The 144,179-nt window shown below is 38.2% G+C and overlaps 5 protein-coding genes and 2 long non-coding RNA genes across 11 annotated transcripts; 5 read left to right on the top strand and 2 right to left on the bottom strand.

The window, feature by feature from the left end:
- Window positions 1-9,144: 9,144 nt before the first annotated feature.
- On the top strand, window positions 9,145-10,517 carry LOC309482832. The gene is made up of 2 exons (XR_014200391.1): window positions 9,145-10,416; window positions 10,448-10,517. It is a non-coding gene; the product is annotated as an uncharacterized lncRNA (long non-coding RNA).
- Window positions 10,518-11,275: 758 nt separating this feature from the next.
- LOC309482795 lies at window positions 11,276-12,940 on the top strand. Its single transcript, XR_014200375.1, has 2 exons — window positions 11,276-12,758; window positions 12,809-12,940. It is a non-coding gene; the product is annotated as an uncharacterized lncRNA (long non-coding RNA).
- Window positions 12,941-15,515: 2,575 nt separating this feature from the next.
- On the top strand, window positions 15,516-22,889 carry LOC309482412 (uncharacterized protein; the record flags this gene model as incomplete). The annotated part of the gene is made up of 6 exons (XM_082147758.1): window positions 15,516-16,057; window positions 18,301-18,387; window positions 18,828-19,832; window positions 19,954-20,101; window positions 20,567-20,645; window positions 22,794-22,889. The coding sequence occupies exons 1-6, from the start codon at window positions 15,859-15,861 to the stop codon at window positions 22,887-22,889; spliced, it is 1,614 nt and encodes a 537-aa protein (XP_082003884.1). The 5' UTR covers window positions 15,516-15,858.
- LOC309482740 (kinesin-like protein KIF2A) lies at window positions 22,706-41,488 on the bottom strand. 4 transcript variants are annotated; one of them, XM_082148277.1, is made up of 13 exons: window positions 40,429-41,393; window positions 40,198-40,293; window positions 39,703-39,757; window positions 30,404-30,566; window positions 28,395-28,485; window positions 28,165-28,228; window positions 27,988-28,079; window positions 27,782-27,815; window positions 24,279-24,387; window positions 23,926-24,138; window positions 23,297-23,803; window positions 22,932-23,058; window positions 22,706-22,821 (listed from the first exon to the last, which is right to left on the bottom strand). In XM_082148277.1, exons 1-10 carry the CDS (start codon window positions 40,522-40,524, stop codon window positions 23,928-23,930), a joined length of 1,011 nt encoding a protein of 336 aa, XP_082004403.1. In that variant the 5' UTR covers window positions 40,525-41,393; the 3' UTR covers window positions 22,706-22,821; window positions 22,932-23,058; window positions 23,297-23,803; window positions 23,926-23,927. The 4 variants fall into 4 exon arrangements, with proteins under 4 accessions (XP_082004403.1, XP_082004402.1, XP_082004405.1 ...); XM_082148276.1 differs by lacking the exons at window positions 22,706-22,821; window positions 22,932-23,058; window positions 28,395-28,485; window positions 30,404-30,566 and adding exons at window positions 39,239-39,329; window positions 39,424-39,586 and having other exon boundaries at window positions 23,679-23,803; window positions 40,429-41,488; XM_082148279.1 differs by lacking the exons at window positions 22,706-22,821; window positions 22,932-23,058; window positions 40,198-40,293 and having other exon boundaries at window positions 23,679-23,803.
- A 5,081-nt stretch (window positions 41,489-46,569) lies between these two features.
- Window positions 46,570-47,408, top strand: LOC309481572 (uncharacterized protein). Its single transcript, XM_082146536.1, has 4 exons — window positions 46,570-46,668; window positions 46,790-47,041; window positions 47,126-47,212; window positions 47,297-47,408. The coding sequence occupies exons 1-3, from the start codon at window positions 46,588-46,590 to the stop codon at window positions 47,198-47,200; spliced, it is 408 nt and encodes a 135-aa protein (XP_082002662.1). The 5' UTR covers window positions 46,570-46,587; the 3' UTR covers window positions 47,201-47,212; window positions 47,297-47,408.
- A 19,763-nt stretch (window positions 47,409-67,171) lies between these two features.
- gopc (golgi-associated PDZ and coiled-coil motif containing) lies at window positions 67,172-84,278 on the top strand. 2 transcript variants are annotated; one of them, XM_082147046.1, is made up of 9 exons: window positions 67,172-67,649; window positions 71,091-71,255; window positions 74,875-74,898; window positions 77,353-77,528; window positions 77,651-77,816; window positions 79,537-79,632; window positions 79,743-79,907; window positions 80,744-80,918; window positions 81,940-84,278. In XM_082147046.1, exons 1-9 carry the CDS (start codon window positions 67,368-67,370, stop codon window positions 82,056-82,058), a joined length of 1,368 nt encoding a protein of 455 aa, XP_082003172.1. In that variant the 5' UTR covers window positions 67,172-67,367; the 3' UTR covers window positions 82,059-84,278. The 2 variants fall into 2 exon arrangements, with proteins under 2 accessions (XP_082003172.1, XP_082003173.1); XM_082147047.1 differs by lacking the exon at window positions 74,875-74,898.
- dcbld1 (discoidin, CUB and LCCL domain containing 1) lies at window positions 84,135-117,407 on the bottom strand. Its single transcript, XM_082147045.1, has 15 exons — window positions 117,160-117,407; window positions 112,684-112,902; window positions 110,120-110,263; window positions 109,217-109,268; window positions 108,602-108,674; window positions 102,596-102,729; window positions 100,211-100,251; window positions 97,141-97,329; window positions 94,217-94,338; window positions 92,817-92,973; window positions 92,643-92,735; window positions 92,010-92,094; window positions 90,955-91,004; window positions 89,914-90,033; window positions 84,135-87,792 (listed from the first exon to the last, which is right to left on the bottom strand). The coding sequence occupies exons 1-15, from the start codon at window positions 117,233-117,235 to the stop codon at window positions 87,248-87,250; spliced, it is 2,100 nt and encodes a 699-aa protein (XP_082003171.1). The 5' UTR covers window positions 117,236-117,407; the 3' UTR covers window positions 84,135-87,247.
- Window positions 117,408-144,179: the final 26,772 nt, after the last annotated feature.

Genomic DNA, 144,179 nt, shown 5'->3' with positions numbered 1-144,179 from the left:
CTTTTTATATGTTTGGTTGACTGTGTTTCATTTTGATAATGAACAGTCTGCGATATGAAGCAACGCCAGAACTGATACTATGCTGTGTGAGAGCGCGATGCGCCTGCGCCATCACTTGGATTTGTTCCACTGCTGGGAAATAACTTAATACTTTGTTATTTAGTCATACAGATAATATGACATCATCCGAAACAGTAAAATGTATATTTTTATTTGTGTACATTCAAAATGACTACAAAATATCAAAAACAACATGATGCGCTGCTTTAGCGCGTCTCGGTCTCTTTAGATCTTTCTGGCGCTCACCAAAAATGAACCAAAATACAGAGACTAGCCTTCTTGGCGCGCCTACTTTTGAAAGTCAACATTTAGATTATTTAACATTAAATGCATTATATATGCCTGAGTCACTTTGGAATAAATCAGAGCGTATTTCATGATAAAACGTGACTTAGCCTATACAGTCGAAAAAATAGGCAAATTCAGACCAACTGCTGGTCTACACAGAGAGAAAGCCCTTTCTAGGGTCTTCTGTTGTGCCGAGCCATTCGCTAGTCTAGTTGTTTGATGAGAAAATTAAATGTAGCCTATAGTTGCAATACACGCGTTTTGTAAGCTCCGTGCAACTGCTGCAGCGGACTATTACTAGAATATTAGAAGAAATCTAATACTCAAGCTGTTTTCTCATTTTTCTACTCTTAATATTAAATAAAAAAACGACTGAACGAAAGATACACGGATTCTCTTGAACCACCACCGCGTTTGCGGCAGAAAACTACTGCAGTGCAGCCAAAATGCTCTGTTCGACTTATCTGAGATCCTTTACTCTTCCCTGTGGATGACCTGTGACCTACTTTCTGTAAGATCTGAATTTTTGAACTTGAATTTTTGAACTTGAATTTTAGAAAACTGAATTTGAAGTTCCGAATTTCTTCATCTTGAAAACTTGAATCTGTATTTTTTTAAACTGAATATTTGCAGTATACGAATTCAGAACAAAAAAACTAGCTGTTTGAAAATACATGTCTATAAAATTCAGCCATAAAAACATTTCAATTTGTTAAATTTCAAACGTTCAATATTCGTTTAAAACAAATCAAATTCAGAACTATTTAAACTACCACCTAAAATTCAATTTAGTTAGATTACACTTGCAAATAATTCAAATTTACACAATTCAAATTCAAATCATTTTGTCATATTATAAGCTCCATAAGTTACAGGCTGATTGCTGGAGGGCGTGGCTTTACACCTGAACCAGATCATGGTACTTTAAAAGACACTGGGTCAAACAGAGAGGTAGACATTTTATAAGCATAAAGGGACACTCGGACAGTCACCCAGTTAAAATGGTGTTGGAGGATTGTTGGGAATATGGACATAAAAAGTTATCAAGTTTTGGATGGAAGGCCAGTGAGGAAGCCCGGAGAATGGGATTAAGTGACTTCAATGTTGCTCCTACTGTGGCTAGGTCAGCAATTCCTCCTTGGCTTTTCCCAATGCCTTTGATTGATATTCAATTGCTTAAAGAAAAGCATAACAATACAAATGGATTAGGAAATTTAAATATACAGCAATACATTGATCAAACTTATTATAGTGCAGTTCAAATATACACTGATGGTTCAAAAGACCCAGAATTTGGGAAAACAGCAGTAGCGGTATATATTCCACTTTTTAACATTAGAATGGCAAAAAGAGTATCAGATTATGTTTCGGTATTCACTGCAGAAATTATTGCAATATGTCTAGCACTTCAGTGGATAGAAGAAATCCAACCAACAAGGGTAGTGATATGTACAGATTCTTTATCCGCTCTAAATAGCTTGGAAAGTGGAACATCATCAGCAAGGCAAGACATGATAAATGAAGTAATGCAGAGTCTTTACAGAACAAGACAGTATGGACTTCTGGTAAATCTTGTATGGGTTCCATCGCATATGGGTGTGAAAGGAAATGAGGAGGCTGATAATCTGGCTAAACAGGCATTAAATCATTCACAAATTGACATTGAAGTGGCATTAAGTAAAACAGAAATTAAAGTGATAATAGCGAAACAAATACAGGAAATTTGGCAGAAAGAATGGAATGAAGGAATAAAAGGTAGACATTTTTACTGCATTCAAGGAAAAGTTGGGTCAGAGAGAAGAAGATTCGGAAAAAGGAAAGAGGATGTTTTAATAACAAGAATGCGTATTGGACATTGTTTATTAAATCAAAGCTTACAAAGAATTGGTAAACATGAGAATGGAAATTGTGACAAATGTGGGTTAGTTGAAACTATAGAGCATGTCCTTTTAGAATGCGAAGCTTATGAAAGAGAGCGGTCCCAGTTAAGACATGCTTTAAGAAGTATAGCAGCATAGATAAGCATATACCGGCAGCATATTTTCCTCTCAAACATTTTCAGAGGATGCTGGGTCTTATGGCTTCGGCCTCGGCAGTGCTTCAGCTGGGCTTGCTTTTCATGCGCCCGCTGCAGCACTGGCTGAAGACGCGGGTCCCGCTGCAAGCATGGTCCGCTGGCCGCGTTCGCCTCAGGGTAACTCAGAACTGTGTCACAGCACTGAATCCCTGGAAGGCGGCAGACTGGTATCAGTCAGGAGTGGATCTGGGCATGGCTTCGAGACGAAAAGTAATCTCGACAGACGCATCCAACTCAGGTTGGGGCGCCCTCTACGAGGGCAGACCAGTGTTTGGTCTGTGGGCAGCCTCAGAAAGGCGCCTACACATAAACTGTCTGGAGATGAAAGCGGTCGAAAATGCCTTGAGATACTTTCTCCCCCTCCTCAAAGGCCACAACGTTTTGGTCCGCACGGACAACATGTCAGTGGTGTCATACATCAACCGCCAGGGCGGTCTCAGGTCACGGAGCCTTCACAAGCTGGCGGAACGCCTCCTCTTGTGGGCCCATCACAACCTGCGCTCACTGAGAGCGTCACATGTCCCGGGCTCCCAAAATGTGGGCCCAGACATGCTGTCCAGGGACAACGTTCCCCCCGGGGAATGGTCCCTGCACCCTCAGATAGCCCAGTTGCTATGGGACATCTTCGGCAGAGCGGATGTCGACCTCTTTGCGTCGACGGAGAACGCGCACTGCCCAGTATTCTTCACGAAACAGAGAGATGCGCTGGCCCACGACTGGCCCAGCCGTCCGCTCTATGCCACAGGTAATCAAGCGCATCAGGGAGAGCAAATGCTCTGTGCTCCTCGTGGCGCCGCTCTGGAGGAATCAAGTGTGGTTCTCAGAGCTGATGCAACTGACGAGCACGACCCCGTGGCCGATTCTGGTGAGGAAAGATCTACTCTCCCAGGCCAGGGGCGCGATCTGGCACCCGCGCCCCGACTTATGGGCCCTGCATGCGTGGGCCATCAACGGGTAGCCGCTGACCTCCCAGCGGCAGTGTTGAACACAATTACTCAGGCTAGAGCACCCTCTACGAGAAGGCTCTACGCCTCTAAATGGTCAGTGTTTTCCGGCTGGTGCTCGGCCCGAAACTTAGACCCACAGCGCTGTAGCGTTGCAGAGGTTCTCTCCTTTCTGCAAGAGCTGTTGGACGAGGGCAGGTCCCCCTCCACGCTCAAAGTGTATGTGGCGGCCATTGCGGCGTTTACAAAACCTTTGCATGGCCGGTCACTGGGTAGAGACGACCTCATTGTTAGGTTCCTAAGAGGAGCTAGGAGGTTAAATCCTCCTCAGCCCCCTCTGGTTCCAGCCTGGGACCTCTCCTTGGTCCTGGAAGCCATGAAGGGCGAACCCTTTGAACCCCTTCAGTCCGTGGATTTGCGGTATCTTTCACTGAAGACCGCTTTTCTTATGGCTCTCGCTTCAGTTAAGCGAGTGGGCGACCTTCACGCGCTCTCTGTGAGTGCTTCGTGCTTGGAGTTTGGGCCTAATGACTCAAAAGTCATCCTTAAACCGAGGCACGGTTATGTCCCCAAAGTGCTTTCCACTCCGTTCAGATCACAGATCATTTCACTGTCAGCTCTTCCGAGATCTGAGGGTGAGGACGATGTGAATTTTCTCTGCCCCGTCAGGGCGCTGAGAATATATGTCGAACGGTCTGATGCTTTCAGGCAGTCAGAGCAGCTCTTCGTTTCGTTCGGTGGCCGCACTAAGGGCTCAGCCACATCGAAACAGAGCCTGTCCAGATGGATAGTTGACGCTATCGCTATGGCTTATAGGTCTAAGAACCTTCATTGCCCTCTGGGCGTCAGAGCGCACTCCACCAGAGGCATGGCCTCGTCGTGGGCGTGGTCTCGCGGAGTCTCGCTCCATGATATTTGTATGTCGGCGGGCTGGGCCTCTCCGTCTACATTTATCAGGTTTTATAACCTGGAGGTGCCTGCCCTACAGGCTAAACTGTTGTCAGTCTAACATACTAGCTCTGTTCGCTCTCGCTGCAGATCGACACAGACTGTGTGTGGTTTGTGTTATACACAGGCTCCAGATCGACAGACCAGGTCTTCCTGTCTGTGATCGTTTTTCACCTGTCCTTCGGGTTCAGGTGGCTGACAGGCAGTGTTATCATTCTTAGTTCAGCCCACGGATGTACCTGGCTGTTCTATTGTATTAAGCACCCATTCCCACACCCTGGAATGGTTATCTCTCCCTGGGCCCAACCCTCATCGGCCCAGATATTACCACTTACGTTTGTCCCCGGGCACATGCCCTTGGGAACGTGCATGTGAACCTTCTCTAGCACGCACGGCGTTTTACATTGGGTTCCCGTAGCGTAAGCTAGCTTACGCAACACGAGAGTACTCTCGTAAGAGAACGCTCTCGGTTACTAACGTAACCTCGGTTCTCTCTAGATGAGGGAACGAGTGTTGCGTAACCCTGCCGTGCTTGTGCTACTTCTGGTTCGCTTCAGATTGAAAAACCAGAGAACAACCTCACGGGCCTGCTTTTATAGCCTGTAGCCACGCCCATTCTGGCGGGACGTGACGCGCACGGGCGCCCGCGCCCTCATTGGTGCTTCGTCACGAGCAGGTCCTGGATAGGTTGCAGCAGTTGCTGCTGAGCAACCAATAGGCGCGCGAGCCGCTCTGCCTAGGTCTGCTTATGCAGCAATGCGTTTTAAACTTATGCAAAAATTAATTTTTCAATCTGAAGCGAACCAGAAGTAGCACAAGCACGGCAGGGTTACGCAACACTCGTTCCCTCATCTAGAGAGAACCGAGGTTACGTTAGTAACCGAGAGCGTTTTACGGAATTTTACTGTTGTTTTTTACCGATTTTTCATGTATTTTTTAAATGTGGTAAAAACCCGTAAAATTACAGAAATAGACTGCAAATGTACATTTCATGTGTAAAATTACATGAAAAACACGTAAATGTGCATAACAAAAAAAAAAATACTGTGAAGACATATGTAAATGTATAAATACTTCACAAATATCTAAACATATATATATTTATATTTTTATAATATTACATATTCTCTTAAAGAGAAAAATAAACATGGTTTATGAAATTGGTCTGTTAATTAAGTAAAGTTTATTCACTTTTTTATATTTATTAGGTTATTTGATTAATAACGTGTATGTAAGTCATTGTGTAAAAGAGCCTGGTGAATCAGTTTTTGTACCGGTTCGTTTTAACGACCTTTACTGGAAGAATCAGTTCGAGGAAGGGAACCAGACTCATCACTTCTGCGACTGACCGCATATTGTTCCGCTTGTCAAAGTAGTTCTGCTGCGTTCAGTGTTTTATTACGCATTTATTCTCATAATAGCTTAATAAAATATCATATAATAATATTTTATTTCCTCAAGTATGCTGATATTTAAATGGCAGCTATGAAGATTTTAAATATTCGAACTGAAAGAATTCCCGCCTTTGCGCAAGGATACAATCACTTCTAAGCAAGCACACAGTGGGACAGCTACGAGTAACGAGCGCGACACACGAGGATTCACTCGACCTTGGACCTTCATCTTAACCGTCAGTCTTTGATGTGAAGCGAAAATAAGCAGGTAAAAATGCATGTTTTCTAATTTCATCATTAATATATGTGAGTTTTACATTTGGACATTATTTTTACCGTTTCGAATCGTCGTGTTGACTGTTTTTAATTTGGGCGCAGGCCGGTAATCTTGATAATGTTTAAAATGCAGGTCTCGGTTGATGGTAACGTTAGCTAAGTTAACGTTACCGTGTTAATACGTTTTTTTTTTCCTTCTTTTTATTTAGCTAAGTCCTTCTTCATAGTTTTGTAATTTTTAGATTTTCTGTTGCATTTTATTACCAACTATTAACTAACGTTATTTTTCCACCTGAGGGAAAACTTATTTGGCAAACATCCATCGATGAATAACGTTAGCGCTATTTTTTCGACGATATAACGTCGCCTATATATTCCACTTGTCCAGTAATATGTAATTAAGTTATATATACGTTAAGTCGTAACGTTAGGTGTCGTCTTTAAGCTAAAAATGGCCGTTTTCCGAGGCGAGGTTTGAAACGTTCATCATTAACGTTACGTCACGCTTTAATTCTGTCTATGGGGTTTTCAAGTAACGTTATTTAACCAATATAAAAGTATTAAAAAGAGCTTGTGACTAAACCGCTTGACTCCGTTGGACCTGTCAGTCAAACCTCTTAACTCCAACCCGCCTTTAGTGATGGATGGGCCATGAACGATTCGTTCAAATTCAACGAATCTTTCATATGACTCTGGAACAACCATAGACAGTATATTCATGGGTTTCATCAGGTCCCTTTCCACAAGTGTATTAATCAAGCACAATGCAGTCTGCATTCATAATCTAGGTGCTTGATTTTATACACCTGTGGAAAGGGACCTGATGAAACCCATGAATAAGGGGACACCGCGCTGTCACGTGATGAATGAACGACTCGAGACGTGAACTAATCAATTCTGTGTCTGGTCCTACTACACATGTATAGAAAGGCTAGATGGCTCAAGGCGGAGTCATCTGTGTCGTCACTTGGCGGCCATCTTAGGTCAGGAGACTGCGCTGCTGCTCCCTGCTGCTGTGGACGGAAGGTGAGTGACATACGCCAACTAAAATGCTCGTAACTTGCTGAATTCTTGACGGATTTACAAACGGTTTGGTTTATTACAAACCTTATTAACGTGGCTATGATTTGTGCTGATGCCGTTTGTGGCTATAATTTTTCACTAGTATGCAGTTAAATAGCCGCATCCCTGACGTTTATGACACACCAAGCCGTTTGAAAATCGGTTGAAAATTTAGCAAAATATAGTTATTTCAGCACTACATGCACAATAGACTTTAATGTTATAACTGGACGAGCGGTCCTGTCCTAAGATGGCCGCCGTGTGACGTCGTCGGGTCCCATTGGCTCTCAGCGCCGGTAAGCTATCTGGCCTTTCTATACATGTCTATGCTACTACAGATAGTAGGTAGCTGTATCGTTCAGTTTCGTTCCGACAAACGGGGCACTAATTTTTCTATTGCTCAATATGTTCAACGTTAATAAAAGGTATCCAAGCAAAAAGTTCTCCACGCATTATCCTGCAGTTAATGAGAAATTGTAATTTATTGGCGCACTATATTGACTGCGTATTGAGACATGTAAAACTGTTGAGCTAGATTTTCAACCAATCAGCATCGAAAATGTAAGTAGGTCACAGCCGAAATCAAGCCAATATCACTACGCACATGTAAACATGGAGGAGGACGTAAGCAGCGCATCTTCATCTGATAGCGGCGATCAAGCTCGATTAACACCCGTAAAGTGCATTCTTCATGTCGGAAAAGATGGTGGGAAAGGTCCGCATCCCTTTACTGAAGTCCGATGGGAAAAAATCAAGCATAGGAATGGCTCAAAACGTCGGACACTACGGAGCTAACGTTAGCTATTGCTAATAAACATGTTGCCCTCCTGGACAAACCGGTCTCTGATGTCCCAACAACTACGGGTTTCACCCGGCCTGCTATGTTTTTTTAAATAAGTGTGAGTTTTCCTACTTCTTGAAACTTTTAGTTTTATAAATAGAGACAATCTTTAAAGGTTGAACAAAAAATGTTTTGGTCAACACATTAAAAATAACATTTAAATATGATATTATAGTTTTGAAGTGCTGGAAAAAGATATGTGTAGGCTACTGTTATAACCACAATATACCGTTACAGTTAGTGTTACTACATTAAATCCATGGTGAATGTTGCTGATCTGTGGACCTAAAGCCTTCTATAACTTGTTCGTTCATGGCACATGTTTCTCCTGGTTTCCACGTTAGCGCTGTTTGATCTGATATGGTTTATAACAGAGAATTCTGCGTTGAATCTGAATGTTTCTCACTGGATCTCGCAACGATGTTATTAATTCTGTCGCGAACTCAATGGATTTCTTCACTGGATGTCCACGATGTGACGGTGTTGCGTGATCGAGATCCGCCCGCGACTGGCGAGAGAAGCTCTGCGCTGTCTATTATTGGTTCGAACTATTAAACGGTCCGTGACGCAGAAATGAGTAGCGCAGTTTTTTTCCGCTTTCATTTTGTTTTGATTTATTAACATGTCACGGAATACTCTATGCTTGAGGCTGAGAATGTGTCTAACTAGCATATTGTGTTTAAACTGCGAAGTGCCTGCACTGTCTGCAAACTTCGTTTTCCCCGCAGTTCTGGGATAGCGACTGCAACATTCGCAGTTCATTAAGTTCGTCTCCTTACAGTACCTCAACCAGCTGAATTCTCGCAGCCAGTCTTCCCGAAAATGGTGGGTTCGGGCCTTTATCACCTCACAAACCTCTGATTCTGAATCATCATCCGGCTGTGTCTGTGACATTGATATTTGTCTCCGTCTCCTTCCCACGGACGTTTACGCGCGCTCGATTATCTCTAGGACCCTCCCCCTCCACACATTAGCCAGTTACAGTGGCCATTCCCAATTCTTCTCACACTCATTGGCCTGCCACACATTCCGGATTCATTGACGCGCCCCTTCCGTTTAACGTGTAAAAACAAAACAAATTTACTGGTCGCACATGTGCGACTGGATGAAAAATTCAGTCGCACACTCTCAAATTTTGGTCGCAAAATGCGACCATTTGGTCGCAGTCTGGAGCCCTGCTTATTGTAAATGAGTTATCCGTGCACAATATTATTTTTAAATATATTAATATGTCCCACCCCCACCCCAGTCAGGGTTTCCGCGGGGTTGTAAAAGGTAGTAAAAGGTAGTAAATTAAATTATGCCAAATTAAGGCCAGTAAAAAGTAGTAAACGTCATCTGACGAGGTAGTAAATTTTCGAAGCCCCATCTAACTGGGTCTATATCATGGGTGTCCAAACTTCGGCCCGCGGTCCAGTTTTTATTGGCCCGCAGCCAGGGTCCGAAATTAACACGCGCCAAGTGCGGTTAGATTTTCCGTTTGGCGAGTAAATCTCAAAAGGCTATCCGCCACACTGGCGGGTGAATGTTCATCATACCAAAATAGTAATAAAAAAATATTACAATTGCCTTTTGTAATGTTATGATGCCTGGAAATTAGTTAAAATCTCCTGCGAATCTAGAGCGAGCGAGCGAGCAAAAGCGCGCATGCAAACCGTGTAGCGAGCGCACGGCAGAGAGGGAGAGACCTTGCGTGTGTGTGTGTGTGTGTCTCTCTCTCTCTCTCTCTCTCTCTCTCTCTCATGCAGTGGTGACGCGTTCATATAAACGGCACCTAAACGCTGTAAAAAAAATATTATGACATTTTAATTGTTTATTAATAAACAAGTGTTTCTGTGTCAGCTGCAAAGATGAAGTTGACACTGACTCGCGATCTTCACAGTAGTGAACGCGCCGGAGAAAAATGCATTTCTTACGGATTAGCCTATAGCTTACTTTTATTTAGTTTTGAATGGTTCTGTTTAAAAGTAGAAATTTCAAGCTTTCTGTAGATAATAGATATAGGATATTTCTAATTTGTTTAGGTCTGTGAGGCGAGTAGCCTAGGCTACATATACGCTGAGTTTCGGTTCATGTCTGAACGTGTTGTGATTATACAAAATAATGAAACATGGATTAAAATTAAGATAAAATTAATACAAAACGAAATTCGTTTCAAAGAGAGGCTTTGTGTTTTCTGTTTGATGTCTCTGTGAAAGTTTTAAAAGCATCCTTAATGGAGAACGAACGGTTAGGCTACATAACATGTTTTTTTCCTCAAATGCAAACACGAAATAAAAGACAAAATACTTTTTAAAAAGACAATTTTTTGGGGGAAAATCTGGATTTATAGCTTTTGAAAAAAAAATCTGGATGGATTAATAGCGTTTTGGAAAAAAATCTGGATGGATTTATAGCGTTTTGAAAAAAAAATCTGGATGGATTAATAGCGTTTTGGAAAAAAATATGGATGGATTTATAGCGTTTTGGAAAAAAATATGGATGGATTTATAGCGTTTTGAAAAAAAATATGGATGGATTTATAGCGTTTTGAAAAAAAATCTGTATGGATTAATAGCGTTTTGAAAAAAAATATGGATGGATTTATAGCGTTTTGGAAAAAAATATGGATGGATTTATAGCGTTTTATAGCCAGGTTGTAAAAATACAGTATTGTGTATTGTGTCAATATGTCACCTCTAGTGTGTGGCCCGGCCCTTTGTTTATTTTTCTGTATTTGGCCCTCACTAAAAAAAGTTTGGACACCCCTGGTCTATATGGTTTTCAATTAGGGTAACTTACGTGTGCAGGCCTATTTCCTTACTAAACTTCCATGAATTTATTTTTATTTTGAGTCGGACCCAAAGACAGAGGTTTAAGTCTCTCTGGTTCTCTATCTCTCCCTCTCAGTGTTGAAATTAAGTTATAATTGCCTCATTAAATTGTGATTTAAATATGTTATTAATTCATTTTGGAAAGATATTTCATACTTGTCACTTTACTTAACACTTAACACTGCTACAGTTGAAGTTTGAAGCCGTGTTGGTAGTAAAAATATTGTGATGGTAGTAAAATAGGTGGTAAAAAGGTAGTAAATTCAATTTAAGAATCTCTGTATAAACCCTGCCAGTTAACAATGCCCAACTTCCTACAATCCAATGAAACATTTTCGCATATACAATATACTTGCGTTTCATGCCAACTTTAATCACCACTCAAAATTAAAACGCTGTCGTCACTGAGGCCATCCTTAAAAATATTCTTGTTTGCCGTAACCCGACCGACTAGGGATGGGCATTCGATAAAATTTTCTTAGTCGATCGTCGGGAGAATTAACGATCGACTATCGATTAATCATTAATATTTTTATATTGAAATTCATTATTTCTTTAACTTTTAAAAAATGCAATGAAAATACAAAAATACAGTTTGTTTGTCCTCGATGAGATCTTTATTACAAGAAGATCAACTTGTGGCAGTGAAACTGGACGTTCGGTAGACTTGAAGATTCCTGCGGTGCTCTAAACCAGCGGAACCTGCAGCTGCGAGCCGGTGTTCTTAAACAGAGACCCATGGCCACTTCATCCGTTTTCTGTGATCGGATAGCTATCCGGTCGTGAAAAGACCAAATCTAAATGCCCTCCGAAACGCATTCGAGACGGATTTAAATCCGATCGCTCAAACCACTTCAGGAGGAGATCTGAGACGCATTCCAGACGAAACTGGACAAGAGTAAATGCAGCTGGTTGTTGAAACCACATATGCAAATTTGACTTATCCCAAAAATGATAAGAAATAAACGTGTGAGAGCGTGTTATAGGCTATATGTCATGTTATATCCAGATATGACGACGCTACTTCAACACGCATCACCACAGATGAGCATCTATTCATCAAGCCAACGTGCAAACTATCGCAAATCAAAGTGAAAGTCATTCATTCACACAATCATCTTCATTAACCGAAATGATCTTACCAGGGCTGTTGCCGCAATATCTTGTTGCGGTCTTTGATTTAGAAATTTTCGCTGATGATCAATAAAATGCAGCCCCTATCAGTTGCTTTCGATGACGTGCAACAATTTAAATATGCATATAGCGCGGGAATTCAAGATCGGATTTATATCCGTTTTGCAAAAACACATTTATGTGACCAGGTGTAAATGGAATCGTTTTGATAAATCAGATAGCTATCCGATCTGAGAAAACGCATGAAGTTCCCATAGAACTTCTGCACCAGTCTACTGATTTCTGTTGAGAAAGATAAGCATGTTGACATGATCTGGGATCAGAGGCGACCGCAACCTGGTGACAGCCAGTCCAGCCGCCGAAAACACCCGCTCTGAGGGGACTGACGTTGCCGGGATGCACAGGTACCTCCGCGCTAAAATTAATTCCATTGCTTCAAGACTCACACTACGCAACGCAACCTATATTAGTTTAATCGATAACAAATAAACGTGATCGACGAAATTCTTAACGATCAATTATCGATCGTCGATTAATCATGCCCATCCCTACGACCGACCCTGTCAATTTAGTACCGACCCAATTTTTTTTATTTTTTTATTTTAGTCCGACCGACTTGCCGGTTGTAAACTTGCGTTAAGACCGACCGATTTTTTTTTTTTAACTCTTAAAACAACTAATACAAATGCAATAAAATAATATTAGTTATTAAGTATTGTGAATATAAATTGCCTAGACCTACATACAAACATAAGCTACGTTCTTTCTTTTAAATAAAAACCCGTGGCGCGTCATCTATGATTATGTTTACACCATTGGTTAACGCATCACACTACAGCCTGCAAGCTAAGTTCGCTTCGTTTCATTCACTGTCAATGGTTCGCGCTTGGTAATGATGGCTGCGGCTTTACTCTTTTATATGTTGTTGAATATGGTTTATTAAAAAATAAACATGCGAGAGCGTGTTATAGGCTATATGTCATGTTTTAGTCAGATATGACGACGCTACTGCAACACACTCGCCGCAGATGAGAAGCTGCATCAACGTGCAAACTATCGCAAATCAAAGTGAAAGTAAGTCGCAGACGCTTAACACACAATCATGTTCATTAAATGTAAAGAAACGAAATGATCTTACCAGGGCTGTTTCTGCTTTCTCTTATTGCGGGCTTTGATTCAGAAATTTTAGCTAATGATCAATAAAATAATGTATCTCGTGGCTTTCGGTGACGTGCACTCCATTAAATCTGCATATAGCGGGAATTGAAGATCGGATTTATATCAGCAAAAAAAAACAACAACACACATTTATGTAACCAGGTGTAAATGGAATCGTTTTGATAAATCAGATTGGAATCCGATCTGAGAAAACGCACGAAGTGGCCTGGTGTAAACAGCCCCTAGACATAGGTGAAAAATGTATCCCGACCCGACCCCGATAATAAAAAAAAAAAAAATATATATATATATACTTTTTTATATTATTTTTTTTATATATAAAAAAATATAGACCTACCTACCGCCCCTTTTTTTCTTTTTTTTTGCTGTTACTGCAAACCAAAATATTTTTAAGGATGGCCTGAAGCACATACTGAAACAGGAGCACATAAACTGATAGGGATTCACTGGTTACACGGATAGTATTCAGTACTTTAGATACAATACATTTATCAATATATTTCTTTGAACTTTTTTAGATTTCTTAACATGTCCCATACACTTACATGCTTGTTTTTGTTTCTCCCTGCAGATAAGTTGCGTGAGCTGCTACCATCAAGATCAGGGAAAAAAGGTGATCATTGTACCATGTAAAGATGTCTGCAAATTACACATGTAATAGTTGTAGTGTTTCTGTGAAAACCCTAAAAGGTTATGTACAACATCAAGGGCTACACAGAAATGAGGCACATTACCTATATGCATGTTGCAAGGCAGGTTGTAAGTTACGCTTCAGAAATTACAACGCATTTAAATGTCATGTTTACCGTCATCATTGGCAGTCATCTTTTGCGTCACAGTTTGAGTCTCTGCAGGGACCCTTCACATGTGAAGTTACAAACTGTCAGAAACAGTTGATTGATCTTTCAGATCTTTTGGGTCACCTTAAATTTCACATTTCAAAAAGAGAACAGGTGCATTGCCCCTTCAAAAACTGTGATCGCTCATTTTCAGTGAAATCATCTTTCACGTCCCATCTGTCTAGAAAGCACAAACACTCTACAGCTTTGCATGTCTCTGGTGCATACTGTCTTTCTTCAGGTCCTAGTGAGTCTCAGTTCTCTGTTACTGAAAGCCACCCAGATGAAGGGGCTGATGACGATGGGCATGAGGAGGATATGCTGGACCCTGCACAAATGAAAAGTTTATACATGAAAAATTACATGCATCATGCAGCTCTGCTCTTTCCACAAAGTACAAGAGAAAACAGTACTTTGAGGAAAACTTTCCCTATGTGCATCCAAAATGCATTTTTCTGGGAATTGATGAAAACAGAAAGGAGAGACATGCCCAATACATTCCTATAAAAGACACATTAACAGCACTACTGAAAGATCCTGCTGTATGGGAAGAATGTTGTACATCTGGGAATGAGAGTACACCTCTCATTTTAAATGATGTGTGTGATGGATTGGTATATAAATCCAATCAGTTGTTTTCAGAGCCAGGTGTCTCTTTGAAAGTGATCCTGTATCAAGATGCATTCGAGGTGGTTAATCCCGTTGGATCTGCTAAGAAAAAGCACAAGATGCTTGGGGTGTACTTCACTTTAGCAAACTTTGATCCTTTTCATCGATCCGCTATTGACAACATGCAGCTTTTGCTTTTGTGCCGAGAAGCTGATTTCAAACAATTTGGCCACGAAAAAGTGTTCTCTCCACTGATTTCTGATCTTAAAGAACTGGAGACAAATGGACTGAACATACATGGACACAATGTGAAGGCAACAATCTTATGCATCGCAGGCGATAACTTGGGTTCGCACAATATCGGGGGTTTCACAGAAAACTTTAGTACATCTCGCTATTTCTGCCGATACTGTAGTGTAACAAGAAGTGAGCTGGATAATTTGGAGCACCAGGGTCCGATCCGCACAGTTCAAGACTACAATGACACTGTTGAAGAGCTGCAGAACCATGATGCTAGTGAAGCCAAAGGTTTGAAATTCAACTCCGTCTTTAATTCTCTGGCTTTTTTTCATGTCTGCCACGTCTGCTTTTGTTACACTGCGCACAAAAGTATTCTCATAGCTTGATAAACTTATGGTTGAGCCACTGTAGTCACTTGGACTATTTAAAACATTGTCTTTACTAACTTTCTGGGCTTGCAAGTTTCAATAACATAGAAGCCTATGGAGGAATGAGAAAGCTCTCAGATTTAATACAAAATATTTTAATTTGTGTTCCGAAGATGAACGAAAGTCTTATGGGGTTGGAACAACATGAGGGTGAATAATTAATGACAGAAGTTACATTTTTGGGTGAACTAACCCTTTAATTAGCCGCTTCAGTTGTGTTTGAGCAGAGTTGGAGCTGAACTTTGCATGTAGATAGATTTCCAGGAACACCCCTGCTATACCAAATCTTCTAGAGAAATAGTACTCCATTTAAAATTTTTTGAACAAATCAAGACTGTTATATACAATGAGCTATTGAGACAGTTCAAAATTCGTACCTTTTGACTCCATCCCAATACAATGGCAAAAGTGAACATACACTAAACACACCTTCGTATGAGCAATGGTGGTCCCTAAGAGGAAATGTTAAATTGAATGGTATGTGATATTTTATCCATTTTAGGTGACTATATGGTCAAGTGTTAAGCAGCTTTTACTACTTGCATATTATTTAAATGGGTAAAGAACAGTGATCTGAGAAACCTGTGTTGCGTTTCCCAAAAGCATCACAAGCCTAAGTTCATCATAGATAGCATTAGTGGCAACGGTTATATGATTAACTTAGGCTTACGATGCTTTTGGAAAACGCATTTGGACTAGTTGTCTTTCTTGTCTCTCTGTAGTGTCATGGATGGAGGGAGTGCTCTTGCCTCTTTTATTAAATCAGCTCTTCCAAAAATGAGCCAGTTTGAGCCTTTGCTTGAGGCGCTGGGGAAGTTAGGAGTCCAGGAGCGCGAGGACATGAAGTATGTCCAGGAGAGTGACCTTCTTCCCATCCTCAAGCCAGTGGAAGCAAGGAGACTCCTGTCATGCTTCAAATCCACAAGTATGTGTTTGAACTTGTATATAATGTAATATTTAAAGGTATAGCGGAGGATGTTTTACTTCCTGGTGGGTAACCTATACTATTGGTCCTCCTAATTGTCAATCATTCTGGTGAATCAATCAAACTTTTCAAAAAGTGGAGAGGGCGGGTCTTATCTAAAATTTGGAAAGATCCTCCGCTATACCTTTAACCCTCTGGAGTCTGAGCGGTTTTTTTGGCCCTGGGGGTGTTCTGACATGCTCTGACATTTGTGCTTTTTTCAGTTGCTTATAAACATATTAATGGCAAAGGTGTAAATTCACTCTATATAGCACAAACAGGACTACAATATTATGTGAGCCACATGTATGTACATGTTTTCATTTTTGAGAGAATAATGTTTATGCGTGGTTATCGAAAAAACTAAAAATTAAAGTTTTTGAAATAAGGCCACAAAACACATACTAAATATGTGGCAATAAGACTTTTGACTAATGGATATCGTCGCCTATAGTTTTTTCTTCCAAATTATGTGAAAATAGTCTTGCTTTATCGTTCACATAAAACCATACATTGATTTAAATTGATGTAAAACAGGTTTTGCTTGGAAAGCCAATATGCGAGGGGGGCGTGAACGAGGAGTGGTTTACACCTTAGAATACACCCACTCTGCATAATTAGCCATTCACTCAGGTGTGACACTGACTGAGCCACAATGCATGAAGGACAAAAGATATATTTAGAAGAAGACTTATATTGACCATTTAAGATTTTGCTTACATCTATCTTGTAAATATGTTTTGCTATTTTATTAAAACGGTTACAATTACAACAATAATTACAATTTCAACAATATTTCAAGTGTACTCTTTCTTTGTAAAAAAAATGATTATAGGCCTACATTTTATCTTTGTATTCATTAGTTTGAATATAACCAACATTGGAACAGCTAACATCTTAGTTGATGACTTTATTTTTGACAAAAATAGTATTTTATATAGGCCTATAGAAATTGCTAAACAAAAGCTTATTTGATGTGGCAGTATATTCTACAGTAAAAACTGTACCCAAATCTAGTCAACAAAATGTTGTCTTTCATATTTCGTCTGACTGTAACGTTGTTTTCATGAAATATTAGGGCATATTGTTAATTTGCAGTTTAATACCTTGCTTATAATACAAATAGCCTACATTTTATTTCAACATTCAGTCGATGTTTACTTATCTCAGTATAGCAATGCAGTTTCCTAAAACATCATCATTCATTCACACACGCGATTTAAATTTAAACTGTCTTTGCCAGCTGTGGTAAACAGCGCGCATCTCTGCCGTTTATTCATTCATAAACAGAAACCCACGTGAAGAAATTCACGTGAGAAGGAAAAAACTTACTAGTATTCCTCAGCTCGCTCCTCGATATACCCGCACTTCTGAGGGACATTTTCCATTAGTATTATTCCTCACAGCGCTGCAAGACGGTGTAAACAGGTAATGATCTAAATAAACTTGTGTGTTTTCTCGAGCTGATGGGGGCGTTCACAGGATTGCCTCAGCCATTTGCGTTTGAATAGCGCGCGCTCTCCGTGGGCGGAGTCACATTACATCTGAATTAGCTGTAATTAGGTCGACTGGAATCGCTCTCTTTTAATACAGATTTCACAAGATGAGAATATTTGTTTTTTATATAAATTACTTCATTTAAAAGAAGAGAATTCAAGCTTCATGCCTGTTTGTCTGTATGTCTGTTTGACTGAGTATTCGCTTAGTTATTGTTAATTTTCGGACGCGTTTCAGAATGGACTACACTGGCAGAGAGAAGGCAGAACTCGCTTCGTGTTTATTTTTCTTTATTTGGCAAAAAGCACAATACTTTGTTTTTATTGTGAGTATACACAAAAATAATACACATTTAACAGAATCGATTGATGTATGAAACTCCTATGGAAAATCAAAGTCAACAGAGTATTTATGAGTTTCTTTTACACTAATAAAAAAAAAGCGAGCTGGTATCGCCGGCGATACCGTAGACCTCAGGGGGTTAAGCAATCAGTCCTGCGAAGTTGTGTTTTATAGTAGTAAAGACATCATTAAAGTAATCCATGAGGTTCCAGTGGTTTAACCTCAATTTTATGAAGCAACAATATATGCAACAACATCACTTTCCGTCTTTTTAGAGAGAAAAATAAATTGTATATTTTTGGGGGGAAAACCAAGCAAAATGATATATTACACAACACGAGTCTATGATTATGTCCTTTATTAAGGTCAAAGTGATGTGTCTGAAAGCCCTTCCAGCAACCGACTGTCCTCAAATAAAGCCTGTGACAGTCCTGATGAAATGTCCCTTTCTGGTGAGTACATGGTGTACTGAATGCCTTTAATTGGACATTTAGCTCTATTTTAGATCTACTTCTAGTATTTCAAGAAAATGTTATGTATTTTGTCACATTTTTCATGTAAAGAATCGTAGGGTGAACATTTCATTCATCACACCTGAATTTGCTTGTTTTTTTTCAATGATATACCCAACTTTAAATAATGTTCACACACTGTTGTACAAGCCATAATTTATTGAAAGACCATAATATATTATAAAACCGGATACAAGTATGTGAGGCTCTTCCAGCTCTGGCATCTCCTAGTGCATCATCTGTTTCTTTGAGGGATTGAAAAATTACCTAACCCACACCCCAAATTTTAGATTTTGTGGAAAAATAGATGGCTTTACAGTGCATGTAGCATTATTTCATAATAGCCTAAATGTTCTTTGTGTTCTTCTGCATCTCTTTAGGTGCCTACAGCTCAGTAACTTCAAACTCAGTGTCAACATCTAGTTCAAGTGTGGGTTTCACACCTCAACTGCCTGACAACAGCTGGCATTATAGTTTTGAAATTTCTTGGAAGAAGATGCCATCTGAGATCATCGGAAAACTGGAAACAGGGACGCGACCAACAAAAAGTGAGAGACTTGAAATTATACGACTGATAGTGAGTGAAATATTAACAATATGTCCAACACCCGGGAAGAAACACATCAGTGAGATTGCAAGAAAGATGGCCAAGGCATATCCTGGGGCATTCAGAGATGTCATTGAAGGTGAAATTGTAGGCAGTGGGTATGATTCCTTAATCAAACAGATGATCAGCAGATTGTATAATGTGAGGAGAGGAAACACATCACTTTCTTTAAAGAGACAAGCTGTTAGCAACAGTGAAGGTGAAGATACTCCATGTAGAAAGAAAAGACTAGACACCTATGGGTGTTTAAACTGGCAACTGGTGCGGCTACCACCTAATGAAACACCTGATTCCCAGAAACGTGTACAGGAGGAATTGAAGAAAATGTACAAAGAAAGGTGCCCTGACACAAAATGTATTGAGAACATGATGAGGGCCACCTTCTTTACCCAAAGAAAAGACATTTTCAGTGGTATTGAGACCTCTGATTTGATGCATGAATGGCCATATTTATTTGAGACAGTTGGCATGAAGACTCATTTTAAAGAGCTCACAGGAATGGACATTGATAAAAGCATAGCAAGTAAGTGTGCAAGGGTTGTGTCCTACTTCAAGTGTAGTGACAAGACAGCAAAGATGGAGAGCATCTTCAGAGAAATGTCACAAGAATGTCTTCACAAGAATGTGGATGATGTCAACATTGCTGGGTTTCTTCAGCTAGTTCTCAAGTACTTCAGCGAGAGAGAGGACCAGATGTTCTATAAAGTGGATCAGACAACCCTGCCCTCTGAAGTGGACTGTGCTGAACTTCCAAGGACACCCTGCATAATTGTGTGTGGTATGTTTGAATATTTTTAAAGTAAAACTATATTTAATAATTACTGGAATTTATGTTCTTTGGGCTCAGTTTTTCACAGTGCTATAGATCCCTTATTTTTTCTTTTCTCCTTTGAATGCAGAGTATTTTTTGTTATCTGTGGACCAAGTCCTAGTTAACAGCCACATCACCATCTTCAGTGATGCTGTCAGGTTGATGTTCGCCTCATACTACTGCTTGAACATTTCATACCCAGCAGACCAAGGAGCAACCCTGGAGTTCTTGCAGAGGTGAAATAGCAGCAATGCCAGTCAACAACCTATCACTCACACACATCCTCACATACACTCTGTCATTCACATCCTCACACTCTCTCACCCACATCCTCACATACACTCACACACAAATCCTCACTCTCTCACCCACATCCTCTCATACACTCACTCACTCACACACATCCTAACATACTCACACACAAATCCTCACTCTCTCACCCACATCCTCTCATACACTCACTCACAAACTCACTCACTCTCACAAATGCTCTCACACACCCTCATGCTCTCAACATACACATACACTAACAACAAACAGTCTTTCTCAAACACAACACCCTCTCACATGCACATCTTTGTTGCCATAGTCCACTACAAGCATCCCCTATGCAAATTCCCACTATTCTGCTATTTTTATTGCTAATATATTAAGAGCATATTATACAGTCCATGAGTTTTTTTCTTTTTTTTTTCCGACAGATGCCTTTTCAAGATTAACCCAGAGAAGGGGTCGAAAGTAGAAAAGAGCGCAAGAAAGCAACTGGCAGTCAGTCCAAAGGTGCTTTCACTGATTAATACAATTTCTGACTATGAATGGATGTAAAAAATTTGGAAGAGTGACAAATCTCAGTGTTTAATCATTTGTTTGTTTTTTCTAATCTATCTGTTCACAAATTTTTATATTAGTGTATAGTTATGAACTAGAATGAGATATACTAATTGTTATATTGTGGTATATTGTTAAATTAAACATTAAAAAGCTCAAAATACAAAAAAATGTTATGTAAAACAACTGGCAGTCAGGCCAAGGGTGCTTTAACTGATTATAACATTTCTGACTGAATGGATGTAAAAAATTTGGAAGAGTGACAAATCTGAGTGTTTAATCTATCTGTTCACAAATTTGTATATTAGTGTATAGTTATGAACTAGAATGAGTTTTGTTATATTGTGGTGTATTGTTAAATTAAACATTCCCAGCCCTACCTTAAGTCACAGGGCTCTAGAGTGCGACCAATTGTAAGGGTGCGACTAAAATTTTTCCTAGGTCGCACCGGTGCACCTAACGTCCTCGCATCCACTGCCTCTCCACGAACTACTGTAAGTGTTTGTTCTCCTTTGACGGAACTCACACACTCATGGGAACTCACACTCTTCTCTCACGCTTAATGAGTGATGACAGAGGACAGAATTAAACATTCAAACGTAGCCTGGTTACACTTAAGGTCTGTGATATTAGTGTGATTTTATTTTAGATTTCGGCTTCCAAAGATTATAAAAAAAAATATATTGAGGTAAAACCATTAAAAACTATAGCCGCATTCTATCTAGCGCAACTTCTTCCCTTCGCAGCATTACACTGTCATTTCTCCCTAAAACTCAAACCTAACGACAGAATCAGCACGATCGGTGATTGTTGTAAAATGCAGTCTAGCTACTGTTGCTAACTTGCGAGACGCGTTAAATAATGAAAAGAGCTATTAAAAGCACAAAATCTGCGCAAGAGATGTTGTTCGCAAGGCGGCACGCGCTCCGAAACCGAAACCGAGACAAGCAAATTATAGCCTACTTTGGGTTTAATGTGCGTGTCTAAACGATCAAAATGTACACAAAAGTATGTCAAAATGACCGGCTTGGAGATTCACTAAAAACAGTTTATGTCTTAAATGGACGTAGTTATGGAAATAGTTGGGAGAATATGGTGCATCAGATCAGTAGCAGATCTGCACTCGGTCTTAAAGGGGCCGCAGTCTAGTAAACATGCGGACGATTGCGCCATTACTGCGAATCAAACAACAAGAGAAAAATCACTACAAAGCTCTTGAAAGAATAACTTCAGCTTTATTAAGCATTAATCTATTTATGAAAAATTATGCAGTGTTATTTTACATTTGATTACTTTATTAGATTTCTTTTTAGACTAATATATATATATATATATATATATATATATATATATATATATATATATATATGTGTGTATATATATATATGTGTGTATATATATATATATATATATATATATATATATATATATGTGTGTGTATATGTGTATATATATATATATATATATATATATATATATATAAACAAAAAGAACCGATAAGAATACAGTTAAAGTACCGGATCGATAAGCAGTATCGGTAAGAGTAGGAATACCGTTAAAACCCTTTACTCCCCGGTCAATGCTCCGACAACAGCCCAGACATGAAGCTACTTCAGCCACCATTCTCCCCAGTCCCTGGTAAGATGCCAAGCCCTGGTCTTTCGTCGGAGATGGCATCCGACTCAGAGACGGAGGTAGAGCCTATACCGCGCCTGAGCTAGAGACTCAAAATAGTTAGTTTGGCAGCTCAGTGAAGCACTTTAAAAAAAAAATTTTTTTATTTTATTTTTATTTACCTACACCTTATTCTTGTTTAAAATCATTTACATAATATGAATGTATATAGAGCGTGATAAAAGGTGACCTTGAAATTGTGGCGTTAAAGGTGACGCGAGCCGAGAAAAATTTTCGGTGCACCCAAATTTTGTGCTGGTGCACCTAAATAAAAAAGTTAGGCGCACCAGTGCAACCAAGGCAAAAAGTTAGTCTGGAGCCCTGAGTCAAATAGAACACTGAATAACAGCAGAACTGGTGTTTTTAGAAAAACCACTTACGCGCTCTCGCCACGTCCACTAACCGACCGCTTGTTCCTCTTCTTAGAGCTTGGAACGGCATGACCTCCTTTCATCTGATGATACAAACAGACACACATCCATTAATACTCCATTCCATCAGGAAAACATCAAACTCTTCTGATTAAAGGAAAAACTAAAAATTAATTTGCGGTAAATGCGTTACCTCGGAGGTCAGTCAGTCTCTTGATAATCTGGTCAATAATCTGGTCGTTCTGAGGGGAGTTCACCATCTCCTCCAGCTGAGACAGTTCCTTACTGAACGTGAAGAGTTGAGGGGAGACTTCCTCTTCCTGTCAATATTCAAACACAAGCTTTCATCACACCTATAATAAGAAGGTGTATGATCCGCAGCATCTAAAAGGAGACTAAGGGAAAACCAATTGGCAAACCTATTGCCTGTCTAATTTTTTATCAATATTTATCTTTATAAAGCATGAATATGTTGATGACAAATACAGCCTTTATAAACACATAAAAAAATTAAAATGATTTGAGGTGTAATTGAATTTTTTTAGTTGAGATACCCACCTCGCAATCCTCATAAATGATGTCCAGCTGGTTGATGGCGTTGATATTGGGGCGGATTCCCTTCGTCAAAGCATTAGGATCCACGGGCAGCTCCTTCACTCTAAATGCACAAATTGACAGCATTTATGATGATGTTTTTAGAGCAACCATGCACAGGTCACAGGACTGAAAAGCTTCAATATAATCTGGGTAAACTTACTACATAGAACAATTATTTTAAAAAGTGTAACCTGATGTGTCACTGTATACTCTTACCTTATTTAAAACAGAACCTTACATGTTTTAGTACAAAAATCTAAAGCTTTATACTTTTAACAAGCATGATACAAAAGTTAGTTTTTTTAATTGTATTGCGTCATACAATTTGTATCCATTTGTGCAGTTAACGCCAACTGTTTATGATGTCCTGGAGTTTTCACCTACTAATGAGTTTTTGAGGATCCGTGTCAGCAAGCTTTCTCTGAATGGGGCGTAAGGCGCTTTATGGTTCAGAGATCTGATACATTCCTAATATTTGGGACATGCAAGATCACAATGATTAAATTAAATTCAAAATGGCACCTCTTGACCAAAAGGTTGTCAACCCATGTCTAGAGTTTGCTCTGGTGTGGTATTTTTAAGGCGCTAACCTTTAGAGTAAAAAGACTTTCGTTGATTTTGACTCCCTCCTTCTGAGTCTGCCCATTAGTGGTGCACGTGTCCGCTGCACGCTCGTTACCCGCCAGATCAGTGAGTGACAATTTGCCATGCAACTTGCCCTTGCTTCGTAGTATGATGTCAAAGATGGCGTGGCGATGGCGTGGCTTAACGAGTGGGCATTTGCTGCGTTCTGACCGGTTGCCCTGAAATGGTAAATAGAAAGGAAATTCAGGACCAATTACACACCAAAGATCATGAATCGTATTTTGGAAACGATTTAGAGATATTCATATTTTAGAATTCAGTGTACATGTATCCAATTGCTTTACCCAGCGAGTATTACCTGCAGCTGTTTCCCATTTCAATGAGTTTGAGGATGTCCTCAGTGCATTTGACCTCACGTTCCTGAAGCCCAACAACGTGCGTCTGCTTCTTTCCATCGTCTAGCACAGTGGTTCCCAAACTTTTTGAAAGCATGGCACCCTTTTGTAGTGTTTTTTTTTCCACGGCACCCTAACCCAATTAAACTAACCGAACATTTGTACATACATATATACAATTATATCCAGATGAGCAAACAACAAATGAAGCATAAAAAGCAGCATGAATTTATTATGAATGCATCACAACAGACATAATATGAGGCGAAACAACCCCTTCAGATGAATCATATGTCCATTTATAACTGGACACACGTCAACAGACTGATTTTAATCAATTAGGCTACTGTATGTGAGAATCATTGGAACAAAACTGATTTAAACATAATAATTAATTATTTTAATAATAAACAACTCCAAATATTTTTTTATTTAGTTCCTCGTTTGCTTTGTTCAAACCTGACCTTATAACTTATAACTTAAAAAATAAAATATCTTTGCAGGGAACTGTCGCGGGCATTTTAATGGGACACATGTGCCTGCTTTTGCGAGCACAGCCTCTTGATACGGGGGTTGATTGAGGATAGTGCAACTCGTAGATCGTGCTCCACTGACAGACGCTGCCTTTTTTTGTTTTTCACGTATGCTAGGGATGAGAACGCTAGCTCGCACAAGTAAGAGGTTGAAAACGGCAACAGCACATTGACGGCGCATTCTGAGATAGATGGGTATTCGTGTCCCACATGCAGCCAAAATTCATCTGAAGACATTTCTCCAAATTTTAATTTTAAAGTGCGATCCATAAGAAGTTCCGCCAGTTCTTCTTGCGATTTGATTGGCAACATCTTTGCCGATTCTGATGAGAGAGGGTTAAAGGGGTCACGGATCCAGTCAAAGTTTTCATTATCAGCGCCAGCGGGGAAGTAAACCTCAAACCTTTCCTGTAGCGTCTTCAGATGTGCAGCTATAGATTTGAATAGAACTGGAGTCTTGCGAGCGGGGTCCTCTGCTGTTAAGGGAAACATGTCAATGTTTTTATTTTTCAGAATTTCTTGCCACAGCTTGAGTTTGGCCTTGAAACCGTTAAGTTTGTCTGTTGCTGTTAAAATGTTTTCTTTCGTTCCTTGCATCTTTGTGTTAAGCTCATTTAAGTGACTAAAAATGTCTGCGAGGTATGCAATCTTAGCCCACCACGAGTCGTCGTTGATCTGTTCTTTGTGGGGTATGTCGTGCTCAGTTGAAAACTGCCTGAGTTCATCTCGAAGCTCATAGACACGGGAAAGCACCTTGCCCCGTGACAGCCAGCGCACCTCCGTATGCAGCAGCAGACTCTGATGCTCAGACCCCATTTCATTGCACAGTATGTTAAACAATCGGGACTTCAATGGTCATGACTTAATGTAGTTTACAATTTTGACAGCTTGTTCTAATGCTACAGTCAGGTCTGGGGGCATTGCTTTTGCGACGAGTGCTTCGCGGTGCAGCATGCAGTGGGTAATCTGCACATCTGGGTTTTGGTTCTTCACCATAGTTACCAGTCCTTTTACTTTTCCAGTCATAGATGCAGCTCCATCTGTGCAAATACTATGACACATGCCCCAGTTTAGACCACATTCTTTCAAGTACGTATCGATGACAATAAACATTTCTTCCCCTGTTGCACGACTTGTTAGTTCTTTGCAGAAAAAAAAATTCTCCATAATTAATTCCTCATCAGTATATCGCACACTGGCCAGGAGATGACAGTGTCCACTGCAGTCGGTAGAATCATCAATTTGGAGGGCAAATTTGCCACTTTTGTTTAGTTTTTCGGTTAGTTGTGTTTCTATATCAGCAGCCATGTCATCAATGCGACGTTTAATTGTGTTGTCAGATAATGGGATTTTGTCAATTTCTTTGACAGCGTCCTCACCTATCATTACCCCTACGATTTTTTTGCAGGCTGGCAAAATGAGTGATTCAGCAATGTTATGGGGCTTCTTTGATTTGGCAATTAGCTCTGCTACTAAGAAGCTTGCCTCCAGAGCTTTATCAGACACACGCACACATGACATCATTTGTTGGTTCTGTTTAACATTTTGTGCTTTTAGTCGCTTGAAGTATTCTATGTCTTTGCTGGTTAAACCGTGGTGTTTCGTGTCTAAATGTCTCTTCAGCTTACTCGGTACCATTGCTGCATTTGATAGCTTTTCCCTGCAGACGAGGCATTCAGGCGTGGGACAGCTAGCATCTCCGATCCATGTAAAACCGTAAGCCAGGTAGCTTTCAGAGTACTGTCTAGTTTTATTTTTTTTGGGTGGTGGTGGTCCCAGGTTGATGTCCGTCGGTCTTCTTGGCTGTGACATTTCTGCTTTTCTTTTGTTTAAACCTATAAATGTATCCATATTTGCCCTGTCCTGTCAATCTGCGTGAAATATAGGCTAAAATTGAGCGCGCACCACTACAAAGGGCGGAGCGAGCGGACCGAGAACAGTCCAATTAGCGGTAAATAAACATTTCAACTTTAAATGTATGAAATATATCAGTGTTTTTTCGCTTATTCATTTTTGTTTGGACATGCATATGTTGGTGTTTTGATATGATTTTAAAATATGCTGTAAACAGGGTTAGCCTATTGCATTTTTCATTAGGCTAGTTTTTATTTTTATTTCGTTTTGACTTTTTGTTTTCAAATTCAGTTTAGTTTTAATTCGTTTTTAAAGTGGGTTTGCTAGTTTAGTTTATTTTTTATTTTTTGAAAATGCTTAGTTTTCTTTTAGTTTTTATTAGTTTTAGTGTTAGTTAAGTGTTTTTTTTTTTTTTTGGGTTATTTGTCAGGGGCAAGATTCAAAAAGACATAATGACATAACATTATTTAATATTTGAATCACAGCTTATATAGTGTTTTGACATCGACAACCACAACCAAAAAGTGCATTTTACCTCAAACTTGCGACTAGTTAACTTTCTAAAGAAGGCGCAATCGCTTCTCGGGTCGACAATAACACACTGACAAAATTATATTCAGAATTGAAAATATTTTTATACCACTTTTTAATGTGTGATTGTGTAAAGGTGTTCACGAGATAGAGATACCAACCTTTCGCGAACTTGCTTGCTTTCAACGTCGAACGAACACTCGTTCTCATGGAGACGCGGTGTGCACGGAGGGGAGGGGTTGTGTATGTGTGTGTGTGTGCGCGCGCGCGCATGTGAGAGACGCATGAGTGACAGAGACGAGAGCAGGGAAAGGAAATGCAGTTGAACGAATACTCTGCGTGTTTTAAATAGCGTTTGTGTAAATCGCTTTTGCGTTCGTTTTCGTTAACGATTATAACCTTGGCTGTAAAAGGTTATTATATGGTACGATTATTTTAGGCTGTTTAAATTGGAAAATAAAGCTGAGATTCTGCGGCACCCCTAGCCAGTTGTCACGGCACCCCAGGGTGCCGCGGCACCCACTTTGGGAACCACTGGTCTAGCACACACAGCTTAGCCTTCTGATTCAACAGATCAAATACCTAAGAAGACAAAGACTTTAAACTAATTGTCCTTTTTAAAAAAATAGGCTTTTCCAGTAATCACAGCCATGAGTCATCAGTTTTCTGCTATCTATCTAGCAAATGCATACAATTCCTAAAATTGTTCACATTTTCAATTAACGGAAAGCGAATGTAACTCAGAGCCACTTGCCTTCTCATTGTAAATTTCAGAGAACGCTGCGTAAACCTGAAGATCCAGCTTCTTATATTCTGGTTTCTTCAGCATGAGAAAGACATCTTCAGCTATGTGCACGACACAAATATAAATGAGTTGTTTGAATGAAATTACAAGATAAATAAATTACAGGACCAAATAAACATCAATTACCAGCTAATGCATAGATTCCTTTAGAGCAATCCTGGTTCTTTCCTGAAAAATCTCCAGCCATGGTCTAAAACAAAAAGCAATTGAGCTTTGTGTCCAATTATTCTAATATATATATATATATATATATATATATAAAATGAGCAGTACAGGTATTTGTGGTATTTTTTTATAGCAACTATCCAAACAGGATTTTTTTTAAATCTCAATTATATTAAATAAACACTTCTTACATGAGTTTTTCCACTTCCTGTTTGTCCATAAGCAAAGCATGTGGCCATTCCTCCTTCAAATATGGTTTCCACAAGAGGTCTTGCAGTAGACCTTTGGAGAGAGCAGATAGAAGTTATTTTCCTCTGACAATGATCAATTATATTGAGAAATATTCTTGTTTAACCCTCTGGAGTCTGAGCGTTTTTTTGGGCCCTGGGGGTGTTCTGACATGCCCTGACATTTGTGCTTTTTTCAGTTGCTTATAAACATATTAATGGCAAAGGTGTAAATTCACTCTATATAGCACAAACAGGACTACAATAATATGTGAGCCACATGTATGTACATGTTTTCATTTTTGAGAGAATAATGTTTATGCGTGGTTATCGAAAAAACTAAAAATTAAAATTTTTGAAATAAGACCACAAAACACATACTAAATATGTGGCAATAAGACTTTTGACTTATGGATGTCGTCGCCTATAGTTTTTTCTTCAAAATTATGTGAAAATAGTCTTGCTTTATCGTTCACATAAAACCATACATTGATTTAAATTGATGTAAAACAGGTTTTGCTTGGAAAGCCAATATGCGAGGGGGCGTGAACGAGGAGTGGTTTACACCTTAGAATACACCCACTCTGCATAATGATGAGCCATTCACTCAGGTGTGACACTGACTGAGCCACAATGAAAGGACAAAAGATATATTTAGAAGAAGACTTATATTGACCATTTAAGATTTTGCTTACATCTATCTTGTAAATATGTTTTGCTATTTTATTAAAATGGTTACAATTACAACAATAATTACAATTTCAACAATATTTCAAGTGTACTCTTTCTTTGTAAAAAAAAAATGATTATAGGCCCTACATTTTATCTATGTATTCATTAGTTTGAATATAACCAACATTGGAACAGCTAACATCTTAGTTGATGACTTTATTTTTGACAAAAATCGTATTTTATATATAGAAATGGCTAAACAAAAGCTTATTTGATGTGGCAGTATATTCTACAGTAAAAACTGTACCCAAATCTACTAAACAAAATGTTGTCTTTCATATTTCGTCTGACTGTAACGTTGTTTTCATGAAATATTAGGGCATATTGTTAATTTGCAGTTTAATACGTTGCTTATACAAATAGCCTACATTTTATTTCAACATTCAGTCGATGTTTACTTATCTCAGTATAGCAATACAGTTTGCTAAAACATCATCATTCATTCACACACGCGATTTAAATTTAAACTGTCTTTGCCAGCTGTGGTAAACAGCGCGCATCTGTGCCGTTTATTCATTCATAAACAGAAACCCACGTGAAGAAATTCACGTGAGAAGGAAAAAACTTACTTGTATTCCTCAGCTCGCTCCTCGATATACCCGCACTTCTGAGGGACATTTTCGATTAGTATTATTCCTCACAGCGCTGCAAGACGGTGTAAACAAGTAATGATCTAAATAAACTTGTGTGTTTTCTCGAGCTGATGGGGGCGTTCACAGGATTGCCTCAGCCATTTGCGTTTGAATAGCGCGCGCTCTCCGTGGGCGGGGCCGATTATAACGTAATGAGATGAGATGAGCTCGACTGGAATCGCTCTCTTTTAATACAGATTTCACAAGATGAGAATAATTGTTTTTTTATATAAATGACTTCATTTAAAAGAAGAGAATTCAAGCTTCATGCCTGTCTGTCTGTATGTCTGTTTGACTGAGTATTCGCTGAGTTATTGTTAATTTTCGGACGCGTTTCAGAATGGACTTCACTGGCAGAGAGAAGGCAGAACTCGCTTCGTGTTTATTTTTCTTTATTTGGCAAAAAGCACAACACTTTGTTTTTATTGTGAGTATACACAAAAATAATACACATTTAACAGAATCGATTGATGTATGAAACTCCTATGGAAAATCAAAGTCAACAGAGTATTTATGAGTTTCTTTTACACTAATAAAAAAAAAGCGAGCTGGTATCGCCGGCGATACAGCCGACCTCAGGGGGTTAATGAGCAATAAATGATCCTGTACCTGTAAACCATTTCATTTGTTGCGCTGTCATCAAAGGCATGATCGAAGCGGAATGTATGGTTCTTTAAGAACGGAGTCAGGTCCACCTTCTGTTTTGGTTCATGAACCATGACAACATCTTTACTTGGAATAGTGATCACATCTATGTCCTTTACTTTCAACTCTACAACACAAATGAGAAATAAATGACAAAATACATAAGTCAATAAAAAATTTAAAAAAGGTATATCTTATTTTTTAAAAATTAAAGTACACCAATTGTCCTATCAGAGGCCTTACCTTTGCCATTGAAGGGTCGTTTCCTAACACTGATGGTGCGTTCACACCGGACGCGAATAGCGCGTCAGGCGCGAGTGATTTCAATGTTAAGTCAATGCAAAGACGCGTTACGCGCGTAAAAAATTCCTGCGGCGCGAATGAGGCGTAGAGCGCGGCGCGGTAGACGCGAATACGCCTCATTCGCGCGTCAAGTTCGCGCGAATTGAGCGTCTGGCGCGTTAAGCGCGTTACGCGCGAATGTTTTATGTAGTGCTATTTGTGCATTCTCGTGTTTGACGCGAATTCGCGTCTGCCGCCCGAGTTGAAAAATCTGAACTTCTGCGTCAATTCGCGCCGCGTTAACCAATCAGGAGCCTGCTTGCTGCTGTCACGTGGTGAAGTGACAGTTTATAATGTTATTTTATGTTTGGCCTCAATAAATTATTTTGTAATATGACTAAAATGCACAACAAAGCAAATCTTTCACATAAAAACTCGATTTCAATATATGAGAGATACTCATTTTGTATTGAATGCTATTTATTCCATATCTATTCTAGATTATATGAAACATTATTATTCTAATGTAAAGACAACAAACACAATTTAGTGTATAAAAACAAAAATCACAGGACAGGTTTCACTTTTGGAGGCTGACTCCATTTATTATCAAAACAAAAATAAATGACAGATTAGGTGGGTGCGGGCGAGGGTGAACCTCGCGCCGGGCTGTAGAGCGCGGGCTCGTCAGGCAGCGACCACTCGAGGCCGAGGCCTCACGGCCTACGCTGTCCTCGTCAGCGTCCTCACCGTTAGGTCCACCAAACCTAGCTCCTGGAGCAAATTGTGAAACTCCTGAAACCCTCTGGAGGGTCTGGTGGACCCGAGTACAGCGACGATGTCCCCTACGCAGCTGTTTCTGCTCTCCAGAGCATATACGAGCGGTGACTCTCTCGATTAATGCTAACGCTAATGCTCGATAAACATCTAAAAAAGATGGCCGCCAAAACTTTCACCTCTGACGCGCGTAAATTTCGCTTCAAACTTTTGTTTTTACGCGCGGTAGACACGCGAATTAACACAAAGTGGTCAAGCGTCAAACTAGACGCGGCAGGCGCGAATTTGACGCGCTATTCGCGTCCGGTGTGAACGCAGCATAACAGATATTCGGTGATCTTCAATCTGTCGAAACATGAATTACGTTTTACTCTTCAAAGTAGAAAAGACAAACAAGCGAACAAACCCAAGACTGAATTATAAAATATTGCCGGTTATCTTTTTTTTTCTTATTAATAGATTTTTATAATAATATGAAACATTGTAATTTTGTTTTCAGGATTACTGTTATTATCATCATCATCATTAAAATGTGAATCTCAAATACAGCTTGTCCGGGTAGTATTCCACCCCAAACTCAAATAGAGAAAATTTGAGGAATAATCATCATAATAAAAATAAAACAATGAATAATAAATTAAATAACAATTACCATCATAAAGAAAATATAGAAAAATATAAGTTTTGTATAAAATTTGTTTTGTTTTTTAAATAAAATTTCATATAAGCTCAAAAAAAAAGTTTTTAATTAAATATTACCCAGATATTTCTTTATTAATACCTACCAAATCTGTCGTGGTTAGTGGTTGACAGCCCAAACTTGCTCTTAAGTCTGTGATCATCTTTCGTTTTTCACAGTTTGGAACCGTTGTATCATTCTCCTTAAAAAAAAAGCACATACACAATAGGAACACCATCAGGTGAAATAATCTATAAGTCAACCTGAGAAACACATTACAATTAGAAGCTTGGAAACAAGGCAGAGATATAATGACAGAAAGATAAGAAGTCTCACCTGTGCTCGCTTCTTTTTCAGTTTCTGTTGCTGCAATTTTCCCACTTCCTTCACACAGTTCAGCTTCCTCCTTGCTGTTAGAGAGCACAATTCCATTTTAACAAAGTCAACAATCGATTCCTCTAACCCGCCCCCTCCCACTGTATCTCCCTCTAAAAAAAAGTATGTATTTGTGTAGACAGAGTGGCTATAGAGGCAAGCCAGAGCCTCTGGCACATGTTAGCGCCAACAGCCCTCTCCATCTTAAAAAAGCTCTATTCTATGAGCAAGCCTTTTCCAAAGTCATTTATCTATGCACTCTTGATTAGGGTGACCACCATCAAACAAACCAAATGTGGGACGATTATAAGTTTGTGTGGGACAATGTGGGACATGTTACCAACACTAAAACATAACCTGAAACTGTTATAATGTCTATCTAACTTAATAAAAACATTTGTATTCTGCCTTAGTTACTTTCAGCTGATAAAAGTTCTTTGTTCTTTAGTTCCTTCCAGAAAACACCATTACATCACAATGTAACATAACATGTCTTTATTTTACATGTCATTTAAATTCAACATCACTGAGCCCAAAGGCAGCAGGCATCATGCAGATAACTATTTTTGAAACTGTTCTGACCAATCCAACTAAAATCCAACAAAATAAACAACGAACAAATAAATTATAAAACAACATGAAATTAGGTCATTGACAGTCTTATAGCCTATATTAATAATATATTAAACCAAAAACTCATATTTTTTTAGAAAGGATGTGAATTAAAACAACCACAGCAGACGACAAGTTGATCAATTCTGTTAAATGGTATGGTTTAATTGACCGAATTATCCATTTGTTTTCTGACAGGGAACACATGGAACGAATCACCGGTCCACATTTTGATTGACAGCCGTCACAACCACAACCTACTAGTGACCGTGTTTACTCCTTTCTTTTCAACCATTGGATAGGATTTAATAAACGGCTGTTGTATCTGTACTTCTGACGAAGTGCTGTTAAATATCTGAAAAACTACGCCGCAAAAATAATAAATAAAACGCTTTTTTTAAAAGGACAAAGGCAAAAGAATGCATGCACGTTTTCTTAATATTAAAAACCAATAGACTGATGAAAATGCGGGACATTTTCTCAATATGCGACGTGCGGGACAAGGGGTGAAAATGCTGTGCGGTACAACGCAAAGCGGGACGGGACGGGTGGTCACCCTACTCTTGATAGTCCACAACATCTGAAATGACTGCTATTACTTGCAAATAATAGTATCAGTAGAACATGGAATAAAAGATTAGGCCACATAACAGTCATTAATATTCATTCAGACTCTAATTTCATCTACATAATAACATAATAATTCAGCAATTACAGTGTGCAATTTGAACAATGACTCATATTGCAACACTAAACTATGGGGTAGGAATTTTTAGATTGACTTTCGGAGAGTTATGATCTAATTCCAAAATTATTGTCTAAGCATCTCAATTTTGTATCAACAGCATGGGGCATACATAAACTAAAATATGACTGAAATAACCTGACAATAGACACTGCATGGATCAGATCAATTCAGAATTGTTTAAGAGAGAATCACAACAACACATCTGTGAATCAATAAACAAGCAAATCAGTCAAGAAAGCTTGTAGTTCTGGCCAACGGAAGTGCAGTATCATGCGGCGCACAGAAAACAGGTTGACCATTTTGATTCCAGATTAATTCGGCAGACAGACACGGTACACCTGTAAGCTTCATAAATTCAAAGCAAGCGGATTAATCAGGACAGTTCATGTCAAGGCTGTCCAGTCACAGACGTTCACTGACATTCAGAGGGACGGCTGGGGTGTCCAAACCACACCCCACAAGATTTGAGCCAAGATACAAACCGACGATCAAGGTTAGGTTTACTGCAAAATAAAGACTCCAAAAGGATGCTTTGTCTTTATGCATGACATGCATCCTCTGCAGGAGGCCTCAGTTTGGCTTTTAGAGTTTTCCTATGGGGAAAAGGGGGTTGACATGAACAGACTGAAAAGCACTGAGGAGTGTCATTTACCGCCCTGACTTTGGGTCTGGCTCTGTGTGGGTTGAGAGGGTTGTTGTGCAGGTGGAGGAGGTGCTGATTCTGGCTGCTGCTGCTGCTGGGCCGGCTGTGCCAGGGTCGAGACAACTTCACAACAGAACACATAAGAGTCAGCAAATCACAGTCAGACTATGTCTGAAAACTTACCAGGAACACTCAAACATGCCTATAATGCACACAAATGGCACTCAGGTAGACAGCTTTCCAAATTTTGAAACACAGCCCAGACAGCATAGTATGGTAGTATGCTGAGACAAGTCATCTTTTAATTTGAATAAAAGTTGACATTTTGATTACAAATTATGATGTGAGGTCAAAGTTGTTGATGACGGCACAGAGAACACAAAAACAATGACAGCCAATCAGAATCCATCCTACTTTAAAGAGCTTGAGCATTTAAAGCAGCAGACGACAAAACTGAGCGTGCACTTTTATAATAAACAGAACATTATCGTTTGCTGGTGTGGACACTAATATTGTTATCGTTATCTTTACAGTTATTGTTCTTGATGTGAACGGGCCTTTATACTATGTAAATATTGATTTACATTAGTAGGTAAAAAAATCACAGTTTATAAAAAATACATTTCCTCATAGCGTCCAGTTTATTTTCCTTTATTAGCCTATGCAATCATTAAATGCGTTTTAATGGATTCAATGCATTTTGAACTTATTTTTTTGTTGGATCTGGCAGGTTTGATTTTCTTATCCAGAATGGGTCTAGATGAAGTCCCGGCTGGTGTAGCTCTATTTAATGACTTATTACTCTGATGTATCAAATATTACTTAACAAAAAACAAATGCAAACTTTATTTATTTAGATTTTTTTAAGTATTTTGTCTAAAGGTTCAAAGAATAATTATAGCACTGAATATTAGAATTCTGTTATACTGTCAAGATGAAGTGCTTGTGGAGTGTGCAGTCTTTGAAAACTACACAGCCTCAGACTGAGCACACTGAGCTTGACACATGCATGTCACCCCTTCATTTTGAAGCACCCAGAATGCTTCAAAATGATAATATGCACACTACATATTTATTTAATTAAATCATAGTCTTTAGCAGATTAATCGCACGTGGGCATACTGCAATTCAGAAATTATTCTGATTTATTGTGCAGCCTTAATCATGAGTCATATAAGAGCAAATATACCTCTTTTGTCTCTGCATGGGATTTCACTTGTTCCCGATGTTATAGTTCCATGTTTCTGCACACAAACAAAAGCGTACAAAAAGGTTCAAAAGATGCGAACAATTAGAGTGCAAACTCAACTTTTAACTGTGATCTTGTACAAACCTTAGGCATTTTGCTGGGTGTAGGAGGCGGTGGTGTAACAGGGCTCAAGGAAATCTCTTCCTCTGCAGCTAATTCTGGATTTAGTGAGAATATGCTCTCCAAATCAATCTGTTACAAAAAAAAAAAAAGAAAGTGAAAATTACAATTAAAAAAACTTCTATCCAAAACAGGGTTATTGTAGTTAACTAAAACTGAAACTAAAACCCTAAAAACACATTTTTGAAACACATTTTTAACTAAAATGGAAAATATAAAAACTGATTCAAAATAGTAATAAAAACTATAATAGCATCTCTAAACTAAAATAACACTGCTCATACCAAAGCATACAGAATGTGCTAATATTAACAGCAGAGATGCTACTAGACCTAAAGTTACCTCTCCTTGTTCTATCCATTGCACAGAAACACTATGGTCCTCTTCATTCAAAGCTGTCACAGTGACCCAGTGTATTTGCCCTGTAAGAAATTCAAAAGCTCTAAGTGAGAAAGAGTATTTGGTTTTCGCTTATAACTTCACGAGGCATGCACAGATCGTAGAAAAACGAATCTCACGATTACAAAGAGCTAAGTTACAATTATTACAACATCTCGTGAAACATTCAAAATCGTTGAAAATGGCACTTCATTTTTTACAGCATTTAATTACAATTAAAATGAGCCCAAAATGAACTTAATCTATTGCTTTTATGACAAGATATTCTTCATGGTGAAACAATATAAAAAATGCCCATGAGGGGGCGTCAAAAAACCTCAACAAAAATGCCTTAGTTTTTTGTTCATAATTAACACTACCCAACAGTGTTGCCAGATGTACGATAATTATCGTATTTGTACGATAAATTTGACCTCTGTACGATGTACGATCAATAATGAAAAAAATCCCATAATGTACGATAATTTCAGAGTTTTCAGTCGTTCGTCCAAACACACATCCTACCGCTTCTCTCTCTGACCCCGAATCATTTCGCAGGCTCGCCTGCCTGCACGCAAGCACACACACACACACACACACACACACACACCACACGGTGTCGACCGCACGTCAACACTACACTACAGTTTTGCCGAAGAAGACAGTTAAGTTTAGATCAGTTCCATGACGGCATCCAATCTGTACCGTAAAAGGATTCCCCAACCAACAACATCTGCCAACACAGCACAAGTGGATGTGGCATCCGATGATGACAGCGACTTAGAGACGGAATTTGAATCTTTCTAGTGTTAATTGTGCACTTTTTTCTCTCTGTCTCATAGTTTAATTATGGTCTAGTTCAAAATGTGGACTGTCGGCATATCTTTTGCACTTTGGCAAAAAAAAAGTTAAGTAGCCAGACTTCCTCCAGTTAGTGTGAGCGTATTACACAGCTTGTTTAAATTGGCTGTAAAATTATTTGGAAAATAAAATTGTTGGAAAATAGCTATATTTTATGTGTTTGGTTCGTGTACGATAATTTTTCTCAAAAAACGATAATTTTGAGGTTTTGGTACGATACTTCGACATTTCTAATCTGGCAACACTGCTACCCAAATATGAACTCACCATCGCTGCGTTTTATGTTCACATAAGTCCCCACGACGATCTTGCCGAAGGTAGTCGCCATGTCTAATTTATTCGACGATGAGAATAGTCAAATATACGGGCTAACAGTAACTACTAAAAACAGTGTTTGAATTCTTCAGGTTTGTTGTTGGTAAAAACGTCTCCGGTTACTATAGAGATTGGGATCGTGACGTCAGCCGATCACAGTAATGCAAGGCAGTGCAGTCTGGACGATGGGGCGGGGCGACACTTTTAGGCGTGTCGTGCCGCCCACACCCAATTTAATTGGTTTATAATACCGCAATCTTATTGGTGTAGACGATTCAGGTCTGAGCATGCGCATTCCTTTAAGTACGATTTTATGAATGATTTGGCCGTATTAAAGAAATATTAAATGCTAACTTTAATCGTAGGCTATATGTCTATCTTGTCGGTTTACCATGGTAATTTTAGTTAAGATCTTTTGGCTAATGTTTTATTGTACTTAAGAAACAGAATGGATGAAGTTATTGTTTAAAAACAAACGCAGGCCTACTTCAAGGAGATGTTTTACAAACTCGGGATTTTACGCAAAGGATGATAATTCACTGTAAGAATGTAAAAGCAGCTGATTTAAATTTTTAAAGCACGACCGTTTTTTGTTGTCATTTTTTTAACGAGATGTTGTCCAATGCGTGCATTATTTGGTAGGCTACAAAGTGCAAATAAAATGTTTAATGGCAAACTCACGTTTCTTTGTTAATAAAATGAGGGCTTGTTGGTTCTGTAAATCCCTATGTTATAGTTTTAAAGATTCATGTTTTCTATAAGTGTCAACCGTAGGCAGGGCTGGACTGGCCATCGGGCATACCGGGCATTTGCCCGGTGGGCCGACATGCTTTTTGGGCCGATACATCTCATACTCATACATATTATTATTATTATTATTTTTTATTTTTTTACGGCCCATAAAATGTGTACATCGGCGGCCCATTCGTTTTGTTTTGTTTTGCTTAATTGGCGGCGCTGGGTTTGTGCCGGTGTAATGCAGTGGTCAAAAAAAGTCAGTGTTAGTTTTTTTTTTTTTCTGACAGCCCATGAAACACGTAGATCAGCGGCCCATTGGTTCTTTTCTTGATTGACACTGGGCTGGCCCAATCACAACTTTAAACGAGTGAGCGAGCATGCAGCAGTGTCAGTGTGTATCTGACAAAATAGTCAGCGAGATGGAGAAGAAACGCAAGATTTGTGCAGAGAAATAGCGTGAAAAAATAGAAACAGGCCCTTAAAGCAGACACTGTAAACTGTGTCAAAATATATGTTTTCTGCCCTTCATCAGCTCCTGTGATGATGATGATAGTGAGGAGGATCAGGAGAGAGATGAGCAAGTGTAGAGTCCGCGGTAAGCAGAACTACTTTCAAAACACTTAAGCTATGTCATGATCGAGTGTAGGAACCCATAACCCAGTTACAGATTATTTCCACATGGCATAGTTGACGATTACATAGACAGTATATAAAGACGATTTCCGCTATTCACTAGAAATTTAATGAGAGGCGTTTGTAAACCATGTTTTCCTAAAATTGTACACATTTTCAATTAACGGAAAGCGAATGTAACTCAGAGCCACTTGCCTTCTCATTGTAAATTTCAGAGAACGCTGCGTAAACCTGAAAGCAATTGATGAGCTTTGTGTCCAATTATTCTAATATATATATATATATATATATATAAAATGAGCAGTACAGGTATTTGTGGTATTTTTTTATAGCAACTATCCAAACAGGATTTTTTAAAATCTCAATTATATTAAATAAACACTTCTTACATGAGTTTTTCCACTTCCTGTTTGGCCATAAGCAAAGCATGTGGCCATTCCTCCTTCAAATATGGTTTCCACAAGAGGTCTTGCAGTAGACCTTTGGAGAGAGCAGATAGAAGTTATTTTCCTCTGACAATGATCAATTATATTGAGAAATATTCTTGTTTAATGAGCAATAAATGATCCTGTACCTGTAAACCATTTCATTTGTTGCGCTGTCATCAAAGGCACGATCGAAGCGGAATGTATGGTTCTTTAAGAACGGAGTCAGGTCCACCTTCTGTTTTGGTTCATGAACCATGACAACATCTTTACTTGGAATAGTGATCACATCTATGTCCTTTACTTTCAATTCTACAACACAAATGAGAAATAAATGACAAAATACATAAGTCAATAAAAAATGTAAAAAAGGTATATCTTATTTAAAAAAAATTAAAGTACACCAATTGTCCTATCAGAGGCCTTACCTTTGCCATTGAAGGGTCGTTTCCTAACACTAACAGATATTCGGTGATCTTCAATCTGTCGAAACATGAATTACGTTTTACTCTTCAAAGTAGAAAAGACAAACAAGCGAACAAACCCAAGACTGAATTATAAAATATTGCAGGTTATCTTTTTTTTTATTATTAATAGATTTTTATAATAATATGAAACATTGTAATTTTGTTTTCAGGATTACTGTTATTATCATCATCATCATTAAAATGTGAATCTCAAATACAGCTTGTCCGGGTAGTATTCCACCCCAAACTCAAATAGAGAAAATTTGAGGAATAATCATCATAATAAAAATAAAACAATGAATAATAAATTAAATAACAATTACCATCATAAAGAAAATATAGAAAAATATAAGTTTTGTATAAAATTTGTTTTGTTTTTTAAATAAAATTTCATATAAGCTCAAAAAAAAAGTTTTTAATTAAATATTACCCAGATATTTCTTTATTAATACCTACCAAATCTGTCGTGGTTAGTGGTTGACAGCCCAAACTTGCTCTTAAGTCTGTGATCATCTTTCGTTTTTCACAGTTTGGAACCGTTGTATCATTCTCCTTCAAAACAAAAGCACATACACAATAGGAACACCATCAGGTGAAATAATCTATAAGTCAACCTGAGAAACACATTACAATTAGAAGCTTAGAAACAAGGCAGAGATATAATGACAGAAAGATAAGAAGTCTCACCTGTGCTCGCTTCTTTTTCAGTTTCTGTTGCTGCAATTTTCCCACTTCCTTCACACAGTTCAACTTCCTCCTTGCTGTTAGAGAGCACAATTCCATTTTAACAAAGTCAACAATCGCTTCCTCTAACCCGCCCCCTCCCACTGTATCTCCCTCTAAAAAAAAGTATGTATTTGTGTAGACAGAGTGGCTAATAGCGGCGGTTTCTTCATTAGGGCGATCGGGCGACGCACCACCAAAGTGTGAAAGGGACTTTTTCAATCACAATCTCATTCAACCACAGAGTTACGCTAGCAGTCACTCACTGTTGTTCTGCCTCTGGATATAGTCCAATCAGCGCCAAGTCACGTTCTGTGGAGTACCGCCTCTTTTTGGGCGATTTTACTATGGCCGAAAATCGCCCAGAGTGTTCCCATAGACTTACATTCAAAGAATTTTTTTTTTCGAACTGCAGGCACTGCAATGCATTCTCTATGGGTTCCGGGAGGGCTCGCACTAACGTGCTTTCGTCATCATACGTAAACTTCACTTGTGCAGCGATTGCTGGAAACAAATATACCTCTAGTAATAATATTTAGCCATAAGCTGAAGTGACATCCAATAATTTCCTCAGTGCATGACTTACATTTCATGGACATATTCTCCATCTGTAAATGTTAGAAAGTCAATATTTCCAGTTTTCTGTCATGACTGGGCGAGCTTTCTGCAAGCTAAACTTCCGTGAACGAGCGCCGCCGCGTGCATGCGCGCCGAACAGACGGAGCGCAATAGAATAGGAGCGCAATTATTCTGACTAAAATATAAATTAGCACTAAATTATAAATATATTTAGCTAAAATATTTGTTGTTGAATATTTGTTGTTGTTGGTGAACATAAATGTGCTAGAGAATTTCAAACCTACATGTGTATTTTTATGATATTAGCTTTTTTTTTTTTTTTTTTTTTTTAAGTTTAGTAAATTTAACTACTTCTTTAAAAAGCATTATTTTGTTTTTAGATTGTAATGTTGCAATGTTAGAATGTAATGTGATTTGACCCCTTTTTTGGTTAGACTGCAGATAGACAGCAAGGTTACACTATTGTTTTTATAACCTTCAATATGAACATTGTTTGTAGGACAATATTGATCAGGATATTAAATATAAAAAAAATTAAATACCGTTTTTTAATTTTTTTATTATTCAAATAGAAAAATAATAATTAAATACTCAGATTATACCATACATCGCCATTTAGCCCAAAAATTCCGATTTATTTGACAATTGGCTATTTCCCAACCCTACCGGCTGAAGTTTTAGCTAAACTTTAGGCTAGTGATAGCTACATTATTATCACTGTTAAATTGTTATTTAACAATTAGCCTACATTCAGTCCTGGATTAATAATTCAGTTTGTTGCGCCCCCCCAAAAAATGTTTGCACCAGCCGCCACTGGTGGCTATAGCAGCATTTGGACAGACCGCCTCCGTCTTCAGTGCTTAATTTGTGTGTTCTTGTTTAAGGCTCTGTAGTTGACATGTTCTTTTAACTGCTGCTATTTTAATTTCTCCTCTTACTCATTCCACTTCTTTCTTTTTCATAGTCTCTGCCAGTTCATCAGTTTTGTTCTTATGCACTGTATCTATTGTCTGTATTGTAACATATTGTGTATAAACTTTGTTTTATTTAAAAAAAAGTTGTCCCCCGAAGAGGGGGGGTGGTGGCGGGCCCAAAAAAAAAAAAAAAAAGTTTTGTTCTTGTTGACATTATTTTATTTATTGTTCATTTTTATGCTGTGCTTTATTGTATATAGTTCTTTCTTGTTCCCGGAATAAAATGTCCCTTAACTCATTGTTTAATTGCATTCTTTTCATTAATTTCTTCCACATAATCTTCCAAGATTAGTGGATGATTTTGTTGCAATGAAATTGAAGCTCTGCCCTAAATACCTGGCTCTTTTGAAAATACAGTAAGCAGATACCAGGTGTTATAACCAGGTGTTGTGGTACACACCACAAACATCAAGAGTACTGAATGCTGGAATGATTAAGTTCACTCTACGCTCCTCCAGCAAATCCCTGATTGTGAAACCTATGGCAAGCCGTTTTAACTTTTATTCATTTCCGGGATATGAATCCTTGATATCAACAATTCAATTTTCACTAGTTAAAATGATAATTCTTGATATCAGGAATAATGTTTCTACTAGTAACAATGGCAATTTTTGATATCAGGAATTACATTTCAACTAGTAAAAATGTTCATTCTTGATATCAACAATTGAATTTTAACTAGTAAAAACTATAATTCTTGATATTAACAATTGAATTTCAACTAGTAAAAACTATAATTCTTGATATTAACAATTTATATCCTGGGAATGGCAATAGGCAAGCCGTTTTGACTTTTAATCATTCGCAGGATATGAATTCTTGATATAAACAACTAAATTTTCACTAGTTAAAATTATATTTATTGATATCAGGAATTAGATTTCTACTAGTAACAATGGCAATTTTTGATATAAGGAATTACGTTTTCACTAGTAACAATGATAATTCTTGATATCAACAATTGAATTTCAACTAGTAAAAACTATAATTCTTGATATCTGTAATTGTATTTTCACTAGTGAAATGTCACCATAGGCTGCCATTCAAAATCAATTGTTGATATCAAGAATTGATTTCTTGTTGAAATTCCAGTTTCACATAAGATATCTTTAATTCACCTTAATTCACATAATTACAGATATCTTGAATTAGAGTTTTGACTTGGCCAAATGACGTTGCAGATATCTGTATGCAAATTAGGCCCGCATCACACTTTAGGCGGGAGCAGAGCATGTTGTTCAAATCATCAAATCACATAGCACCTGTTAACTGTTAACTTAATTAGCAATGATTAGCACCATGTCGGAGCAACCAGAGGGCGAAGGAGTTTTTAATTGTCTTTTTAATGCTGTTAGATACTGTTTCAAAAAATAAAAATTAAAAAAAAGAATCTGAACTGAGAACTTTTTTTTCTCATCTAAGGAAGTTAATGTTATTGTACTTTCATGGCAAGAATAGCATGCATGTCAGCATCTTTATTAAAGTGAATTAGTGTGAATCTCTTTCACGCATAAATCTTACGTCAACAATAACCTACGTAATTTTAAGCATGATCATAAACATAGCATTGCAACATTTTCTATTTTTTTTGGTATATGAAATATTGTATATAATTGTTTTTTATTTGAATGTAAAAAAAACATTTTCTGGTGTTTTTTTCGATTACAGGCAACGCCATGATAAACATAATGCACTGCTTATTTCAACTGTATTTTTCTTCTATTGTATTTATCTATGCTTGTTATGACTGCTTCTTTCTTCTTCCATTCATAGAAATAAGGAAATGAACCCACTTCTTCCTTGATTATGGCAGGGAGGGGAAATTACTTATTTATGGATATCTAAAATAGAACAATGTCATGCACAATAATTTGCACTAGTCATAGTCATAATGATGTTTGAGATATCTTTAACTTTCATTCTGCCTAGTCAAAACTGAATTACAGATATCTGTCGTTTCGACTAGTCACAATTAGTCAGTCTCTGCGCAGTCAATTACACATGCAGGTTGTGTTTGAAAAGTGTTCTTTAAAAGCTTCGGGCAACATAGCTTTTTTATTTTTTCACGAGGCAACCAGATAACAAGATCCTTGGTGTTTTCAGACATTATGTCTATCCAGATTCCAACAGTCTTGCTGACCTGACCTTGCGACGCTTTAAATCATCGTGCTAAATCAGCCATGACAAAGTTAGCCTTAGTTTCATTAAGGTCCTTAGGATTTGGTCCACAACAGGCATGGATGAAGAAGTAGGAGCAAATGGTTGTAGGCAGGTTACAAGGGTGTGAAACGCAATGAGTGGAATCCCTGTATACAAGAGGGAGTCTGCATCACTCTTCAAAACACTATCTGCAACAGGGCATGATAATTCTGGGGATGGTGTAGTGCTCGCTCTGCAGGTGATGGTTGGCCCTTTTGAATAGGTGTGATCCTCCATCTCTGGGTCTGACCACTGTGTTTGGGCATCACAGGAGGGCTTTAATGTAGAGCACGGCTCCTCATCTCGATCCATCTCTTCCGACCCATCAAGCTCATCTGAGGGTAACAATACAGTTCACAGTTATTAGGGCATTAGAGATGTTATCACTTCATCAATCAAAGAGCCCTTCTAGCCAATCAGAGGCGAAAAAGGCGGTACCATCCTGGGGGAAAAAATATCAATAAGGTGGATACATTCCATATAAATTGTTGCATTCAGTAATGTTAACTTGACAAAACAAAGCTTTAAAACCTAACATGCATAAATTTTTTATATTTTAGACTATTGGTCAAAACTATTTCGTACACATTTTATAACTTTAATTTAATTTAGCTTCAGCATCTTAATGCCCTGGAAATATGCATAACATATATCAAAATAAATATTTATATATGTATTTATAAATACTTAGGTTGGTTTGTGCAACAAAAAATCGGAATTATTGCACATATTTCTTGAGATATGCCAGCTATAGGTTTTATGTCGTTTTAATGTTAATTAAATCTAATCTATGTTCATTTGTGTAAAAATGATACTGTAACACAATCAATTATATTAATAGTGGTAATTAGTTTGCATGCTTTTTCGTAATGCTTTTTAATGACAGCACTGTTAATGATTCATTTTCCATTATTTCATCATAATTTTTTCTAGATCAAAAAATTATAACAACTGTATTATGGCACAAACGGTCTATCTGCTGTAAATTCCCATGAAGCAAATATTCCAAGCAGATCTGACCATAGACAGTATAAGAGATCTGACCATAGACAGTATAAGAGATCTGACCACTGTCTATGGATCTGACCGATCTGACTGACAGGTGTCGTGCCGAAAAGTGATGGTCCGCCGAAAATTGATTGCCGTCCGCGGGAGCGCGCGCAGCGTGTTAAAGCTGTATCGCCCTGTCTCTTTACGACTACAGCTGCTTTTATGTGGATCAAACAGACATGACTTGCAAATAAACATCAGCTTATGTCCGTGGTAATAGTGACTGAAGCCTCTACTTATTGATTGAAAGGTTATTTCTGCCCTGAAATTAGTTGATTTCCTTCAGAAGAATTATATTTGACAGATTATAACTCACCTAGTACTTTTTACCTCTTAAAATACCTTTAGATGTTTTTCTACATTCACAAGGTGAGATTCTCTAACCTATTCTATAATATCTTAATTTATGCAGTTATGTGTTATTATAAATTGTGTTTTTGTCAAATTTTCGGCCTTGATCAGTACTGTCCGGTGACTTCACAGTACACACTGCTTATAAAGCGTTATTGCTTTGTTGCAGTTAGATGGACAATTAACTCTAATTGTCAGGTAGAGGGACGGTGACCCACTGCAAACGGCATTAAACGCCCGTAACTCGGCGAAAGCGGGTCCTATCGATTTTTAGAACGGGACGAGACCTTTCCAAAGAGCCCACCCACTGCCTCTGGGACCCCCGGGGGCCCGAGATACAGCCCCCTGAGTGCGAAAAACGCAAATAACTCTATAGAGTTCGTTGGAACCGTCTAGTCAACCTGAAAATAACTATACAAGTTTATTAGAGTTATTATTAGAGTTTGGGGAGCGAGGGGTTCCCGAGATATAGGCCTAAGCCAAAAAAGGTGCGCCTTTGACCGGGCGTAACTCCCGACCCGACCGCCCTCGGGGATAGGCCCCCTCGAGACCTACGAATGACCAGAGTTTGACATTTTTTCCTCTTGTCATTTCCGAGATATTTGCGAAAAACCAAATCCCCATTCATTCTGGTGATTGCGCAATGATTTTGTATTATAAACTGTATATTTTCGGGCCTAAATGTATCCATCCAGGGTAGTCATTTAAGGCCAAGGTCCCAAAAGGGCACAGGAATTGTTTTATTATATTTTATTTATTTATTTAACATGAATTCAAAATTTTCAGAGGCTGACTCATCTTTTTATTCTTTGGTCAGATGTTTCAGAGAGGGTAAGTTGATCGATATATTGATCGCAGTTCCTTATGCCATCACAAAATGCTACAAATGGTTTATTGCACATTACATCATTTTGTGTCATACACTGTATGTTTGGACTTTTTTGTAGAAGATGCAGAGTGAAGATGGCCAATGTGGCTTGCCCAGGTCGTCTGCGGAAAGGTCGTCATGTATCCGGTAAAACACCTGCTGAAAGGGCACCGGGACTTGATGGTAAGTCACTGTTAAAACTGACACGATCGTGTTTGACCCCTTGTTTTAAATCAGTGTATGAAACAGCTGTCTGTTTATTGTTGATATAACTAATACAATCGTGTTTTTTATTATGTTTCAGACCCGCTCGAGGTCAAGGGCAGTGCGGGCGTTGGAGAGGTCGGTGAAGCTGCAGCTTCTTTGGGACAGCAAGCCAGCCATCCCCATGGTCCACGACTTCTCTCAGGCCGAGGCCCCACCTGAGGCCGGGTCCCCGGAGCCTCAGGCGGAAGACCGACCGGTTCGAGCCGGAGGCAGACCAGCTGCAGGAGGTGGTGGGGTTTTTTTTTTTACACAGCGCTGTGGTGCCCCGACGACCTGGGGGCCCATACGAGTATGAATCCGTTTATCATCACAATCCTAATAGTGCTGCAGTTACTCGACAAGTGGTCCACTAAATTGATGGTTTGTTTTTTAGATGAACTTCACCAGTATGAGGAGTTGCTACCGGTCGGGACGAAGACCACAGCGCTGTGGTGCCCCGATGACCTGAAGGCCCTCATGAGTATGAATCCGTTTATCATCACAATCCTAATAGTGCTGCAGTTACTCGATAAGTGGTCCACTAAATTGATGGTTTGTTTTTCAGATGAGAGCTCTGTCCCCAGTTTCACAGACACGTGGGAGTGTATGTTTTGATTTTTGTCCGTCTGTCTTTTTTTTCCTCTGTTTTTTTTAAATAAAGTTTTTAAAAATTTGAAGTTGGGTGTTTGTGTCCATTGTGTTCTTGTCTTTTTAGTTTTTTTACTACACTCAATCGGACACGTTCCACTAACTCTCAAGTAATTTCAGTGCTTAATTTTCCATAAAAATGCAGTGGATCAGGACCTAACATATTGTCTATCCCTAACCGCTTCGAAAGGGCCGATCGACTAGGGGGCGCCATTTTCCGTCTCGTCAAGCCCCCCTGGAGTGGCGGAAAAGTTTGGTGGACCTGCGACCTCGTTCAGGGGTCAAAAGGCATTTTACACTGAATAAGGTCCCGGAAGGTCACTGCAAAAATGTTGGCGTTTTACATTTAAAACTATTATTTCTCAGTCTAAACCTAAAGTAATATTGACAAACTATATATCATTTGAAAGCTCATAGTATCTAGTTTTGATATTTGGTGTCTGATTTTCAATAAATATGACAAAGGAACAGAAATGTATTCATTTGTATCCATTTAATTGTTTTAAGCTTCCAGGACCTTTTTTTTTTAACCACTTAAATTACTGGAAAATTAGTGGATCGTGTACAGTTGAGCGTGCTTAGTACACTAGAGGTGGTTTAATACACGTTTTTATTATTTAAAACGAATGAGGCCCCATTCAAAAATGGCATACACTGACAGGGGTCAAAAAGGTAAAAAAAACGGAACGCGCGTCCGTAAGGAGACGGAAGGTCGTAGAACCCCGAAACTCGGCGAGTTCCATCGTCTAGTGCCCTTGAGTCGGGCCCCAGAGTTTGAGGGTCCTAGCCGCTTGTGGATGGTGACTGAAGAATGTGGATGGTGACTGAATTTTTTTTTTTTTATCTTGTTGATTAAACCACCTCTACTGTACTAAGCACACTCAACTGAGAAAAGTGTGTGTGTGTGTTTTATTTATATATTTGTATTAGACATCAAGACAAACATGAAATATTTACAACTATAACATGAATGTGTCTAAATTAGCAAGGAGACATTTAATTGTTTAGTAATAAACTGGTGTTCTCTGTGTCGCTGCAAAGGTGAAGTTGACGATGCGGACTCGCCATGAACGCCAGAGAAATGCACATTTCATTTGGATTACATAATCAGAGAGTAGCCTATTTATTTTGGTTTGAACATTTTCGTTTAAAAGTAGACATTTCAAACTTTCTGTAATATATAGCCTATATTTCTCAAATCTGTGAGGCACAAGCTGAGTTTCGGCGCCCTCCGGTTCACGTGCAATGCAAGGCTCCTTATTAGATTGTCTGCTATATATTTGATTCTTATTCATTAAATACGGGCAATTGATTGATAAAACATTGATCAAAATTAAGATACAATTTATACAAAACGAAAATCTTTTAAAAAGAGTTTTCTATAAAACAAAACTTAATGAAGTGGTCAAAATCATGTTTTACCAAAAACAGCGCCGTTGCTAGGAGGGCGCCAGCGCCTCTGCCTTTCAGCGCCTCTGCCTCGCGAGTGGATGATAGCCCTGAAGACGCCTAGCAATGATATACCTTTAGTGGTAGTATACCTTTAGTTAAGCTATACCTTAAGAGTCTTTGTAGCGCGCTAAGAGACAATGTTATCGGAAAATGCAGCCCAGGTATGATGCGTAATGGAGATTCCAAAGCTCTCTTCTTTGGTCAGAACCATGGAGAGCGATCGCGGATAGGTCTGTCCTATGCACCGAAACTTTTAATAATGTAACAAAATATTTAAAGAGTATCAAGCTATTAAAATCTATATTATGTATACGCACAGTTAATATAACAGTAGCCTATATTAGTCAATATTTTTTAAGCAGTTAAGCAGTGATTGAATAACGTTTTTTATTTTTTTATTTAACGTTTTTAATTTTAGGCTTAGTTATTTTGTTGACTATTCTTTGGCCAAATCCAGTTAAAGTGCTGTGTATCATAGCTGCTTTTATTGAAAAAACGAGAACCTCTATATTATAGAGTAAATTAAGTAATGAAAATCAATTGTTTTCTTAGCACCCCCACGTATCGGTCCAGCTCCCCATTAGCACCAGTAGAGAAAAAATCCTGGCGCCGTGCCTGAACACAGGATAGTTTATCTTACAGAAATATAATATATAAAACTGACATTTGGATATTTGACTCACCAGTGACCAAATGTTTAACTTACTGCACACGTAGTGTATTTTTAGTGCATACTGAGTGTCAGGATCCCACAATTTACCCCTTCGTTCCAGCCTGTATCCACTTTTATGTCCTCAAACGCTCGTTTTTTGGGGTCGACAGCTTATGAAAACTTATTTCTGGGTTTCTTAGCTTGTTTGCTGTACACCTAGTCAGTAGTCACACAGCAGCTTTTAGGCATTATTCTGTCTTGACTCTTTTCTTAGAAGCAAGAAATGACAAGGAGGCAGCCTCTCGCAATGCAAATACGGTTGGTTTGTTTTGCCCCTTGGTGGGCGTGGTCTTCAGATTATGACGCGTTGCGCTCTGTCTCTATAGTAACCGGAGACGTTTTTTCCAACAAGTTCAACAAACCTGAAGAATTCAATCACAAATAATTTTTTAGTAGTTACTGTGCTAGCACAAGGTATATTTTGACCGATACATTAACTTATATTTGACCAATACATAAACTTAGACATGGCAGCTACCTTCGGCAAGATCGATTTGGGTAATTATGATTAAAAAAAACTAAGCCATTTTTAGAGATTTTACATAACTCTTTTGTTTGACATGCAATAACTCGGGAAGGCTATAGTATCTGCTGTTCCCCAACTCCCAATCATACTCGAGCTTGACAACATCATCACTCTCAACGAGGTTAAAAAAACCATAAGCCTTCTGAAGAACAACAAAGCCCCTGGTGTGGATGGGCTTCCACCTGAAATCTTCTTTAGTGGTGGCAACACACTTGCCGTGGAACTCCATCACCTCTTTTCAATCTGCTGGAATGAAGGCACCATCCCAGATGAATTACGTAACGCTAACATAGTTACTCTGTACAAGAACAAAGGGGATCGCTGCGACTGCAACAACTATCGTGGCATAGCTCTTCTCTCCCAGCCTGGCAAGGTCTTAGCCCGCCTCATCCTCCCACGCATACAGGTCATTGCAAACAGGATACTCCCGGAGAGCCAATGCGGTTTCCGTCCTGGTCGTTCAACCATAGACTTGATTTTCTCAGTTCGCCAAATCCAAGAGAAATGCATTGAGCAAGGTCGGCCCTTGTATGCAGTCTTTGTCGATTTGACAAAGGCCTTTGACTATGTCAGCAGGTCCGGCCTCTTTACCATCCTCCGTCAACTGGGCTGTCCTCCCAAACTCTTGAAAATCATACAAGAATTTCATGTTCTTACGAAGGCAACAATACAGTTTGAGGGCTCTCGCTCTAAGGAATTTCCTATTTTCTGTGGTGTAAAGCAAGGTTGTGTACTAGCTCCAACTCTCTTTGGTATATTCTTCTCCGCTGTCTTGCGCCGTGCTTTCCCTGTCCCATCTGGAGTGTTACTTCACACACGCAGCTCTGGCAATCTCTTCAACCTGGCAAGACTTCGTGCAAAAACAAAGATCAACCGCGTCCATATTCGGGAACTTCTATATGCAGATGATGCCGCCTTCCTTGCCAACTCTGAGACTGAGCTGCAGGATATGTGCTCCTCCTTTGCTGCTGCTTGTGAGGAGTTTGGATTGAAGATCAGCCTTGGAAAAACGGTGGTCTTTGCCCAACCTGCTACGCTCTCACCCACAATCACCATCAACAACAGCACATTGACAAATGTCACAAAGTTCACTTATCTGGGTTCCACAGTCGACACCTCCAACAGTCTAGATTGCGAATTGGACATACGTATTGGGAAAGCATCAACAACCTTCGGCAGGCTTAGCGAGAGAGTGTGGCAGAACAATTCACTGTCTCTCAACCTAAAAATCCAAGTTTACGAGGCCTGTATTCTCAGCACCCTCCTGTATGGCAGTGAAACTTGGTGCTCCTACCGCAGACATGAACACCGTCTGAACTCCTTTCACTTTCGTTGTCTACGTTTAATTATTGGCATAACTTGGAGGGATCATGTTCCAAATTCGGCTATCCTTTCCATGACCAAGAGCACAGACCTCTACACTATGTTGCGCACCCGTCGCTTACGGTGGGCTGGCCACACTTATCGCATGGATGAAAACCGGTTACCGAAAGCAATTTTGTATGGAGAAATTGCTGATGCCCCTCGCCCAGTCGGCCGGCCGAAGCTCCGCTACAAGGATGTCCTGAAGCGTGACCTTCAGTCGTTCGGCCTCCCAAGCCTAAACTGGGAATCGCTTGCTGGCGACCGTGCAATGTGGAACGCTTCCATTAGATCTGGTGTCAAAAGATCTTGCGAGCAGTACAATGACTTCCTCAACAGTAGAAGACTGAAGCGCCATACCAATCGTCGTTCTCGACGCAAAGGGCCTGAATGAATGAACTCGGGAAGGAAATACGATAGGGGAAAAATTCTTTTTTGGGGAAGTTTCCCTAACTTAAATGTGAGCTGCATCTGAGCTGCATTCAAATGACACCAATTTTGTGTTAATATTTTTGAAAAATATATATTTTCGGAGCTAGTGGCGGTGGCGTCCGCGGGCGGTAACGTTACACTCCGGTTTAGCGCGACTAGTCAGTCAGCAATCGTTCAGAGTTGATCGAAGTGGTTAGATGCTTTAAAAAGCTGAGATTCTAAGCTTTAAGATGATATATATTTTGTGCTATTCCACGTTTGAAAACGAGCACGCGCACGGTTCTTTTAATCTAATTAAATTACTTGTCTCAGCATACTACCATAGTTATGCTGGCTGGGCTGTGTTTCAAAATTTGGAAAGCTGTCTACCTGAGTGCCATTTGTGCGCATTATATGCATGTTTGAGTGTTCCTGGTAAGTTTTCAGACATAGTCTGACTGTGATTTGCTGACTCTTATGTGTTCTGTTGTGAAGTTGTCTCGACCCGTGCACGGCTGGCCCAGCAGCAGCCAGAATCAGCACCCCCTCCACCTGCACAACAACCCTCTCAACCCACACAGAGCCAGACCCAAAGTCAGGGCGGTAAATGACACTCCTCAGTGCTTTTCAGTCTGTTCATGTCAACCCCCTTTTCCCCATAGGAAAACTCTAAAAGCCAAACTGAGGCCTCCTGCAGAGGATGCATGTCATGCATAAAGACAAAGCATCCTTTTGGAGTCTTTATTTTGCAGTAAACCTAACCTTGATCATCGGTTTGTATCTTGGCTCAAATCTTGTGGGGTGTGGTTTGGACACCCCAGCCGTCCCTCTGAATGTCAGTGAACGTCTGTGACTGGACAGCCTTGACATGAACTGTCCTGATTAATCCGCTTGCTTTGAATTTATGAAGCTTACAGGTGTACCGTGTCTGTCTGCCGAATTAATCTGGAATCAAAATGCTCAACCTGTTTTCTGTGCGCCGCACGATACTGCACTTCCGTTGGCCAGAACTACAAGCTTTCTTGACTGATTTGCTTGTTTATTGATTCACAGATGTGTTGTTGTGATTCTCTCTTAAACAATTCTGAATTGATCTGATCCATGCAGTGTCTATTGTCAGGTTATTTCAGTCATATTTTAGTTTATGTATGCCCCATGCTGTTGATACAAAATTGAGATGCTTAGACAATAATTTTGGAATTAGATCATAACTCTCCGAAAGTCAATCTAAAAATTCCTACCCATAGTTTAGTGTTGCAATATGAGTCATTGTTCAAATTGCACACTGTAATTGCTGAATTATTATGTTATTATGTGTCACATGCCTGTCCTGTCTTGTGTAGCACATGTGGTGTTTGTGTTCCTGTCTCTGTTTTGACCCCACCCTCCTTGTTATCTCATTATTGGTTTCATTTGTCCCACCTGTTGTTCCCTCATTACCTGCCTGATTTGTCCCTTTTATAAGTTCCTTTGTGTTTGCAGTCTGTGTCGGATCGTTGTCTTGTACACGTCTCCTGTTCTCCCGTGACCCCTTTTGGTATGTTCGTTTTTGAAGTTGTTGTTTTGTATTTAGTTATGTTTTCCCCCTCGTGGGTTTTGTTTTGTGTTTAGTGTTTCTTTTGTAATAAATATCTTTTCCCTTTGCATTTGAGTTCTCCCTTTGTTTTCTGTAATTAACGTGACAGAACGATCCGACCATGTCAAGGACTCAGCAAAGGGTCTCTTCCCCAGCCACCGAGCGGGAGAGGAGGCAAAGTTTTGAGGGGACCCGGTTGGTCATATTTCGCGGGACCCGTGGAGGCCGCAGTAGAGGAGGTGGGCGAGAGGAATTTCAAGACCACTCTCCACTCTGGCCCCTCCTCGACCCAGTTCCGGTGGTCCCAGTTCCGGTGGTTCCGAAACGGAGGAGGAGAGGAAAGAACCCCTCCGTGGCTATGTCGGTGGTCCCTGTTCCGGTGGTCCCTGTTCCAGCGATCCTGAGTCCGGTGGTCCCTGTTCCGGTGGTCCCGAGTCTAGTGGCCCAACCCGAGACTGTTCACGTTCCATCTGCCCAGTCAGAGACTGTTCAGGTCACATCTGCCCAGCCAGAGATGGTTCAAGCCACATCTGCCCAGTCGGAGACAGATCGGGAGATGCCCATTCTCATGGCCGGGGGGGCACTGATCGGCTATTTAGAGCGTTTAGCTCGGATCCTGGAGACGCCCTTCAAACCTTCAGTGTCTGTTCCTGAGCCGGAGCCAGTGTCTGTTCCTGAGCCGGAGCCAGTGTCTGTTCCTGAGCCGGAGCCAGTGTCTGTTCCTGAGCCGGAGCCAGTGTCTGTTCCTGAGCCGGAGCCAGTGTCTGTTCCTGAGCCGGAGCCAGTGTCTGTTCCTGAGCCGGAGCCAGTGTCTGTTCCTGAGCCGGAGCCAGTGTCTGTTCCTGAGCCGGAGCCAGTGTCTGTTCCTGAGCCGGAGCCAGTGTCTGTTCCTGAGCCGGAGCCAGTGTCTGTTCCTGAGCCGGAGCCGAAGCCAGTGCCTGTGTCTGTTCCAGTTCCTGAGCCGGAGCCAGTGCCTGTGTCTGTTCCAGTTCCTGAGCCGGAGCCAGTGCCTGTGCCTGTGTCTGTTCCAGTTCCTGAGCCGGAGCCAGTGCCTGTGTCTGTGTCCGTTCCAGTTCCGGAGCCAGTGCCTGTGTCTGTTCCAGTTCCTGAGCCGGAGCCAGTGCCTGTGTCTGTGTCTGTTCCAGTTCCTGAGCCTGTGTCTGTTTCTGTGTCTGTTTCTGAGCCGGAGCCGGAGCCGTCTGTTCCTGAGCCCTCAGTGACCGCGACACTGGCCATTATGACCACAGCTATGTGGTGTGTGTGGGCTACGCACACACTTGGACCGGTGGTGTCTGTTCCTGAACCGGTGGTGCCAGTTCCCGAGCCGGTGGTGCCAGTTCCAGTGCCCGAGCCGGTGGTGTCTGTTCCAGTGCCCGAGCCGGTGGTGGGAGTTCCAGTGCCCGAGCCGGTGGTGCCAGTTCCAGTGCACGAGCCGGTGGTGCCAGTTCCAGTGCCCGAGCCGGTGGTGGGAGTTCCAGTGCCCGAGCCGGTGGTGTCAGTTCCAGTGCCCGAGCCGGTGGTGCCAGTTCCAGTGCCCGAGCCGGTGGTGCCAGTTCCAGTGCCCGAGCCGGTGGTGCCAGTTCCAGTGCCCGAGCCGGTGGTGCCAGTTCCAGTGCCCGAGCCGGTGGTGCCAGTTCCAGTGCCCGAGCCGGTGGTGCCAGTTCCAGTGCCCGAGCCGGTGGTGTCAGTTCCAGTGCCCGAGCTGGTGGTGCCAGTTCCAGTGTCCGAGCCAGTTCCAGTGCCCGAGCCGGTGGTGCCAGTTCCTGAGCCGGAGCCGTCTGTTCCTGAGCCCTCAGTGACCGCGACACTGGCCATTATGGCCACAGCCATGTGGTGTGTGTGGGCTATGCACACACTTGGACCGGTGGTGTCTGTTCCTGGGCCGGTGGTGTCTGTTCCCGGGCCGGTGGTGTCTGTTCCCGAGCCGGTGGTGCCAGTTCCAGTGCCCGAGCCGGTGGTGTCTGTTCCAGTGCCTGAGCCGGTGGTGCCAGTTCCAGTGCCCGAGCCAGTTCCAGTGCCCGAGCCGGTGGTGGGAGTTCCAGTGCCCGAGCCGGTGGTGGGAGTTCCAGTGCCCGAGCCGGTGGTGCCAGTTCCAGTGCCCGAGCCGGTGGTGCCAGTTCCAGTGCCCGAGCCGGTGATGTCTGTTCCTGAGCCGGTGCCTGTTCCCTGGCCGCCCGAGGGAGGGTCTCCGCCCTGGCCGCCCGAGGGAGGGTCTCCGCCCTGGCCGCCCGAGGGAGGGTCTCCGCCCTGGCCGCCCGAGGGAGGGTCTCCGCCCTGGCCGCCCGAGGGAGGGTCTCCGCCCTGGCCGCCCGAGGGAGGGTCTCCGCCCTGGCCGCCCGAGGGAAGGTCTCCGCCCTGGCCGCCCGAGGGAAGGTCTCCGCCCTGGCCGCCCGAGGGAAGGTCTCCGCCCTGGCCGCCCGAACTGTGTGGCCCGCCCTGGCCTCCCGAACTGTGTGGCCCGCCCTGGCCTCCCGAACTGTCCATTTCCCCTGCCCTACTCTGGTCTGTCCCTCCCGTCCCGCCCTGTTCTGTCCCTCCCGTCCCTAGTGGAGCGTCTGGTAGCCGGAGGAGGGGGTAATGTCACATGCCTGTCCTGTCTTGTGTAGCACATGTGGTGTTTGTGTTCCTGTCTCTGTTTTGACCCCACCCTCCTTGTTATCTCATTATTGGTTTCATTTGTCCCACCTGTTGTTCCCTCATTACCTGCCTGATTTGTCCCTTTTATAAGTTCCTTTGTGTTTGCAGTCTGTGTCGGATCGTTGTCTTGTACACGTCTCCTGTTCTCCCGTGACCCCTTTTGGTATGTTCGTTTTTGAAGTTGTTGTTTTGTATTTAGTTATGTTTTCCCCCTCGTGGGTTTTGTTTTGTGTTTAGTGTTTCTTTTGTAATAAATATCTTTTCCCTTTGCATTTGAGTTCTCCCTTTGTTTTCTGTAATTAACGTGACAATTATGTAGATGAAATTAGAGTCTGAATGAATATGAATGACTGTTATGTGGCCTAATCTTTTATTCCATGTTCTACTGATACTATTCTTTGCAAGTAATAGCAGTCATTTCAGATATGTTGTGGACAATCAAGAGTGCAAAGATAAATGACTTTGGAAAAGGCTTGCTCATAGAATAGAGCTTTTTTAAGATGGAGAGGGCTGTTGGCGCTAACGTGCCAGCTGCCAGAGGCTCTGGCTTGCCTCTATAGCCACTCTGTCTACACAAATACACACTTTTTTTTAGAGGGAGATACAGTGGGTTGTAAGAGAGGAAGCGATTGTTGGCTTTGTTAAAATGGAATTGTGCTCTCTAACAGTGGAAAAATTGCAGGAGAAGGAGGAGCAGCGCAAGATACAGCAACCAACCACGACAGATTTGGTAGGTAATTAATAGGTAATAGGTTCTATTAATAAATAAATATCTGGATAATATTTAATTAAAACATTTTTTTTTTAGCTTATATGACATTTTATTTAAAAAAACAAAACAAATATTACCATCTTATATTTTTCCATATTTTCTTTATGATGGTAATTGTTAATTAATATAATTATTAATTATTACTATATTAATAATATTAATTATTATGTCATTTTACTTCATTGTTATACTTTTTAGAAGTATATTTTGTGACCATCTGTCTACTTACAAGTGTGCTGCACACGTCCTAAAAAAAAGCCAAAACATTTTGATAAAGGCTGAATTTGTCATCAACGTATTCATGCTTTATTAAGATAAATATTGATAAAAAATTAGACAGGCAATTGATGCTGTGGATCATACACCTGCTTATTATAGGTGTGATGAAAACTTGTGTTTGAATATTGACAGGAAGAGGAAGTCTCCCCTCAGTCCTTGAAATTGTCTAAGCTGGTGGAGATGGTCAATCAGTTTGTGGATAAATATGGTGACGAGGAAACCTACTCCCCTCAGATCGACCAGCTGATTGACCAGATAATAAAGGGACTGACTGAACTCCGAGGTAACGCATTTACATCTAATGAATTTTTAGTTTTTCCTTTAATCAGAAGAGTTCGATGTTTTCCTGATGGAATGGAGTATTAATGGATGTGTGTCTGTTTGTATCATCAGATAAAATGCGGTCACTGCCTCTCAAGAAACAAGCGGTCGGTTAGTGGACTCGGCGAGAGCGCGCAAGTGGTTTTTAAATACTCCAGTTCTGCTGAACGGTGAATGACGGATAAGGATTAAGATGTGAAAAAAAATAAAACTGCCAAAAAAATTCTAATTTTAGGACTTTCTATACTTATTAGAGTGTTGTGTATGTAATGCAATGACATGTACACATTTCAAGAATGTAATTAACCACTTTTTTTGGTGAATCAGATCTTTTTCCCCATGAAAATGTCATTCCTGGGTAACGTGAATTTTTAAATTAATTACATTTCTACCATTGTTGGCATATACAAATGTACTGATATCCATAATTGGAGCTCAACAAACAACTAGTGCTCGTAAAACTACATTTTAATCACAATTAATATAATCAATTTGGGATTTCATATAGACATGGGCTCAGTTTTGGCTGCTGATAACTCAAAATTCAGAACCAAATTTAAAAAAAAGCTGGAAAATGTTTAAAAATGTTTTCCAATAAAGTAAATAAGACTTGTTTTATCATGAACTCAACAAAAAAACTGAATTGTGTAATCTAACACACAAATATGGGTTAAATGAATTGCCTGTGTCCTTGTTAGCCGGAATGACATACTGTTAGACGGAAGGACATTCTGCAATATTTTTCAGGATTACCATAAAAACCATCCACAGTATAATTTTTTCCTTTCCAACACTCAAACTTGAAACAAAGTAAGAGACACTGACAAGTTTTTAATGATTTAAAAAAGTTAAATTCATTGATAATGACCCATGTGACTCATTGAATCATATGAAATCAAGATGAATGACAGCTAAAATATGGCAAAAAAACATACAATTATGTAAATAATGTTAATGTTAATAATATAACAATAATAACTTTGCCTAAAAGTTTACAAATGTTAATTAAAAACTAGATTGTTGTGCATATGTCATTCTGGATAACGGATGACATGTCCTGGCTAACAGAGGTTTTTTGTTATACAAGAATTACATGTTGTTATCCAGGAATGACAAAAACCAATATTTTTTCTTTATAATCAGGCACTAACTTAACCACCTATGGAAAACTACAACTTAGCTATCATCACTTAAGGTAACCTTTTAGATCAAATAGATCGTTTTTTTATATAAAATCATTATAAATGTTTTATTAGTGTTATCCAAAAGGACACATGATATTGCTACAAAGTGCACCAGTGACCGAAATATCAAAATATCGACATTTTAAGAGACGCTTCCTGACCTTTGCACATGTTCTAGTGCTCCTTCAGGGTCTTCTTTTTGATACAATATTATGTCACATGACATACCAAAATGCATTATGGTCCAAAATGGTCATTGATGTCTGTTATCCAGGACTGACATTTGAGAAATCACAATTTGGGGACAAAAGTCGTTCTGTCATAAAAATGTAAATAAGCTTAGTATTATCACTATATTTGTAGGAATCATTGAAAACATCAATACAATTATGCCCAAGTAGATTTTAAATACTTTTATTTATATTTTTTAAATTTTTGTTGTATTTTTGTATTCAGATTTTAAGCCGGGACAGTTACCCGGAATGACATTTTGAGACTTTTGAGCTCAATAGTTCCTTAAAGATTAATTATTTATAATGAATTCTCACATGAGTAATTAAAGAGGGGGAAGTTGAGTCACTTAATGAAGTGCATTTAAAAATGTATACATTTTTATATTATGAATATGCTTGGGACACCAGAATTGACACGCCACGTCATTGACCCTGTTATTCAGTGTTCTCAAGGTAGGGCTTGGCGATATGGCTGAAAACTGTATCACGATATAAGTGTTTCATATCGGTCGATATCAATAATTATTGATATTTTTTATGACCTATTTAAAATAAGGACCTGGAGACAAATATACTACATTTAAACATTTTTTATTTTACAAAATTATTGTTCCCTCAAAAATAAAGATTTGGTCATTATTTAGTCACTCCCATCTTCTATAGAAAACAAAATGAGAATTGTACTTAATGCTCTTATCCATGCGATTTAGTCTACGAATCTAGACTTAATCTACAATTGATTAAATCTGTTTTTAAATTGATTTAATCTACAAGGATTTAGTCCTTGTGGAGACTAAAGTTTTCAAACTTCAATCACTTTTGTTACCTTTTGAATTTTGTTTGAATTACTTACAGTTTTGGGAACTAAATCATTAAAGGGATAGTTCACACAACAATTAATGTCATCATTTACTCACCTTTACACATCATTTACTTATCTTCATGTGTGATGCCAAAACTGTAATCTTTTTCCATCTTAGTCTTCATCTAGGTCTCGACTGGAGGACAGCAAGAAGGCCAAGCTGAGCCTCAGGGGAGATGTACAGACCCTTTCCAAAAAATTAGAATATCATGGAAAAGTTTATTTAATGAACGAGTTAGACTTGGCTTTTTATCTAAAACAGGAACAGAAGACGCCGCTCGAATCGTTCCTTTGCAAGAAGGAAGTTTTTGCTGTTTTGCCGACCGGATACGATAAGAGTCCAATCTACCAGAACTGGTAGCTAAGCGTATGGGGTTTATTGTTTTGATTGGTCGTAGTGTTATCCAATTGCGTGCAATGAGATTTTCAAATGTTTTCCAGAAATTCCAGTCAAAACGTTAAACTTCCATAGATTATAGATTCAGGGCCCACAACTTAAACGATTTCAAGTATTTAGTTGTTTATTTGTAAATTGTACATAATTTGGGCTTCCAGCTTAGCCTGGAAATCCAGACCTAAATCTAAAAGATTAATGGTCTGGCGTCGACTAATGAAAATCGGCCAGCTCGAGGGGCGGCACCAAGCATGCATTTGAAAATCTCATTGCACGCAATTGGATAACACTACGACCAATCAAAACAATAAACCCCATACGCATAGCTACCAGTTCTGGTAGATTGGACTCTTATCGTATCCGGTCGGCAAAACAGCAAAAACTTCCTTCTTGCAAAGGAACGATTCGAGCGGCATCTTCTGTTCCTGTTTTAGATAAAAAGCCAAGTCTAACTCGTTCATTGTAGCGGCCAAAGCCATTTCAAACAACTGGTGTTCATCCATAGCCATCATGCAATGTTTACTAATGACTTCGACGTCACAGCGCTGTCGTCATCTGTTTAGCTCGCCTCTGGCCCGCCTATATCAGATAACCCGATGTGATTGGTGCAGCTCAGATCGAGGGGCATATTTAATGAGCATCGTTACTCGACACCAGAGTAACTCGCTGAGCAAATTCAACTTGTGCTCTCGCGAGAACTCTGGATTACCAGGGTATTAAACCAGCTCATAAAACCCACGAAAACAGGATTTCAAACAATTAGAATATTACATGACATTACACAGTAATTCCATGGTCATTGAACCAGGTTTTGGTTATTTTGGCAGTGTGGGCAGGTGCAAATCCTGCTGGAAAATGAAGTCAGCATCTCCATAAAGCTTGTCTGCTGAAGGAAGCATGAAGTGCTCTGAAAATGTCCTGGTAGACGGCTGCGTTGAGTGGACAGCACAGTGGACCAACACCAGCCGATGACATGGCTCCCCAAACCAACACAGACTGTGGAAACTTCACACTGGACTTCAAGCATCTTGGATTGTGTGCCTCTCCATTCTTCCTCCAGACTCTGGGACCTTGGTTTCCAAATGAGATGCAAAATTTGCTCTCATCAGAAAAGAGGACTTTGGTCCACTGTGCTTTATTAAATCCAGAGTCAACGCAGCCGTCTACCAGGACATTTTCAGAGCGCTTCATGCTGACTTCATTTTCCAGCAGGATTTGCACCTGCCCACACTGCCAAAATAACCAAAACCTGGTTCAGTGACCATGGTATTACTGTGTAATTACTGTGTGATTTCATGTAATATTCACATTTTTTGAAATCCTGTTTTCGTGGGTTTTATGAGCTGGAAGCCCAAATTATGTACAAATAAACAACTAAATACTTGAAATCGTTTAAGTTGTGGGCCCTGAATCTATAATCTATGGAAGTTTAACGTTTTGAATGGAATTATGGAAATAAATAAACTTTTCCATGATATTCTAATTTTTTGGAAAGGGTCTGTATATCGTGCAGGTGAAGGGTAAGGAGAGGTTTTAAATGTTGAAGAAGATAAACGACAGATTGGAACTTAGTGGTGTTATGCCTCCATGTGACATGGTCAAGTACAGACAGAAACTGATTCTCTCGGCTCAAACAAGTCTGGATTTTCACCTCCCCGTCCAATCAGAACCTGTGGAGGTGTGCGTTCAACAGCCAGGTGAGGTCACATTAAACTAGGCAACAACAGGAATGGTCATTAAAAATGCAATGTTTTTGTTTGAGTTCTTAATTTTTGACATGTAGTTTAATTTAAAAAAAATTTGAAGCATCCCCTGCTGACTTATTTGTCAATAATTAATTTTCAATATATGTGTCAATAATTAATCCAACAGGCACTTATAATGCGTACAGATCACGTGTTCCAGGCAACTGGAGGGTGTCTACAGAAACAACATTGATAATGTGGTGAGATTCCTTGATTCAAAACACAAATCCATAAGTGGCTGGTGAGTGTTATTGTTACTGACGAACACAGCGACATTACGCAGGGATCAAGTGGCTGATTAATTATAATTTAATAATAAAAAATGTTGTTGCAAATTAAAAACAGGAACCAGGAAGATGGCATCGACTTGGACTTGACATACATTTACCCCCCATATCATTGCCATGGGTACAACATGGATGTTTAGACTGGAAGCCTATAACCGGGTCAACTTGGCGCCGTCCCAGATGAGATTAATCTTTTTTTTGCATCTCTATAAAATGTCACATCCATGTTTTTGTTTTACAGATGTAGATCTTAAAATCATTTCTTGAATATGAAGCAGAATATTTCTTGAATAAGAAGCAGAGGCCACTGACTTATTTCTGTTTTCCAGTGATTTGACCTGCTGAGATGCTGGACCAGAGGAGGACAGACATGCTGTACGGACACACGCAACCAGGTAAGGTCACACACACCTCCACAATGTATGTTTTGACTGTACATAGCTGTTTCTGAGTTCTTAAAGGACAAGTTCGGTATTTTACACTTAAAGCCCTGTTTACAGATCGTATCTGATGAAATAGAACGGTTAAGATTAAATTTGGACACATGCTCCTGTCCCGAGAATTTTAGGTTTATTTCGCTTTTGTGGACCTATTTTGCCAAACGCGTCACACCCGTGATTCTTCCGTTGAGAGCTTGAATAATAGACACTCCAGCCCAGTTGGTGGCGATAATGCACCTTTGCCAATTGCAAGCAAACCACGGGCATTTCATTGAATACACAGAAGATGCAGAAGAAGAAGCGGCGGAGTAATACCGTAAAGGTGCTGCGGTCTCACAGCAAGTCAATGGAGTTGGACAAAAACTACGATAAAACCTGTTGGAATGCATATTTTTCAGCTATTTTTGATGGAACATATCAGTGAACACCCCCTGACCACTCGGTGAGTTTCACGTCTTTGTAAACGAAAGTTTAATGTGTTTTTAGGACGGAATCTTCCAGTGCATATAGACAACTGGTGGGGGGGTGAAGCGAAATAAACCTAAAATTCTCGGGACAGCAGCATGTGTCCAAATTTTAATCTTAACCGTTCTATTTCATCAGATACGATCTGTAAACAGGGCTTTAAGTGTAAAATACCGAACTTGTCCTTTAATGTTAAAAGAGTTAGACTTTTTTTTTTTTTTTTACTCACCAGCTCATTCTGACTTAAAGTTCTGATGATGAAAGTGGCAAAGAGCTTTTTTGAGATGCTAAAAGTGTCTTCTGGTTCTCTGTGCATCAGCTCCAGAAGAAAGAGCCCAAAGCCGTGTGCTGCCCAGCGGCCCAGACTCGGAGATGTGCGATTTCGGAGAGGCATTGCTGGGATGTGCTCCGCTTCCATGCCAAAGTGAATGAAGGCAGCAGCATTATTATAGCACAGTCAATGTGATATGTGATTACATTACAAATACGTTTGTGCAGTGCAACCCGCTGGAGTGCAAAGCAAGAAATATGCCCATGTGAACAGGTGGAGGTGAACTTTCAGCGGCCGATCAGCAGCAGCAATGTGCCCAACTGCTTCAACAAAAGCAGTCCAAGGCAGTGCTCAAACAAAAGGGCATTGATGTTGACAAGTGGGATTATTTTGCCATAGACTGTTCCCATCTGGCAATTCATCGCCCTGCACAGTGTATGCAGCCATCGTCACACCCAACGTCAAGCAGGAGTTCTCTCACAGTGACATCGGATCCCTCAACAGCTCGAAACATGTGGATGCGAAAAAGGAGGAGGAAAATGAATATGCCAGATATTTTGGCCTAATAAGATCCTGTCATGGGGAGATGCCCAACATGCTGCCAGGGACGAAGAGGAAGCTAATGAAGCAGATGATGGTGAGATGGATATCTGCGTTTATATTTAATATTGAAAGTGCAAAGATTTTTAAATGTCTTAAAAACATGAAAATGCAATTAGTTCAAGTTGTATCTGTGTCTGGCACAAGTGAGGATGATGATGATGAGCAGGTTGGTGAGGAAAGTGAAGACGAGCACACGGACGTCTCCCAGGGTGTAGGCATAGACTGCAGCATTTGGACAGACCGCCTCCGTCTTCAGTGCTTCATTTGTGTGTTCTTGTTTAAGGCTCTGTAGTTGACATGTTCTTTTAACTGCTGCTATTTTAATTTCTCCTCTTACTCATTCCACTTCTTCTTTCTTTTTCATAGTGTCTGCCAGTTCATCAGTTTTGTTCTTACGCACTGTTTCTATTGTCTGTATTGTAACATATTGTGTATATACTTTGCTTTATTAAAAAAAAAAGTTGTCCCCCGAAGAGGTGGGCCCAAAAAAAACAAAAGTTTTGTTCTTGTTGACATTATTTTATTTATTGTTCATTTTTATGCTGTGCTTTATTGTATATAGTTCTTTCTTGTTCCCGGAATAAAATGTCCCTGAACTCATTGTTTAATTGCATTCTTTTCATTAATTTCTTCCACATAATCTTCCAAGATTAGTGGATGATTTTGTTGCAATGAAATTGAAGCTCTGCCCTAAATACCTGGGCCCGTATTCATAAAGAATCTTAATGCAAAGAGTAGCTCCTAGTGACAAAATTCTAAGAAAATTCTTAGAAATGTGGGCGTTTACTCTTAAAATTAAAGAAAAAATCCTAGTAAAGAAAAAAGTAATTCAGAAAGCATCTTAACCCTTAAAAGAGGTCTTAAGGTCAAAATTGTTAGAAGCACGGACGAGGACTTTTTAAGAGGCTTAAGAGTTTCTTTAGCAGAGGAGAAAATGGCAGAAAGACGAAGAGGGAGAAGAAATGTGTTGCAGACAATGAATAACAGTGAGTTAATAAGACGCTATAGATTAGATCGTGCAGGGATCATGTTTGTGACTCATCTTATTAGAGACACGCTAACATCTCCGAAACAGCACAGAAATGCCATAGCGCCAGAAATGAAAGTAATCAATTACGATATTTGGCAACTGGGAAAAATCCATGTTTGATACATTAAAACCAACATTCAAAACAACATTCAAACCACCACTTAAATAGACATGCCAGCAATCAGTGTAATTGGCTTAGAATGATAAAAATTGTTCCACTCTTTCCAATCAAATACCTTATAGGAAATGAACTGCATGGTAAATAAAAAAAAGGATTTATATACACATATATAGTGTGTGTGTGTGTGTGTGTGTGTGTGTGTGTGTGAGAACGGTCAAATAGGAAAAAATTACGCATGTAATTTCAAAGTGAAGGCTTAGAGTAGACCCTATACTTAAAATCACTTTTTTTTTTTCTTCTTGGACAACCAACCAATCACAGTCTTCAAAAGATTGTGTCATACATAGCAACGGGGTCAACCCCGCCTCCTTACTAAGATGAAAGTTTTTGTCTTTTCCTTACTCAGAGTTGCTCTCAGATCGGTCCCGAATCGCCTTTAAGCTAAGACTCCTACGTAAAAGTTTTTAAGCAAAATTAAGAGTTTTCTTAGAGGATTCTTAGAATCTTTATGAATACGGGCCCAGGTTTTTGGCTTTCTGTAAGACAGTCTCTGTGCAGTCAATTACACAGGTTGTGTTTGAAAAGTGTTCTTTAAAAGCTTCGGGCAACATAGCTTTTTTATTTTTTCACGAGGCAACCAGGTAACAAGATCCTTGGTGTTTTCAGACATTATGTCTATCCAGATTCCAACAGTCTTGCTGACCTGACCTTGCAACGCTTTAAATCATCGTGCTAAATCAGCCATGACAAAGTTTAGCCTTAGTTTCATTAAGGTCATTAGGATTTGGTCCACAACAGGCATGGATGAAGAAGTAGGAGCAAATGGTTGTAGGCAGGTTACAAGGGTGTGAAACGCAATGAGCACTGTATACAAGAGGGAGTCTGCATCACTCTTCAAAACACTATCTGCAACAGGGCATGATAATTCTGGGGATGGTGTAGTGCTCGCTCTGCAGGTGATGGTTGGCCCTTTTGAATAGGTGTGATCCTCCATCTCTGGGTCTGACCACTGTGTTTGGGCATCACAGGAGGGCTTTAATGTAGAGCACGGCTCCTCATCTCGATCCATCTCTTCCGACCCATCAAGCTCATCTGAGGGTAACAATACAGTTCACAGTTATTAGGGCATTAGAGATGTTATCACTTCATCATTATTGGATTGTGCTGCTAACACATTCAGTTTTTATGATATGCATTTTAGCTTTAGTTTCTGAGAAGGGTCATTCTGTGTCAAATCAACCCAATTTCAATTTCAAGCCAAATCAAATAACCAATCGGAGGAGAGCCCTTCTAGCCAATCAGAGGCGAAAAAGGCGGTACCATCCTGGGGGAAAAAATATGCCCAGGAATAAGGTGGATACATTCCATATTAATTGTTGCATTCAGTAATGTTAACTTGACAAAACAAAGCTTTAAAACCTAACATGCATATATTTTAGACTATTGGTCAAAACTATTACGTACACATTTTAAAACTTAAACCTTTAATTTAATTTAGCTTCAGCATCTTAATGCCCTGGAAATATGCATAATATAGGCCTATAATGTGTGTCTTTACAAGCTAAAAAAAAATATATATATATATATATATATATATATATATATATATATATATATATATATATATAAAGTTCAGTAATAATAATAATAATTTTTGTATTTATAAATACTTAGGTTGGTTTGTGCTAAAAAAATCGGAATTATTGCACATATTTCTTGAGATATGCCAGCTATAGGTTTTATGTCGATTTAATGTTAATTCAATCTAATCTATGTTCATTTGTGTAAAAATGATACTGTAACACAATCAATTATATTAATAGTGGTAATTAGTTTGAATGCTTTTTCGTAATGCTTTTTAATGACAGCACTGTTAATGATTCATTTTCCATTATTTCATCATAATTTTGTCTAGATCAAAAAATTATAACAACTGTATTATGGCACAAACGGTCTATCTGCTGTAAATTCCCATGAAGCAAATATTCCCAGCAGATCTGACCCTATTTTTTACAGGATCTGACCGATCTGACTTACCTAGCAATCGATTCGCTCGTCTATCGACTGTCTTCCTCATTGACGGACCTCATCGTGTGGCAGACCAAACTAATCAATCCACGTTGTTGACTTGTTCCTGGTCAGTTGAGAGCACGGAAAACACCTCAACAAAGCATCACTCTCACGGTCTATCACACCAGAAGCCTCTTATTAATATAACTTGAACGGTCAAGTGATCGCGCCGAGTAAAGGACTAAATTGTAAAAGTAATCTGTGCGTTCTTCCTGTAACGTTACCCGTGTTGAAGATGTCTGCGTCCGCTGGCGGTGCTGGATCCCCGGGCTCGGCCCTCTCCGCCGGTTCAGCTGCGGCTCCCGGTCCCGGCATGTCCATGTTCCGATGGCTGGAGGTGCTGGAGAAGGAGTTTGACAAGGCGTTTGTGGATGTGGATCTGTTACTGGGAGAGATCGACCCGGATCAGGCTGATATCACATATGAGGGCCGTCAGAAGATGACCAGTCTCAGCTCATGTTTTGCTCAGCTGTGTCATAAAGCCCAAACCATCTTCCAGCTCAACCACAAACTAGAGGTGAGGAAAAGAGATGAATATGATCTTTTAAAGGCTTTAGGCAAAGTTGATGTTCTTTTATTTACTGACACATAACTCTCTGTGGGCTAGCCTATGTATTCTGTGTTGAGTGTTTTGGAGTGACTAACTGTGACTCATTTTGGAATTATGTCTGTTAGTCTTTAATGGTTTGTATTTTATTGTACAAACATTTAAATTATAATATAAATAGGTTTCTAATGTTCTCTAAAATTGTAACTTCATGTTTCAGATGGATTTTAAACTATTACTAGTATAAACTAACAAAAGTTACCATCTAAATACCACGGGATATAAATATTGCACTCACTAGGCCATAGTGTGTGTGTGTGTGTGTGTGTGTACTTTCTGAATAGAAAGTGTATTAATCTATAGATTATGGCAAACGTCCTTTTGTGTAAACACAATATTTCCTTTTGTGTTAACAGAAGTTTTTCATTCCATGTAGCATACTGAAATCTTATGTACAGGATTACACTAAATTTGAGATGGAATTAATTTAAAGTGCGGGGCTTTTTGATCATTAAGTACCAAGTTAATGCACAATAAACCCGACAGGGTGATCAGGACCCTGACACGAAGCAAGAATGTCATGATGGTGATGGTAATGAAAAGAGGCTAACATACAAAACATCTTGTTCATACTTAGAGTAAACGTTCTAAAGTTGAATAGGTCAAATCTGGGAAATTAGTTTGCCTGGAAAATGATTTGCATAAAACTATGACGGGATTTAAAAACCTGTTAAACCTGCTTATCTCAGTGCTAGACATGGTCTTTCTTCTGTTTGAATTGACTGCAGTGCATCATGTAAAAGATCCCTCGACATTAACTGCAAAATAACATGCATTTATGTGCCAGCTCATGTTTGTATTAAGTATTTTTGCTGTTGAGTTCTGCTGTCCTGGGATGTTTCTGTTACACAGTCTAGTGTCTGTGTGTTTCAGGCTTCTCAGGAGACCAGATCGTGTAATCTGCTTTTCCCACCACTTTTCAAATCTGTTAATGGCTCTTTATCAAAGCTCACAGTCCATTTTGAAAAGCAGTATTAGGCTACCTTCCGCAGGGGAAATGAATCGTCTTTGCCATGGAGGAATCCCTTAAGTCCAGGATAGAAAATTCAAAATAACATGTTCTTAATGGTAGTGGCTCACAGGTATATTTGTGTGGGAGGCTGAATTTCTTTCTGAGAAGGTAGTTTAGCACATGGACCCACCTCTTCACCGGCACAGCTGAGCAGAGCAGATAAAACCCCTGCTGTACAAGAGGAGCGTACGATGTGACAGTGAAGATCACAGCTTCCTGTCCTTATAAAAGCACTGTGACGAGACTATGCCATTCCATGGTATTCAATTAAATGGTAATATACTTCAAAGTACTGCAAAGAATACCATGGTATTAACATGGTACTTATCCAAAAACCTTAGCATTGGAACGATAACTATAACTATATTAGCGTCCACACACCAATGCCCTAAATTGTTCTGTGTATTCTAAGCGCGAGCTGCTCGTCTGGTGGTTTCTGATTGGCTGTCAAGGTTTTTAACATTCACCAGCTGGGAAATGTTTTTTTCTGAAAGTGATTCCAATGATACATTTTCTCTGTCCTGTTATCCTTATAGTTGTAGTGTGGACTCTGCTATTTTTATATTTAAATTTTTTTTTTAGAACAATATCGATATTTATAAAATCTTTATAGTTATCTTGGTGTGAATGTGCCTTAATATTGTAGTACATTTTTGTTAGTTAATATACCAACATTATGTCTCATCATGAAACTGCATTCTTAAGCCATTTCACTTGCGTAATGTGACGCATTGTTGAAAGAAACAGGATATTAAATGGGTATGGGCCACTGTGGTCGACTAGTCATCCAATTGTTTGTCTTATATTTATTGTTGTTTTAGTGGCGGATACTGTGCATAAGCTTCTAGAAAGTTTGCACAGCAGAAATCTTTCTAAAAATGTCTGGAAAGACTGGCAAACGCCACCAGAGAGAAGTCTGTTGTTTCACTGGAAGATCAAGTTATGACACTTTGATTAAAAATTATGAGGTAAAAAAAAAAGGAAACATACATAGATGAATTGTTTACAATAGGATCAATAACATGCATTTAGAACTTTTTAGTATTCAGTAAATAGTGATGTCATTTTTCCAAAGGACCCACCCAAATATCTTTACTGAACACCCTCTCTGAAGGCTGATACTGTGTAAAAGGTCTCGGCCTGCAACAATGAGGCATTTTTCTCTAGTGAAATGCTGCATCGCAAACACCAAACTCTTTTGAGGTACTTTGGTGCCTTCGTTTCGACTCAGTTACATTACATTTTTTATTTAAAGGGAAGATATTCAGTTTTGCCAGCTGAAATGTTGTAACAGAGAATATTGTCTTGCTTTTCACTTATAGATTGGGACGGGAAGCGGTGGGAATCTGAAGTATTCCGAAGGGCCATTGGGTTCAGATTCACCTCTCGATTTGAGTACAACAGTACTGACAGATAAATGAATCTTTTCTAATGCATTACTGCTAAATATGAGAGTCCCTCAGCTAACGTTGGCTATTCAGTAGAGGCCGGGCACATAAATAAATCAGTGGATTTTCTACGAGAGGACTTTTATTTCTGTCCTTGATGCAGCTTCGCTACTTAAGAAGCTGCAATGCTGGAGGATTGAGCTGCTTTCTAATGGCGGTGCCTTCGGATGGGGGACGGGATCACATAATTCATTGTGGCTGTGGTTTTTAATGGGTGTGTGTCAGATGAGAATATGAAAATTAATGAACCATTTAAAAAAAAAAAAAAGTTCTTTGTACAGATTGTTTACCATATCTGACTCAAATGCATTTAGTTATTTTGTAGTTCGAACAGGAAAAAAACAGTTTTTACAAACCCAATCCGAACAACACGTTTGAAATCCAATTTTTCGAATGAAATCCGAACAGTCAGATTGGATTTCAAGTAGTCATTCAGGACTGTAACTTCTTACACAAAGCCTCAATTAACTTACTATGTTGTGAATGGATATGCATGAATGTGATGTGTAAGATATATGAATCCTCATGAGTTAAAGAAATATCATTATGGATATTTTCAGAGGCAAAGTGTGCAGTTTTCCATCCTCTCTTTTTAAAATGACACCTACAAGTTAGAGTCGTTCACATAGGAAACATGGCTCAACATGTAGAAAGACATGCACTGTTTGCTAGGCCACTGTCTAGTATTTTCCTTTGAACTAGAGTCTGTTAGGATAAACATTTGTCTTCATTTTCATGTTTTTCCCTCCATGTTTGTTGATCTGAATGTCTTTATTTTTCTTGATCAGTGAAGGATCGTGCAATACTGCATATGCAGACACTGAGTCAGCGCAAGTCTCAGCATGATTCTTGGATGGCTAGTTAATAATACTCTGTGTGTGTGTGCTTTAGGCTCAGCTGGTGGACTTGCGGTCGGAGCTGACGGATGTCCAGGCGGAGAAGGTCGTGGTGGAGCAGGAAGTTCATGAACAGCTTCTGCAACTCCACGCCATGCAGCTCAAACTCCAAGCCAAAGGCGGCCAGGCGGTCGACTCAGACTCAATCAAGGACAGGATGGTGGGCACAGCTTCACATTACTACAAATTAGAGATGCACCGATTGATCGGCTGGTGACCGGAATTGGCCGATTTTCACGTGATCGGCCATGACCGGCGACCGACCGGTCAGTCTGACATATGCCGATTTTTTTTATGCCGGTCAAATGCACTCGGGCGCCGCATGATTAACATCGCGCAACATCAGCATCACACGTGCACACCCGCACATGTAGGAACCTCGTGAATTACGGCCGTTTCACACCGCAAATGTCAGCGGCGCGTGAGCAGCGCGCTGTTTTTTTCGTCGTGCATGTTAATCAATGAGTGCATTCACACCGGCAACAGGAGCGTCGCGTGAGCGTCAAGCAGGAGCGTCGCGTGAGCAGCAGTGAAGTGCGGGTTTCGGTGCGGGTCTATTTTTGCTGCTGCTCACTCTCAATTAAAGTGAAAGCACACTTTTGATGGAGAAACTAAAAATGAATTCACACAAAAAGTGCTCAAAATGCACAGAATAAGTATATATGTCTAGTGTGTTTTAACAAGAACTGGAGTATGTCAGAAAAGAAAACGAAGACTCAAAAATATTTGGAGAAGATTTACCCATTTAAACTTGTTTTCATTATTCAGTTTTGGTTGCAAGTATGGTTATGATTATAAAACATAAAGAAAAACTAGCCAGAAAATATAGAAATATAGAAAATCTTTATACTGCAAGGCTATATATATATATATTATTGCCATTACCTGTTTTCATACAGAAGTTTAGTTTGCTAAATATATATAAAACATTTTTGTTGGATATTGGACATGGAAAGAAGGAAATGGTTCCATAACACTGCACTTTAGATGTGTGTGAATTTCCCACACCAGGGGTAATTTATATAAATCTATTTTAAAGCGATTATCTGTTCAAAAAATGATCTAGGTTCCATGCAAAATGTAAAATGTTCTATTAAAGAAAAGATAGAAAATAAATATTTGTGTGTACTGTAAAGTGGTTAGAAAAAATGTAATCGGAATCGGCTAAAATCGGTATCGGCAGGTCAAACTCAATGAAAAATCGGAAATCGGAATCGGCCTAGAAAATTGTAATCGGTGCATCTCTGCTACAAATGTAGCAGAACTGACTGGGTTTTATATATAGATGAGTTACTAAAAAACTGCCCTGAGAGTTACCTAGATACAATATGTTAGCATTTAAAGGATAGTTCACCCAAAATTTACTCTACTTTTTCCAAACTTGTATGAATTTCTTCTGCTGAACACAAAAGAAGATATTTTGAACAATTTCGGTAACCAAATCGTTGACTTTCATAGTATTTTTTTCCCCATACTATGTAGGTCAATGGGGTCCATCAAATGGTTGGTTACCGACATTGTTCAAAATATCTTCTTTTGTGTTCAGCACAAAAAAACTTCATGCAGGTTTGGAAAAACTTGAGGGTGAGTAAATGACAGAATTTTTTTATTTTTGAGTGAACTATCCCTTTAAGGCCACCTGGATCTTAAACTCAGTATGTTTGCAAAAGTATGTGGACACCTGATCACTGAACATCTCATTCCAAAACTGTTTGCATTAATAGGGGCTTTCACACCAAATAGTTCTAGGAACTAGGAACTAGCCACCAGGATGAGAACTAAATATTCCCCTAGGGCCGTTTTCCTGGTTGCATTTGCACCACCAGTAGGAACTCTGAAGTGATGTAATCCGTTCTTGTTGTTGTGACTTTTATTTTGACGGCACGGCAGACTTTTATTTTGACTGAGAGAACACATTACTTGGAAGCTGAGAACACCAGAGCCTGAGCACACAGCGCTCCCATTCTCCGTCTTCATTAGTTAATGATTTGTTCAACAGTCCTGTCCTGTCTAATGCGTTATTTATACAAAGAAAGTAAATAGTATATAAAACATTTTTTAGCGTTTGCCGTGTGGTTGATGTCCAGTGTTGCTAGCTGAGCAGAAATACATAATCATGCTTCGCTTGGTCCCCTCAAAGTCTCACTGGATTTTCTCCTTAGCATAAAGGTTGAGCGGTCCTTGTATCACTGTTTTCCATATTTGTAAAATAATGTAAATAAATAGGCTATAACAACTTTTTCTTTTTTTTAAATGGTGGTGGTGTTTCATGTGTGTTCGACCAATCAGCGTACATTTACATCACTAGTTCCTATTGTGCTGGTTTAGATCCTACTCTGAAGTAGGAGCTAATTTAGTTCCTCCCAGTTCCTGAGGTGCAAACACGCAAAAAAGCGGTTACTCCTGCGTCCTGCCATTAGTTCTAGGAACTATGAAAAGGTTCCTCCGGTGCGAAAGCCCCGAATGTGGAATTAGAACCATTATAATGGCCTCCAGTCTTTTGGAAAGGTGTTCCATTGATGTGACACTGACTGATGGAGGAATTTGCTTCCATTGGGCTGTCAGTGGAGTCTAGCAATGATGCTTAGTGATTAAGACTAAGTAGTTGAGTGGGGTTAAGAACAGGCCAATCGAGTTCTTCCAGACCCATCTCAAAGGAGTATTACTAGATGAACCAGGAGCCTGTTTTGCAGACAGAAATGTTGTCATAGCATTTGGCAAACAAACCACAGACTATCAATGTGTGCTCTGAGCTGTAGGTTTCGTTTTCCATTCATTTGTTACTATGTTGCCTAGATGAATATGCAGATTTCCATGATACACAATATGCAAATAGCAGATAAGATGATTTTTATTTACATGTTATGACCAACAGTTGATATATTCTATAATATTTTATTTAAATAAATGAAAAATAAATCACTAAAAAAACTAACCCTACTGAATGAAAAATGCATGTATTAGCTTTGAGATTTTCTAAACACTTAACAGTGTTATTCATTTACTTTAAAAAGAGTGTAAGGTGAAAGTTAATCAGCACAGTTAAATATCCATAAAACTATATGGTTGAGATATATGAATAATAAAATATAGACTAATACCATTACATTAAAAAACAAAACACTTTTATTAACATTCTGACTCAAGCTTTCGATGGCAGTTTGTAAGTCAACAGTGAGTATCAAAGCTGCAGACAGTGTTTGTGCACTTCATGCTTCAGCACTCGGCTGTCCTGTTCTGTGAACTTCTGTGAACCTGTCATTATTCCTAGACTTTTTCACTTCACAGCAGCATGACTAGCCGAGGGCAGAAATCTGCAGTACACGAGATCCAGGGGGCGGAGTTGGATCCAGATTTAAGGGGTGGAGATGGGTAGGTAGGTGTAGGTATATGTAAGGTGGGAGGATTTCTCCCCCTGGATTTCATGTTCTGCAGTGAGGACCATCTCGAAATCTGACTTGTATGTCTGTTGAGATTACATGTCTGTATGCTTGAGTTTATCCAGCCGTCAACAACGGTAGTGACTGGAACTACTTAGCACGTGTCCACATACTTTTGTCTATGTAGCGCAGCTGTGACATTTGATGGTGTAATTGCAGTATCTTTGTATGATCAGCTGTAATGAACACTAACAGGCTCTGGTTTAGTTGGCACTCTGCTGTGTCTTCCTGACTTAACCCTGTTGATGTAAGGAGAAATGATGAAGCTTCACAACCGGCTTTCCTGTTTAACCCTGCGTCTCTAACTTTTGACCCTCTGTTTTTCTTCTCAATCTTAAGCCTGTTCCCTCAGTGGAGGACAAGGTAAGTTTTGCATTGTTTTGAATCTGTGTGTCCCATCTAACTCTTCTTTTTGCCTGTCAATGCTTCTGCTGTCTGTTTCAACCATCCCTAATAAAGAACTATGTTCTCTTTGGCCGCATTTACGCTGCAGGTCTTGATGCCCAATTCCGATTCATTGACTTTATCCGATTTTTTTTTTAAGAGCCAATCAACACGGTATTTCTTTTAAAAGTGACCCATATCTGATATCTGCATCTTCATTATACACTTGGTGAAACAACCCAAGGTAGACATACTGTACTGACCCAGAAAAGCTTAGGCCGAAAAGGAAGTGAAAACGGTGCAATGGATGTAGACGAAATGATAGTTCAAGCTTCCTCACCATTTTTAAAGGTCTGCAAACATTGGTCTCTTAAGGTGGAGAAAAAAGAGGAGAGCCCTTGTTGCAGCCTGGGCATTGAAAAAAGTCATGTGATCGCCACCGTTGCTTTTTCAATGACGTATGACTTGAATTGGCAAGGGGAATATCCAATCTGTTTAATGATCACATGAATGAGGCCTGAAACCGATCTGAGATCATCGGAATCTGTGCCACATGTGGAAAAAATCTGAATTGGGTCACTTGAACCATGTAATGCAAATGCGGCCTTGTTGTAGTATATTAACTTCCAGAGGTGCACAGTATATTTGAGGCCGATACATTATCCGCTGATAACTTGTAGAATTACAGCCTAAAATTTGACCTGATAATGTGATGAGTTTTCTTAAGACATTTTTTTGTAATGCGCACATAAGTCCTATCCAGAAAGTATTTTAGCCAAATAAATATGTAATGTCATTCTGTGCAAATTTCTACATCTATGCAACATGTTACAATGTGTTTGGGTTAGGGTTTAGAGCTGCACAATTTGGGGAAAAAATTAAAATGTACATTTTCTGATAAAAGTTTTGTTTCGTTTATTTCACACGTCATTATTGTATCATAAAACACAATTACAGAAATAAACAATGGTCGTATGTAGATCGCGTGAAATGGGGAACCCCAAAGAAGCTACTAAAAGCTGTGATTTAAAAAAAATCCAGGTTTGTAGGGCTGTACAATTTGGCCAAAGTTTTGTGATTTATATATAAATATTATTATTACTAAATTAAAATATGAAAATTAATAAATACAAATAAAAGAAGAAATATTGCTATTGTAATATTTCACTTAAAAAATAATAGTATCAATTCGTTTATTTTACATTTCAACTGTAAACATACAATATGAATATTTATGGCTGTATTTAATTTCTTCATTTTTAAATGTTGAACCATTGTACATCTATTTTGACTGAAACTGCAGGGAGCTTCTCTATTGTTGATAATTGCTTCCCAAGTTTCGGTGGATGGTTGGTGCATATGCCATTCCCAAATTCACGTTAAAGCAACCCAAACTCAGTGCAGATACAGAGATGCGCTGAGTCAGAAATCAAATACTTCCCTACTGGATAGTATGCGAAAGGATATGTCCAAATACATAGTATTCATAAATACATAATACATAAAACAGTAGGCGAAAAGTACCTGGATGACTTTCTACTTCCACTGAGATTCTGAAGTGTGTGTCCGATGAAGTGAACAACACTATACTATCCCATGAGGCCACGGGAGAGGATTTATGAATGGCAGTCGTAACTGACACTGGAAGGTCACATGATAATGACAACAATGTGTCCGTGCCTTTAGTTATTGGCACAAGCTGATCATTATCAGCCATAAACTTTAGTATAGGTGCATAGCTACTGCTAGATGTTTTTGTTTTACTCCAGGGGTTGTAACAAATGAAGAGGTGCCATTCATTATGCAAGTCTGTTCTATTAGCTTTCCTGATTGGCTGGATTCATGTCACTATTGGCAAACTTGTAGTAACTATGATGTTGAATCTACATTTGTTACAATTCTGAGTCTATAGTATGTGCACACATTAAGTGGTATGTTTTAAAGGAATAGTTTACCCCAAAATATATTTTTCTTACAAAAACCCATTGCTTCGCTTCAGAAGGCATTTATTAACCTGCTGGAGTCGTATGGATTACTGTTATGATGGATGGATGCACTTTTTGGAGCTTCAAAAACTGGGAAGAGCCAGGATATTGTTTGATTTAAATCTGATTGTGTTCGGCTGAAAGAAGAAAGTCATACACGTAGGATGGCTTGAGGGTGAGTAAATTATGGGAGAATTTTCATTTTTGGGTGAACTATTCCTTTAACTAGAGTGTTTGTCTGGTGATCTCACTTCACCTGTGTGTTATTTGTACTGTTGTGAACATTGTGGTGACGTAGGTCCTCTTGGGAAGCACGCTGACTGTGGTTTGATGTTACTCTGCTGGGATGACTTACCTCAGTATACACACATGGTCAGACCACCAGCACAACACAGAGTTTGGGCGCTCAACTGCTCACCTCTTGTCTTTGTTTGATTACATTTCACAGGAGAAGGAACTGGAGGCCAGTAAGAAAGAAAAAGTGAAGGAGGCTAAGTTGGAGGCAGAGGTGAAGATGCTGAAGAAAGAGAACGAGGCCCTCCGCAGGCACATTGCGGTCCTACAGGCTGAGGTGTATGGAGCCAGACTGGCGGCAAAGTACTTGGACAAGGAGCTGGCTGGGAGGTAAGGGACAGCATTGTTCTTCTGTTCGGGTTGACCACTGTGTGGGTTTCATGTGGCGATATCTTGCACACAAAGAGCCAAAGTGGTTGGTAACAGGAATGCTTTTTTTTATTATTATTCAGGGTGCAGCAGATCCAGTTGCTCGGGCGAGACATGAAAGGACCAGCTCATGACAAACTGTGGAACCAGCTTGAAGCGGAGATTCACCTGCACCGCCACAAAACAGTGATCCGAGCCTGCAGGGGGCGCAATGATCCAAAGAAACCCTTGCCATCACCTGTGGGGCATGTAAGACAGTACATTCATTTAATTTACAAGTTGGCGATATTGCATGCAGAAGGCGAGCTAGTTATATCATAGTAAACTTTGAATAGTCAAGAGAATAATTTGCCTCTAGTGTATCTACTAAAATCATAATCAGAAGTTAATAATGTAATTATGTTGTAATTACATTCTTATTTATTTATTTTTATCTTTTAAATTAAGAAATACAATTTGTGTGTTATATATATTGTGGATATATATATATGAAGAGTTCAGATGCAAAAGCCTAAAAGCCTCTAAGTGCCATCTGAAATTTTCTTCTAGAATTATCATTTTTATCAAGCCCATATATTTAAGTTCAGTAATTTCACTTAAATTTCAATGAAAATTACCTATTAATTGCCATTTAAGTGAAATTACTTAACTTAAATATACAAGCTTGATAAAAATGATCATTCTAGAAGAAAATTTCAGATGGCACTTAGAGGTTTTTGCATCTGAACTCTTCATATATATATATCCCAAAAATTTGAATATTATGGAAAAGTTTATTTATTTCCATAATTCCATTCAAAACGTTAAACTTCCATAGATTATAGATTCAGGGCCCGCAACTTAAACGATTTCAAGTATTTAGTTGTTTATGTGTGCATAATTTGGGCTTCCAGCTCATAAAACCCACGAAAACAGGATTTCATAAAATTCGAATATTACATGAAATCACACAGTAATTCCATGGTCATTGAACCAGGTTTTGGTTATTTTGGCAGTGTGGGCAGGTGCAAATCCTGCTGGAAAATGAAGTCAGCATCTCCATAAAGCTTGTCTGCTGAAGGAAGCATGAAGTGCTCTGAAAATGTCCTGGTAGACGGCTGTGTTGAGTGGACAGCACAGTGGACCAACACCAGCCGATGACATGGCTCCCCAAACCAACACAGACTGTGGAAACTTCACACTGGACTTCAAGCATCTTGGATTGTGTGCCTCTCCATTCTTCCTCCAGACTCTGGGACCTTGGTTTCCAAATGAGATGCAAAATTTGCTCTCATCAGAAAAGAGGACTTTGGTCCACTGTGCTTTATTAAATCCAGAGTCAACGCAGCCGTCTACCAGGACATTTTCAGAGCGCTTCATGCTTCCTTCATTTTCCAGCAGGATTTGCACCTGCCCACACTGCCAAAATAACCAAAACCTGGTTCAGTGACCATGGTATCACTGTGTAATTACTGTGTGATTTCATGTAATATTCAAATTTTTTGAAATCCTGTTTTCGTGGGTTTTATGAGCTGGAAGCCCAAATTATGTACAAATAAACAACTAAATACTTGAAATCGTTTAAGTTGTGGGCCCTGAATCTATAATCTATGGAAGTTTAACATTTTGAATGGAATTATGGAAATAAATAAACTTTTCCATGATATTCAAATTTTTTGGAAAGGGTTTGTATATATATATATTATACATTTTATTTCTTATTTTAATATATATATATATATATATATATATATATATATAATTAAGCCTATTTTAAGCAGTTAAGATTTTAATATATATTTAATATATATTAAATATAAAATTAAGATTTTTCATATTTAAAGTCAATGAAATAAGCTTAATTGCCCATATGCTATATTTATTTATTTATTTATTATCATTATTATTTATTTATTACATTTTGAGATGAACTATTACCATTTTCATGTGATTCACCCTTAGTGTGTGCTCTATATATTTACCTCTCCAGGAAACAGATTCTCTGAAAAAGACTCAAGGAGTCGGCCCGATACGCAAAGTGGTTCTGAGCAAAGAAGATCATGAAGGACTTGGCATCTCCATTACTGTTAGTTCAACCTTTGATCCTTTTGATTGTGAACTAGGCATGATTTTATTTAATGTTTGTTCCAAACTCCATGTCCTGATTTAATGTTTGCATTCCTGAAATTAAAACAGGGTGGGAAAGAGCACGGTGTTCCCATCCTCATCTCCGAAATCCACCCCACCCAGCCTGCAGAGCGCTGCGGAGGACTGCATGTGGGAGATGCCATCTTAGCCGTCAACAACATCAACCTGAGAGATGCAAAGCACAAAGAGGCCGTCACCATCCTCTCACAGCAGGTGAGACACACACACACACACGGACTCTCTTTCGGTTCAGTTTGCAGCTCGACGAGGGGCCTTTCAGATCAGGCTTAGCGTGTGACCTATAACTTATCATGAGAACCATGTTTCAATCCCATTCTCAATTGAGTTATTTAATTGGGCTTGTGAGGTGTTATGAAGGATTTGAAGAGAACACGCTGCTTTAAAGGAATAGTTCACCCAAAAATGAAAATTCTGTCATAATTTACACACCATCATGTTGTTACAAACACATTTGACTTTCTTTTCTCTGTTGAACACAAAAGGTGGCCACTCTTTTCAGTTCAATGAAAGGGAATGAGAGGACTTGGTCTGTCAAGCTCTAAAATGACAACAAAATCCACCATTTATATGACTCAAGTCTTCTGAAATCACATGATAGTTTTGTGTGAGCAACCAACTGTTATATTTACTCACTTAAAGGGATAGTTCACCCAAAAATGTAAGTTCTGTCATTTATTCACCCTCAAGTTGTTCCAAATGTTCCGAATTTCTTTCTTCTGTTGAAAACAAAAGAAGATATTTTGAAGAATGTCGGTAACCAAACAGTTGATGGACTCCATTGACTTCCATAGTATTTTTTTTTCTCTATACTATGGAAGTCAATGGGGTCCATCAACAGTTTGGTTACCGACATTCTTCAAAATATCTTCTTTTGTGTTCAACAGAAGAAAGAATCTCATACAGGTTTGGAACAACTTGAGGGTGAGTAAATGATGACAACATTTTTGGGTGAACGATCCCTTTAAGAAACATGCATACAGACACCCACACTTCCAGACACTAACATATTTGGGGGGGTTTCTCTGCAGAGGGGGGAAATCGAGTTTGAAGTGGTTTACGTGGCTCCAGAAGTGGACTCTGATGACGAGAACGTGGAGTATGAAGATGACAGCGGACACCGCTACCGTCTGTACCTGGACGAGCTGGAAGAGGGAACAGGAGCCAATCACAACAATGGCACTGCTGACCCCGCCTCTCTACAAGGCAAGTCCATTGAATTCATTCATTTTCTTCCTGGCAAATGGCCCAAAACTTAACAACAATTTGTTTTACAGCATTTATTAATACATGTAAATGTAAAAATATACTATTATTCATTGTCAGTTCATGTTTGTTTATAATACATTCATATTTTAATCTGTCAGTTTATAAACATACGATTGTCCTATCTCAATTTATACTATTGTTTATTATCAGTTCATGTTTGTTCATAATATATTAATATTGTATTGTTGTTATTTTTTTCCCAATAATTATATTTTTGATCTTTGATGCTAAGGCAATAAGTAATTATTATATAAATTAATAAATAAATTATACTATAATAATAAAGTTAATTTAAAATAAATCTTGAAAGATTAAAATGTATAATTAATATTAACATAGATTCATAAATACTGTCATATTATTATTGGAAAGGGGGGAAAATTATATAAAAAATTATTATATAAAAATATACACTAATGGTCAAAAGTTTGAGGTTGGTAAGATTTAATTATGTCTTTGAAAGAAGTCTTCTGCCCACCAAGGCTATTTATTTGATCAAAAATACAGTAAAATCAGTCATTAGTAAAATCAAGTTTTATTTTGTAATATATTTAAAAATGTTACATTTTGTTCCTGTGATGTTTTGAATTTTCATCATCATTACTCTTCAGTCTTCATTGTCACATGATCCTTCAGAAATCATTCTTATAGGCTTATGTGGTATTCTTTTCCAGGATTCTCTGATGAAATGAAAGTTTAAAAGAACAGCATTTATTTATTCTTTTGTAACATCATAAATGTATTTACTCTCAATTTTTGATCAATTTAAAGCATCCTTGCTGAATAAAAGTATGAATTTCTTTAAATAAATAAAATAAACTTTTGAACAGTAGTGTATGCAATCCTATTGTTACAGTCTATGCAGCAGTTCATCATTAAAACCAAAGATCCAGTTAATGGTTTAAAGAAAATTGTGCAGTTTATCTAAACTGGCCGTCCGTTTTCTTTCTCCTTCCAGCTGTAGGGAAGCACTTAGTGAACAACAGAACAGAGAATGGAGATCCCGGCTTGTCCAGTGAAAGCCCTTCAGACGACAAGATCTCCAAGACAGCAGAGTCCGCAGAGAGCTCCTCTTAGATCTCCAGCCTACGAGAAGAGAGAGGACGGAGAGCTGAAAGAGATTAAGACTGCACATGTATAATATGTAACATACGAGATTCTTCTTGTTTTATGCCGTATGGAGAACAGACTGCTTCGACGTCCACTGGAGATAGATGAACCACTGAGAACCACTGAGAGAAGAGGACATAATATTACTCAGTGGCCACAAAGGATTGCTTGCGAATGTACGTCACCATGTTGGTTTATAGTTGTAAAGAAACACTTGACGGGACAAAATGACGATCTACGTAGATGACTAAAGTGATCGGATGGAATTATGTGGTATAAGAGTTTCGATTCTTGACTTCCTCTTTTGTGCAACCTCTCCGTGCATTTAATGACCCTCCATAGGTGAGCCGAATCTGAGCTCGGATGTAGAGCTTCTACTTTAATGATTCACGTTTCCTCTCTCGTACTGAAGTAGTGGATATAGCAATGAGTTACTGTTTGCTCAAAGTGTATCATTGTTTTTAACCTTTCTGTTTTAACCTAGTGTGAGCTGGTCCTGCTCTAAATCAAAGGCGAACAGGATGATGTTACTTCCTGTTTTGCGCACAGGGTGGACAGTGGGTGACGGGAGAGAAACAACACAGCGTGTCGTAATAACAGTACGCATCCACGTGTGATTACATTTCTTTGCTTTCCACACATAACGGCTCAAGAACAGCAGTGGACAAGTTTAAATGTGCCATTTAATTGATCCAAAATGAGTTTCATAGAAGAGATATCCAGGTCATATTTTCATATTTAACACCCCCATATATAGAAAATTCTCATCACTGTAACATGCTAATTTTTAATTCAGGAAAACTTTACCCTCAAAGTTTGTTGAAGTTCAGTTTAAAAATGTACAATTAAAAATAAAATTATTTGTTTATATATTTAGTGCTCTCAAATCAATTAATCATGATTAATCACATCTAACATAAAATTATGTTACAGTATAAAGTCACAAATATTTACAAACTTTTTTTTAATGCGATTAATCACAATTAATCGGTTTCACAGCACTAATAATACTTGAGTATTTTTGTTATCTACTTAGCTACTGACAATTGGGGGAAAAGGGTGAATGTGCTTATTTCTCATAATAACAATATTAATGAATTGCCCTAAAATCAAACCTCTTTTCCTTTATTTAAAGAAAATTACCTATATTTTTGATTTTAGAGTGAAATATGACTTGGACCTTTCTTGATTGTTTTTTTCTAATGAGATATACCCATCTGCAGAAGTATTTGTGAGTGTCTTTGCTGAACAATGTCTTGATAGTGCCATTGGAACCTACTGTATTAACGGTGTCTTTAGAAAAGATACTGATATTATCTGGTTAGGGAAGTGGACTTGCATTTTTACACAGCAATGTAGCATAGCGTTATTTAATCCAAGCCAATCTTTATATCCTGTCAAAAACATAAAAGGGTACAGAAATCAAGAACAACTATTCAGTCTACAACTATGTATAAAAATGACTAGAAGAGGTTCCTATAATCATCAGTGTTGCTTTCCTATCATTGAGTTATTTAACATATCACTTTCTTCTCTCAATAGCATCTTCAGCTTCAGCCATCTAATGCTCCAGTCTAAATGTCTGTACACTGATTACTATATATTTAACTGAAACATGGGCTGCATAGCAATAAAACAATTCCTAAACACATGCTTTACTCTGTTGAAAGAGAAAATGCTTTAAAAAGGTGGTTAGATGGTCTAGGCCGGTTTTCAGCAAGGAAGCATAGCTTGAGTGTTAAATATTAAATACTCATAATGTATTTGCTTATATCACACATTTAGTCTGATATTAATCACCCAAGTGTAATGGTCACAGGTGTTTATAGATGTTATGCAGATGAGGGCAGTCAGGACAATCTTATCAGTATGTGGGCTGGTTTAGTGGTCTCATGTTACCTTCATTTTCTTGTTACTGATTAGTTGATCTGGGAGATTATGCTTTCCACACTGCCAGTGCATGGCACAGTACAGAAGCAACTTTGACTTGAAGAAACATCTCCCCTCTTTTTAGCCACTTCTTTTTTTCTTTTTGCCCTTCTGGTTTGTGATTTCTTTTTCTGTTAATTGTTTTTCCAGTGTCATAGGAAATGTGCATCGGAAACACAGGAGATTGGGAATAAATGTTTCACATGTAGTTAATATATGACGTGAAATGTTTCAATAAACTTAAATTAATTGCCCAGAGCACTGTGTTTTGTTGAGGTGTTGATTACAGGGCGTTATTATTACAGATGAGTTGCAGTACCTCATTTAAACATGAGGGGGCAGTACGGCTTGACAACAAATTGTGAATTTTGATAACTAATTCACAGCATAACGTTTTTTTGGAAAACTTGGGGTTACTTGATTATTCATAATTTTTTAGAAAATCATATTCAAATTTATGAAATATGATACACCAGGCTTTTGAGGAATGGTTATTAGTATCTCTCAATCATTGTTTCATTTGCTTTAGGCCTATATCTGTTTAGGCTCCCCGCAATAAAAACAACAGAACTTTCATAAAACTAAGCATTTAGTTATCATTTTACCATATTTTTGGAAAATGTAGTGACAACTGATATGTATGTATGTAGGCCTATGCAGTTTCCTCCTCGAGTATGAGCTGAGCTCCATATTCTCCTACATCATAGGCTACTATATGAGCCATTTTACAGTCTATGGCTTAAACCCATTGAAACAGATTAAACCACGTGATCACGATATCAAAGGTTGTCGCAACTCTCTTTCATCGCAATGGCTCATGTTTTTAACGAAGGCTCGGCTCATTAATATTAACATATTATGACTGGGCGCTTCGGAAAGGTAATGAAAGCAACGTGATATCGGCCTTATTCATATTCATAAGCTAGCAGGATTCGTTTTTTTTTACGCGCAGGTGTAAACGGATCACGCACCCTGGCGTGAACTAGCCTACTATCAGCCCACACAAAGTTCGGCTTCAAACAAAGACCTCACACACACAAAACACAAAGCTGTTTTAGTTTATGGCTCTAATATTTGGTAGGCCTAACAAGTAATAATGCAGATGAATAGCATTTTATAGCCTAATGTAACAATTAAAACGATGGTAAGTGCTGCTCTTTCTACCTGTTTGATTGCCTCTGTGCCAGTAGGTCGGGCCAGAGATTCACTAATGTTACACACTTTGGGTGGAATGTGATACAGTGCGCCTGAACGGAAGATTTAAACAGCAGGGTCACCATCAGCTGCTACCCCATAACTAACACCCCACCGTCACATTCCTGACCAATCTCCCACTGGGACACCTCTTGTGTGACATGCTTTCACCAAATACTTAGATAATCGTGCTGATTGTTCTCATTTTTTAAAAGACATTCACATATTTTAAGGCAAAAGACCATCACTGGACAGACTAAAATGCTGGTTCTTTTAATCAGGGTTTAGACGAGCACAAACACAGAACTGAGATTCTCAGTGGCAAAGCACTTCAGCTCACCAGCATGGCCAGATCCTCATGGGCATATCAAACATTAACCATCGAGCACATCCCCCAAAACATTTCACAGAAATTAAGACCTGTCAGTAATCTTTCACAAGGATTGTCCTTTAAACAGCAGCAACTCCCAGATCTTTTGGATGCTTAAAAGGAAAGTTCACTAAAAATGAAAATGCCGTCATCATTTACTCCAAAACCAGACTTTATCTCTTCCGTGGAACACAAAAGAGAAATGTTGAAGCTTTAAAAAAATGACGTTTTATGAGAGCTTGAGAGACTCTCACTTCAATTTGATTGCATTCTTGATAATTTCTCCTCTTGTGTTCCACAGAAGAAAAAGTTATATGGCTTAGGAATAAAATGAGAATGAATAAACAATTTTTGGGTGAACTAAATCATTGACAGCACAAAGTGACATCTCATTTAGCTTTTTAACTAAATATACATTTCAAAACTGTACATACATATGCATATAGACAATCCAAATAAAAACAGGATCTGATAAGAAATTTTAGTCTGTTATTGCTCAGTTTGCACATGGAACAAGGGGCGTCCAAAACCACGAAATCAACATCAATATTCAGCATGGAAAAAAGATTAGATCATCTGAGATTCAACATTGTTAATTGCACACAGCAGAATGAGATGGAAAACAATCCAAAATGGCTGAATCTAACAACCCTTAGACCCAATATAGATTAAAAACAAGCAGGATGTAAAAATCAGATCACATCATTTCACCTGCATTATGGGAACAAGCCTTTTTTTGTTGTTGCATAAACGAAGTTTGCTTCCATTTTAGATTGCGTTAGGCTTTTTAAAATAGTGTTTTCACCTTATTTCATGTGTTTTGATTGGTGTAGCGCTAGTTCAGACATGAACATGGAGCCTTTAGGTCACCTTTTATGAGAAGGACCAAAGTAACTGCTCAGGAACTTTGAAGTTCCCAAAGATATCCTACTTGCACCAGGAGAGCTTCTGATCTATAACATCTTATTTTCTACCTGTAGACCTTTTCCGATTTTCAAACAGCTTTGTATCGTTACAATGTTGGTAGTACAGTATTTGTAAATGAATGGTGTATACTCTTTCTCCATGTTACCTTCAACCAGATCCCCCTATTTGTTGGCCAAAAGTCCAGAATACAATGAAAAAAGTGTCAAAAGTTTGATTTGCAGACAAATAAACAGGTATTTCATGGTGCAGGACACAGAGAAAGAGCACACATTGGTCATTTACATATATTACCGACATTGTCATAATACAAAGCTGGTTGAAAATCTGTGAAGTTGTCCATGTTCAGAGAAGAGCATAAGAAGATTGAGATAATGGTCACATTGTAGAATAGATGAAAATCTGGCTTACATTCACAGTTTGTGTCTGAGTAGGGAACAAATGCATCGTCGCAGTTATCCCTGCAAAATCTCTGCATATTGCATTTGATTGAAAATAAAACTGGAACAAACAGGACAATAAAAAAAATAAAAAAAATAAATCTTGATTCATCAAGACAAAGTATCTCACATATACAAAAAACAACGTTAAATTACACAAACTGATCACGGCCTCCGCTGTCCTTTACAACTGCAGAAATACAAAAACAAGGAGTCCCTCATACACAAATAAGTTAAGAAGAGTCTGGAGGTGATTTTGTTGAGTCAGGTAAATCAGGAACATCACAGTATGGTTCTTCTCAGCTTCCCTCTGAGCTGCTGCCCTCCGGGTCGGGTCTGAGTCCAGAGAAGGGCAGTCTGACGCAGTCTCTCGGAGTGGAATAGCACTCCTGCTCCGGGGACTTAATCTGGGGTCTTTGGTACGCAGAGCAACTCCCGTTCTTCATGACGGGCTTCTGGATTTTAGGGCTGTCGTAGATGTCCTCTGGGTAATTCCCCCAGTCTAGTTTGACTTGGGGAGTCTGGTAGCCCCCAGCCAGTCCTCCGATCACTTTCCTACAATTACTGCCCTCTACTGCTCGAAACGACGGGCTTTTGTTCAGTACCACCCCTGGGACGCTGTAGCTGGGGTCTTTGCGGAAGGTGTGGCGCTCGATGATGGGCGTGGCGTACTCTGGCTCCTGATTGGTCAGTGGCAAGGCGTACTGGATGCCCGTCTGCAGTTGGTCGTAGTGAGAAGTAGCCTCGCTGTCCTTGTCTTTGGCCTCGGTGTCCATGGGCCTAAACGTCGAGCCTTTTCGAGACACGGTGTCTGTGCCAAGCATGAGTGGCTGCTGGTATTCGTCTTAAGAAAAAGAAGAGAGAAATAGTTAGTACTGGAATAGTTACCTTAAAAATGCCTCAGCGTTTACTGGCTGTGTTATTTTAGTATAATTAATATACTTTTTTAGTATTCATTTTAATTTTGAATTAGCTTTTATTTTTATATTTTCAGTTTTTGTTTTAGTTTTTAGAAATGTTATGTGCTTATAATATATATATATATATATATATATATATATTTAGTACTTTAACTTAAACATTTCAGCTATTTTTCAAGGCAACATTTCTAAATTTCAAGTTTTTCCATCTAATAATTACATTTTATTTCAGTTTCATTTCAAATTCAGAAAACAATTTGTAGTAGTTTTAGTCAGTGTTATAATTGATAACTAAATCTAAAACTAATATATATATATATATATATATATATATATATATATATATATATATATATATATATATATATATATATATATATATATATATATATGAAAATGAGAAATTTTGCATTGGCCACTAGCTGAAATAAAATAATAACTAAAACTAAATTAAGTAAAATGAAAACATAAAAACTCTATAGACATATACAAATAACTAAAACCAAAATTTAACTAATTAAAATGAAAACAGAAAATACAAATCTATTCTAAATCTAATCTAAAATAATAACAAAAACTATAACAAAATATCAAAGATACTAAAAGTAACACTTTTTTTTTCAGTTTAAAATAACACTGTTTATTGTTCCATACTCTTTACAATGAAACTCAGTAGGGTCCAATGTTGTTTTGGACCCCATTTTATAGATGAAAACAGTTCTTTAAAATATATTATTTTGTGTTCCACAGATGAAAGAAAGTCATACAGGTTTGGAACGATATGAGGGTGAGAAAATAAACTTGAATTTTTGAGTGAACTATCCCTTTAAACTTGCTCCATGCCAGCATAAACCATGTTTTTCTGTTCTTTGGTTTATTGTCTAGTTATCCTGAAACATACCTGGCTAACCAATAAGCCATGATCATAAATATGGGACCATAAACTCTTATGGCATCAAACATAAAAGAAAATGTTATAGCAAAAAGGAAATCAATGAAACGTTTCAGTATTTGCTCAAAGGGACTCCAAGTTAAGCGCCAGGCTTGAAATCGGAGCGCCTGTAATCTGTCTGACGTCTTGCACAAACCTTGAATCATCAATAATTACAGCCTTGGAGGAGAGTAGGGGGAAAACTGACAATTAAATATCAGCAAGCATTTCCATCTGGCAAGCATTCAGGCTGTTACAACTATTTCAATAAGGTTTTTTTACTCCCTTGGCACATTGGAGGATGAAAAATGGCCTCACAAGTTGAACTCCTTTATAATCAGTCAATAAAAAACTCAGCTTGAGAAAGTGTGCCGTCTCCTCTCAGACTTCAGCTGCGGCCAGAAAAATGAACACTCTTTTGAGTCCATATTTCCTATTGAACACAATATCCTAACAGAGCATGACAAGCAATAAAACAAATCAATATATTATATCTCTTTTATGTTAAATAATTTTGCTCAGATTATGACAAGCAAACTGTGCTATGAGATATTTTATTGGTCACTTGGGTTCTATAACAGTCCCATCTCAGATGCTTGTTGGGGAGTATTTAACATTTAACTATATAAGCTTTCCATTTATGTATGGTTTATTATGATAGGACAATATCTGCCCGAGATACAACTATTTGAAAAACTGGAATCTGAGGGTGCAAAAAAAAAAAAAAAACGAAACATTGAGAAAATCTCCTTTAAAGTTGTCCATTTATTTTCGCGATTGTGCTGCATTCACTCACAAAAATAAATGTTTTATATATTTACGGTTGGAAATTTACAAAATATCTTCATGGAACATGATCTTTACTTAATATCCTAATAATTTTTGCCATAAAAGAAAAAGCGATAATTTTGATCCATACAATGTATTGTTGGCTATTGCCACAAATATACCCGTGCGACATGTGACTGGTTTTGTGATCCAGGGTCACAAATGTGCAACAGTCTTCCAGCAGCTTCCTCAACACGTGTCCGATCATCAGCGAGGACAGAGAACATGCTTGATAATGGATGGGACACTGTGTAAGAAACTAAATCAAAATTCGGTCAATCTTTACCTGCCATTTCCCTGGTTACCAGGTCCAGCTTCTGGATGGGCTCTTTCTCAGAGCTGTATTTGATGGTGAACTCTGTGGACTGGTGTCTGGCGAACGGCTGTTTTATCTGTCTCCAACAGCCTGTAGACAAGAATCATTTATCTGTCAGCCAGTCTCTGAAAGATGGTTTTATCTCAGAGCGAGTCAAGCAGCTAAGCCTTAAATTATACATGTCTGAAAGGGCAGAACACAACATATATATTGGGAAGGGATCCGTCATGGTGACTAAGAAAATTTTTTAAGACTTGGAGAATAATAGAGGTTAAAAAACATATGGTGCAGTCAGGTTTTATTAATGCAAAGGTGAGCATTGCATGATTTTCTACATTTTATGTTATTCTGAAACCAATGTTAAAGGAAAAGTTCACCCAACAACTAATATTTTCGACATTATTTCCTCACCTTCAAGCTGTTATAAATCTGGTGCCGGTTGCATAAACATAGCCATTATGTTAAGACAGTGTCTTAAGTTCAAGTATGACCCATTCGCAGTTAGTCAGGGGCAGTCAGTCTTAGTTTTCGGTGTCAAATTAGGCAAATCTACGTTTTTATGTAACTGATTCAAAAAAGCTATGAACAGTCTTAAAGAAAATAAATTGATGTCTAACTTGTAAGACTAGTCTTAGAGGTTTATGCAACCTGATGCTGTACGACTATTTCTTGGGTGGAACACAAAACGAGAGATTTACGAAAACGTTTAAGCTGCTCTTTTTCATACAACTAAAAAAATATGTGGAGACCAGTGGCTCCAAAAACAAAAGCACCATAAAAGCAGCCCATGTGCTCTATTCCAGATCTTCTGAAGTTATTTGATAGCTTTATTTGAAAACAAACATATAATCATAGATGATCACAACAAACAAAGTCTGTTTGATATACAAAGCTATCATACAGTTCGATAAGCACAAAATTGTATGGAAAACAGCAGTTTAAAATTTTCTAATTTTGGATGAAATATTCCTTTAAGTGTTCCAGCCAGTTGAGTTAAAGCGAATGTTTTACCTGTATGATGCGTCTCTGCAGAGCCGTACGTGTTCTCCTTTGTCTTCTTACTGTGGGACAGTGAAAAACATCAGCGTCAGAGACACAGGTGGCAGATTCTAGAGTCTCTCACCACCTTCATCACTCTTAAACAAGAGAAGATGCCTTACTATTCCCTTGAAACATGTCCATAAGAGGTTTTCATTCATCCATCCTCATTTCCCCACAATGCCCCTGTCCCTGAGCTCTCTCTCGGGAGACTAATGCAGCTGGCACATCTCCTGACACTGACCTTTGACCCTCAACCCTCAGTCTCCCCATTCTTTACGGATCTAAATATCGCTGCAATGTGTTGCTGTGGAATCACAACATGCTCACTCATATCAGCTTACACTCGCTCTTTTATTGACACCAGTGGCTGTGGAATCTATTAGGGCAGGCTGGGAATCACTGGTGTGTGCACATACGCGATGCCGAGACTGTCTGTTGTGTTTGATAACAGGACTAGTAACAGACGGTAACTGAACTGAGATAAGCCTGCCGTGCTCCAATAAATCTTAACATATCGGACCCTACCTCCCTCTCAAGTCAGACACAACGCGGAAAATACCGACAAAATAGTCATAACTTTCATCATTAGGTCAGTTTTGATTTCAGGTTGACTTTAAAGAACATTTTACTTTGTGTATGCACATTTCTGGTCTTACTGTGCACACATTTTTTTGTAAACTTGTTGACGCAGGTAGATCATAACAGAGGTCATTTACATCCCGAAAGCCTTAAAAAGCCATGTAGATGCATGCACAATTCTGCGGAGATGACGAGTCAGCATCGTCAACTTCATCACTGCAGCCGAAAACACAAGTTCAATAATAAATTATTAAACTGTTAAGAGAGTCTCCCTGCTGTTTTTTCACGACACATTCATAATAATGACTTTTGCCGATGCGCTGTGGCAAGCTTTATACGTGCACTTGAGCACTGATTAGGATATGTAGGCAATTAAAGGCTCATTATTATCCCTAGAAAATATAAACAAATATGGCAACTAAAAATAAACTATAAAATTGACTTACTTGTATAGCATTTTAACCAAGCAGATTCCCACCAGGATCAGGACCACAAGAAGAATGGTGGGCACAATTATCACAACCAAATTAACTAAAAAGAGAAGAAAATATGAGATGTACAAGTCAGAGATGAGGAAGAAAAACAAAAACAAAATGATCCTTTGTATAAAATATGATAGAACAAAAGAATAGAATGAAAGCTACAACAAAACAGTACAAATATAAAAATTAAGATATTCTATTATAGTTTTTGTTAATATTTTGAATAAGAATTTAAAGTTTCTGTTTTCATTTTAATTGTAGTTCATTTTAGTAATTGTAGTTTTGTAAAAGTATGTCTAGATTTTCTTTAAGTTTATTATTTTAGTACTTTAACTTAAATAAAAATGAGAAATGTTGCCTCGACAATGAGCTGAAATAAAATAAGTTAATATTTTTGATGATGTGTTTACGGGTTTAGTCAACGATAATATCCCTGAGGTAGATAAGGGCAACCAATATACTGAGAGAAAAAAAATAGTGGAAATTTGAATAAGGTTAGGGAGGAAATATGGCACATTCTCAGACATTTGTCCAGTACTTCTGTAACATAATCTGTATTAATTAATGAGTGATTAGTGTGCGTTCTTAAAACCGTACCAAGATTAGCCTGAGAGGGCACTGGTTTGGTCATGTCATTGAGAATGGGCTGTGTAGGCTGGGCGTCCTGTGTCACCGGAGACGACGAATTCACTACATGAGGAAAAACTGAGGTTTAGTGCACATTTAATATGAATAATGAAATTGTAAAGCCTTTATGTGTCTGGCACGCACCTGGGATGGGTTTAACATAAGGACAGCCCAGTAGCTGCACTCTCATGGCAATTATTCTGTGCCACTGTTGAGGTACGACACGAATGCTTCGTGCCACGATGGAGGGATGGAAGGTGTTGCGTGTTTGGTGGAGGCTGTCAGTATTTCCTTCAAAAATCTAAGGTGAAATACAACACTGCAACATTAAAAACGTGAATGATACACACTGTAGAACTGCACGATTCTGGAGAAATTAAGAATCGCGCTTTTTTTGGGGTTTCAAACAGAGATCAAGATCCTCCTAAGATTCTGACAAGACGACTAAACAAAATAACATGTAAATTAGGTTCTGACAAATGTTAATTGCTGCAGTCTATTTAAAATGAATAAATGAATGATTCAATGACTCACTCATAAATACTTCATTGTTTCATTACTAAATGAATCAGGGTTTCCTGAATCTCTTTTTTGAATGATTCAATTACTGTTTGTCGCCACCTGGTGGCAAAACGATGTAATCGATACAATCCTTATTTGAAGCGCCATCAATGTTACTTTCAAAAGATGATTTGCTCTTTTATGATCTCTTCCATACACCGTGTTTATATCTGAACTATAAACATTTATCCCAGTTCTTCTGTGATAATATGAATATTCGTAACAGAAATAACTATACTGTGTGGTTGAAAAGCTGTTTCATACATAAACATGATATCTCCTCTCTCTAGCTCAGCGCAGGCGCAGATCTGAATGTTCAGGTGTGATTTTGTTAGTTTTAATAGACCCAGGCGAATCGTTGTCGTTTAGGAATGAATTGCGTGGATGTTTGAATCGAAATCGTGATCTTTTGAACGATAACTCGTACAGCTCTAATACACAGACAGTTAAAAGAAAAATCTAAATTGACATTATTGACTCTTAAAGGGATAGTTCACCCAAAAATGAAAATTCTGTCATCATTTACTCACCCTCAATTTATTTTTTCTGCTGAACACAAAAGAAGATATTTTGAAAAATGTCTGTAACCAAACAGCTGATGGACCCCATTGACTTCCATAGTAGGAAAAAAAAATACTATGGAAGTCAATGGGGTCCATCAACTGTTTGGTTACAGACATTTTTCAAAATATCTTCTTTTGTGTTCAGCAGAAAAAAGAAATTCATACAGGTTTGAAACAACTTGAGGGTGAGCAAATGATGACAGAATTTTCATTTTTGGGTGAACTCAAATTCATTGTGATTCATTAGTGTTCTTTATTCAAAAGAAAATTCATAATTTTTTTGCAGCTGAAGTAATATTTTTGATTCCATTTGGCCAGGGATACACATTATGCAATTATATATACATTTCCTTTCCAAGTACGCCATTTACGGTTATATTGAATGTATGATGATGGAGTGATACAAAGACAAAGTCTTACCATATCATCAGAGTTATTGTACTGGACAAATGTCCGCCAGCGGTTCCTCTCCTTGTACTCGATCTTGTAGTTTTTCACAAAATATTCGATGTTTGCGATGGTCAAGCCTGTTGTCAGAATGCCTATGAAACAAAAACATGACCCGGAATTATTTCATTTGAAAAGCACAAATGAAATTTTTCTAGTCACACAGCATTTCTCCTCAAATGCTCCAGAGGTCATTCTCCTGATACAGTGATGCAAGCGCTCAGCCAGCTGAGGAATGTGACAGCATGTAGGCTAAAGACTTCGCTTCAGAGTGCGGCCCATCATCTGCATCACAGTGGAGACCTGCGGTCGGCCTCTTTCAGCTACAAAACACATTCCTGAGGGAAACATGTTCCCAGCAGACACAGAAACACCAACTGAAGACCCCGAGCTCTGTTATTACTTCCTAACATGAACTACATCACAGACGCGAGGACACCACCGTGATCATAAGAGCAATTCAAAGTGTGAAGTTGTGAGATTGAAGTGTGATGACATGAAAGTTGAGAAAGGAAGTTACTCATCATCAGAGAAAAGCTTGAAGAGTTCAAAGAGATTATAGTCACTATATAAAGAAGCAAAGGTAAAAGGATCAAAGCTACAAAATGAAAGAACCATTTTTAAGACAGTGATGCCCCTTTCTTGTGGTCAAAGAGGAATATACTGAAAACTAAACAAGCAGTTAAAGTGGAGTATAAAATGCATAATTGCGTTTCTAAATTGTAATTCTCCCACTTCCTTGTGAAAAACAAGCACTCAAGATCAGACATTCGACGCTGGTGAGAAATATCAATTGATGTCATTTCTAAAATGGCACCTACTAAAAGCAACATTCCATTGGTTGTTTTGGAGAATTACAAGTTGTCTGGAATACAGCATGACTGAAGCGTTTTGTGTTGGGAAGTGGGATCATTTCAGTATATCCCATTCCAAATACCAGTATTATCACCAAAATCCTGCAGATTTAGTAATCCTCAATACCACTGCAAAACGAATTACTAACTATTATACGTACAGTATATCCAACTTGCACACTACACAATACACACTACTGGTCACAAAGTTTGGGGTTGGTAAGATTAATGTTTTTGAAATAAATCCCTTATGCTCACCAAGCATTTATTTATTTGATCAAAAATGCAGTAAAATTGTTAAATTGATTTTAAATATATTTTAAAATATAATTTATTCCCGTGATGGCAAAGCTGAATTTTCAGCATCATTACTCCAGTCTTCAGTGTCACATGATCCCTCAGAAATCATTCTAATATGCTGATTTGGTGAAATATTTCTCATTATTATCAATATATTTTTTGGAACCCATGATCTTTTTTTTTTTCAGGATTCTTTGATGAATAGAAAGTTCAAAAGAACAGCATTTACTTGAAATAGAAATCTTTTGTAACATTTTAAATGTCTTTACTGTCACATCCTTGCTGAGTAATATAATTAGTAATAATTTCTTTCAAAAGAAAAAAAAATGATAAAAATCTTACCAACCCCAAACTTTTGAATGACACTGTACATTACAGTAATTTTACCATGTTCAAGGGTGGTCCTAATAGCTCCCCTTATTTATGGTAAAATGGCTTTTTGTGGCTCATTGCTTTCATTTACCGTACTCTCTACAGCAATGTATTTATCTTGAGAAAAAAAAAAAACATGAATTTTTCATGCTTGTTGACAAAAGCTCTCTTAGAAAGCATCGTGTGAATGCAGAGCGGTGACCCCACATATAAAGACATGCTTTTTCACTAGTTTTATTTAGCCTCACAAATGTACGCCATCGCCACAATGATAACAGTGCTTCCTCTTTTAAGATGGGCCGGTTTCACTCAGGGTCATCATGTCCGAAAGCGCAGATTCCCTACAGGACACAAAGTGAGCATTCTTTTGCTCCTTGAGCTGTATGAAATTAACTCGGTTGTGCTGTCTACAAACAGTCATGCTCAAAATAAACGCATGTCCGGCGTGTTCCTAAATTTAAATGTGCTTTTGTAAGAGTGTTTGTATGTGTGATGAATGGACACAGAGAGGGCCTTTCTGCTTTTATGCAATACCAGGAACTGTTATGCAGATACCAGTTAGTTGTTGGGGGGGGGGGGGGGTTGTCGGCGCTCATGTGCTCCGGGTGTGTAATGCTCCTCGGCGCTCCAGAGCCGATCACGAGAAAGACCTTTTGTGTGGATAATTACACCACTTAACACCCTCTGGAAACATTGGGTCTTTCGGAAATGTTTGTGTGTGTGTTGGGATCTGAAGGTGTGTTCAGGCCATGTCGTAATTATGGAAATTATGAGATTCTGACTAAAAAAGCGCTCACATCCTCACTTAACTCTTTCCCCACCATTCAGGTGTTAGGTAGAGCTGGGCAATATGGACAAAAGTATTATCACAATTATTTTCCATATCATACAATATCAATATTTATGCATAAAGGACCCGGAATGCATAAAGCTAGAAATTTAATTTTTTTAAAGCAGAGACTCTGTTCTTTCTTTTTGATATATTGACTATACGTGATATATTGACGCTGACGGGCAACTTTTTTAGTAAATGCTGGTGAGGACAAAGTTAATTTGAATTTTGGAGAGCTCCGACTTGTACCACGTGACCGCTGTACCACCTGACCACTGTAGAACGTCACGGGTTGTCATCTCGTAATTAATTATGACATGGTGTGAATGCAGAATTATAGCATTATATTTCTATCTGAATTACAGACAGCCTATTCAATTACGTGCATTTCGTGCACATTCAATTACGTCCCATCATGCAAGAAAACCAAACCTGCACATTGAGGAGGTGTCAAAGAGGAAACTGGCACAGTCAGGTGACCCATAGACGATCTCATAAATAAGTAAATGAGATCAGGTTATGAAAGTTACAAGTATTACCTGTGATCCTCCTCTTTTCTCCAAGATCAATCTGTAGCCACTGTGGTTGGTTATGGTTGAGGTCATCAGAGATACCCCGTTGGGTGCTGCTAGGGGACCAGTCGACTTCAGACCCATCGGAGGAGATGTTGTGTGATGACAAGCTTGTAGAAGAGCCCACTGGATGAAGAACTGTCTGTTGGCTGCAATCTGTAGGAGAGAGAGAGAGAGCACTGTAGTCAAGAACACATTTCAAATTAAGCATTTACACTATTTTTCAAAAGTTTGGGGTCTATAAGATTTTTTTGAAAGAAATGAACAATTCTATTTATCAAGGATGCATTAAATTGATCAAAAGTGACAGTAAAAGACATTTATAATGTTACAAACATTTTCTATTTGAAATGCTGTTCAAATAAATGCTGTTTAAACATTCTATTATACATCAACGATTCCTGAAAAAATTATGTTTCCAGAAGAAAAAATATTGAGCAGCACAACCGTTTTTAACATTGATGATAATAATAATAATAATAATTTTTTCTTGAGCAGCATTTTAGAATGATTTCTGAAGGATCATGTGACACTGAAGACTGGAGTAACAATGCTAAAAATTCAGCTTTGCATCACAGGAATAAATTACATTTTAAAATATATTTAAATAGAAACCAGTTACTTTAAAAAAACAATTTTACTGTATTTTTGATCCAAAAAATGCATAAAAAATTGTTAGCCTAAAAGACTTCTTTCCAAAACATAAAAAAAAAAAAAAAAAAAAAAAAAAAAAACTTTTGAATGGTAGTGTAAGTGTCATATCTTGGTGATGGTAACATGTTAATGAATTACAAACAAAAACCTTTAATAATAAAAGACAAAAACAAACAAACAAAAATACATTAAGAACATGAAAAGAGTCATGTTAGTTATAGTCGTGTCTAGTGCTTTCTTTTGACATAATAAAACGCACATGTGGAGCAAAAACTCAGTTACGTGTACATTGACTCAACAGGAAGCTCTGAGCTCTTAAAATACCCACCATGTGTACAGTTAAATGGAGACGTATGTGCTATGAACAACAATATTACAATAAAAGAGGGGGGAAGGCTCCCACTTCCTTTAAAGAGAGAAAAACAGGGCCAATACATCCTGTTGCTTAACCCTGATTTGGCTAACACTATCACATTCCACACATTTAGCATATGTGGGCAGATGAAACTCAGGAAGAGGACAAGGAGAATCCCAGCAGGAGGTCGGAAAAGATCCTCCGATTGAAGTTTCTGCATACTCATAGGTACAGTGGGATCCAAAAGTCTATGAACACTAGAGAAAATGCTTCTGTTTTTCTTTTCAAATGTTTTAATTCTTTTTTATTATAACCTAGAAATAGAAAGGAAACTTAAATATTGTATAAGAGGCCTAATATCAATGTTTCTTTGTTCAAAATTCTAAAACTCTTTACTTCCATTTTTAAACAGGATTTTCAATCTCAGAATTTCAAGTTTCTCAACTTCACTTTGAGTGTTTAGTAAGACGTATAACGTCATAAAATTGATACCTCAGCTCCCTTGTCACATACTTTTTGTGAGTGTTAGCATCTAGCTAGGGGGTTAGTGAGGGTAGGGTAGCAGTCATTGCTGGGTGCACGGCTGTGCTTTAAGATAATTGGATTAATGGGAATCAATTGATACGCATCGACTGGTGTCCACACATCTATCAACTCCTGTCATCAGGAACTCATGCAATTCATCAACAATGCACACTGAACACAGGTCCGCTTCTGACCAGAAGAGATTAGGGTGGGGTCACATCGATCAGAAAAGATACTTCCATAAATCTATAACAACAACTGACTAAAGCTTGTGTGTGTATCACTAAAGCAAACAGTAACCAGACAATGTATCCAGGTTGTCAGTACGAAATAATGTAGCGGACTACTCTAGTAATGAGAAAAGGTTAATGGGTTTGACAAAATACAGATTTTAGGGTCCCTTTTAATTGATTACAATTTAGAATTTAAATTTAGGATTTTGAATTGAATGAAATGCAGACATGCAACAGTAACACAACAGTGGAATTGCATTAGTCCAAGGAGTTATTTTTAACTAATAATTTTGTGAACATTATAAAAAACTTGGATTTCTCTCGATTTACAAATCCTTGGGAGCTTTTAGGATAATGCAAGTACACAACTGCATGAAATATATCACACTGTGCAAGTGGTTTTTGAATATTTTATTACAAAAATCGTACATATTGTACCTTTAAATTAATCCATGTGACTCCACTCAATTTTATGAAGCAGCGCGAGTGATTTGATTGCGCAAAAACACATAACTTACCATTTCATTTACAAAATATTATTCTCCAACGCACATTCACGCAACAATGTCTGCTCTCGTGTCAACACAACACGCATGCAATGTTGTGCCATCGTGAACGCAAGTAGGAGATTCATATTTTGAAAAATAAAGTGTTTACACAAAAAAAAATGATATATTTTTTACCAAAGCACTAGCACCGCTTCATAAAACTGAGGTTAAACAACTGGAGTCACATGGATTACTTTAATAATGTATTTTCTAACATTCTGGAGCTTGAAAGTTGTAATTGTGTAAGCTGTCAATAGAGGGACAGAAAGCTCTGAGATTTCATTAAAAAGATCTTCATGTGTTGGCACATGCATACGCTTAACATCCGGCGTGTGAATTTGATTCATCAGCGCGTCCGCACAGGTAAATGACAACCGGTCTGTGCCGAACTCAAACAGCCAGAGAAAAACAAACTCAGGAGATAAGATATTCCCACGCCTTCCATTCACCCTGATACAGAGCAAACAGGGCTTCACATATCCGAACTGGTAAAAAAAAACCTGTTAGGCTGCCACATAGTGATTAAGCTAACTTCCTTTTTTTTTCAGAGGTGCAAATATACCAGTCAAACAAAACTGTAACACACAGCGGCAGCAGGAATTAACAGCAGGTGGCGAAAACCAATCAATGTCGCCACGGTCCAGGAAATAATAGGATTAATCCCACACCAATATGTGGACTCAGTTCACATCACCACTGAACCATAAAACAAAAGTGCTTACCGTTTGTCACAAACGTGAAGAGGGTTTCAGACAATGAGCCACTGAAAGACATGGAAAAACACAGATATCAGTGAGCACTGAGCGTTTTAGACACAAAACATCATTATTACAGAGATTAATTAAGGCCCTGTCATGTGAAAGTAACGCCTACAGAGGCCAAGAGGGAGATTCCCATTGTCAACCTTGTTGTGCTGCCAATTTCAGAGGATCTTCCTCGCTGGATCCCTCATCTCCCCCTCTGACAGGAGAACTGGGGTACAGCTGGGCCGGTGAAAAGAGCAGTGTGGTGGTAATTATAGGGGAACAGGCTGGGAAATTGCATCTCTGTCAGCCATTACTTAAAAACCTGTCATTTTCACAGGCTTCCTGGATGTGATTACTTTTTTATTACTTTTATGGCAGTTCAGCAAACCGTTTCAGAGTTCAGGGTACAAAGCGGTTTACGACAGCGTGAACGAACTGAAATGGGATATATAGCGGATGCTGTGCCAACAACAACAACAAGTCTGAAGCCTGGAAATACAAGCAATAAACTGCTGGCGACAGAAATATAATCTAATAAAATCAACGACAAAATGAATCAAGTGCTGATCAGAGTCGCCAGATTGATATAACTGTTTAAAAAGCGCACACAATAAAACATACGAAAGCCTGAGATCAAAACCCTAGCAATGTAATTACAGGAACTGATATTGATGGTCGTTATTCAGTTACGTAAAGGCGGACCCTGAAAACTGTTACATCATTAACATAATCGTCTTAGAGTGCAAATTATGGATTTAGTTTGACAAATCAATTGGTTTAAGAAATTAATGGCTGGATACGGCCTGGATCTGGCGGACTGTGGTAAACCTCGGGATAAACAGAGAGACTAATATTAGCGTAGACGCCATTCTTCTTATGATGTAACGAGTACATCAGGATTTATGGGGAGTGTTCCCGGTTCCGGCTGACCTAATCTATGCAGCCTAACATTGAATTATAGAAGTTTATAATGTGTTATGTGTATGCTAGGTCAAAGAAATGTGTTTTTAGTCTAGATTTGAACTGACACAGTGTGTCTGCTTCCCAGACAATGTTAGGAAGACTGTTCCAGAGTTTTGGTGCTAAATAGGAAAAGGATCTACTGCCAGCAGTCGATTTTGATATTCCTGGTATTATCAACTGGCCAGAATTTTGAGATCGCAATAGACGTGAAGGACTATAATGCGTTAAATCTTTATAGATGGTGCAGAAATCAAAAGCTTCTATTATAATTTCTGCGTCCATTGCAAATCGCGCTGTTTTTACTTCCATTTTGGCCTAAGTTTTCCCAGATCAGTACGTCTACCTTGGGATGTTTCACCAAGTGTATAAGTGTAAATGCAGATATCGGATACGAGTCACTTTTGAAAGAAGATGCAAGTTAGTCGTCAAAAAAAAAAAATCGAATACAGTGAACAAATCGGAATTGGGCATCAAGACCTGCAGTATAAAGGCAGCCTTACCTTAGTTTTAGAGAGCCATGGCCTAGCACAAGCACATGTTAAACCATACTGGTCATTTGGCTGACACCAGTTTGAGTCTGACCTGCTCATTTCCTGATCCCCCTTTTCTTCCTCTCCTGCTCATCATTTCCTGTTTTCACCATGTACTTTTCCTATTTATAAAAGGGCCTAACCAATAAAAATAAAAAAATAAAAAAATATCTGGATAGCGTGGATTTGTTGTGTTTAGGTTTCAAATGGATCATAGGAAGTATCTCTGGCTCTAGAGAGCTGCCCGTTGTCCTCTTAATAAATCACTCCTCAATGGACACTTCAAACCCTCCTCAGAGACTATAACGAGAGACAATCTCGATTTCTTTCTCAACCTGCCCCCAATTCCCTAGTGACAAATCTGTGAAAGACCAGCAGTCCAGACAGTGTCCCTGACATTAGGTACTACCTAAACCGTCCATCACGCTAAAGAAGGCAGGAATCGCCACTTAATAATAACTGCTGCACGGCTAGAGAACAAACCAAGGTCACATTCAGCCACAGCCGCTATAGTTGAAGCACCAGAATAAGACATGTTACGACTTGTCAGGGGAATTTGTAAGACAGACTATTTACATTTTTCTAACTGTAATCTAACAGTTTTCCCTGGCAAACTTACAACAAACAAACAAACAAACATGTTGACAGAAATGCACTTAAGATGGATGATCTATGAGGCAACAGTTGCGTTTTGCCCCATAGACTTCCAATGTAAATGCACAATTGTCAACTTTTTTTCTTTTCATGTACAAGGAAAGCCCACATGCTGATGTCAAACCCACCTAAGAATATAAAGGCAATCATGATCAAATCTGAGGCTTCGAGCTTCTGTCATAAAGAAACAACAGAATCCACTGCAGTAACTCACTCTTTTGACTGGATGCCGTTGGCTCTGACCGCAGGGTAGTGACTGAGCCCATGGCGATTCTCCACTGTGATTGGTCCTCCAAACTGGTCCATGATGACCCCAGCATGCACTGCTGCTTCACACAAAACTGATGTCTGAAATGGAAAGTACAGAGAGCACTCACACACAATAATGATGGGATCGACCAAGACTGGCCTGCAAGACTTAACATGCATGTTTTCTATTATAATACAATTTATTTGTTTTTTATTTGTTCCATTTAGCTGAATTTTCAGGCATTGCTCCAGTCTTCAGTGTCACATGATCCTTCAAAAATCATTCTGAATGATCATTGACAAGATTAATAGTGCACTGATGTTGTGAGCAGTGTCAGCTACAGTACCATAAAACACAATTCTGAACACTATTAGCACAGGCATTTCAATTCAATTTGCTCTGGTATTTCATAATTATTAAGACAGACCACCATTGAACATTAAGCATGCATGTTTTTAGTCACAACATAGATTAATTTAAGATTTCTGACTGAGGTGGGCTTTATAATTTCATCGTGAGGCAGCAATTACAGTAATTGTAGCAGACAGTGGAAATGCTTAGCATTCCTCAGCGACTGCCGCTAATGCTAGCGCTTTGTCACAGTAAATGCCTATGCATGAATAACCTTTCTAAAGTCCCTTTTATTTAACAAGGTAAGCCAGGTAACAGCCATAGTGGGATAAAGGATCTTTCAACACTGTAAAACTGTAATATTAAGCTTTGACCCTGACCGGGTCAAACATTTTGGAATGTGAATATCTGGAATTTTTCACTTGCTTATCTGCAACATGACAAAAAACATCCCGTGTTCAAATTAAGAACAAAATTAAGCAGATTTTTGCGACGTTTAAGGTCAATCTGCCAAGATGTTTTTCAGAAATTCAAAATAACAATCAATTCTTCAAATAATAAATTCTTCATAATAATTTCACAAATAACACATTAACCACACAGTTTTACCATGTTCAAATGCGCTTTTACTTTGAATTCACTGCTGTAATCCATTATTTCATCCCGGAGATGAAGATAAAATGAATTACAAAAATACTGCCGAAAAAAAAAAGGCCACTTAAAAAAGCTTGAGTAAAATGACAGACTATGGCATAAAGACTGAGAGAAGAGCGTACAGTCTCTAAGGTGGTTAGATGCTCTACACTGAGCCCATTAGCCACTTGCAAATCATTACTCTGATGAGGTAACAAAAGACGCATTGTGAGTTATCAGCAGAAACAGCCGCTCTGCATTCAGACTGAGATGCTTCATTAACCTGAACATGCCTCCTCCAGTCAGGGCCATAAATACAGCCCTATCTAACTGCTGCAGTCTCTACCTTTGATTTATGACACATAAAAGTTGTGCTGTCCCATGCAAAACTCACTACCGCAATGCAACACACTCATTTGATGAGTTGCTATGTGATTGGCTAGTAAGAAACCACACAGAACACCCAAGTAAAAAAAATAAATAAAAGCCCCACCACAAGTCTCTACGGGTGCATCTCAGTCAGCTCCCTAGCTTCCTAGGTCGTGACTCGTGAACCAGTATCTCGTGCACACTAATTGTAAGGACAGTAAGGACAGCAAGGACCTTGACTCACTACACATTGAGAGTTGGTTCATGTAGAGTTGGCTCACATTTTTGTTTCAAGCTTCAGAACTTCCATTAAGGGAACATAGTGAGCATCGATGCTCCCTGGATTTCATGGTGCATTGTGTGAGACTTATTAGGGAGTGAACATTTTACTAAGTTTAAGGATTTTACGATTGACACAGCCCTTAAAATGGCCGACTCCCTGATCAGAGCTGATTAAGATGCACCCTTAGATATTCAATTCCACCTTCAAAATAAGCCTAAACAATCTTTTTAGATATTTTAACACTGGTGAGTGAGTGAGCAAGAGTGTATGTGTATATAAATAAAAATAATCAGAGCTAAAGCTGCCTTTCCACCATTTCTGATCTTTTTTTTTTTTTTTACCTAGTGGCAGACGCATGTCATGAAGATGTCTTTACTCTTATGATGAATATATGAACATATCCACACAAGACAAATGACCGCCAATATGTCTAAAAGACATATGGTTGATTTTCTAGGGCTAAATCAATGTAAAATTTGTAATATACAAAGTTCTCCAGAACCGCACATTTTACAGAAAGTGTTTAAAATAATGTTTTAGAGGAAAAATACTGGTAATTCTCACTCAGCGCTTAGTTTTGGTAAGGTTAGAGTTGGAAAGTTATATCCGGTCTGGTAGTTGCACATAGTCTTGCATAGCAAGAGCTTCAGCTGATGGCAGAAGGTCTGGACTCCATCGCATCTTTCATTGGCCAAGGACCACCCAGAGGCCATCTGACTGACATGTAAAGCAACCAATCACAGTTCGTTTTGTTCTGCGTCATGTTTAGGGGCGTGACAATGTAAAGTTGATGACCCTAATAACCCTATAATGACAGCTGGCTTGCTTCTTCCATTTGGAGATTCGGAGTCATGGCATCTTTGTTTCCAGGTGGACCGTTAAAGAACATGACACAAATGTCTCCCGGACATCCTGTAGTATTCAACCAATCAGATGACGACTTGGAAAATCCTGAAGTGTTTCCAGTTAAGTGTGCCATATGCATCAGCCAACATGGGCATGACATCTGAGACTAACACTCCAGCCACCAAAGCCAAAATATTTAAACATCTGGAGCTCAAATTGGATCCGGAAAATCTTCATAGTCATATGCATATGATCCAACCTCCACACAGCTCTCAAAATGAACGAGTTCTGCCATCAGTCAGAGATAGCGGAAAAGCGGCTTAAGTACACAATGCGCAATAGTAGTGATGCTGGCCTTAGCAACTGAGCAAGCGCACGTTTTATTCGTTGATTTGTTTATTTGCATGCTTATTTGATTATTAACTGACTCTACGGTGCTGTCATTCATATGTAGCTTCTTTATGCAAATACAAAGTCCTCATTCTTAACCGTCCTTTGAAAGACCTTTGTAAACTGGCTAATTCATTGAGAGAACATGAGCTTGAGTCAAATCTCCTCACTCACAGTATGAAGCCACAAAGCCTTCCAGTTTTTACACAACAATCAATGAAACTTCCTGCTGACAACAAACTCACACACTACCATTCAAAAGTTTGGGCTCATAACTTTTTTGTAATAGTCTCAGCAAGGCTGCAATTGTTTAATACAAATATAATATTATATTTTATATATATATATATATATATATATATATATATATAATAAAATAAAATACAGTAAAACAGTAATATTGTGAAATATATTAAAATGTAAACCGTTTACTATTTTAAACTACAATTTCTTTACTAACAGGAAGGGATGTCAGTTTCTCTTATTTGCATGTAGAGGCTGGCACTATCTGTGCAAATAGATTTCATTCAGATGATTCATTCAGTCTTACAAAGTATTGACGAACCTAGAACTGAGATTAAGGTGGCAAAATAATGAATAAATATGTGTTTATGTGTGTTGAAGTGACTGCTGAATGGCTTTAGTGGGCAGATCCACACCCTCACTGTGGTGGCATTATCTGCCTGTAATCCCAGAGTCCACTGCTCCACCCGATCTACACAAAAGCCAATGTGAAGTAATCAATCGCTCTGGCTCTTTCTAAAGCCCTTCACACTCGCATATCAAAGCAGATGGCAGCAGGGTGGAAATGCGTGCCCTTGTCTTCCATTGTCGGTTAAGACCCTGTTGTGTGAGTATGGAGCCTGCAGCCGTGTGTCTGTTGTCTTTCTTGAAAATCTGTGATCCGTGATAGGGGTTAGGACAACTTAAAGCAGAGAGCGTTCCTCCTACCACCACTTTAGTCAGTGGAAATGTATCATTAGTAAAATACAATACAGAGAGATAGTCACGCTCTGATACTCTGGACTTTTCCCACAACCACAATGTGCATTTTGTGGTTTCTTTTGTGTTTTACATCTTTTAGTCTATTCCTGTTCTATTTACTCCCTAAATTTGAACTGCTGTTCAAAATTTTGGGATCGGTAAGATTTTTGATGTTTTTAAAAGAGGTACCTTATGCTCATCAAGGATGCATTTATTTGATTAAAAATACAAACAGTAATATTGTTAAATATTATGACAATTTAAAATAACCATTCTTTATTTGAATATATTTAAAATATAATTTATTTATGTGGTGCAAAGCTGAATTTTCAGCATCATTACTCCAGTCGTCAGCGTCACATGATCCTTCAGAAATCGTACTAACATGCTGATTTGATGCTCAAAAAAAAACATTAATTACTATTATCAATGTTGAAAACAGTTGTGGACAAAAAAAAAAAAAAAAATTAGGATTCTTTTATCTTTTGATCAATTTAATGCAGAAAATTCAGAATATATATATATATATATATTACAGATCCCAAACTTTTAAAATGGCAGTGTATATCATAAATACAGAAAAAACAGTAATATTGTGAAATATTATATTCTAAAATAATATTTTATAAAATATTTTCATTTTAATATACTTTAAAATGTAATTTATTCCTGTGATGTAAAGCTGACTTTTTAGCATCATTACTCCAGTCTTCAGTGTCACATGATCCTTCAGAAATCATTTAAATAAGCTTATTTGCTGCTCAATGTTAAAAATAGTTGCTTAATATTTTTATGGAAACCATGATGCATTTTTTCAGGATTCTTTGAGTTCAAAAGTTCAAAAGAACCGCATTTACTTGATATATAATATTTTAACGAAACAAAAGTCTTTACCGTCACTTTTGATTAATTTAATGTGTCCTTGCTGAATAAAAGTATGAATTTCTTTCAAAAAACCATTATTATTGTTTTAAGTATTAAACCTTTTAATTGCTACAAACTATAAGAATATATCAAAAATGTATTTCTCAGATCATAACTACATTGATATTTTTTCCTTATTTTGACATGATTGTTGGGGTCCAGAACTCTGAGACCACCTGTAAATGAACAAAATTAAGTATTTTGCAGATTTGTGACATTGAAAAGTCAGATTTTCTTATATGAAGCACAAAATGCACTTTGGAACATTCTCAAACCACCTAGTCATATTCAAATAAAAAAAGGCTGCATCAAATTAGAAAAATGCAAAATAAAAGCATTTTCACTTGTGGTCTCAGACTTTTGTACCTGACAGTATTTTTGCTACTGCAACACAACAGTTTCAGGTTCGTTCTACTCTACTTTTGGTTTTTAAGAGGTTAAGCTACGCACATGCAACAAACATTAGATTTAAATGAAAAGGCCTTTTTTTTTTTTTTCTTTATCACCCTCACAAATTCAACACAACCAGAACTTGCTGTGACACATAAAGCTCGACCAGCTTAGCTTTCACAAACAGGAAGAGATTTTACCACAATGCAAATCCTTCAGAAAAGCCCGTAACATCTTGAGTTATAGCTCAAAGCCCAAGCACATGATTCATTCCACATCAAACTAGCCGTTGCTGCTCGGCCAATCCCTCAAGTAACCCAAAGCTCTGACCCCGATTCGCTGGAGAGGTATGAACAATTACATAAACGCCTTTCATTCAGAGTTCACTGCCCACTAAGTGACCAGGGAGAACAATGGAGCCAGCACAAATGATCTGTCACTGCGTATCCTTGGGGTATCCACACATTCATACACACAAGTCCTGTCACAACAAATGCCTGACAGACAATGGGACGAGCCATTAGTGCATTCCACCCCCGACTGCCGGCCCGCTTAACATTCCCTGTGAAGGCCCTAGAGGCCCGAGCACCTGTGGGAAAATCTGCTTAGAGCAGCCGCTTTTCTTGGCTGAGTTGTTGCATCTGAAACCTGTTTGGGAAGCACCCCGCTGAGCATCTGCTTGGATGCAAGTAGTCGGCCTTGTAAATAACCCCTCAGCTTGGCTTAATGCTCTTCTGCGGATGCGAAATGAGCTGCAGCATGCCACCCACACCTGAGGAAAACAATGAGACGCTACTCACATGTCTGTAGCCCAGGGAAATGTCCCCAGACACGTCTCCCGTCACCGCTGCACATCCGGCCGGACAGTACGTCCTACACAGGGCGAGAACAAAGACAAATATCTGCTTACAGCATGCCATTTAATTATAGCTGACGGCTATAGATAAAGCAATGGATAGTGTGTTGATAATAGCTGAGTGAGGAACTAAAATTATAAGCACTAATGCGATGAGATACAGTCTGGAAAACTGTGACTACTGCCCAGGGTTCATTTTGTAATGTCTCGTGGCTTGGATATATTTCAAAGGAATAGTTTCAGATATGTCTGGGCAATATATACAAAATATTCACTATATATATTCACAATGCTATTCTGACTATTTAAGTACCATTTTTATTTGTATTTACCAAAAGAGTGTGTCATTATATATATATATAAAATGACACACTCTTTTGGTAAATACAAATAAAAATGGTACTTAAATAGTCAGAATAGCATTGTGAATATATATATATATATATATATATATATATATATATAGTCAAAAGATTTTTAAAAAATAGAGTTATATCGGGCAACTTGTGCAAGTTTAACTTTTTAAGGCGTCTATATCCCAACACACACTCACTCTCACCTGTACTTTGATGCTGGGAAATGACTGCCTCTGTCCAAGCATGTCAGCAGCTCTGAGGAGGAAAGCAGAGGAGGACACACAATGAGGGTAAAAATGGAGCAGATGATAAGTCTCCACAAAGGAAACAGGCCCTCCGACTCAACAAAAACAAGAACAACAGGACATAAGCATCACAACAGGATGACAGACCTACTTCCTGCACCTCCATGTCTGGGATGGAAACATATACATAGATATAAACCTCACTCATGCTCACATGACTATGACCCCAGACTGTCAAGCACATTTTATAAGCCAAGGCTGAATTTAAATGTATATTTATATGTGTGCGTGTGTCTGTGTTAAATTTAGGCCTCACCAAGTGCCAAATTAGAGTAACAATTGGTGTTGGCGTGTAGGGGTGGGAGAAAAACAAAAAAAAACAAAAAACCATTTATGTACCTCGATTCTCTCTCCAATGATTCTAAGCTTAGTTTTTAAGCAGATGCGCGATGACGCTGAGTGTGCTTTAGAAACACCCGTATTCTGCTTGCATACACATACACCACCACTCGAACCTTCCATAAAATAATCTTTCATAAAGTTAGGAAAGGTTGAAGCAAATTACAAGGTCATTTGTGGGCTTCATTGCAGGATATGCGCTGTGACAAAACTTTCATTTTTGGATTTGGATTTTTAATATTGCTTTTTTAATATTGTTCAAACTTGTCTTTTAAAGAAACATCCGTAAAGGATCTGCAAGCATCCAGAGGAGGGAAGGGGGCAAGCCACGGCATGGGTCCACTGCGGTTAACATGGGGGTCGGCCAAGAGACAAGAAGAATATTGGATTCCTAAGAGCTGAAGCTAAACATGTACAAAGTTGTGTTAAGAAGACACACGTTTCCTTTTAAATTAAAGATACCTTTGTGGTTTTCTGTGGAGTATGACAGCAGGAATCCTCTTCCAGAGATGTGCTGGCTGCTACGAAAGCGGACAGTCAGTTCGCTGGAGTCTGTGTGAATCTGCGTAGGCTTGGGCATCGGACCTCCGCAGTACTCCCAGTGCACTAGGGGAAATGGAAGGAAATGCATTATTAATTAATAAAAGATTAAGAATTAGAATCATACTGAGATATTAGCAGTGAGGTACAAGTCAGACCAAAATTAACACCAGTCAACTTGTAAAAAATATTGTAAGAGTAAAAAAACAGCCAGTTGGGCCGATAACTTATTTATACATTTCATATAAATAAATATATAAAAATAAATAAATAAATACTTGCACAAATGTAACCGTAAAATGTCAAAGTAAATAAAAAATGTTTTTTTAAAGCAAACTTTTTTAGCAAAAAGGTGAAAATAAATAACAATCAGGCACGGTTCTGAAGCTAACTCTGAATGTCTTCTCAATCAACAGTCTCTAGTCTTCATAAAAGAAAGGTGTAGAAGTCCTTTATGAAACCAAGAATGCAGAAATTGTGTTTTTTGGGGGAAAATTACGACATGACTGAAGGATGACACGTCCAACACAGATGAGTTTCTGATAAGCTCTGATGAAAATCAAAACACTTTCATCTATAAAACATTATTACCGAACGCACCAAAGGGTCAACACACTAAGAAGTGTGATTGACACAAGTGTCATACTCTGCACCAACACAAAGCATGTCTCTCAACTGCTGTTTAAGAAGAGGAATTCCAGTCGTTCCACTGCAGGACGCTTTGATCAGTGAATGTGGCTGAGGCTCGACTCTGACACCATGACAGCGTTTGTGGTTAAAAGGGTTGGCAGGGGAGGAACCAGACATAGTGTGGGAAGATTCATGTCCTCCAGGCTCTTCTTCTGATGCTGTTAATTCTCTAAAACTGTTAATTAACTCAATGGTTCTGGCTTCAATAAAAACACCCACTGCTCTGGTTTATCAGAACAACATTTCAATGTAGATAAGAAAATAATATCTCCAAAGTTAATCATCTATGGGTGCACAAAAAGAAAGGCAATAAATCTTTTCTGGGCAGGATGACCACAAGAGACCTCAGGTCCAGGGCTGAAAGATGATAGGCTAATAAAACAGAACAGCCCATTCACTTCAAGTGAAGCGCTACAATATCCTTTCCCCCCCCCATCCATAATTAACAAAACAGTAGGTGGGTAATTTCATTCACACAGTGGTACAGATGTAACCTGGGGTTATATATGGATTTTTGGAGAGAACAGTTAGAGCATCACTGTTCTCTCCAAAATCCATATATAACCCCAGGTTACATCTGTACCACCGTGTAAATGAAATTACCCACCTACTGATGAATTTCTCACTTCTACCAGGGTCTGCCAATGACTAGAAAGAAGCATAATGCCTAATGTAAATAACTTTTTTAAAGCATTTTTAAACTTTAAAGGAATTCAGAATGTTGGAATGGATCAAACAAAAACAAATAAACAAAAAAAGACTGGCAAGGAAATGGAATTAATTCAAAAACTGCCAATCATTTTTATTTAATTTTTTTATCAAAGGTACCAAAATTCCATTCTGGAATATTTTTGCACAATTTAACCCTTGGGTATAACCAATGGTCATATTTTAGCAACCGTTTAGACATTTACCTAATCTAATTCAGGGAAATATTTCATGAATGACTGACATGAATTGTCTTGTTACCTTATTAATTGAAATGCATTTGTACTAGAAAAACTTGCAAAGCTATACATTTCTTTTTGAATAGGAATAATGCATGAGTACAGAATCTGTGCACATTTCCTGTTCAAAAATAAATGAATCAGAGTTCATCTGCAATTGCACTTATGGCAATAAATTGCAAAAACTGCAAGCTCATTCAAAAAGAAAGATATTAGAAATGGAAGATAACAAGTGACAATATCCTTAAGGAAACAGGCAGAATTGCCAACATTTCACCATAATCTCTAAAACATCCTCTGACACACTGGCCTCTGTGGTTTCCTCTTGCTTTACAGTAAATTTATCAATGTGTGACTGGTGCCGACTCATGGTAATGCTCTGATTTAAAGTGCTTTACTCATGTTTACTCACAGTAATGTGATCTAGAGGAGTTTAAACTGACTCAAGAGCATATGATCAACTATATCACAATATGATTGCACAAGATGTTACAACTAGGCTTAAATTAAATTTCTAAATGTTTCCTACAGGATTCTGTTTCTGCACAACACAGCAATATTGTCTCAGCCAACGGGTCAGATTGGGGTAGGATTAGATCTGTTTATCCAACCAAAAGAGGTTTGGGAAACCCGTTTGAAAATAATCATTATGTTTGGTGCCAAACTTCACCTTTAAATTCAAATACAGCTGTCAAAAAGCAATATACAAACAAAACTTAATCAACAGAAACTACTTAATCCATCATACTTTCCATTAATCAATCAAGGAAACCTTGATGCAGGGAAATCACAAGATAATGGCATAATGTAAGCAGCATGTTCATCGCATAAATGATTGAAACCGCTTACCATTTTCTGCCCCATATGATCCTTTTAGAACCTTTAAATAGTCTGACTCGCAGTCCTTCTTCTCCATGTTCAGGTCTCCAAACTTGAGGATGATCGTGTGGCCGATGGGTACACGGATCCGCCATTCACACCAGGAGTTGTTGGGGTAAGTTCCTGGGTAGTTCTTGGAGGACAGGACACCACTCTCTTGGCCCAGGACATAATGACCACAGCCATCATCTGTAAAAAGTATAAGAGAACGTGTTGTAATTAAGCATGGTGAATTCAGACCCAGGAAGAACAAAACTAACATTTTAATGTTTAGTACTTTTAAGTCTCTTATGTTCAAACTGCAATTCAGTTTGGTACCAATAATGGCACAACAACAAAAATCACCTTACAAGTTTTTAAAGCTTATTCCCAAATTTTAAAAGACAATATTATATTGATACAAGCCTCAGATCCGTTCTCTCTTGAAGATCAAACAGCAATCCAGCCTGTTATGTAATGGCAAGTAAGACTCCAAGTGCACATAAATGTCTGATTCTGTTGCAACAAAAGACTGCATGAACTCAACAAGCCAATGCATGTCAACCTAACATAAACCAAGTTTAATTAAAATTTAATTAACTCATTGTTTCAACATGCACATACCCTTAGGACAAGTCAAAGCACCAGAAGAAACCTCTACTACAATAAGTTTTGTAATTAGAAGAGAGAGACAATACAGAGGAAATACGATTTCTAAATACGAGTAATGGAAGATTGTTTCAGCCACTTAATCAAAAAAGCCAAAGGTAATTTCGACTTTCATTTCACAATTCAGATTTTTTCCCTCACAACTGTGAGTTTATATCTCACAATTCTGACTCTCACAATTGCTAGTTTATATCTCACGAATGAATTTCGTAATTGTCAGTTTACATCTCGCAATTCAGACTTTTTACCTCAGAATTCTCAGTTTACATTTAGTAAGTCAGACTGAGTTTATATTAAAAAAAAGTCTGAATTGTGAGATGAAATGTCGCAATACCTTTTATTTCATCCTTGAACACTTAAAGAAATAGTTAACTCAAAAATAAAGATTTGGTCATTATTTAGTTGCTCACATTTAGTTCCAAATCCAAACCCTGACTTTATTTATTCCATGGAAAACAAAATGAGAATTGTACTTTATGCTCTTTTCCATGCAATTAGTCCTCATGGAGACTAAAGTTTTCAAACTTAAAAACAAAATTTTCTCAGAATTCACAGTTTACATCTCGCATTTCTGATTGAGTTTATATTTGTTTTAAAAGTCTGAATTGTGACATATAAACTAAGAATTGTCAGAGAAAAAGTCAGAATTGTGAGAGAAAAGTTTTTTATTTTTTATTCCATGGCGAAGACATGCGTCCATAGATCAGTGACAAAGGTGGTGTTAGAAAATGTCAGCTGCCGGACACAAGTCTCGTGGATGATCCCAGGGTGAAGAGCTCCCACGCTGGGGGGTTAGAGCATGCATATGCGCATTTGTGCATGTATTGTCAAGACTACTGTTCGCTGATATGTTATGGCTCCGTTATGTCACTGTCTCCCATGGTAAAGGCACTCACACCTGTGATGGCACCACCAACTCCTCCTTTCCCTCCAGACAGCTGAGTCTCCAGAAGCCACTCAGGAACTTGGCGCTGATGTATGCATATAACGAACTCAGAGACCCCAGAGTTTTGTGAAATTGAAGGCATTCTTAAATGACACAAGGAATGAAACAGGACTGACGCTATAAATAGCACCAGTGTTTTTCTAAGGGAACATTCGCCCACACTAACCCAAAAATGCTTTCTTTGACCTCAGCTGGTACTACGTCAGTGCTAAATACTCGCGGACACACAGTGGCCTTTGTGGTGGCGTCTGAACTCCATCCAGATGTAGGGCTGGGTCGTGCAAAAAAAAAAACTTTTTTTGATGGACGGAAACCTCAGGGCAGGTGTAGAGGGATGACAGCACGTTAATCATCGCCATGCAAACAAACTAAGCTACAACGACTACACATTAAAAGAATATTTTGGGTTATTTATTAAGAATTTCAGTGAAGTAGATGTCAAAAATAATATTTATTCAAAATGACCAAAAGCGGTTGTAGCTCACTTTTGCATTCATTCCAATGGGGAAAAACATGGTGGAGCATCTGAAACCAGTTCTTTCAGCATGTTGAGGAACACCTGGCAATCGTCTGCCCCAGGGTGGAGCACAAATATTCAGAGAGAGTTCTGCATGTACAGACAATCCGACTGTCTCCTAACATGCATGCAGCTATGGGTTCACACTAGTAGGATATTCAATTTACACTCTTACACTTAAGATACACTTAAAGTGTTCTAAAAGGAGGTTTTCTGATGCCATAGAACAATTTTACAACAGTGATGCCATAGAAGAACTATTTTTAGGTTCCCCAAATTACATTTTAGTGAACAGTTCTTAAAATAACTACTAGTGTAAAGAACATTTTGATAATCTGATTCAACTTTTTTCCAATCTAAAGAACCTTGTGTGCAATGGAAAGATTCCATGGATGTTAAATGTTCTTCATGGAACCATTAATGCCAATAAAAGAACCATTATTTTTAAGAGTGTACAATCAAAAACACTGTGCTTAGCAAGAATACTGCCACAAAGTAATAACTCTTGGATAAACAATTATAATACAAAAAGAAGGACCAGTATCAGCAGTACTGAACTGAAGTATTTCACCCTTGACTGAAACACTTAAATTAATAGTTCCCTCAAAAATAAAGATTTGGTCATTATTTAGTCACTCCCTCTATAGAAAACAGAATGAGAATTGTACTTAATGCTCTTATCCATGCAATTAGTTCTTGTGGAGATTAAAGTGTTCAAACTTCAAACAAAATTCGAAAGGTAACAAAAGTGAGTGAATTACTTACAGTTTTGGGAACTACATCATTAAAGGGATAGTTCACACAATAATGTATGTCATCATTTACTCACCTTCATGTCTTTCCAAACCTGTAAGACTTTTGTTCACTTTCGGAACACAAATTAAGATCTTTTTGAAGAAGTCTTAGAGCTTTCTGACCCTCCATTGATTGACAGTCCACTTTGATGCTTCAAAAAGTTCATAAAGAGATTGTAAAACTAATCCATTTGAATTTAGTGGTTTAGTCAATTTTCTGAAGAGACACGATCGCTTTCACATCAGTTAAGGTAAATGGAAGCTCAAGCATGTTCGCTTGACGTGCAAGAACCAATGAAGTCAAGCAAGCTCGGTTGAGCTTCATCTGTGCGCGCTGATCAATGTTTATATGAGAATAAAAGACTAAATTCAATCTGTTCATCAAATAAAGTGATCGTGTCTCTTCAGAAAATTTGGACTAAACTCCTCAATTCATATGGATTAGTTTTACGACCTCTTTATGAACTTTTTGAAACATCAATGTGGTAGTTGCATAGCTGTCTATGGAGGGACAGAAAGCTTTCAGATTTAAGTAAAAAATATCTTATTTTTTTCATATCAAAACATTCATTTGTGTTCCGAAGATTAACCAAAGTCTTGGAAATTACAATGCACGAGTCATATGGATGTTTTATATAAAAAAAAATAATAATTCACATTCCTGACAACCTCAATCCCTACTTTAAGCAATTGTATGCAAAAGTACAACCATTAAAACTTCTTGATTTGTGTTACACAGAAAAAGTAATAAAAGTTCTGAGAATGACCTTTTTTTCTTTTCTTTTTCTCTGAACTGTTCCTTTAATAACCAAATGTTTCTCCACTCCAGAGTTATCGTCTCTGTATTGTGTGCACTGTACGCTGAATTAAAATGAGTCCTAAAGGAATATCCCAGCAGTAAAAAGACCTCTGTAGTCTCTACAGTACTAAAATCCAAGACAAAAGATACATGTTTTTACACAATGCAGATCAGATGCTGCTTTGACCATCCAGAGACAATTTGACTAACACACACACAGTCCCGCTGTGAGAGTGATTCGAGGGAAAGTTGTCCTTATGGACATGTTGTGTCAGCGCTGCATGTGCTATACAGTCAGCACATTTTCTAATGAGCCAAACTTGACATCAAAAATCTTATCCACCGTCCATATCTAAAGTTTAAGGATATCAACTTTAACTTTAAAAGGTACTACAGTTTCTATGAGAAACACGTGCAACACGAAACTAATCATAAACACGTAAATTGTAAGCATGTGTTGTAGTGCGTGTTGTATATGTATTTGAATCCATTGGAATTTAATGTTTAGAACTCAGAACGAAACGCACTGCACTCAAGAGTTAACAGGATCTGAAGCTCATGTGACAAAGTTTGAAACATTATAACTCCCCAAGAGCAACTGTACGTTTACTTACGATGATATACTACAACCACAAATGCATGTTGCACGCAAACAACTCAAAATCCTCCAGCAGGAACCTCTGACGCCTCAGCAAACAGACTCTTTTGTTTCCGATCATCTGCCGTGTTTTTGTTCACTTACCCGGTTTCTCTGCGAGCACGAGCGGGTGAATTGAATATAAGAGTATCAGTCCATGCAGTGCTGTGTGTCCAGACATCTCCACTCGAAACCGCTGTGAATGAGAGGAAAACGCGAGGGCGCATTGGAGAAGCTTCACGATAGCATGTTTACCGGGGGAAACTCGTGTATGTGTGTGTCCGTGTGGATCACCAAACGCCTTGAATGAACTCTTCTTCCGCGTTTCTCCCACAAGCGGCACCAAGCGGTTACTAGACCAGTCTGACGGGTCTGTCTTGTGTCCGGCTGTTAGTATGGGAGCCTACTAGCCTAGTATAGATACTGAGTGTGGAATGGATACAAAGTGATACTGAATAGAAAGTGCATTTTTTCAACTTCGGCCAATTTTATATCTCAAGACTAGACTTTTATTAAACTATTAGATTTCAAAGTTTTTCTTTTTGTTATAACCTGTCACATTAAAATTGCCTTTATTTTTCATGTTTATTTTTCATTCATTTAAGGTAGCCTACAACAAGCGATTCATCTTGAGACATGCTAGCAATGCAAAGTAATTTCTTCATTATTTTTTAAGAGTTTTCTAATAATATTAAATAGTATTTTATAATAATAAAACAATTATATATGATAAAATATAATAACATTACTATTTAATATATAATACATAATAAAATCAAAATAATAAATTGTATTTATATATATTTTTTTATAAAACTTATTTAAAAAAAATGCAGACCTATAATTTAATAGCTTTACTACTTTTTAAATGCTTTTCTAATTTAGATATTGTTTTACCCTTCTGCTAGACCCAGCGTTCTAATCGTGAAATATGACAATGATAAAGTATTACGTTTACAATAGCCTACTGATCTAAACAAAGAGAGAAATATTAAATTCAATATTTATTGTATGGATATTATCTATATTTTCCCCCTCAATTTCTCACTCTATGTCGTCATTTCCGCCACAAACCACTAATATAGTTTTTCAAAAGTTAGTGTACTAAGAAGAGATGATATAGCTTGTGGAGATATCATGTATCTTGTGGAGAAAACAAAGATAAAGCAAGGTAAATATCTTATTTTTTATAGTAGGCTACATCACCTCCCAAATCGTGGACCAAATTTGGACAAGTAATGCACAGTCAAATAAGTGTGAAAATATTATTCAATTGTGTGTATTTAGGATACATAAAATGATAGCTATGACATTAGCCTTAGCAATATAAAATGGCCATCCATTTGATTAAAAATCTTTAAAATGAAATTTGTTAAAGAAAAATTCTAAACATTAATCTGAACAAAACTATGTTGTATGTTGTAGTAATGTCAGGCAGTGACCGGTGGATTTCCAGTAACATATGGCCATTCTCACAGCATATGACACTTCATCTGTGCCAGGAAAGCACAGGCCTGGTTTTAACTTACTGGGCCATAAAGTTTTATTACTGTCATTATGAAAAACCCTGCAGACAGTCACCGCGCAAAGATCATGTTAATGATAATGCAGTAAAAAGGCTAATTTCTGCATGTGCATCTGATAGGCTTATAGCACAGCAAATGTCACACAATAGATTGTTATATATATATATATATAACCTTTTATATGTGCTATTATGATAGCTTAAGCTATTGCGCTCTCTGCTGGAGAGATATCACACAATCTACAAGCCAGTACAGGTGTTTGTTTTCCTATTTTATTTTCAGGTCTAAAACATTTTTTCAATCTAAAAAAAACACAAAAAAACCCCCATAAATCTTTAGTCTCTATCACACCGTTTGCAGTACACAACAGCAGTATTTTCTTTTCAGTACCAGTTTAAATGTGTATGTAACTATGTAGGCCTATATATATATATATATATATATATAAGGGTCATCCTTTAATCAAAAATATAATCTTGTAAATTAATTTATATTATTTGTGTTAGTAATGTTTTAACAATCATCACAGCATATTTTTTTAAAAAAATTTTTTTATAGAGAATAATGAGTTTTTCAACCAAAAAAAAAGGTTTATTGGTTTTGATGGAAATGAGAATCCTCTATCTTGCAATTTTGTAGCATTTCATAAAAAACCTGTAAAACACCTAAACAAATCACAGTTTGATCTCTAAACTGACCAGAAATGTTATATAATGGATGTTTACTGAAACACTGAACACTATAATTTACATATATATTTTCCATCCAGTGAAAACTATTGTAAAACACTAGATGGAGCTGTTGGTTATGTTTATTTGACAAGTCTTCTGAAATCATCTAATGGCTCGAGGCAGTTAACTTTAGAGTATCATATGCTCGAAAGTAATTGTAAACTGTGCACTAGTGAGGTTTGACTGTCTGTTCTGTCATAATACAAATTTACATAACTGTGCCAAATATGATTTATTATGTTGTTGTTGTTGTTGTTGTTGTTATTTAGCCTACACAGATGAATGCAATTGTAACTGATAGAGATACATACAGATTACAAAATTATCTGCAATAAAAATGTGAGTAATGGCTCATCATTTTGGCACCTGTACTGCCATAAGCACAAGTGCAGCTCATAACTGAATAATCTCAGACAGATGGTTTGAATGAAGACCTGTAATGCTATACAGAACATTATGTCTCATTCACACTTGGGTTACTACACCTGTTTGAAGACTACCCATATAATTGTTAACAGAGCAGCTACTACAGATATTACTGTGAATTATTAAAAATGTTTGTTTTAAAAAGTTCTTAAAATGCATTAAAGTCTTTCTTTCTTGATTGAGTTTGGTTTAAAATGAGCAAAATGAAAATGTTCATTTTATAAGAACAAAAAAATGTGGTTGATATTAGACGAATCAAACACTCAAGAAAAAACAGTGATTCATTTGGGATTATTTCTGCACAATGATCTGAACCTACACTGTAAAAAAAAATTACATCCCCAAGTCAAAAATTTCAAGTGACCGATAACATCTAAATTTTTCAATTAGTCTGACGTATTATTTCTCATTGAGCCAATGTTAACAGACTATTGCAACAAGAATTTCACTTGGACCAATTGAAAAATTTAGATGTTATCGGTCACTTGAAATGTTTGATTTGGGAGGGTTATAAATTTTTTACAATTTTTTCAATTAATTATAATGTAATATTAATAATAATAAATAATGTAATATTAATGCACTCATGAAACAGGTTCAGTAGTGATCTAGCTTGAAAAAAAAAAAGGCATAGGGCCAACATCATCTGCCTAATTAAAATAATACTGTCAACATATTTTAAGTTATAGAAAGCTTTTTTCTTTATCAATATTTGATTTTAAAAGTTCAAATTAAATAAGCTTGCTCCCTTTAATGATAACAGGGGGTTTCTGTTCCCTGCTAACACACTCCGCAAGTAACATACAATAACACCAAACTGGTTTATTTCAATACGCTCCTGCAGAGTTCAACAGCTCAATCACTGTCTGACTTCTTACATTTCTTTCATTTCTGCAGAGAAATCATTCAGGACCGCCGTGCTTGAGGATGACATCATGAACAAACACTGTATATGAGATTTATTTATCAATGACAAGAAGTCATTTCAGAAATACCACAGCGCACCGAGAGTCTCTGAAACCACAGGTTAGTGTTTCACCTCATAGCTCACATACTACTTCAAAGATGAAGTTTAACTTTGCATGGGGTTTCTACTCATTGGCATCACATTCCTCACATATGATTCTTAACACAATCAGCTGCCCTGTTTACCCCTGGTGTTAAGATGAATTTTGGTCGATCACAAGTAAACAAGGGAGGCACATTCCCTTTTACACCTGGGGTGGTTCTCATTTCTTATTTGTGCATCCTAGTTTCTTTTCCTCGCGTCTTAGCTCCACCCCCTGTGTATCCTCGCTCATAACTCCTCAGGAAGCTTCTTTACTCCTCGTTCCTCGCCTTCTCGCGGTGCAATTAAAGAATTGAGATGTCCTTCAAGATGGCTAACTTTGATCGGTTTCCAGGTCACAGGCTGGAGGAGCGAGGAAACGAGGAAGTATCATTTTGAGTGTTGAGAAGCACCCCTGGTGTTTTATACTTCCCTAACCTGCTATCGGAATTATTGTAAATACGAGTTTCCTAGTTAAAAATTGGACATGAAAGCCCTCTCAAGTCGTATTTACCACTGGGAAGCGCGGGGAGAATTATGATACCCAAGTTCCCGAGTTGGGCGGGCCGTAAACTTTAAATATGGCGGAGGGGAGAACGATTGCTGATGTGACTGCTGTTCTTTATTAGTTGTTGTGTTTTTTTCGCTAAAGCTACATCACCTTGTCTTGTCATTAAAGTAGTGCATATTTAGATATATGAATAATCATTTGAAGCGTACTGTCTGTTGTATTACTCAGCGAAATTAGCCTGTATTTGACCGAAATTCCAGAATTGTCAGCAAAATGATTAGATAGATAGTGCAGGTGAATGTTTAAATGGTTGTCAATGAAAAAGGATGTTAAATAAATGTCAAATAAACCTGGTGTCCTCCATGATTCCTGTTCTTTTCGACAACAAAGCACTAGAATGAGACGAGCTCGTAATCACATAGCTTCAGAATTGGGAAGTAGGAAATTTCCAATAACACTTGACGGCAGCATTAATCCGTCGCTTTTCCACTTTCAAACGCTTCTCTCCTGATTTCTTCGAGGTCTATGGGTGGGGAAATCTAGGGGCTTTTTCAGATCTAATGGACGAAATAATTATAAGCTTGCACAATTTACATGTGAACACGAAAGGAGACGATAGAAAAACATATGGAGAGCATCAGCTTTAGTTCCTGCTCTGGCAGCCGCAAGACCACACCGAAGGCTGTGAGCGTGTGTTAGAAATCAGGAATGGTGAGAGAACATTGTGCTTGGTACGTTTTTCATTTTTAAACCAAATTTAGGTCTTCAGCCAACAAAGTTTAAATCCCGGCCAGCGCGCTTCCCGGTCAGTAGGCGATCTTTTGTGGCTGTTCGAACGCATTCGACCACATTTAACACTATGAAAGCAAGTAGTTGAAAGAAGACATGTTCAAAACGTTTTACAACTGTAGGCCTATTTTGAGTTGTCCTCTTGTGATCGGATTGATGAAAAGATGTAAATGGAACGGTCTTACTGTATAGATTTTAAATTGTATAGGCTAGAATGTGTTTCAAAGTGACAATGAAAGAAAGAGTCTTATGTGGCAGCAAAAAATGCAAAACACAGAGGCAGAAAAGTAAAAAGTGAAGGAAACTGAATGTGTTTATTTGCCACTGGAATATTTGATATGCATTTTTCCTTTAATTAATAAGAGGATTGCTGGAATACCTGAGAGATTTCATCGCTAGATAACAAAGAGACAATGGTGTGAGACCTTGGTAGCCCCTTTTTACATGAAGGATAGGCTATTGACTACACTTTTAAACCGATGCCGTATTGCAATTCAGGTTATAGGAGCGTGGAGTGATGTTAAGTGCTTGACGATGGGCCAAAAAACACTCCTCTTTTTTTGTAAAAGAGATATTTAGAAGAATGAGGCACATTTTACTGAAGAAAGGCAAGGTTACATTTCCTTATTCAACAGAACCGCTTTTCAACGCAAGCTTTTTTATGTTTATGTAGTGTCGTTCCAGTCATTTGGAGATGGCAATTTTTTTTTACGTGTACCATAATTTTAGACAAAACGAGCCATGGTATAGGTTGAGAAATTGAAGTGACCTTGTATTTGACTTCCATGTTTTAGGATGAAATAAAATCCTTCATACCTCTTTAACCGTTTTAGTTTATTCACATTTTAAGCTTGCATAGACTATTTTTAATGCACATATAGGGTGCGCTTTCTCTAATGTGAATTTATTTTATGGAACATCTTGTCACTTAATGAATATTAAACGAATATACCAAGGCCTTTTGCAATGCAAAGCTTCAGGTTTTTGAATTTACTTGCATTGTGTTCATTTTCAAAAAACGTATTTTAAGCATTAATTAAAAAATAACATAAAGCATCAATGCAAAGTCCTAAAAACCTAGCCTTATAGTTCCATTCCTCCTAATATGAGGTATTTTTGTGTGTTTTATTGAAGAAGGAAAATCTTCAAAGTAACCGGATGTTCAAGGAAGATAACAGATTCCTGACCAAACGGTTTCAAATCATATGAGAGCGAGCATTTAGGGTCCCTTTTCTCTATTAATTGTCTTTCAACGTTGCTGCTTCATAATGGACTTCAAGATGAGGTTTCAAAGACATCAGGAACACTTTTGGAAAGAGAATTTGAGGTGATGGAACTCGCTTTCATGCTCTCTAAAGCCCATAGACTCCATTTTGTGAAACCAAGAACATGCTGTGGCGCTTTGTAAAAATCACTATAGCCTACCTTCATCTGGTTCAAGGTTTTTGAGGGATAATAGCTATTCTAGGCCAACAAAGGCAATGTACGTACATGTACGGATAAATCGTGTCTGAGTCGAAACTGGTTTAGGTTGACAATGTCAGACTCTTATTCCGACACTGGACTGAAAGGATGAATGTGAGAAGGAAGTCCAAGGATACTGTGCTTACACTTCTGTTCTGACATCTCTTAATATCCGTAATTGTTATAAATCCTTAGGAAGCATTAGGAACAAAAACATACATTGCCTCTTGACTTTTGGCAAATCAATGAAATGGTTGTTTACAGAAATTTGATTTAATTTCAGCTGAGTGATAAATAAGTTCAAACTATAAATAAATAGAAAAATAAATTGAATAAAAGTGAATGTGTAGGTTATTTGTTGCTTTCAAGGTGCTTTGGGTAAAAAACATCAAAACATCATTGTGAAGGTATACCAAAGGTGATGTTCAATTACAGAAGGTTAGAGCATGTTTTCTTTTCAACTTTGATTCAACTTTGATTCAAGCTGGATGGAATTTTTATTAGTTTTTCTCAGTCGCTTTGGTACGTTTCTCAGATCGCAACAGAAATTCTCAAAACTACCTGTTCAACCTCCACACCATCTAGGCCTAGTCATTTGTGCTGCGCATCATAAAAGCAATTTCTCATTCTTTTGAACAAGTTGCAAATGGTTTGGTACATTCATGCATTCGATTATGTACAGATGTCTGCTGTTTCCTTCATTATCAATTGCTAATGTCATGTTACTCAAAATGTATTATATTGGTTCTCTGTTGAATAGTCTTACCCCTCAAAACGTCTAGGCATTAGTTCATTATAAGTCATTAAATACTAAATGGCTGAACTATTTGTCATAATGTTTCAAGTATATTTTCTATACATTTCTATCAAGACTTCTTTTGTAAATGTGTCCTAAATTGATGGATTGCGCTAGCCTGGCTAACGTCAGAGCTTTTCTCATTGAGACGTGGTCTGGGAACCACTTGTTCATTTTCTCGTATTTGAGGCGTGGTTTACGAATGCCCAGAGCCGTTTATTGGGCGCTACGAATGTCTATCAAATGCGCCTGTACGTACTGTACTGTGCTCATAGCCAATTGTTTCAATTATACCAGATGACGTATGTAGAGCGACAGAAATTCGACGAGGAAGAAGACGAAACAAACTTGCGTTCTAAACTACTTAGAACACTATCTAAGGCTGCATCGAAAGGTAACTTCACGTCTGATGCCATGTTGGATCCATAGATATAAACAAACTGCTTCGGTGTGTCGCATAGACGTCGTCATCGTCTTGCTGCTCCCTCCCCGTTCTGTGATTGGTTCCCTTTTTGAGGGGAAAATCTGGTCCATGGTGTCCAGGCTGCCTAGCAGCGTGAATAAAATCGCGCTGCGCGAAAGGCAGAATGGGGAAACCCAGGCTAGGATTGCGCAGGTGAAACTTGAATTTCACTAATGAAGGCAGGGGAATCTAAATCATTAGATCAACCAAAGATCAACCAGTTCTCTAAAATAGCTCAAAGATACATCTCATGAAGCTTCATTTGGCAAGCATGAGCTTCCCTGACTGATAAAAGTACCACTCAAATCCAAATCTGTCAGCCTTTATCATATTTAAAAATGTCCATCAGCCGTATCAGTCCACATGGATTCCCCAGAATTCAACAGTTTGTGCACTGCTTGGAGTCTGAAGGTCATAATTCGAATTTGTACATCCATTAGTCCATGTTCACCTTCATTAACTGGTAAAAAAAAGCACAGCTGTCTTTGTCGAGTGGTATCCAGCCCAAAAAAAGTCAATTAATCTCTTTTGAATCTCCCGAACAACATCATTTGATGGGTTTATTACAATCATTTTATGCCAGATCGGGGCAACTAAGTAACAGCAACCTGTATGATAGTTTAGGTAACACCCACTTCCATCTAGACAATTTTTCACACACTCTTCCCACCATACCCTCCCAGTTCTTTTCCTGATATCTTTCCTTCCATAGATATACCCCTAGAAATTTCAGCCATTCCTTTCCCCATTTAACTCCACCCAGGAGTACTGGAGGAAGCTTCTATTGCCAAATCCCTATAATAAACTCTTCACTTTTATTCCAGTTGACCTTTGCAGATGACACCTTTTCTTAAATGTTTAGGCTTTATTTTAACCCTTAAACTGTCAGCGTTGGTTGCAGCAGAGATGAAACGGGATCTAAGTGCAGCAGTCTTTATTTAGAGATAAACTCAAATCTGCACAAAACAGAATTTTAGGAACAGAACAACCAACTAAACACAACGTAGAACTGACAATGAACTGAAAAAAAACCCACAAGGGCTTAAATAAACAGCAAACAAGTGGGGCTTATAAACTAAACACACCTGAACAGAACTAAACCAATCAGTAATCATGGAGACATACAGGCAGGTGACGGAGGAAGACTGAACTAATTAATAACCTAGAAAAATCAATCTAGGAACAAAAACATGAACAGAACAGATCAAAAACAAACACCAAACATGAACAAATAAACTCAAAACGTGGCATAAACGCATACCTCAGGTCTTTAGTGACCTGAAACATCATTCACTACCCTCCTCCTCATTTATTTTTTAAGGTTAGACATCAACCTTCTTAGTATTCCTCAATCAATTCATTATAAAAAAAAAAATATATAAGATAAAAGATTTATCCCTGATAAAAGATAAATAAAAAAAACTATTCCAAAAGCTTTGAGAGTGTTAAACACTCCAGTTAAACTGTCCTCCAGTTTTTAAAAAACCAAGGTTGATTTTTTGAGTAGTAAAGAAAGTACTGCTCTTAAACAACTATTTGGTGACTCCTTATTTTCAAAAGAAGCTTTAAAGACCTCCTTGGAAATAACAGTTGCTCTTCTATAAAAGATTGGATGACGCGTAATTTTCTTTTATTAAATCCAGACAAGACAGAGGTAATACTTATCGGTTCAAAAAACCGCCCACAAAACCTCGCACAATACAACTTTAACATCATAGGATGTCCTGTTACTTTATCCGCTACAGTAAAAGACCTGGGTGTTATACTCGATTGCAACCTGTCTTTTGAAAATCATATTTCATATGTTACAAAAACAGCCTTTTTCCACCTTAGAAACATTGCTAAGCTACGTAATATGCTATCAGTTTCTGATGCAGAAAAGTTAGTTCATGCATTCATGACCTCGAGACTGGATTACTGTAATGCCTTATTAGCTGGTTGTCCTGCATCCTCAATAAACAAGCTACAGTTAGTCCAAAATGCCGCCGCTAGAGTTCTTACGAGATCAAGAAAATATGATCATATAACACCGATTTTATCATCACTGCATTGGTTACCTATAAAGTTCCGTATTAATTACAAGGTATTGCTACTGACTTATAAAGCCCTAAACGGCTTAGCTCCAGTCTATTTAACGGATCTTCTATCGCCCTATAATCCATCGCGCTCTTTAAGATCACTAAATTCAAGGCTTTTGCTCATACCTAGGATATTCAGAACCACCAAAGGAGGGAGAGCATTTTCACATTTGGCTCCAAAACTCTGGAATAGTCTTCCTGATACTGTTCGTTGCTCAGACTCGCTCTCCCAGTTTAAAACTAGATTAAAGTCGCATCTCTTCAGCCAGGCATTCTTATAATCCTACAGTTCAAACTACAATCCGGCCTCTAGCTCATAAATGCCAGAGGAGAACTGGCCCCCGACTGAGCCTGGGTTCTCCCAAGGTTTTTTTTCTCCATTATGTCACCTGATGGAGTTTTAGGACACCATTAGGTCACTTGATGGAGTTTTTCGGTTCCTTGCCACTGTTGCCTTTGGCTTGCTCAGTTGGGGATATTTTGGGGATATTTAATTTAATTTTATCAATCAATAAATTCCTCTTGAAACAAACTTTGTTGTATTATTTAAATTTAATACTGTGAAGCTGCTTTGATACAATCTGTATTGTGAAAAGCGCTATACAAATAAACTTGACTTGACTTGACTTGACTTCTCACCCGTGAAACACTCACACACCTATGGCAAGCCATTTTAACATTTAATCCTTAAAACCTACTAGTATCTATTTTCATGCTACTAGTACAAATCATAGACAGTATATAAGAGGTCCAAATATGAGACGGTGCTGCGTTGTCATGGGAACATCCCAGGTGAAAATAATTAGGAAATTACATTGTCTTTCGTTGCTCCCTTCATCAAGTCCGTTCCAAACAGCTACATAATGGCACACAAGTGCCCCGCTCCCTCCAAAGTGCCCACTTCAAGGGCTCTGCCGTCTGCCCTTTTAAGGGAGTAACGTTAGGGCATAGGTAATACTCACGAGCAATAAAAACGTCCCAGCCGGGTCCGTCACTTATTGGGTTCCCCAGAAACATTTCCGTTGTGTTCTGTCCTGTTTGCAGCGCGTTTCTGATTTGTTTTGTGTTGTGAACTTTTGCAGCGCGTTTCTGTATTTGGTTGTGTTGTGAGTATTTGGAGCGCACATGTGTTGTGAAACTGATGAAGATATTTTCTTAATTTTGCGGGTGTTTTTCTATTTGCATGTGTTTTCTTCAGTTGCAGCGCGTTGAGCTCTCTCGGCCACCGTAGTTTTATCATTGATCATTGCACGCAGCTGTTTCCTCTCACCTTGTTAGTATCTGTGTTTTTATACCCTGTCTGTTCAGTCATTGTCATGGAGTCCTTGATGAATGTTACACTGCTTTTGGAAGTCTGTTTCTTGTTTGTTTCTTGTTTTTGGATTGCCTTGTATGGATTTTGACCTTTTGCCTGCCTGGACTTACGATTACGGATAAGCGCAGCGCCACGTCTTTAAAATTCAAACACATTATTCTCTATGAGTTTACATTGTCTCAAATCGTCGTTAATGTATATACTGACTTCACCCTGTGCTGCAATATACATTCAGTTTTACATTCGTTTACAGAAATCAGCAGCTGATTTTCAGGTGATATTCTCAATTCATTCAGTTAACGGACGAGGTAAAGGGAATTCAGACTGCAGACTAAGCAACGATTGTACAGTGCAATCATAACATAGTACAGACATGATCTTAATTCCATAATATCCTTAAACATAACTATATTGCTGGCCATAAACTGACAAAGTACACGTCCGGTGTGCTATACCTCGAGTTGTCATAGACGCGACTCGGCGCTGCCCTTCTCGTACGGTGTGCGACCCCCTTTAGATTATTGGCAGCATAAAAAAACAAAACGATGTGACAGCCATGGGCTGAACAACACAAGTTACCAGTAATAGCCATCGAGCCTATGAACTAGTTGCCAGAAACACATCAACAAGAAAGAATGAAGGCTACCCTGTAAAACAATTGCAATCATGTGATACAAAAGGACCCTATTCATCACTATCATCATCACCGTGATCCTCAACTACAAGTTCATTGGCGAATTCCTCCTCCTCATCGCTCTCCTCCACTTCTCCTTCTCCGGCCTCCGCTAACTCTGCCTGCCTTGCTTGCGCTAACAGCTCCCGCCCAGATGCGCAGGGCTCTCTTGCGTGCGCAATCTGCTCCATAGAACTGGCTTAAACAGACGATCTGACGGGGTTTAGCAGATTAAATACAACCCGAAACAAAAAAATTTTTTTTTAGATCTCTATTTGAGATCGGCCTTTATTTATTCAAAACTAGACACATCAGGCGTGTAAAAGAGACAGGCGTCTATTTGGGACTCGGCTATTATTTGAAGTTTTACGGTATCACTATTGAAATGAGTACTAGTATCTAATGAATAAGTACTAGTATCTAATGAATAAGTACTAGTATCTATTTAATAAGTACTAGTAACTAATGAATAAGTACTAGTATATAATACATACGTACTAGTACCAATTTAATAGGTACTAGAATCTAATGAATAAGTTCTAGTAACTAATGAATAAGTACTAGTATATATATTTAATAAGTACTAGTAACTAATGAATAAGTACTAGTATATAATACATACGTACTAGTACCAATTTAATAGGCACTATAATCTAATGAATAACTACTAACTTTTAAAAAGGTATTAGTATCTAAAGAGTAGGCACTATAGCAAATGAATAAGTACTAGTACTTAATGGAATAGATATCTAAAAAATAAGTACTAGTAGCATGAAAATAGAGACTAGTAGGTTTTAAGGATTAAATGTTAAAACGGCTTGCCATACACACCCCGAACTCCAGACATGCAACACACACGAGAGAGAGAGAGAGAGAGAGAGAGAGAGGTAGAGAGAGAGAGGTAGAGAGAGAGAGAGAGAGGTAGAGAGAGAGAGAGAGAGAGAGAGAGAGAGAGAGAGAGAGAGAGAGAGAGAGAACTGTAATACATTCAGCCGATCTGTGACATTATGATTATAAAATAGTAATCTTCTCATGTTAAGGTGAAAATGATGGCCTATAGAATGACCATTCTTGGACCCCAATTGACTAGAGAATTTGGAGAGCTCCAGTGTGTCCCGTCCCTGTAAGAGACAACACATCTCCCTTCAGTGCAGCACAGCTGTCTGTGTGGAAAGAGAATACCCAGCAGCACCGTAACCCGTCACATCAATCTCTGCCCGCTTGACAGGCGCTATGCCCACCTGTTCGTGGGCACTGCTTTCCTGGCCACAGCTTGGGGCTACGTGTGTGACAGTCAGGGGTCTGGCTGCTTGTGCTTTTCAAGCCTAAGATTACACTTGTGCACTTTTATGACATAGGCTACTGTCTATGTCACAATCTTGTGTATTTAATATCCAAATGACATGACATTTCAAGCAGTGTGATACAGTATGACTTGCTTTACATCTAAATCTATTTTGTGGTCAAGTTTTCAAGTTTTTAATGTTGTTTATATGTCTATGTGATGTTTTTAATGTGATTTAAGACAACCCATGTGCAAATTCATAATTCAACACCATTGCTGAGTATTTCCTCCTTAAAACTGCAGTGAACCAAAGACAGTCTCAAAAACGCAGTTTGAAATCGCTGGCGTTTCTGACATCACAAACTACCTTGTAATTACGTCACGTGCGGGCGGGTTTTAGCATATCATTAAATGCTGAATAACGGGGGAGTCTCAAGAGAAGCAAGGTTATCCCGGTATATTTTTCTGTTGTTATTTAGCAATATACACTGAAAAAAAATTATTCGTTGAATTTAATAAAAAAATGTGGTAAGTGGTTGCACACAATTGATTTTAGCTACATTTAAACAAATGCATTAAGTTGAACTTAATACATTTTAGTTAAAAATTTTTGTAAACTTATTGCATTTGTTTAAATGTAGCTAAAATCAATTGTGTGCAACCACTTACCATACATTTTTTTATTAAATTCAACGAATAATTTTTTTCAGTGAGCGGGTGGATTATGTATATTATGATGTTACGATGAACTCTATGCCTTTCTCCACTTATTTTCTCCGATGTTTAAAGCGTTTCTGAGGATGCAGATTTTTCGAAGGCAGCTGTCTGACTCTGAGATGGTGAACGGGAACATGGTTTGTGTAACATTAATATTATTAGCTGTTTGATAACGCAAGTCAGTCCAAAGTCTAACCATATAATTTACCGCTATGTGTGCCATCATAAATAGCGATACATAAAACAAATGACCATTCTGATACATCGCCTTGTAGACGACCCTGTATAATTCACTCTTCCTCTTCTTCTTCTTCTTCAGAATCAGTTTCTAGTTCAAACATATAGCCTATGGCTACCAACTCTCACACATTTGACACTGTTCTCACGCTCTCACGCCACACATCTATTGTCTCACTCGCCGACAGACAAGACAGGGCAGGTTACTTTTGATATGAAACAAAGTCTCAGCTTTCAAATTCTGTCAATTTAAAGACAAAATTTAAATGATAAATATTGTTTTGGCGCTCTTAAATATGGCGTGACAGATCGCTGTAGCGCCTTAGTTCAATCGGTAAGTGAACCGATCTGTCTTGCTCTTTATTACTAGTTATAGCACGAAATAAACATGAATGAACATCAGAAGGTATGTTGAAAGATGCAGTACACCTTACTGAATTTGCATCATGCCTCATAAATTCATTAAATGAGTGTTTCAACCATAGTTATTACACTTTTGCTATAAAAAAACATGGTTAATTTCCCTAAGGGTATGACACGTTATGGAAGGTAAGTAAGCTAGAAAAATTTACTCTATGGTGCATTTTGCTAAACATGTATTGTTACATATTTATTACATTTTACTCTTATATCATAAAAAAATATTGTAACATTATTATAAAACCGCATTATATTAATTGTATAAGAATGTGTTTTTAATTTTAACCTTTAAAAATCATACCAGCTGACAGGTTTCCTTGTATGTTTACTGTATAGTATAGTCAGAGCCCGTCTACGGAGAGCCTGTCCACTCCCTATTAAGCCCTATTGTACTGAATTTTGGTTGTAGTACCACCAGAGTTCCACTGGGGGCGCTCGCCATGAGTGCAAAATGAATGGGAGTCAATGGGGCTAGACGGCTAAATTTGTCTCTTTCACCCGATTGCCGTTGAGAAATCTCAGATGTGATTGTAGATTTTGCAAGTTCAACATGGGTTTTAGGTCGAAAGTTGAATGAACGAGTACTTATGTCGTTTTGATTTCTTACAGGTTGAGTTGTTGTTGCCCATAACACGCTAGCATTCTGCTAATGACGTCAGCATTCTGACGTCACTGACATTTTGAAAGACTTTTTTAAAGCAAATAAGTGACTCTAAAAAATCTAACACCCAGCAATGTGTAATTTCTTTGCATCTCCTTTCGAATACAACATTCAAATTACTAGACAAAAAATTATATCCTGAGAAAAGTGGATTTTGAGGGGTATACCGCCATTGACCTCCATTCATTCTGCACTCGTCCTGTGAGCGCCCTCATATGGAATCAGAGTGGAACTGCAACCAGTTCAGAAGCCGGAAGTGTAGTGAGAGTGAAACTTCTCGCCATATTAGACATTCTCTGGTATAGTCCAAGATGGTGTGAGTGAGTGGAGGCAGGGCTAATTTGCATATTCATAGTTCCACATATACTAAATGAAGCAAGAGTGTAGAGTTACGTTCAAGCTATTTTAAGGCATGAAGACATTTTTTTACATAGGGAATTTTTTCTTAAATATGTCATTTTGATGATCAAAGATGCAGTTTTAATAGATAAAATTATTGGCTGCAGGGGGACTCATTTTACTCTCTGACACACAAGACTTTTATTATCTCACTGAATGCAAAGTACACATAATTAAGATGTGAAATGGATCTTACATCACTTCGTATGCATTCAATCTGATTTGATCATTTTGATGGGTTTTAAGCTAAATCTTTTGATTTACTTGCATCATCTCTTCTCAAGATAATCACCCCAACAAATTAGATTTTAATGTGCATTCAGCACAGATCTGATGAAATATCTTTGAATTCTATGCTAATATAGTAATATCAGTCATCAAGACTTGACGTATAAATAACACATGCAAAAACTGCTGTGGAAGTGTGACCGTCTGAAAGACTGGGATCAGACTGCTATCAACAATATAGACTTGTTTCAAAATATTCACAGTCAACAATTAAACAGTAAGTTAAACTGATATACTCATTTAAATTGTGTTTATTGTCATTATGCTCTATATGATGTAAGGTGTGGAAGAAATATCATATAAGTATTATATAATCTTGGAATACAGAATGGAATATTTCTAAGGATCATGTGACACTGAAGACTGGAGTAATGGCGGTGAAAACTCAGCTTTTCCATTAGGAATAAATGACTTTTAAAAATATATTCAAATAGAAAAATTTTATATTTTATAATATTATATTGTTTTTACTGTATATTTGATCAATTAAATGCAGCCTTGGTGAACATAAGATACGTCTTTCAAAAACATTAAAAAGACCCTAAACTTTTGAACGGTAGTGTATGTATTATTTCATTCAGTAATTACAATTGTTCGGTTTTCCCCCCAAAAATTATGATTTTTCTTTGATGCCGCCTTTACTGTTTTACTGTTTAACTTTCTTTGTAAAACCATTCAATAGCTTCTAACAGGATATTTAATGGCAGGTTTTGTGACACAACTTACCTTTTGTTGTGACATGTTTTCACAAAAGTTCAACTTGTTAAATTAACTGTATCTTTTGTATCACCAATAATGGTGAAGATATTGCTTTTTTATAGCCTATTTGGGGTATGTGTCTATACGGACATTGAAAATAAAGCCAACATAATTATTATCAACATGATCCTCATTTTTATTTGCATGTTTGCTGAAGTGAAACCAGTGTTATTTTAGTTTTATTATTGTTTATATAGTTAATATTTTGAATAAGATATGTTCATTTTAGTTTAACTCTTAGTAATGTTTTATATATATATATATATATATATATATATATATATATCTAGATAGACAGACAGACAGACAGACAGACAGATAGATAGATAGATAGATAGATAGATAGATAGATAGATAGATAGAAAGAAAGAATGTTAGACAGATGTTTGATAGATAGATAGATAGATAGATAGATAGATAGATAGATAGATAGATAGATAGATAGATAGATAGATAGATAGATAGATAGATAGATAGATAGATAGATAGATAGATAGATAGATAGATAGATAGATAGATAGATAGATTGATTCCTTTAGGCCGGGGATGCATAAATATTGCTGTAGGTTTAATTAAATTTTTTATTTCAGTTTTAGTTCGTTTTTAGTTTTTATTTAGTTCCAAGTCAATAATTGTATTGCTTCAACTTAAACTTATTTCAGTTTATTGCCAAAGCAACATTTGTCATTTTCATTTAGTTTGTATTTCAACAAATTTTATTTTATTTCAGCTTTATTTCAGTTCACAGAAATTATTTTTTAATAGTTTTAGGTAACAATAATAACCATTAGTCAAAACACACCATTAAACAGGTCAAATTAATTTATAATCAAAATCATATAATCACTTATATTCAATAATAATTTATAATCAAAATCCTATAATTCACATGTAATCAAAAGTTATCGATTCACAAGCGTTCTTACATCTGTGTTGAACCAGTAACCTTTTCTAGTTAAGCTGCTCAAACCATAGTTCAGTTTCACACTCTACAAATCACCTCTCATCCTAGATCTCTTTCCCCCATCCCTTTCCCCTTCAGTTGCTGCTTTCAACTTAATGTATCTGAGATCCATTAGTAGCCCCCCAGACCTCTCCACCTCCCCCCATCCCGTAAAGCCCCTGCACCCTTAAGGCACAGCCCTAATGGCAGGGGTGGTTGGAAGTGAGCTCTTAACGGATCCAGCGCAGGAAGTCAGCGGCTCTCATGTTACCTGGCCAGGTAAGACAATGTTTGTTTACTTTTATCATTGCAAGTCCGGAGGTCATGGGACATGAAGAAGTGCTGAAGCGTTAGAAGGTGGAGGCTTGTTGATGTTGAAAAGACTGACACTCAATCCAGAGTTCCAGAGTTTAGGACACTGAGGCAAACACATTCCCAAAAGCAGTCATATATCTGGACTGAGAGTGGTTCAGCTATATATTAGATCCTCTGATCTTCTCACTTTGTCCCTAAACAAAACAAACATGTATGTCTGCAATGGCAAACCAAAAGTTGTAATTCTCTGAACAAAAGTGAATGAAGACCATGTATGTTGAGAGACACACTCTGTTTTTAATTAATCATCAGGTTACCAGTCACATTGGTGGCAAACTGAAGTGGATCATAATATATTTAGTTCATATATCATACCATCAATAACCACTTTTGCAATGACCTTCAACCCTGAAACATGATGTCAACATGATTCTCAAAGCATGTTTTGAAAGACAAATGAATGAAGTATTGATTTGACACAATTAACAACCTCTTAATAGATAGCCTACCACTAAAAGTGCAGCATGTTCCTCCAGACACGTGTCCGGCCTAAAGTATATGGCAGTCGGTAACAGCATCGCTTCCCCCAAGTTGAGTTACTCGTTGAAGTCACTGAGATTAACACAGAGAACCTGACGTGTGAGATGGCAGCTACCCAAGCGTGATCTGAGCAGCCTTGATCCATAAAAAGACCCAAGGCCCTGTGTACGAACACACAGGAGGTGGTCCTGAAATAGGAATAACCACATGAGGACTGTTTACGCTTCCATTTTTTAAATGTTCTGGAATGTTCTGTTCCTGTGCGCAACACACTTTAAACGCTGCCTTAGATTTGCGCAACGTGACCGAATATATGGCGTGAAACTATTTTGCTTGTTTTATGAAAAAATGTCTTGCTTGATGGGAAGTAATTGTTCAATGATTGACTCTTCATTCACACACAGACATGTTCTGTCCATTTGTCTGTCGTCATCTGCAGGTAAAAGCGGGTATTTGGGACTTGAGGTTATTTGATATATCTGATCCTGGTATGGTGAAAAAACGGTAACTTTAAATTGGCATATTATTCTGTGCTTTGTTAATATTTTCACTGTATAAATGACAGGACATTGACTAAACCACAGAGAGCCATAAACAAAACTCAGTAAAGTCACTCGACTGTATGTTTTGCTTTCAGACTGTTTTGGCAGCAGAAACTTGACCGTTTTGCTAAAAAGGTCCATATTTCCAATCAGCTGTAGAAGTGACATAACACTCGCACATTCTCAAATTAGTTAATGTAAGCTGGCAATGGATTTGTTGATGCTTGTATTTCAGCAGTGAGCTTTGGGTCTGACCAAATGTCCTGTGTTTACATGTGTTCTCACATTCATTTAAAGTCTATTGCGGCGCACGCACTGCCAAGGGATGACGTGAGTTTATGGAGCAGGAAATGTTAGCAAACCTCACCACAGTTGTGGAAGACACCCGTTGAAATCACACACTGGCCCATTTTCAAGTCGGATTATGATTATTCGTCCCAAAATCCTTCATATTCCCTTTAACAAAACATTAACAGAACAACTTTTTTGAATCCAAAGGATTTGTGTCCTCCATCGAAAGAACTGTAGTAAAGCACAAGAGTTATGTGAGGAATTCCCAGCTCGAGACCTTTGGATTCATTTGCTGCTGTAAGGTGTGTTCAGCTTCAGTGAAAAGCCAAACACTGCGCACTGGAGTGAAATGTGATATCTAGACTTAACACTTCAGACACAACATCATCTCCCAGATCGGCACGATGCTTAAAAGTAAAATTGATGCTTCATCTTCGCACATTAAAGGCCGGTTGAGTGGAATTTGGCCTATTTGGAAAGCCTATAGGTATTGTTTTCTGGAATTAATGCATTTGATATCAAACCAATCTAATTAATTAGTCTTTATTGGAAAAAAAATATCTGAAAGCATTTAGAAAATGATTGTCACGTGTGGTCTTCGTATTGTTGGTTTTGTCATCAGTGTCTTGTTTGACCTATAGTTTCCCAGAATGTGATTACTGTATTCTGTTCATCCGTCTTCTTATTAATTAGCTTATTAGTCCTTGTTTGGTTTAGTATTTATAATCAATGTTTCCCGAGCTCAATTGTCCTTAATGTCGTGTTTGTGAAGTGTTGCAAGCCTGTTTCTCTGTATCGCCGTGAGTTATTTGGTTTAAAGTCTGTTCTCCTTGTTATTTCGTCTTCGTGAGTACTCTTTAGCAATGTCCCGTGACAGATTGTGGTAGTACCGCGGTATCGGATACAGTACAGTATATTGATATATACAATGGTACTAAAAGATTGGTCCCTGCCATACTAGAGTATTTATATAAGGAAATTTTACCACTGAACCAAAACTTGAAAATGTTTTTCAAGTGTTTCCATAAAAATGTTTATACTGTAAAAAAAAAATTTAAATCTTCAATTTATACATTTATATATGAATTTATATAAGTTAATTTTGTTAAAAGCACATAAAGGCCACAAAATTCAGATTATTTCTGTGGTTATACTGCGATAATTTAATGTATTTATAATTTAATATATTGTAATGTGAAAGTAAAGATTGATTCCTTCACCATTTATGTTTTTGTTGAAAGCACTTCATGTAACATTGCCTTAAAATTCACGTTTAGAAAACAATTCCGCCACTAACCGAAAAAATCTAGTTTAAAGTCAGTGGCGCGTTGCGCATGTTATTCATATGCTATTTTAAGGGTGCATGCTTGGCCATAATCAATGTAGCGTGTGCACAACGCGCATACACTTTGATTCTCTCATCTACACAGAAGCAGCAGTTTTCATTTTTGCAAATCATACATTATTATGATAGATAGATAGATAGATAGATAGATAGATAGATAGATAGATAGATAGATAGATAGATAGATAGTTTATTATAAAAGCATACATCTAGCTTACGCATTTACCCAAATTATCATACGCCTGTTTAACCGAAGTTAATTTGGGTGTGTTTCTCCATCCCCAATGTCACTTCTCTGTGTTTTACGGCCCTGACGAGAACGTCGGTCTCCTCGGCTGTGAACCGCTCCTGGCAAATCCGCCGTTATAATAGGAATCCGCTATAGAATAAGCGCATCTGCTCTTAAAGGGAATGTGAGATGACGCTCTGATTGGTTTATTTCACGTTACGCCCAAACCACACCTATGAATAATGAAGCTACTTCAGACCAACCCCTTTTAGATTTGCGTCGGGCGCAAGAGTCATTTATCCCGCCGGGAAAATAGCAACAGCGCCCAAGACCTGCCCACAAAGTTACTTGCGTTTCGCGCTTGATACTTGCATTTCAGATCGTTCAAATAGGGCCCAATGTGTTATAAAATATAATAGAATACTTTCTTTTTAATAAACTTGAATTTATGATTTTATATGTGAAATTATAAGTTACTCTTGTTGAAACCACTTTGTATAGATCCTATAAAAGGTCACACAATTAAATTTCCGAATTGTTTATTTATTCTGATTTATTTTCGTTGGTAAATCAATGATGTTTTATATAATATTAATTATATTAATAAAATATTTTATAGTATAATATAAGGTTACACTTTGACGTATAGTTACAATTAAAGTTATATTAATTAACCACATGGACATACTATAGAGTTAGGGTTTGGTTTAGGGTTAGTTACTTGTAATTCACAATGTACTGTTATTACTATAGTAAGTACATGTAGTAATGTGTAACTACGTCACTTTAAAATAGAGTGTTACCAAATATAAAACTTATTTTAGGATTTAAAAAAATCCAGGAAATCAAATAAAAAACTATTGCTTCACCATTTATGTGACATTAAACAAGGCAACATTTACAAAAGCCCCTTGTTTAAAGCCAAAGGTGTGATGTTTGTTCAGGAGCATTGTGTTGTCCGTCCTCTGCTGATGAGTGACAGCTCCAGGCTTTGGGATATGGGCCAAAGATAAAGGTTTCACAAACCTGCTGCTCTTAGATGTGGGATCAGCAACATTCTCCATCCATTAAAGCATCTCTGCAGCTCCTCGACCTTAAAGAAGTCATTACCCTTGTAATTAAAATTGTAATATCAATCCTGTGACATGCTCAAAATGGTTTCAACATGGTTTTATGCTGTTAATTAGCTAGATTAACAGTCTTACATCATGGTGCTTTGGTGCAGCGGTAGTGCCCTTGATACAGAAAGACCACAGTGTTCCGGGGAACGCAATCTTTGGTCTGGCCTGCCTAATAATAAAGTAGAATTAGCAATATGTTTCCTATGCAAATCTGTCTTTGTGATCTGTACATTTCAGCTGTGCATCAAATGTCTGTATTCAAATACTTACTGCTTATGGAGACTAATGTGAAAAATACCACCAGCAGTGGTGTGAAAATTGACAGCCATGTGGCACTTGTGGATGTTCTGAATGTCATGTCATATAGAGCTTGGCCTTCAGCTCCGGCATTAGCGAGGTTCACATTCCTCATCCACTACGGGCGAGATGTTTTCACACATCTGCCTCTTCCGCCCTCAAAGAGAAAGTTCTCTCTGAGACAAAAACCACAACCCTGATCACTTACTTGTGTTTGTAACTGTTTAAAAACAGACCACACAAGAAAGAGGTGACATGCTCAATTGGTTGTCATGGGGGTACAACATGAGATCTTAAAGAAACAGCTCAACTTAGGGGCCGCTTGCACGCCAACCTTTTTTAAATAAAGAAAAATCTTTTTTTAATGCATTTTGACGATTCATTCAACGACAAAGGCGTTTTGGGGGCCTTAAAACGCAAACTTTTGAAAACGGGTTTCAAAGTGCACGTTTTTGAAAACAATACTGTTATCGTCTCCGTGTAAACTAGAGAAAACTGTGACGTCATGCGCAGGGTTTCTTTACAAAGTGACATAGCCAACTACAGGCCTGTCATGCATAATACAGCGTTTTTAATCGGTTTCGCGGATCGGTGCGAATGGATAATTTCGCACAACGTTGTCGTCTGTAAGCGGAAAACGCAACGGAAAATCGTTTCCGTTTTTAGTACATCGTTGTCGTGTAAACGTACCCTCAAAATTTAAAATGTACTTACCCTAATGTCATTCAAAACCCATATGAATTTCTTTCTGTGGAATTTTCATCATGTTTTGAAATGTCAGGATCCAAAAATGACAAAAAGCACTATAAAATTCCCATAACAGTAGTCCATATGCACAATATTCAAAGTCTTCTAAAGCTCTATTACAGCTGTCCGTGAGGTTCGGTCATTTGTTAGTTTAGTTTCATTATCATGGACTTTTAATTTGCTTCTCCTTATTTCCTGTCGTCTTTCTTCATGTTTCCTGCCATCATTAGTTGCTATGGATATTCATTTGATCATCCCACCTGTTAGTCTTTTAGCTCGTGATCTTTGTATACCAGCATTTTGAGCACTTTTAACGGATTTTTAAACACCTCTGGTTGGCCATTGCATTCACACGCTCAACATATTTGTCTCTGATTGGCCGTTGTGTTGACGTGCTCAACATATATGTCTGTGATTGGTTACAATGATCAACGCTTCAAAAACATGTTGTCTTTGACACTCTTCACCGAGCTCTTACACAGATGCACACGGGAGCGTTTGAAAGCGGCGTCTATCAGCGGATATATTAGGGGTCTGCTGATAGACGCCTGCTTTTAAACGCCCCCATGTGTATCTGTGCAAGCGCTCGGTGAAGAGCATCAAGATGTCATTGTTGATCATTGTAGCCAATCACAGACATATATGTGAACGCAATGGCCAATCAGAGGTGTTTAAGAATCTGTTCAACAGTGCTCAAAATGCTAGAGGGAAATGCTAGCTTCACAAATTTATGAATTTCAATACCGACTTCGGTACCAAGTTTGGTACTTTTTGATAACTCTACTGTGGATTGTCTGAGTTTGTTTTATTAAAATACCTTTATTTTTTAAATCTTCTTAGTCTCTTTATCATCTGTGGACTTTATACACACCTAACCATGACAATAACTTTGTGTGAAGAAGAGATGAAATGTAAGCCATCAAGTCTAATTCATGTTCACATATATTTACATATGGTACAACTTTTGAACGGTAGTGCATGAGATTTAAAATCTATGACGGATAGGAAGAATAGAACTTAAATTATGGTTTGGAATATGCACTGCTTGGTACTTATTGTGCTTTTTGATTGTCATTTTTGGAGATTGACAGACCCTCTTTGTTGAACTATGCAAATCATGCCTGTAGGAGCCAAAGTTACAAGGTGTCTTATAATATACTCACTGATCTCTCAAGAATGAATTACCATCTTTTATTAACAGTAACAGTTGTGGCGCAGTGCCCGTAGTCAAGCTTGGTAGATATTCAGTCTGTGTTTGTGCAGCTCAAAGTGTGTGAGTTTATTTAGAGTCTAAATAAAAATCAATTCCCTCTGTGATTTGGCCAACACGTGTTTACATTTGCATCTTGACTATTGAGGTTGGATTACCACGGGCGATACACTGAGATTATGTTTGGCAGAATTCTGATGACAGGGCTCTGGTCGCTTATTATAGAATAAATGATAGCTGGAAGCTGTAATGCTTTATAGTTGAGTGCATTCATTCGGACAAATGAAGGAGAGCATGGCAGCATCCAGAAGTTTCATGCTCATTCAGACTGCATGGGCCTCCTCAGATGTTTCAGCCAAGTGGATTTTAAATGCAACTTCCAAAGAAAAAAATTAATCTTTTGATAATTAAGTTATACTATACAATTACTATAAGTATTTGTAAACGGCCAAGGCAGAAATCTCTTATTTACTGTGTGTGTGGCCTGGTAAACCCTACATTATGGGGGACAAAATTTCCCCACAAAGATGGCATTATCCGAAATCCTTGTCCTGTGGGGACATTTTTTGGTCTCCATGGGGAAAACAGCTTATAAATCATAAGTGATGTTTTTTTGAAAATGTAAAAATGCAGAAAGTTTTCTGTGATGGGTAGGTTTAGTGTAAGGGGATAGAATATACAGTTTGTACAATGTAAAAATAATTATGTCTAGTCACCATAAAACATGAAAACACAACGTGTGTATTTTATATATATATATATATATATATATATATATATATATATATATACACTCCCCGGCCACTTTATTAGGTACCCCTGTTCAACTGCTCATTAACACCTAAATCAAATCATCCAATAATATGGCAGTTTAGGCATGTATCTGCACACCTCAATGAATTTAGGCATGTAGACATGGTCAAGATGACCTGCTGAAGTTCACGACCAACCATCTCTAGGGTTAACAGAGAATGATCAGTAAATGAGAAAATATCCTGTGAGCTGCTGTTTCACCCCTGTGGGGGAATATGCCTTGTTGATGCCAGAGGTCAGATGTGAATAGCCAGACCGAGGTCTGCAGAAGAGCATAACACGTCCAACCTTGAAGCAGATGATACAGCAGCAGAATACACTCCGGTGCCACTTCTGTCAGATAAGAACCAGAAACTGAGGCTATATGGGCTTACCAAAATTGGAAAAGACTGGAAAAACTTTGCTTAGTCTGATGGATCTCGATTCTGCTGCGACATTCAGATGGGAGGGTCAGAATTTGGTGTAAACAACATGAAAGCATGGATCCATCCTATCAGCAGTTCAGGCTGCTGGTGGTGTAATGGTGTGAGGGATATTTTCTTATCACACTTTGTACCAATTGGGCATCGTTTAAATGCTACAGCCTACCTGACTATTGTTGCTGACCATGTCCATCCCTTTATGACCATACTAGTGTTCCCATTTTCTAAAGGCTACTTCCAGCAGGATAACGCTCAAAGCTCAAATCATCTCAAACTGGTTTCTTGAACATGACTATACTCAAATGGCTCCACAGTCGGCAGATCTCAATCCAACAGAGCACCTTTGGGATGTGCTTGAACAGGAGATTCACATCTGGGACATGCAGCCGACAAATATGCAGCAACTGCATGATGCTATCATGGACCAAAATATAAATATAAAATAAGTTTTATATAATAGGCCTATATTTTATATATTTTTATCGAATGTATTTTTTTAAATGTGGATACAATATTTTTTGGGGGCGACTGAGAAAGATAAATGTAATAGATAATTATAAATCAATTTCTTTTTAGCACAATTCGGGATTGTAACCCTTTGTAAATGTATTAGAAACCCAGCGCCCGTAATAATTTTACCAGGCAAAGCTTAACAGTTATCACATGGTCGTTTAACTTAACTACTTTATTGATAGAGAACATTAGACTCAAGCTGATTAAAATGCCAGGGGACTGTTGATCTGCTTTTTAAAGTGTGGGGAGTTGACCTTTCACATGGCTGATGTCTGTCCTTTCGGCAAACGGTGGGCGAAGTGACAACTGGCTGCGGGTTCCTCGACGCCACTCCAAAAAAGTACATGGGAGTGCGTTTGAATTTTTGGGATAATGTGACTGACAGCTCGGCCTCTTGCCCCTAATTAGTGCTCGGCAATTAAGGAGCTACTGCTGCGAGATTATACCTCTACATCACAAATCCTCCAGTCACTGAAACGGCAGATATCGAGTGTCGCTCTGCGAGTAATCGCGCGCGCTGTTTCTGGTCCTGTGCGCGCGGCGCGGCGCGGCCCTAAATAGTCCAGTCATGCTAATATTGGCACGGAGTTACCGGGCAGGGATAATGTAACAGCTTTGCGTAATCATATGTTTATAGTTCATGAGCACATTAGCCGTTGTATAAACCTAATTTTTTGTAGGCATATTGTTATATTTTCCTATCGCTAATAATTAATGCTATGCACTCTGACACACTAGGATGTGGTTTCAAAAGTGTTCCCAATGTGTGTGTTTTTTTTATGTTAATTGGTTTCAAATATCTAGTTCTATTTTAAATTAGATGTTTGTGTGTGTGTGTGTGTGTGTGTGTGTGTGTGTGTGTGTGTGTGTGTGTGTGTGTGTGTGTGAATTATACCCTCCTGTTCTTCTAAATAATCTTGTACATAGTGTTTAATTAATTGTTTTGCCTTTCGTAATGGTTTCCTTCAAATGTATTTGTGAAGCAATTTCATTTAAAGTCTATAACTGGCAGGGGCCCATATACTGTGTGACAACATGCTCTGCTAAAGTTCAAAATATATAGAAACTAAAGTCAATACAGAAATGGTTATATTGAAACTGGCATTCAAAAATAAACCCTTGAGATATGTGACAGCAAGCCCCGGTCTCCTCTACACTTCAAATTTTTCTCGACCTATATTACTTTGTTTTTTCAATATAATCTATTTCTA

The sequence above is a fragment of the Leuciscus leuciscus genome (genome assembly GCF_965113295.1).
Source record: "Leuciscus leuciscus genome assembly, chromosome: 19".
NCBI classification, from domain to species: Eukaryota; Metazoa; Chordata; class Actinopteri; order Cypriniformes; family Leuciscidae; genus Leuciscus; species Leuciscus leuciscus.
This window is presented reverse-complemented; position numbering and strand designations above follow the sequence as displayed.

Excerpts from the sequence above, each read along its gene's own strand:
- LOC309482740 (XM_082148276.1), bottom strand. The coding sequence starts at position 40,524 with ATGGAATTGTGCTCTCTAACAGCAAGGAGGAAGTTGAACTGTGTGAAG. Across the intron at positions 40,294-40,428 it reads TGAAAAAGAAGCGAGCACAG|GAGAATGATACAACGGTTCC; the intron begins GTGAGACTTCTT and ends TTTGTTTTGAAG. Across the intron at positions 28,080-28,164 it reads AGGAATCTATGCATTAGCTG|CTGAAGATGTCTTTCTCATG; the intron begins GTAATTGATGTT and ends TCGTGCACATAG.
- LOC309481572 (XM_082146536.1), top strand. The coding sequence starts at position 46,588 with ATGTGGCTTGCCCAGGTCGTCTGCGGAAAGGTCGTCATGTATCCGGTA. Across the intron at positions 46,669-46,789 it reads AAGGGCACCGGGACTTGATG|ACCCGCTCGAGGTCAAGGGC; the intron begins GTAAGTCACTGT and ends ATTATGTTTCAG. Across the intron at positions 47,042-47,125 it reads CGACCTGGGGGCCCATACGA|ATGAACTTCACCAGTATGAG; the intron begins GTATGAATCCGT and ends TTTGTTTTTTAG.
- gopc (XM_082147046.1), top strand. The coding sequence starts at position 67,368 with ATGTCTGCGTCCGCTGGCGGTGCTGGATCCCCGGGCTCGGCCCTCTCC. Across the intron at positions 67,650-71,090 it reads AGCTCAACCACAAACTAGAG|GCTCAGCTGGTGGACTTGCG; the intron begins GTGAGGAAAAGA and ends TGTGTGCTTTAG. Across the intron at positions 80,919-81,939 it reads TGACCCCGCCTCTCTACAAG|CTGTAGGGAAGCACTTAGTG; the intron begins GCAAGTCCATTG and ends TTCTCCTTCCAG.
- dcbld1 (XM_082147045.1), bottom strand. The coding sequence starts at position 117,235 with ATGTCTGGACACACAGCACTGCATGGACTGATACTCTTATATTCAATT. Across the intron at positions 92,974-94,216 it reads ACAATAACTCTGATGATATG|ATTTTTGAAGGAAATACTGA; the intron begins GTAAGACTTTGT and ends ATTTCACCTTAG. Across the intron at positions 91,005-92,009 it reads TTGGTTAAAATGCTATACAA|TAAGAAGACAAAGGAGAACA; the intron begins GTAAGTCAATTT and ends ACTGTCCCACAG.